Genomic DNA, 132,602 nt, shown 5'->3' with positions numbered 1-132,602 from the left:
CTGTCTTCTGGTGCATATTTGAATCCCAGGTGTATATGTATTGGGTCACAATGATCGAATATGTTCAGCTTTAGCAGAAATGGACAATTTTCCAAAGTGAACCCCATTTTTTTTTTCTTTTGGAAACTTGCTGGACAATATTTATTAAGGCTAAACATACATATGCCTATGACTGGGCAAGGTTACTTCTAAGTACATCCTCGATATATATGTAATACACTATTTTTTTTAGGTTCAGGTGCACGATAGAGTGATTCAGCAGTTCCATACATTACTCTGCGATCATCATGATAAGTGTACTCTAATCCCCATTGCTGATACACTGCTTTAAACAGGATATTCCTAAAACCAAAATGACTTTCCAAATTCACACCATTTAAGTTTAATGTAATCTTCTCAGAAGTGGCACAGTTCTGAAGTGAGCCAAATAACACTCTTCATTAGGAAAAACATTGGCTGATTCTCGGTAATTAAAGAAGAAAACTATGTGATAAAAAGAAAATTAGTCAAGAACTACCTACAATGATGTAACCGCAAGCTAATGAAATCTGCCAACCCATTTCTAAAAAGTATGCAATTTTTTCCAGATATTTCTGACCAAGAACAGCATTTAATTATCATAGTTCCATTAGACAAGTTAAACATTTGCACTGTAATCAATATTATGCTTTTTAACTCGATTAGAAGTCCTTAACTATACTCTTCTTGGATTTCATTATTTAAAATAATCTGTTATTAGGTTAAGTTTGGTTAAATAAAATAAGTTTGAATATATATATAACACAATTTTTATAAATCACTTTTATATATCATATATATCAAGGCAATTCTTACTACATATTACATGTCTCTAGGAATTTTATCTTCAAAGTTATTTAAATTTTGTGTTTTAACACCCAATCGTATTACACAAAGCAAATTAACTACTAAAGCAATCTTCTACATTATGAAATCTCTCACTTTCAAGCTGCAACTATCCCATTTTAATCTATTTTATATAAAAACATATTATCATCTAAAGTGCTCTACGAATATCTGTATTCTCCTCTAATTGTGTCTGTATGATGCTAAGCATTTAGGTGAAATATGTAGTCTAAAAACTGGACTAATAAATATCTAATTGCATGACATTATAGAAATGAGGCATCTTAATTATTGAATTTTGGCATTTTAAGTGAATCCATATGTATTTACTCAAAATATTCAGTTCATGGGTTTGGAGAATATAATGAATGATTTAATAATGATAGCATTACTCATATTTTATTAAAATATTATAAAGTTATTATTTGAATATATTGCCAAATTATATTTAGGTGTATGGGTATTGTCTCTTTTGTATACAATCATCAGAAAGACATCTACCAAAAGGACTTTTTTTTATCATAGTCAATGCTTTATACATCACATTAAGTTCCTTAAAGTCATATCTAATTTAACGTTTGTAAATGTTCTTGAAGAACATATTTGAGTCTTAATTTAACATATGAGAGAATCAAAACCCATAAAAGTATGTTAACTTGCTTAATTTTCTTAAGACTTTAGTAAAATTATCTTTTGAAGTTTATTATATTTGACTTCAAAGTCTACTGTATCTCCTTGGACCAAGAGAAAAAAAATTGTATGAAAAAATGGGATTTCTATATAATTAAAGGACATTTTAATGCTGAAATATTCAATGTTTATAAAATATATACTATATATTTCATTGCCCTGAGCTGAACAAAATCTTCTCAGAAGTATATATAAATATTCCTTGTTGTTTAAAATTCATCCAAAAAATAAATAAATAAATAAATAAAATTCATCCAAATAAGCTGTAAACCACAGCCTAAAAAAGAAAAAAGAAAAAAAAATCAGTCAATGGAAACTAAGCCAATAATGATACAGATATACAGATGCTATAATAAGTAGACAAGGATATTAAAAATATAACTAAAACCTTATTCCATGTGTTTGAGAAGGGAGAAGAAAACATTAGCATTAACAGAGAAATGACTATAAAAAGACATGTATTGAATTTCTACAGAGGAAAAAACAATGTCTGTAATGGGAAATATTATAGGATTAACAAAAGATCAAACACTACAGAAGAAGAGATTAGTGAACGTGAAATATACTAATAGAAACTATACAAAATAAAAAACTGACATAAAAAAACTGAAAAAAAGTGAACAGAGTATCAATGCACTGTGGGAAACATTCAGTGGCCTAATCTTTCAGTAAGTAGGTCCCTGAAGGACAGGAGAGAAAGAAAATTTCAAATAATGACCCCATATTTTTCCAAATTTGATGAAAGCAAATCTCAGGCAGAAGAAAGATAAAGAAAATTCTCCTAAGAAGAAAAACTGGAAGCTTTCCCACTAGGATTGGGAAGAAAGAAAAGTTACCTTCTTTCACCACTTTTATTATACATTGTATTGAAAGTCCTAGCAACATGATAAGAAAAGGAAATGAAAGAAGTTACACTGGTTGGGAAGGAAGAAATAAAACCTGTCATTATTCAAAAATGGCATGATTGTCTCTGTGGAAAATAAAAAAAAATCAACCAAAAATCTCCTTCAACTAATAAGTGATTAGTTGCAAAGTTGCAGGATACAAGATTAATATACAAAAGTCAACTGCTTTTATTTAATACCAGCAATGAAGTGGAATTTGAAATTTAAAATGCAGTACCATTTATACTAGCTCCCCCAAAATTAAATACTTGTACAAACCTGACAAAATATACGTAAGATCTATATGAGGAAAACTATAAAACCTTGATAAAAGAAATCACATAAATAAAAGAATGAAATAAATGGAGAGATAATCCTTGTTCATTAATAGGAAGACTCAATATTTTTAAGAAGTCACTTCTTCCATACTTGATTACAACGAAATGTCAATCAAAATCCTAAGTTAATTTGTGGATACTGATGAAATGAATCTAAAGTCTACATGGTAAAGCAAGAGACCTAGAATATCCAACATAATATTGAAAGAAAACAAAGTCGGAGAACTTCAACTACCTGATTTGAAGACTTATTATAGAGCTACAATGACCAAGACAATGTGGCACTGGCAAAAGAATAAACAAGTAAATCAATGGGACAGAATAGAAAGCACAGAATAGACTCACATAAACATAGTCAACTAATCTCTGACAAAGAAGCAAAGGTAATACTATGGAGCAAAGATTGTCTTTCAGCAAACGGTATTGGGACAACTGAACATGCAAAAAAAAAAAAAAAACCCAAAAAACGAATCAAGACATAGACCTTGCACTCTACACAAAATTAACCATCAACCTAAGTGTAAAACATAAAACAATAAAACTCCTAGAAGATAACATAGGAGAAAACCTAGATGACCTTGGGCATAGCAACAATTTTTAAGATACAATATCAATAGCACAACATATAAAAGAAAGAATTTAAGCTTTACTAAATCAGTGAGTCAAAAAAAATGTACTCTGCTCTGCAAAAATACTGTCAAGAAACTGACAAGACAAGTCACAAATTGGGAAACAGAAATATTTCTAAAACATATAGCTGGTAATGGGGCGCCTAGGTGGCTCAGTCAGTTAAGCATCCAACTTTGGCTCAGGTCATGATCTCGTGGTCTATGAGCTTGAGCCCCACATCGAGCTCTGTGCTGACAGCTCAGAGCTTGGAGCCTGCTTTGGATTATGTCTCCCTCTCTCTCTGCCCCTACCCCACTCATACTCTGTCTCTCTCTGTCTCTCAAAAATAAATAAATGTTTAAAAAAATTTTAAACATATAGCCGGTAAATGTTATTCAAAAATGCAAACACTTAATATTCAACAATAAAAAACAAAAAACTCAATATTAAGTAGGTAAAATAATCCTGGCCGCTTACCAAAGAACATGTACAGATGGCAAATAAGCATATGAAAAGATGCTCAACATCATTAGAGAATTACAAATTAATAAATAGTGAGCTTTCCCACCCATTTCCCCCTCCTCCAGAGTGCCCTTCTGACTGCATCCCACTTAACTCCCAGCTCTGGGCTCCTGCTAAGCTAGCACCACCATTGACTCTCTAGCCATTGTCATGACCATCTACTGGCACCTCACCCACCATGATGAGATGTTCTCCAATATCTACAAGCTGGGTTGTGCTTGGAGGTAGAGGGAAATATGGTCAGTAAGATAGAGAGTAACACTGGTGATTTGCTCATTAATGGAAATGCCTTCACTGGAGGCCCCATAGAAAGCATGGTAATCACTGATGTTGATATTGTCATGAACCATCACTTGCAAGAAACCGGAGTCACAGGAGGAGCCTACAAGAAGTACATCATGGATGATATGAAATCAATTAAAGGCAAACTTGAAGAATGGAGACCTAGAAAGAGTTAAACTGTTTATGACAAGGGCTGCAGAACAAATCAAGTACAACCTTGCTAATTTCAAAAACTACCAGTTCCTTATTGGTGATGCCATGAATGCAGATGACATGGTTGCTCTGCTGCATTACTGTGATGACGGTGCGGCCCCATATATGATTTTCTTTAAGGACGATTTACATGTGAAAAAATGTTAACACATTTGGCTGCTACTTTGGACATTATCACCCGTTGTCATAGTTGACTGCTGCTTTTCATCCACACAACACCAGAAGTTAGACAAAGGGATTGTTGTCATCTTGAGCTCTTTATTTATTTTAACCTTGATTATTTGGAGTAGAGGCATTGTTTTTCAGCAAAAGAAACATTTCATGTAGGTTGCCTAAAAACAAAATGCGTTTAAATTCAAAACAACAGCAACAACAGTGAGATACGAATTCACATCTCTTAGAGTGGCCAAAATTCAAAATACTGATGATATCAAATGTTGATGAGGATGTGGAATAATAAGAACTCTCATTTATTGCCTCTGGAAATGCAAAATGACACAGCCAGTTTGGAAGACAGTTTGGACTTCCTTACAAAACTAAATATATTCTGATGATAAAATGTTTCAGCTGTGCTTCTTAGCATTTACTTCAATGAATTGAAAACTTACATCCATACAAAATCCTGTGTATGGAAGTGTATAGCAACTTAATTCATAATTGCCAAAACATGGAAGAAAGCAAGGTGTCATTTAGTAAGTAGAAATATTAACTATGGTATATACAGAAAATGGAATATTTTTTAGCCCTAAAAAATGAGCTATCAAGCCATGCATGATATGGGGGAAATTTAAATGCAAGCTACAAGTGAATAAAGCAATCTGAAAAGGTTACATAGTGTGTGATTCCAACTATATGATATTCTGGGAAACACAAAACTATTGAAACAGTAAAGGATCAGTAGTTGTCAGAGGTTACTTTAGGGAGGATGTAGAGAAAATGAGGCAGTGCACAGAGACTTTTTAGGGCAGTGAAACTACTCTGTATGATATCATAATGGTAGATACATGTCATTCATTTGTCAAAAGCTATACACGATATGCTAAGGGTGAACTCTAATGTAAATTATGGACTCTGGGTGATAATGATCTATCAGTGTAGGCTTATTAATTAGAACAAGTGTACCAACCTTTGCAAGATGTTGACAGTGAGGCTATGAGGGCAGGGAATGTATAGAAAATCTGTAACTTTCAGTCAACTTTTTTGTGAACCTAAAGCCACTTATAAAATTACTCTAAAAACAGGGGCATCTGTGTGGCTCAGTCAGTTAAGTGTCCGACTTTAGCTCAGGTCATGATCTCACAGTTTGGTTTCTGAGTTGGGCTCTGTGCTGACAGTTCAGAGCCTGGAGCCTGCTTGAGATTCTGTGTGTGTGTGTCTCTCTCTGCCCCACCCCCGCTTGTACTCTGTGTCTCAAAAATGAATAAAAGTTAAAAACAATTTTAAATGCTCTAAAAAACAAAGTCTTTTTTTAAAAAGATAAATATGAGAAAATCATAGTTAGCTACTAAGGTGCTGCATTTTACGTGGACATTTATGTGTGTAAGAACTCCTTGATAGAATTATCTGTTCTATATATATANAACACCATCTGTTAAAGAGGCAATCTTTTTTCCACTGGATGTTCTTTTCTGCTTTGTCAAAGATTAGTTGGCTGTATAACTTTGGGTCCACTTCTGAGTTCTCAATTCTGTTCCATTGGTCTATGTGTCTGTTTTTGTGCCAATCTGTTCTATATTTTAATGTCAAAGAAAGTCTTTTGGGGATTGTTCTTGTTTTTTTTTTTTAAACCTCTACCTATGGCTTAAACAAAATTGTACCAAGGTAAATCATAGTCAAATCAGCACTCAATGACAAAGAGATTTTGCGCTAGGAAGAGATAAGCTATGAAAGCAGAGTTCCAAAGCTCTCCCTAAGGAAACTCCCCATATCAGGAACAGAGTATGAAGAAGTTCAAGGTAAAAGATGCTCTTGAAAACAATGAAACAAAGAAAGTGACCCTGACAAGAGTTCAAATATACGTGAAAAATCAATGAAAATGAGTAAATTTAAATAGAAAGGATGGCATATCTCTTCCTTTCACTTCTTTTAACTTATTTTTAAAAGCAATTAGATAAAACAACACATACAAAATTGTATGTTGTGCCCATAACATATAGAAATGTAATAATATTTGACAATTAATGCACAAAGTAGCTGAGTGGGAACAGGCCTAGATAGGAGTAAGACAAAGATACTAGATGAATCCACAAGAACAAATGAAAAGAGCCAAGAATGGTAAATAGGAAAGTTACTACAACAAACAGTAAAAACATACTCTTTCTTCTCCCAGCATCTTTACTACACTTGATCTTAGCCAAAAGGCCGAGAAGCGATCTCTCCCAGCATCTTTAAAAGACATAGATTATAGAAAGTAAAAATTATAACAATGTATTGTTGGGCTTGTACCATGCTCATACACATGTATTAATTTAGTGTTAAGTCCAAAGTAGATTCTGATAAGATATGTATGATAAGCCCTAGAGAAACAAAATAGCAGAAAACAGGGGCACCTGGGTGGCTCAGTTGGTTAAGCATTCAACTTGGGCTCAGGTCATGATCTCACAATTCATGAGTTTAAGCCCAACATGCTGACAGCTCAGAGCCTGAAGCGCCTTTGAATTCTGTGTCTCCCTCTCTCTGTGCCCCTCCCCTGCTCGCACTGTGTCTCCCTCTCTCAAAAATAAATAAATAAATAAATAAACATTAAAAAAAATTTTTTTTTAAGTTTTTACAAGCAGGGGCACCTGGGTGGCTCAGTTGGTTAAGTGTCTGACGTGGGCTCAGGTCATGATCTCGCAGTTCACAAGTTGGAGCCTGCATAGGGCTGTGTGCTAACAGCTCAGAGCCTGGAGCCTGCTTCAGATTCTGTGCCTCCCTCGCTCTCTGCCCCTCCGTGGCTCATGCACTTGCTCTCTCTGTTTCTCAAAAATAAACATTAAAAAAAACCCAGAAAACATATAGTAAAAAAACCATTTAAAGCATTAAAATATTAAACAGAAAACATTTACTTTATACAAAATAGAGCAATAATGGAGGGACAGATGAACAAAAAAAAATATGAGACATGCAAAAAAACAAAAGAAAAATATCACACAAAATCCAACTGTATCAATAATAACATAAAAGGTGAGTGAATTAAACCAACCCAAGTAACAAGCAGAGACAGGCAGACTGGATTAAGAAAAAACAAAACAAAAACACAAGATCTAACTCTGCATGAGACAGATACATTTTAAATTCACATAAAGGTACACATAGGTTGAAAGGAAAGGCATGAAAAAAGAAATATGCAAACAGCAGCCATGAGCGACCTGGAGTGCTATACTAGTATCAGTCAAAATAGCCTTTATAATGGGGGTGCCTGGGTGGCTCAGTCAGTTAAACCTCTGACTCTTGATTTTGGCTCAGGTCATGATCTCAGGTTCATGAGTTAAGGCCCCACACTGGGCTCTGCAGAGTGTAGCTTGCTTGGGATTCTCTTCTCTCTGTCTCTCTTTGCCCCTCCCCTGCTCGTGCTCTCTCTTTCTCTCTCTCTCTCTCTGTCTCCAAATAAGTAAACATTAAAAAAAAGTCTTTAAAACAAAAAGGGTACTAGAGATAAAGAAGGGCATTCTATAATAATGTATTGTTATATTGTATTATGCCTTTCATAAAAGGATTAATCCATCCAGAATATTTAGCAATTCTAAACACATTTGTGCCTAACCACTACATCTCAAAATACATGAACCAAATATTGGCGGAACTAAAAGAATAAACTGACAATCAACAGTAATAGTTGGAGTCATTAGTATCTCGCTTTCAGTAATGACTAGAACAGCTAGACAAAGAAGCAACAAGGAACTGAAGGCGATAAACAGACTAGACACAACAGACATCATTAAAACAATCTACTCAGCAGCTGAAAAATACATATTTTTCTCAAGTACATACGAAACACTCTCCAGGTTGGATCATAGGATTGGCCACAACGCAATCTTCAATAAACATAAAATTATTAAGATCATACAGAGTATGTTTTCTGATCACAATGGATTAACACTCTAAATCATTACAAAGAAATTTAGGCAATTCACAAATACGTGGAAATTAAACAGCAAATTCCTCCTTAACTAACGTGTCAAATAAGAAATCACAAGGGAAAGGAGAAAATATTTTAAGATGAAAATAAGGATGCAACAAACCAAAATTACAGGAATACAGCCAAATCAGTGTTTAGAAAGAAATTTATAGGGGCGCCTGGGTGGCTCAGTTGGTCAAGCATCTGACTTCCGCTCAGGTCATGATCTCACAGTTCGTGGGTTTGAGCCCCGCGTTGGGCTCTGTGCTGACAGCTAGCTCAGAGCCTGGAGCCTGCTTCAGATTTTGTGTCTCCCTCTCTCTCTGCTCCTCCTTCACTTATGCTTTGTTTCACTCTGTCTCAGAAATAAATAAACATAAAAAATTAAAAATAAAAAGAAAGAAGTTTATAGCTCTAAACACCTATGTTTAAAAAAAGAAAAACTTTAATGTAATATCCTAATCTTTCATCTTAAAGCAATGAAAAGAACAACCTAAACTAATCAGCATTGCTTCACTGGGTAGATTAAAATAATTCATATCCAATTAGGGAACTTATAGGGACAAGAAATATATTAAAATTTTCTCAGAAAATCCTACTGAGAAGTTGAATGGCTGTCTTAGCAGACTCCTTTCACTGGGAAACCATTTCACCTTGATCCTATAAAATCATCAAAGATATATGGCTATGCCCACAAAATATTTGTACCTTGAATTCATTAATGTATGGCCTTTGGTTTACACCGCTGTGCACAACAAAATCTGGTACCTGGGAAGAGATCATTTTTTTTGGAAAAAGCAATGAATACAACAGTCATAATCTCTCATTTGTTGATAAAAAACAAAGTTAAATATGTTTCTTCATGAGAAAAAAATTGATCTGGTTATACAATAATGTGACTTCTATGAGTTTACAATCATTAACATTACTTAGGAAGAAAAAAAAAGAGTTAACTAGACTATCCTTTATATAGCCATCTCTTAACTTTAGTCATTTAGAGGGAACTTGCTTGAAGTAGTTTTATCTATCACTAGTTTCAAATAGGATACATAAAGGGATGCCTGGGTGGCTCAGTCAGTTAAGAGCCTGACTTTGGCTCAGGTCATGACCTCATGGTTCGTGGGTTCGACCCGTGTGTCAGGCTCTGCGCTGACAGCTCAAAGCCTGGAGCCTGCTTCAGATTCTGTGTCTCCCTCTCTCTCTGCCCCTCCCCAGCTCTCACTCTGTCTCTCTGTGTGTCTCTCTCTCCCTCTCAAAACATATACATTAAAAAAAAAAAAAAAAGAATGGCTCTTTCCTTACACTTTACACTTGTGCCACTGCAATGGATGAAACAAAAATTGTATCTTTCCTAAATTGATCACAGAAACTGAGATTCTATTGTAGTTTCCAGTTTGTATTAAAAAAAAAATAGGATACATAAAAATGTGAAATTGACCACTTTATTCAAATTAGAACATAGACTTGGGATTCTATATTTTTGGAAGAAAATTAAATATTGAAAAACTGAAGATACCAAAAATGTCAAAGACCATTTAATCTACAAAGAAGTGTGACTTCAGAGAACACGTATTAGTATGTTTTTAGTACTAACTCTGCTGAATTCCCTATTTAAAATGCAACTCTTTATTTCTTGGTGGGATATTGCTCAAATAACTTGCTCAGGAAACACCAGGGCACTTTCTAACACATGAGTGTATGCTATTTGTGTACCTTAATTGTTAAATTGACAAAATAAACGAATACTTGAATCTTTTCTAATTAAATAGCATTTCCTTATTCTGAAAAGTTCATTTAATTGCCACAGTACATCAGTTTTTATGCTGAACGTTTAGTAGAGCCACAAGACAAAAGGAATTTTCCAGCTTGGAACACTTGACCTGAATCTTAAAATAGTAAATAATCTGCCAAGCATCCTCAAAGATAAAAAAGATTATAATTTCTTGGGAGTTAGTAGTTCCCAAGAATCTCTTTTGAATTCCATATTTTGTGCTTAAAGGAATAAGGACAATGAGATTCAGTTTTTTCCCCAGCATATGAATGGAAGAAAGTTCACACAGGCAAATGAGTAGGTTTATCTTTCAGTGAAAGAAAGTGCTTTATTTTTTTCAAATATTATGAAATACACAAGAAAGAATAAACATTATCTTCAAACTCAGTATAAAGTAGGGGTTGAATAAATTTCTAAAGTCATTTCATGTGACATCAGCACTCCTCAAATGAGAAACAATGTGATCAAGTTGTCTTTGCCGCCAACATTCTTATCACTAAGCTAATAAAGTTCTGGCTGCAGGAGTTGACGATTCAATATTTTGTGTCTCATTAGCGCCACCTGTTGAGTGCTGCTCGCATTTCATAAATCTCAATTACAAATAAACTGCTTGTAAAGGCAAGAAGAACCAAATCAAAATAACAAAAGAATGACAATGGGATTATTATATCTCCAGCAATTTCCTTTCATCTGTGCTATTTGAGTCTAGGTACAGTAACCAGATCAGTGAATGTGAGGTCAGAAGAATTAGCTTTAAATTTTGTTTATATAAGGATGATACTTAATTTGATTAATAGAGGCTTTACCTTGACAAAATCAAATATTATTAAGTCATAGTTCTCTTACACATGTCATGGGTTTATATCAATTATCTAAAATAATGCATGCAAAAAAAATCTTTGTAAACCACAAAACATTAAAAACGTAAAACATCCTATATTATTTAACCCATAATGAAATGGCATTTTCGCTTTTATTTTAATTTTTTCAAAAATTGTTAAAATTCCATAGCTGAATTTATTATCCAAGCTAGGCTGATACTTTAGTTTCCATTGATTTAAGCATGTGGAAAAGCTGAAATATTTCATTTCACTGGAAAGCATTTTCCTGCCTTTGATGGTTTGGAACACCCTTCTCATATCTTCTTATTTCCAAAAACAAAAATAAAGGAGTAGGCCTTAGAGCCTAAAGTCATTTTTGTTTTTCAGTTCTGAAATGCACTGAATCTCATACACCAAACATGGCATAAGATGATTTCACTAACAAAAATGTAGTTGGTAATTCAAATTTTTGATTTTGCTGAGACTCCTGAGTCATGAAGCACATGAAGAACTCAATGTGGTTAAATATCAAGTTCATTGACTTTTGGCTGTTGGTGAGTATTATGAAACAGGATGATTTCATGTAAGAAAAGTTCCTCCCTCTAACTCTGGTTCTTTCACCACCTACCTGCAGATCTTGTCTAAAGTAATAAGATAATAATAAAAAAAAACAAAACAATATAAAATAATAAGTAATAAAATAAAAAGGAAATAATTCCATATATCTGATTAAGTGAATTCATTACACTCATTTTTATATATACATGGTACAGGTAGAACACCAGGACTGAGGAATCAAACAAATGCCTACATTGTTTATTTTCTTATCCACAGTATCCAATTATATAACAAGCAGCTTACAGAACTCGGAATCCTCTAAATATGCATAAACATTCAAATATTTGTCATGAACTGTCATGTTGCCTGAATTGTCAACTTTTACCTGAATGCTTCCTTTTCACAGGGAGGCTTTCATATTTTATAAATAGAAACATAGCCAAAACATTGAAGTCACTTACACTCTCTGGAAGCAAATACGTGAATGTTTAACAAGTATCTTCTTTTGGCCTGATACCTTCCTACATTCCTATCTTCTTGGCTGACCCTACTCATTCCCCAAAGGTTTCTCAGCATGAAGAACCCAATTATCAAATAGGAAAAGTTCCACTCAAAGCCGATACATACAGTTACAAAGTGCTCTGGAGAGGTTAAAAGACTGATATGAATTTGGTCCACTGAATATAACCTGCAGCAATATTGCCAGAGAGGACAAGAATTTGAATGAGCTTAGGTTGGAAAAATAAATTACTTTGTCGCCTTGAAGGCAATCTCCATGGGTCAAGGCTAAGGTCTTTTTCTTTGGTGTTGTGTGGAGAATCATCTCTATCGCTGTTTTTTCCAGATAAGTAGGTGGTTTTGACATTTTTGTGGTTAGTAATCTGATATTTTTTCACAAATTGTCTTTCAGAAAATGGAAAAAGTTCTCATTAGTTGAATGAGAATGATTGATCATACTAACAAATGTCTTTCTCAAAATCTATCATGACTTTAAATCAAGACCAGGGTATTAATAAGACTACTACCTTCCTCATATTTATTTTTTCTCTCTAACCTTATATGTCTATATGTTTCTAGCTAATAACAACAGCAGAAGAAAATAACATCTTGGTCCAAGAAACATAGTCTTGTTAATATTTATTTAAGAGGTACTGATCTAATAATGATCATCAGTAAACATTTCAGTCAAAAAAAGAAAAATGCATTTGTGTCTACAAATGTATTGAATTCCCATACACAAAACTTTAATTCAAGGAGAAAAACAGACTAGCCCTGAAACTAACAATGGTGGCATAAAACATAATCATTGTGAAGGTCAATACAATTTACTGATTAGAGTTTGTATGCCAACTATCCAGCTAGACAATCTACATTCATTATCTTATATATTATTATCAATAGTATGAATTTGAATTTGGATAATATGAATATGAGTGAATTTCATATTTTATCCCCATTTTCCAGGGAAGAAAACTAAACCTAGAGAGGTAAAATAATATATCCGAGGTCAATCAACTAGGCAATGACAGAAAAGAGAACTGAAATCTAGCAAATGTCCATTCTTTAAGCCCCACATTCTGGCAAGGAGCTGTATCTGTAAGGATTAAGAGGTACTTTTCCTAATTCACTTAGAGTCAGTCTGCTCACCATGCTGTGTGCCTATGAGACTGTCCGTCCAAATGAAGTGGGTTTTTCTAATTTGTTTACAGATGTCAAGTGGCCTAGTATTAGCCCTGTATGTTGCCAAATGTTTTGAAAATTCAGAGAGAACGTTTGCTGCTTGCTCAGTTGATCAGTAATGAAATCATAGACGTAAGAAATTTAAATTTTGCCGTACAAAATGGGTATGATTTTAGTGAGGAAAATAAACAGTATGGTGGGAAAATAAAATAGTGCATTCTTGGAAAATAGAAAGGATCTACATATGGAAATGAATAATGCACATTTGAGGTATACGACATGGTCTGGAGTGGGTGAAGCATAGATTTTTCTAGAAGGATGGGAGAACAGACTGAAAAAAGCCAACTTGTGGAATACTCATAATGCTAAATTAAGGCATGTTGTCTATGGTCATTAAGATTTGGGGAGCAAAGAGGTTTTTGGAGGGAAACAACAAAACCATATGTAGGACAATTATTCTGACATTGTGTGTAGAAGCATTTGAGCACGTAATATGGCAATAAGAAACAGTCTCAAACTATAATACCTGACCTGAACTATGCTAGCAGAGGTGGAGGAAAGAGGAGAGATAATCACTAGAAATACATTATAGTTCTTTCTTCCTATGAATGCTTTTTTTAAAGTTCTTAGTTCTAATATTTTTCCATGTATACATCAAGTTAAAACATTAAGGTCTTTTGAGATCTGATATAGGAGTAATGGTTATGAAAAATTATCCAAAGACCTTGAATTGTGATTTCACAGAAATATTAAATCAAAGAAAGAACTTCCATATCCATTGCTCTCTGCAGACTCTTAATCTCACAAAAAGATACACTTACCTAAACACATATACCCACATTTACACAAAAATATATCTTCAGCCTACAATCATTATAAGAAGCTATACATAGAATATTTGGCTCCAAGGGGGTGTGAAGAGTTGTTAAAATCTTATTTGGACACAGAGAAAACCAAGTTTTCTATATTTAGAAACTTTTATAAAGGATTCAAGGATAAACCACTAGAGAGAGAGAGCACACAGTGGGGAAGAGGCAGAGAGAGAGAGAGAGAGAGAGAGAGAGAGAGAGAGAATTCCAAGCAGGTGCCACACCACCAGCACAGAGCCCCATGCGAGGCTCAAACTCAAATCATGAGATCATGACCTGAGCCAAGTCAGACACTTAACTGACTGAGTCACCCAGGTACCCCTACTGACAGTCTTAAAACCCTAATAAATTGTTGATGCTTTTGAGTTCTGATGTATCAGCAATCAATGGAAGGTCTCTATATCAGATCTGTGATACCATTCAATTCCAAATTGCTCTATCAACTCCAGGAAATTGACCCCAGAAGAGTTTTGCTTTTTCACAAGATCTTTTCAGGTCATTTAATAACAAATGAGCAATTTTCAGCCTGGTAGTATTGAGGCATTCTTTTATTTTCTTATCCATTTACGTTTTTATTCATAATTCAGTGTTATATGTTTTTTAACAGATCTGTTGGCACAAAGTCCTCTTTCAGCTTATTGTTACATACTGCGAGGTTTAATGACTGTTAGCCAGATAACTTCATATTATTATCTTCATCCTTAATATAATTGCTTTTAATAAATAAACCTCTGACATTATCATGATTAACATTACTAGAAACCTGCCACCTCGCCCAAAATAAGAAGTTCCATATTAATTTTACAGATTAAAAAATGCTATGAGAAACTTGCAGCACAACACTCATCTTAGCTATTTTTATCTCAATAACAAACAAAAAATGAGATTGGTATCCATTAACTGCAGTGTCTAAGAATGCTTGTGATCATAGGTTCGCTAGATATCTACAGGACCTTTTAATACGTCTTGAAAAGTTTATGCCCCTAACATATAAAGCTGGAAAAATCATTCCTTCTGAAACTATCAGAATATTGGATGGTTTTAGTTCATATGACTCATAAAACTCAAATAATTATAGTCATGAGCATATTAACAAAGTCATCTCACATATGGTTTCATATTTTACTAGCTTCAGTACATTTCCATCCCAAGATCTATATTAACATTTTAAAGATAAATTAGCACATTCCAATACTTAATAAGTAAGAATTCATAGAAAAATGGCAATTAAATTTTCCTTATAAAAAGAAGCAAAGGTGGCTTATATATTAGGTGTTCAAAACAGAGAAAGGCATTAATCAGCTTTCAAAGGCTAAATTTGTCTCAAGCTCATTATTATTCAAAGCAATGAATTTTCTCTGGTAACATGTCACAGAGGGAATAAGGAATGGAAATTCTAATGATAGCCCAGCAATTTAGCATGGGGTTTTAATTCAGTAATCTGGAGTTTGTGCACATAAGACTGAATATATGCACTAAAGCTTGATTCTATAAGCATTTCATAAATTAAAGGAATGCTATGTATTTCAAAAATACAAAATAGGAGTCCACAGATAGTAAAATAAAGCAGCAGTTACCAAACATAGAAGGGTCACAATTCTCCCCACACAAAAGCATACAACAGGGATATTTACAATTTCTCAGTATATCCAACATTGAAAACTTACAACAAACTGATGACTTACAGAACTTATATTGGTGAAAATTGGAGTGAAATAAGGAATAACCACCAACAAAGAGGAGTACTAGACATGAGCTTCCTAAGTTTTAGTCTATAGCAAATAATTTTTAAAAAAACAAACCATATGCGATCAGATGTGCACCCCCCTAAAGCTACCTGGTTCATGAAAAATAAATAAATAAAACTGGGCATGCCCAAATGAAAAATTCAATATTTTTCAGAAAGATGAGAATAACCTTCAACTAATAAATCTAAAGGATCCATCAGTGCCACAATGCTCACTAACTCTTTCAGCATTGAAACAATTTGAAATCACGTGAACACTTGAACATGTAGAAAGGTGTAGGCTAACACACTCCTATTTGTAGTCATCACAAAGATATTAATAGGAATATTAATCACGTGCACAGAGCCAATCCTGATGTGCAAGGTTTTCATTTGCGAATGGCAATTTGTGGTCACTTCAGATAAGAGCCCTCCAAAATCACATTTAGAAGACGCAGGTAGTTTCATAATGAAGAATCTTTCCATTGAGAAAATGCCAGACTATCCTTTTAGGTTTATCTAGGAATCGCTCTTAGGAGAAATGCCTATGTGTAAAGATCTTTTGAGTTATAATGATTATTTTGAAAGTGTCAGGGGACCTGAAAGATTTTGAGAAGTTAATGTGAATCTGAGGGCCAGGAAATATTTCATCTTCTGACACATCTGAGGTCAGACACCTCAGATTGCAGAGAGTGATATATATAAATTTTTTGAACATCGGAGGGTGCTGAGCTAATTGGTCTAACTACCATCTCCCTTTCTACACTTTCTCCATATACTTCCTTCCTCTTTAACCTCAGGTGTATCAGGCATGAGCTGTATACAGGAATACATGTTCAGTTTAAAAATATAAAACATTTCCGGGGCGCCTGGGTGGCTTAGTCTGTTGAGCGTCCGACTTTCGCTTAGGTCATGATCTAGCGGTTCGTGGGTTCGAGCCCCGCGTCGGGCTCTGTGCTGACTGCCAGCTCAGAGCCTGGAGCCTGTTTCAGAGTCTGTCACTCCCTCTCTCTCTGACCCTCCCCTGCTCACGCTGTCTCTCTCTCTCCTAGAAATAAATAAAAATATTTAAAAAAATTTTTTTTAAATAAAAAAATATATAAAACATTTCCATGTTCTTTTGGGTGGCAGAAGATTGGAGTTAAGAGCCACAGGGAAGAGAGGCATAGGAAACCATCTGAACAGCTATACAATAACCTCGGATCTCAACACTCCCAATTCAGAGGCCTATGTCAGTCCTCAGAGAGCACCAGAGCAATGGGTTTTCTGCACTGAGAAAACAGCATTCTCTCATTGTGTAGTTTTCACACACTCATTACCCCCAAGTGTCTTAGCCTGGATTTTGTAGAAACAAATTCTGAGATGGCCACATGTATGCAGGAGGTTTACTGAAGGATGCTTTCAGGAGTTGACCCTAAAGGGAGACGAGGAAGGCAGGACTGAGCAGGTGAAGAAACACCTGCAAAGTGGTTGTACCCGAAAGCTCCATCACTCCAAGAGCTGAGATGCCCTGAAATGTTGTTCTGAAATGGAATGGGAGCAGGCCTTTCAACTCTGCTTCAGCCAGTTTCTGGCCATGTGTCACCCTCTGGGAAGGGACACAAGCTGAGGTGAGACATTTCCCTGCACCAGAGGGCTATGCTCAGTGAAGGATGTAGTCATATCAGCAGCCAATATTCCTAGCAATATTCCTAGTGGGGGGATAGCATATAGGAAAAGCACCGTAGTCTTTAATACACAAGGAAGAGAGATATGACTCAGTCAGGCTAACCCCATTTAAATAAGAAGACCTCCTTATGCTTGGCCTTCTGAGTTAAGCTAATTCATGGATGGCTTTGGCTGGTGCCCTAAAAGCCGGTCCAGTCCGTTGCAGCCAAATAAATTGGTCTGCTTTCATCCAAATGATAAAGCACAAAGAATTTCCAGGGACTCTAGCATGGTGGGTACTTAAAGGCTTACTGACTCATTTTCAGTACAATAAATGACTAGCTTCTCAGTAACAATCATATCAACAACAATATAATAATATTTTATGTTAATTCGGTACTTACAGTGCTAGATATTCTCTTAAATACGTAATCTAATTCATTTGATCCTAATAGCAACCCTATGAGGTGGGCATTATTTTTTGTTGTTGTTCTAGATAAGAAATTGAAACCCATGAAAAAAAAAAGCAGAAATGTATCCAAAATCACACAACTTATCAGTTGTATAGCTTGAAATGAAGCACTTCAGACTCCTTCATTCTAAGAAACTTTACTAAACTATCTATGTAGCCTGACTTATGGCTGACCCTATACTATTTGACACTTGGCTATAATTCTGTTGACTTCTTAATTTTAAGTATGAAGTAAGATATACTGTATTACACATATTGCCAAATTGAAATTATATTTATTCAGAGTTCCCATGACCTTTACTCTTCAGAACATTGTTGAGAACCATGAAACTAATTTTAAAGGCTTTTGTGTGATAGTAGAAATAGAGTGATGAGGACTGGATGTTCATTTCTACTTTCTGCTTCAAACAACTGGAAAACTAGACCCCAAAAGGAACAAACATTGTAAAATATGAGACAGGCATTGGAAACCCAGCAGCACAGGACTGAAGTCACTGGCAATAAGTAAATAAACATTGCAAGCCCAGCCTGCATGGGCTTCCCTACAAGCAGTCAGGGCACTGTTCGGTAGATAGAAACCCTAACATAGCTCATTGGCCTTAATGAATTGAGGAACCAGAAAGTAGTGTTTGAAGAGGCAAAGATGGCTAGAGTTTGGAGAGCAGAGTACTACGGAAGCAGGAGCAAAACAAAGAGAACCTGGAGATCAGCAGTGGGGAGTTCATTTGAGGCTTTGACTGAGTACTGATCTGCTCAAGCATAGAGGAAACTTTCCAAGGTCAGAGAAAGAACAACCCATAGAGTTGAGGTACAAAGTGGGTTGAGAATAGTTTGTGTCTCTCCAGCCAGGGTGGAAAGACTTTATAATACAATGTGTATACTGTAGAATACACAAGATATATACGCATTACTTTGGTCGTGAGCCTAGATTTGCCCTACTACAAGGTAATCTAAACTCATCTTAACACAACTGAAAGGTATCCAATGGATTTGAATGGCCTACCCACATGCGAGGAAAATTTCTAACACCACTGAAAGAAACACAACAAAATTCAGCAACCAACAAAATGTTAGGAATCCAGTTATAAATTACTAGGCATACAAAAAACAAGAAAATATAACCCATAATGAGGAAAAACTGATCATTAGGATAGACATAAAAATGACAGAAATGATGGAACTAGAAACAAGGACATTAAGGGGTGTCTGGGTGGCTCAGTCGGTTAAGTGTCCGACTTCGGCCCAGGTGATGTTGAGTAAGAGTTATTTTCCCCACTTCACAATTAAGTAAACGAAAACTTACAGAGTTAACACAGAATGTTTAAATAACCACCAGTAATGGTAGAAAAAGACACAAATTCAGGTCTTCTGGATTTATAGACTGTATTATCCTATGGGGCTTGACTGCATGGAATAAGCATCCGGAAAAGAAAGAAGGCATATGCGTTATATACCTAGAAACCATACAATATAGGCATACGAGAAATATCTAAAATGTGCAAACTCATTGATAAAGAAGAAAACTGAGGTCTTCAATTTGACCATTAGGTCAAGCAATTATTGGCGACATCCAAATTACTGACAAATCTCACTGCAAGTACAGTAACTCCAAGTATGATTATAAGACTTAGAATCCTAAAACCACAATATTGTGAAGTTATTTACAGATTGTGGAATTCAGTCTATTCCTTTGGGAGACACGGAAATGCAACCCAGCAGGTTAAATCATTTGCCTAAAATAAACATGATTGGTTATTGACCCTTTCTGCTAAGGCAACCCCAGTTCCATTCCAGAGAATATGAATTATTCATGCCGAAAGACAAACCCAATTTTGGCAGGTCAGAGATTTCAGTGAGATGTGAATTGGTTAAGGATTGTTTATTTATGAATTGAGGCAGCTGTCCAGATTGCCTTATCTCAGCTGTCTTTCTGTGAAATCTACTACTGGGAGTACCTAAATTGATCTCTATTTCATCCCATTCAACAGTCATTGGATATCTCATGAAGAGGAGGGTAAAGTATTGTAATACAATGCAAAATTCCGAGAGTCAAAGAATGCTAGAGAGGAAACTTATAAAGAGATTATTTCACCTTGTTTGCCAGATATAAAATAAGCCAAGACAGTTTGTGACCATACTCTGAAGGATTAAATATAAATCATGCTTCATTTTAAGCAAATTACCAGCATTACGTAAACCACATATATTTATACATATGTATACATACATACTTACACATACAAGCACATATGGTCTACTATGAGATCCATGAGAGAAGGGTCTGTATTATTCTCACATATTCCCTACAATGTACATAGAAGTTGATATTGTAGGTATTCAATATTTATTGAGTGAATGAAAAAATTAAGGGTGAATAGGAACAAACACTAGAAAAGCATAGATGTAAAACAGTACATGTAGGGGTGCCTGGATCACTCAGTCAGTTGAGTGTCTGACTCGATTTCTGCTCAGGTCATGGGATCAAGCCCCACATTGGGCTCTGCCCTGACTTTGGAGCCTGCTTTAGATTCTCTCTCTCTCTCTCTCTGTCTCTCTCCCTCTGTCTCCCCGCTCATGTGCTCTTTCTCTCTAAAAAATAAAATAAAGTAAAAATAAAATAAAATAATACATGTGACTAAATTTAAAATATTAATTTAGAGCAGATTGTAAATAGTAATAATAAAAAAATATATGGGTTGATATATGTTAGCCACCATGACTAGGTGCTTTTCTACACTTTTGTTTCATGTAATCCTATCTTGGTTCTGCACAAAATTAGAGGTTTCTCACCTTTCTAGTCTACACCACACAGGTCTTAAATGTCTTTAATCTCAGAAATCAGAATATCTGTCAAAAGATTACATACAACTCCCATGGTTTAGAGCACTGCTGGAAATAGTAGTAATCAACATTTATTGATCAGCAATTTGTACCTGTATGTGAACATGTGTGTACGTGTGTGTGTGTGTGTGTAAGAAGCAGTAGTAGTAGACAAAGATCAGAGCCTGTCTTCACTCCTCTGCTAAAGTTAAAAGCCCCAAGCAAGTTTGAGCAAACAAGCTGGTACTACTGCCTCAAATTTTAGGCCCTTTACTTAGGAAATTGATGGGAGTGACCTGGTCATTTTAAAAATCTTTGGAGCTAGGAGAGCAGAGGTATGTTTAATGATTAAATTTACTGAAGCTTCACTAGGGTTTGATTCCACTAGGCTTGCTGAGCAGAATCCCATGTCTTGGCACCTTAGGAGGCTCTAAAGAAGAGACAGTCCCTCCCAAAAAGATTAAACAGAGATAGAGGAGACACATTGAAAATAGACATCCATATTTCAAAGTTACTAAAAGAGTAAATATTAAAAATTCTTATCAGAAGAGAAAAACTTTATAATTATGTATGGTAACAAATGTTAACTACACTTATTGTGGCAATCATTTTGCCATATATACAAACATCAAACCATTACATTGTACACCTAAAGCCAATATAATGTTATATGTCAATTATACCTCAACAAAAATTTTTAAGAAACAGATATGGGATTTGCATATGTTATTCATTCTTTCCTAAAGTGTTCTTATGACCAACACAAATGTTCTTTACGTTAGAGAAAGCAGTGACTCTTCCTTGTTTGAAAAGGATTATTAATTTGTTAATGTTCTGTAATCTGCACAAAAAAGAGAAGTTAATAGAAAATAATAGATGATTCAGGGTCCCAGCAAAGAAAGGAAGAATATTGAGGTGCCTCGGGGGCTCCGTTGGTTAAGCATCCAACATTGGCTCAGATCATGATCTCACAGTTGGTGGGACCGAGCCCCACATCAGGCTCTGTGCTGACAGCTCAGAGCCTGGAGGCTGCTTCAGATTCTGTGTCTTGCTCTCTCTCTGCCCCTCCCACACTCATCCTCCCTTCCTCCCTCTCTTCTCTCTCTCTTTCTCTCAAAAATGAGTAAACATTTCAAAATTTAAAAAAAAGAAAGGAAGAATAGTCTCCCAAATGCTTTAATAATCCTCATCCAGCAACCCTGTGAGGTAAATACTACCATCATACCCAGTTGGGCAAACTGAAATTCAGAGATGGTAAATAACTTTTCCAAGATTTCGAATCTAACCAGGTGGTGAAACCAGGGTTCAAGTATAGTTTTTCTGATTCCAGAGCCCATGGTCTTAGATATCACATATTTCCTCTTCTTCATAAGGAGGCCAGATGAGGAAGAAACTCAGCTGAATTTCTATGGAATCCTTCATGTTTCTCAAGTGCTCCCCTGGCACGTATTATACTTTGTTAGTTCTCTGCTTGGCTTTTCCTCTTCACGTGGAGATCAGGCCAGGAGCGTGGGATACTCGCCAAGCTCTACAGCACCATCCAGCTGCTGAGTATCCCAATAACCCCTGGGCTCTTCACGGAGAAACTGAGAAAGTCTGGGCTTATTTCCCCTTAATTCGTCATGTTTCAGGGTCCGAGTAATCAGCCTAATAACATTCTCATGTGCCTGCAGCCCCACCAGTTAACAATAAGCAATTCACCACATACTAACTATAACTCTGGATAAATTACGTAAACTCTCTAGGCCCTACCTGTAGAATAGAGCTATAAGAATACATACCTCACAAATTTGTAAGAATTCAGGGAGGTAATTTGTTTTAAAAACGTAATAGCAAATAGAAACCACTCCATAGGCTAACACATTGTTATTGGATGTTTATTGTAAAAGATTCTTTGCCCCTCTGCTCTAGTTCTCCCATCCCTTTCACCTCAGGAAGAAAAGGCTCAGTGGACAGCATACACACATGGTCCCAAACTTTAGCTTTCATTAATTGATTCTAGGCTTGCTAGGAAGCAAGCACAAATCCTTGATTCCCAAATTGCATTTTGAAACAGATGCAGTTCTTGAATATTAGCTATTCTCACTTAATGCCCCCTGACTTGGGGTTGATTGTCAAATCACTACAAATTCCTCACCTCTCCATCCTTGCCTTTGGAATGTAACTTCAGATCTTCTTGCTGAGAGCTAGAGCCCAAGTTTGCTGTGAGACTCGCTTTAGCCAGTGGGGCACTAGCACCTCTGAAGCAAGCAGAGGCTTGAAAAGCTCTTGCACTTTTGGCCTTTACAGTCCTTTCTGCTTTGGATGAAACTCTGCAACCCCCTCACCCCCTCCACAAGCAGAAGTCTGGGCCAGTCTCCAGAATGACAAACAGACATGAGCTTTAGTCACCCTGATCAGTCTGCCCAACGTCTGCCAACCTTCAAGCATGTGAGTTAAGTCATTCTGGATAATCCACATAGCAGCTGACCTGTTGCCTGACCACATACGCATGCAAGGACCCAGCAGAGATCACTGAGCTAGCCCAGAGCAGGAGAAACAACCACTCAGACCATGAGCTATGTAAGTGCTTGCTATTTGGTCACTAAATTTGAGAATGCCTGGCTATGAAATAATTCTTAACTGATATAGATGTTGCTACTAAGGGTCAGGTGCTACTATAACAAAAACCTAAAAATGTGGCAACATCTTTGGAACCAGGCAGTACGCAGAAGGTGGAAATGTAACAAAAACTATTACCAAAGGCAGGAAAAGCAATGTGAAACTCAGTGGAAGCTGGAAAAGCAGTAAGGGAATAACTGTAGCAGGCTAGAAAAATGGTGAATGTTATCCTATAATAGGAAGCCAATCTGCACAATAGTCATCTGAAATCACTTGGAAGATAAAAAATATACTAATGAAAAATTGGATTTGGCTAAGAAACAATCCAGAAAGGACTCTAAAGGTAACAGTTTGTTACTTGCGGGTGTAACAGGAGAGTGATGACGTAGTGAAGGAGCCTAGAGATGAGTTTGCAAGCAAAATTTGGGGAAAATATAGAGGGATCGGGATTTACAACATGAGAATTCTTTTCTTTCCTTTCTGTTTCTAGTGTCCCTGGCAAGTAAAAATTCCTAAGGCAATAGTAAGACATAGTAAAAAGCAAATCAATAATATGGCTACAACATCCTTTGATAAAGCTCAAGATACTTAAGACATGACTGATGACCATCTCAATTACACAAAAGTTTTCTAAAAATCTTTAAAAGCACAGTCCCAGAGAAGTCTAATCCCAAAACAGAAGTAAATGTGTGTATATATATATAGAAAGAGGTATTTCTCTAAAATAATTGTAGATATAACTTCTTTTCAAACTCAGTACATTAAAACTGATACATGGAAAACTAAAACCGTGATTAAGAGAGTTCTACCAGCAAACAAAATAAAACAAGCAAACAAACAACAAAATGGCTAGTTTGGATCAAACAAATATTGATCGAATTGTAAATGAAACTTTTGGTCCTCCGAATGTCCAGCAGAGAGCGGTCTGAGGAAGCTCTTCAGCTTCAAACACAGCCATTGTTTTAATGAAAAAGGTCAGATGTTTTCAGTGAAGAACACGAGAATGGAGCCACAGACTACTGATACTAATGAACTGGGGGGTCCCTGGGTGGCTCAGTTGGTTAAGCATCCAACTTTGATTCAGGTCATGATCTCCCAGTTCGTGGGTTTGGGCCCTGCATCGGGCTCTGAGCTGACTGCTCAGAGCCTGGAGCCTGCCTCAGATTCTGTGTCTCCCTGTCTCTCTGCCCCTCCCACGCTTGTGCGCTCACGCTCTCTCTCTCTCTCTCACATAAATAAAATATTTTTTATTTTTTATTTTTATTTTTTTCCTTCAAATACAAAGTTTATTTTTGCCTTAGCCAATAAAATATTTTTTAAAAAATAATGAACCGGGAAACCACCTGGATGAAGCACAGTCCAGTGGACTGGGGATCATCTTTCAAGGGGCAATGCTATGCCTTAACCATGGGATATTCTTTACCTCCAGAATAGGGAGAACTGGAAATATGTCCTGTGCAAAATTTCAGAATTGCTATGGACCAGTGACAGCAGTGTGCCTCCTGTTCTTCCCCTTGGGAAGTGGAGGGTCTATTAGAGTCATTCTATCCCTGCATCATTATTGTGCATTAACGTTGTGTGCAAGATAACTTTTGTTTCATTAGATTCTGAATCACAAGGAGCCCCATCTCAGCCACATCCAGATTTGCACATGACAGAAATTCACAAAATCCTGGATTTCAACCCTAATGCTATAATTAGGTAAGAGTTTCTACATTCTGGAATGAGGGTGAAGACGTGTGGAAGAAATGTGAATGTAGGTGATGAGAGGGCACATTGTGGTAGAATACAAAATCAGTTACAAATTTTTCCTGTTTCTGCACCCACACTTCTGCAATGTGACCGCAGATCCTTCAAGAAGTAGTGGCTATTTCTCGAATCTGGGTGGTCACTGCAACTTGCTTTGCCTAATGTCATATTAGCAAACAGGAAGCAAGCAGAGGACTAAATGATGCTTGCACATTGGGGATTGCCTTTTTTTACTGTTTCTGGTACTCTGCAAGTCTTAGCACGTAAAGGAGCTCAGGTTGTCATCCTAATTAACAGCCCTACCAATTGCCATACATATGAGGCTAGCGTCACTACAACCACTGTCTTATCTGGTGAGTTTGTCTTACATTTGGAAGGTAAAACTGGCCATTCATCATTTCTTATCACTTTCCCCTTGGGAGCCAGTTGTCCCCAGAGATCAGCACTTCTACTCTGCTCTTCTCATATGTAAATCTCATAGAGGCTGGAAGGCACTTCATGCAGGGAAGGCAGCCATGATACAGCATTGGCCAGGCCTGCATCTGTGTGTGCCTAAGAATCACACTTTCCCAAAGAGAAAAACCATGTCCCTCTTCCAACATAATCTTTATGGTAATAAGTATAATAAAGGCGCAATTTTGGCCTCCATCTGCTATATTCCTTTGTCTTATGACTCATTTGGATCATAACCTATAAAGGGAAAAGCAGTGTTATTTTTTTTAATTTTTTAATTTATTTTTTAAATTTACATCGAAGTTAGTTAGCATATAGTGCAACAATGATTTCAGGAGTAGATTGCTTAATGCCCCTTACTCATTTAGCCCATCCCCCTCCCACAACCCCTCCAGTAACCCTCTGTTTATTCTCCATATGTAAGTCTCTTATGTTTTGTCCCCCTCCCTGTTAACCCTCTGTTTATTCTCCATATGTAAGTCTCTTATGTTTTGTCCCCTCCCTGTTTTTATATTAGTTTTGCTTCCCTTCCCTTATGTTCATCTGGTTTGTTCTCAAAGTCTTCATATGAGTGAAGTCATACGATATTTGTCTTTCTCTGACCAACTAATTTCGCTTAGCATAATACCCTCTAGTTCCATCCACGCAGTTGCAAATGCAATATTTCATTCTTTTTGATTGCTGAATAGTACTCCATTGTGTATATATACCACATCTTCTTTAGCTATTCAATCCATCAGTGGACATTTGGGCTCCTTCCATACTTTGGCTATTGTTGATAGTGCTGCTATAAACATTGGTGTGCATGTGTCTCTTCAAAACAGCATACCTGTATCCCTTGGATAAATACCTAGTAATGCAATTGCTGGGTCATACAGTAGTTCTATTTTTAATTTTTTGAGGAATCGCCATACTGTTTTCCAGAGTGGCTGCACCAGTTTGCGTTCCCACCAGCAGTGCAAGAGAGATCTTCTTTCTCCACATCCTCGCCAGCATCTGTTGTTGCCTGAGTTGTTGACTTTAGCCATTCTGATGGGTGTGAGGTGGTATCTCATTGTGGTTTTGATTTTTATTTCCCTGATGATGAGTGACGTTGAGCATTGTTTCATGTGTCTGTTGGCCATCTGGATGCCTTCTTTGGAGAAGTGTCTGTTCATGTCTTTAGTCCATTTCTTCACTGGATTGTTTTCTGGGTGTTGACTTTGATAAGTTCTCTATAGATTTTGGATACTAACCCTTTATCTGATATGTCATTTGCAAATATCTTCTCCCATTCCATCGGTTGCCTTTTAGTTTTGATGATTGTTTCCTTCACTGTGCAGAAACTTTTTGTTTTCATGAGATCCCAATAGTTCATTTTTGTCTTTGTTTCCCTTGCCTGTGGAGATGTGTTGAGTAAGAAGTTGCTCCGGCCAAGGTCAAAGAGGTCTTGCCTGCTTTCTTCTCAGGATTTTGATGGCTTCATGTCTTACATTTAGATCTTTCATCCATTTCAAGCTTATTTTATTTTTCCACATATTGCTGTCCAGTTTTCCCAGCACCATTTGCTGAAGAGACTGTTTTTATTCCATTGAATATTCTTTCCTGCTTTGTCAAAGATTGGTTGGCCATACATTTGTGGGTCTATTTCTGGGCTCCCTATTCTCTCCCATTGATCTGAGTGTCTGGAAAAAGTGGTATTATTTATTTGGCCTCACATAGATCCCAACAATGAAAATGCTACTGTATTTCTCCCATCTACACATGCAATTACATGCAATTAAGGTCCAAGTCAATTGTGTTCATCTCTATAAAACACAGGAAGCCTTTGATGGTTTTCACATGTCTGACCCTAGTATATGTTGCTCTAAATGATCACATTCATTACTCTACATAGTAGACGTCAAAGAAAGATTCCTCCCATGCAAAAGATTGTTTTGGCTTTGGGCTGTCTCTTCATAGGAATTGATACATAGCAAACCTAGAATTCTTTTTCTGAACAAGATGAGAATGTATGCCAATTTCTCTCATGCAACAGCTCTGAGGGATCATTACATTGTCCGTGTTTATTTTTCTCTATCCGCTACAACACTGATTCAACAAAGCCACTGCCCTTGCACATTGGCTACAGTTGTACATGTTATATGGCTTCTTCTCCACTTGCTGAGGAGAGCAATGCAATTGTCTAGAGTTACACTCTTGCAGATCACAAACAAACCAAATATGAGAAATATGATTCACCATTGGCTGTATGGAAGTATCAGTGGGTGGAAGATATTATACAGATATATCAGTTGGAAGGCATCCCCTTGTCTGTTTTGGCCTCTGCTGATCTCAGCACCCATAATAATGTCTAGCAGATGACGTATCTATTGAAGGACAGAAAAAGGAAGGCATTATTGATCACATAATTGTGCGAGATCATGGTTTTATCTTGGTTGGCAGGAAACTATCTTTTTACTTAGAATAGAGATCTAACTACAGATTTTTTATGTCGTGGTTAAGCATTTGACAAAAAGAGAAACAAAGCAACATCAGTAATATTCGATGCTGTAATATCTATCATAATCTGTGTTACAATTTCTTAAATGTCCCAGGAATTAGTTCTATTCCATAAAGGTAAACAAGAAAGAAAGAAACAGGAGTATTTTCCATGTGCTTATCCTTTCAGATACANGGTGATCACTTGACATTTTGGAAAAAACTCCAAGCTTAAGAATCCACTGACTTACATGTAGGCAGTTCTCAGGTAACTGAGAGGCACTGAGTGTTGAGAGCCTTTGTCAGTCTGGGCTCCTGCTTTGCTGGCACTCCCATCTGGCTGGCTGGCTGTGCTGACAGTGTAAGTTAAGGGATTATTAGGTTGAACACATGCCCTCAGCTTTTCTTTGTTNAAAAAAAAAAAAAAAAGACAGAACAGGAGGAGGGGAGAGAAATTTGCAGTGATAAGTGTTTTCTGCTGTAAGAGTCATGAGAGAATATGAGTTTGGCTCTGGCAGGAGCAAAGTGTCAATGTGGGTCAAGAATTAACCCACAGGGATGCCAGGATAACAACTCCTGAGACATGTCTCTAAATTACATCAAAAACTTCTATGAAGGATGTGTAAGTATTATGCAAACAAACAAACAAAAAACAATTGTTTTAGTCTTGTCTTGTACTTTAACCTGATTTGCGTAAGTGTTGATCAATAAGAACCTCTACATGTGTGGAGAATAATATACATATTAGCCATATACTTCAAAATATGCTGAATTTAAAACTATATTTGGGAAATGCTTTTAGCTATTAGTGTTTTAAAGTAGCGCACTCTCTCTCAATTCGATGATTAAGAAGTAGAAAATAAGCTGTAATGACAATTAAATAAACATCATTTGGTTGTTAAGATAGTGTGCATACCAATGAGTTTAATGTTAGATTTGTTATCTAATATTCTAAAAGAGGTCCCAGATATTCTAACATTCTCTTGACTTTATTGCAGAAGGATTAGAGAGGTGAGGATACTCATTAAATTCAGAGCTTTTTAAATATTTCCAAACTTATACATTTGATTAGCAACATGTCCTTGATTGTTGCATTTCATATTTTCAGAGTGAAAAGTGCTGGGCAATCTTTTAATGCAGAATACACATTGGGATTAATGATGTCTAAAGTTATACCTTGCTTCAAAAATTCATGAATCTTAAATATTATAAAATGTGATCATGAAAGCATCCTTTAAAATGTACTTCTTTAATGTTTGTTTTCGAAATATTTTTTTCTCCTAAAATCATTAACAGGTGAAGCCTCCAACCGTGATCGGCCAGTTCCACACCCTATTCTTTGGATCAATAAGAATGTTCTTCCTTGGAGTGTTAGGCTTTGCGGTCTATGGGAATGAGGCTTTGCACTTCAGTTGCGACCCAGACAAAAGAGAAATAAACCTCTTCTGTTACAATCAGTTCAGGCCAATCACTCCACAAGTAAGTTTTTCTGTGTGTACATACACCTTCCTCTACACCAGATAAAAATTGGTTTCTTTTTAAATGTAAAATTATGTCATAATAAGATGAAGAATATCCTAACAAGCATTGTTTGTAGAATTATTACTTTTTCTCTAACTCGCTGTATATTTCAGGTACATTAATTTGAGTTGGTCAAGTGTTCCTCCCATCTCCAGAATTCTGTTATCTATTGATGTTAGAATTATACTCGATGCCTGTAATTAGAAAATGGAAATTGGGTAGTACTAAAATAAAGTAGTTCATTATAATTAATCATTGGTAGATACGACAGCAAAATATAACAATTTTTTTAATAATTTTTTCCTTTAAAATGTTAAAGATCTCAGTAATTAAACATATGCAACATTACTATCTTCCTTATACTATTTTTATTGCTTGTAAGACTTATGAAACAGAATTAAGTTTGCTTCTGTTGAGAGACAGTCTCTTTAGTGTGTTTTTGGTAACACATGGATTGATTTGACTATGATGTTTCTGACACACTTTAGGTGTTCTGGGCGTTACAATTAGTGATTGTCCTGGTTCCTGGAGCTATTTTCCATCTTTATGCTGCGTGTAAAAGCATCAATCAAGAATGCATTCTTCAGAAGCCTATCTACACTGTGATTTATATCCTCTCTGTTTTGTTGAGAATTAGTCTAGAGGTGATAGCATTTTGGCTTCAGATTCACCTCTTTGGTTTCCTAGTTAAACCTCTCTACTTGTGTGATGCTGGATCTTTTGGAGAAAAATTTACTATTATAAAATGCATGGTGCCAGAACACTTTGAGAAGACCATCTTTCTCATTGCAATGTATACATTTACTGTAATTACAGTAGTATTATGTGTTGCTGAAATTTTTGAAATCATATTTAGAAGATTCTGCTTTCTAATCAGGCAATGACTGAAAGGTTGACTACCTATTGACATGCCACAATTCTTTATCAATCATGTTCCTTTCATTTCATCTTATTCAATGAATATCTCAATTTCATACATAAATATCTATTCTCTAAACTTACCTCAGTGTGTCTACACTTTATGTCTAATATAAAATATAATACTAAGCTCTAAGGCAAGTATTCTTGAACAAACATTTCATTGTATTTTAATTTTGTTATATATTAGAAAATATATACAGACCTAATGTTAATTCTTTTTAAAATAGACCTTGTGTAGCGTTCTCACACATATAACATCTTAATCACAGTATTTCGTGGCCAGAGAAACTTTTATTATCTATTTCACACAGAGTGGAAAATTGAGTTTCAAGACAGTTAATATGTATGGCTAAAGTCATACAACCACATTAGAATTAAGATCTCCTAAATATAAAGGCTGAACTCTTTTGGTTAAACTTTGACATAATTATATTTGCATTCATATAAATATAACTATTTAAGTGCAAAAGTTGTAAATTAATTATTAAAAGTCATTCTATAGTTTGATCACTAACTTAAAGAAATGGAGTAACTACATTTTTAATATTATACTGTTTTCTTGACATTTTTAACATCAAATGATATGATAACATAGCCACCAAGTAAATTAAAAATGCTATGGCAAATATTGCGAATGTTTCTTTGTTTCTTTTTTAAAAATATCTATTTATTTTTGAGTAGGAAGGAGCGGCAGACAGACAGGGAAACAGAGGATCAGAAATGGACTCTGTCCTGACAGCAGAAAGTCCTATATGGGGCTTGAACTTGAGAATCATAGGATTATGACCTGAGCTGCAGTTAGATACTCAGCCGACTGAGCCACCCAGGTGTGCTGGGAGCCACACTGGCCTCGCTGGATGACAGTCACAGCGAGGAAATGGCAGTGTTTGCACAGCTCCTGCCATGAGAAGCGAAACTTGTATCTCCTTCTGCTACTACAGGCTCATGTTGGAAATGAGCCTGCTGGTATTGACCAGGCCTCACAATATTCCAGATCAGACCGATATTCCCTACACAGATTGCTCATAAGGAAAAGCATATTCCTGCCTCTTCAAAAGAGACTTTAGGTGAAAACACCGTGGATGATTGTCAAAAGGCTCTTCCTATGGGCCTTGTAGATCCAAGACTTAGATAATAAAGGGGGCTAAGAACACAAGAGTTACAATGGAGTCTGGCCCTGAGACAAAGAGCCTAATTTAGAGTTAAAGACAGATATCCACCCCCACCCAATTGTTTCTGCTTGGAACACTCTCGCCCCCCACCCAAGGCATTTGTGATCAATATTTGGAGTAACTTATTCTGGCCTTGAAAATGCTGATTGCACCCTGTGAAGGAACCTATTGAGGAACTTTTTCTTTTGTGATTATGGGAGCAAACACTGTGTTTCCTGAAAGATCTGTTTTTCTTGATACTTCTCCTAAAACAAACAAGCTATTGACCCCTTGCTCACAAAGAACTAACTTCACCCTTTTTATGCTAAAGACATTGTCTTGTATGCTAAAGATACCTTCCTTCCCCATAGGATAAGCATCTAAATCCCCTACCTCAATCACTATTGATAAAGGTAATGCAGGAGTCTTCTACAAATCTGTTCTGGGAAATTCTTACATATCAGAGAAGTTTGTCATCAGAAATCATTGTCTAAGGCAAATGCCACTGCTGTGCCGTCCCCCAAACACTTAATTATAAAATAAAGTTGAGCCCCAGTCAGAGCAGAGATGCTGCCTGGTGACCAGAAAGACTCTCGGGGTGCTCTCTCTCTCTCTCTCTCCAACACCACCCATCCTTCAGGGACCCTTGACCTGACAGGAGATGGCCTCCAACACAGGTGCCCTGGTTTCCTTGTTTCTTATTGAAGAAAACAAAAACAAAAACAAAACAACTCTGTGCTCACAGATATTCTGATAGCTTTTATGTTCAAAATTATTGAAATAGAAAAGTATAGTTATATTAAGTTAGACTTCCTAAAGAGTTATGAGGTTATTTCAAAGAAATTTATATTAGTTCAGTTTATTCTTTTTATATTTACCAATAATATTTATTTGATATCATTTAAAATCTTTTGTTAAAGTTTATTTTGAGATAGAGACAGAGAAAGAGAAAGAGAGAGAGAGAGCACAGTGGGGGAGGGGCCAAGAGAAAGGAGAGAGAGAATACCAAGCAGCTCTTGCACAGAGCCCAGTGCAGGGCTTGATCTCAAGAACAGTGAGATCATGAGCTGAAATCAAGAGTCAGACACTTAAACTGACTGAGCCACCCAGGCACTCCTCATTTAAAATCTTTATGTATGACTGCCTTGTACCAACTCCTTATTAGTAAAGAAACTATAATCAGTCAAATACTGAGGTTTTTCATTTTTTCTTAACCATTATTCAGCCTATGTTTAACATAATGAATTTCTAGATGTAAGGGTTTTTAACTGAGGCTTCATCCACATAAAAAACACAGGAGAAAAGCCAACTCACTTTCATTCAACAAAGAGCTGCTAAGTATCTGTCATTTAGCATGCACTGCATTAAGAGTTCATATACAAAGATTGGGACACCTAGGTGGCTCAGTTAGTTAAGCGTCCAACTTCCACTCAGGCCATGATCTCATGGTTCATGGGGTTCCAGCCCCACATCAGCCTCCACGCTGAGTGTGGAGCCTGCTTGGGATTCTCTCTTTCTCTCTCTGCCCCTCCCCAACTTGCACTTTCTCTTTCTCTCTCAAAACAAAAAATAAACTTAAAAAAATAGAATTCATACACAAAGATAACCAAGATTCAGTATCTTTATGAGATATTTAGTGAGTGGTTGGTGACACATCCCAAAAGAGTGGGAGCTGTGAAAATAGCTCACCCTGAAGGGAAGAAGTATTTGCTTATTCAATATCTTTGTTTCAAATTACTGCAGGGCACCTGGGTGGCTCAGTCAGTTAAGGGTCTGACTTTGGCTCAGGTCATGATCTCACAGTTCATGGGATCAGGCCTCACATCAGGCTCTGTGCTGCCAGCATGTAGCTTGCTTGGGATTCTCTCTCTGTTTCTCTGCCTCACCCCTGATCATGCTTTCTTTCTCTTTCAAAAAAAAAAAAAAAAAGAAAGAAAAGAATCACTGGCTATGTGCTAATAAACAACAATGTTTAGTTCACTTTATTCTTATTTCTAATTCTCTATAGATAACACACCTTTTACTGTCTGCACCCAGGGAAGATTGCTTTCACCAGTCTTTCCACAAACACGTGTTTATTATGGATCATTTTCCTGCACCTTTGGAAGGCTGGTAATTTTAATTTTTTTTTTATGTCAGACATTGTGTGCTTTACTTTGTTGTTGGATGTGGGATATTTTTGTCTTCCCATGAATATCCTTAAACTGTAACCTGAGGCACAGTTAAGTTGCTCAGAAATGGTTGATCCTTTGCAGTTCCTTTTAAGTTTTGTTAGATGGGACTAATATAGCTCTCACTGAAGGGCTAATTTTCTCCCTTTACCAAGGCAAACCCTTTCTGAGTACTCTATCAGATGGCCCTTTATTTTATTTTATTTTATTTCTTTTATTTTATTTTTTAAAAAATATTTTTAATTATTTCTGAGAGAGAGAGACAGTGTGAACAGAGGAGGGTCAGAAAGAGAGGGAGACACAGAATCTGAAACAGGCTCCAGGCTCTGAGCTAGCTGTCAACAGAGAGCCCAATGCGGGGCTCGAACCCACGAACTGTGAGATCATGACCTGAGCTGAAGTCGGAGGCTTAACCGACTAAGCCACCCAGGTGCCCCTATTTTATTTTATTTCTTAATGTTTTATTTATTTCTGAGAGAGAGAGAGGCAGTGTGAGCAGGGGAGGGTCAGAGAGAAAGGGAGACACAGAATCTGAAACAGGCTCCAGGCTCTAAGCTAGCTGTCAGCACAGAGCCCAATGCAGGGCTTGAACCCACAAACCATGAGATCATGACCTGAGCTGCAGTAGGACGCTTAACTGACTGAGCCACCCAGGCACCCCTCAGATGACCCTTTAGTATTTTGTAAATGTCATGTTTCCCTAGAATTCTCAAAATTCTATCCCCAAACTGGTTCACTCCTCTTAGTCCATTTGAGCTGCTATAACAGTGTACATAGACTGGGCGGTTTATAGACAACAAACATTTATTTCGCAGTTCTAAAGGCTGGAAGTCTGAGACCAGGGTGCTAATACAGTCAAGTTCTGGTAAGAACCCTCTTCTGAGATAGACTTGTCCTGGCAGAAAAAGATGAAGGCCCTCTAGGGTTCTTTTTGTAAGGGCATCAATCCCATTCATGAGAACTCTACCCTCATGACCTAATCACCTCCCCAATGTCCTACCTCCTATCATCACATTGGGTGTTAGGATTCTAAAATATGAATTTGGTGGGGGGAGACAAAAACATTCAGTTTGTCACACTCATGAATGCAACATAAATTGCTATAGCTATAGAAGCAGATCTTTGCTGTACTCAAGAAGGGAGAAAAAGCAAAGGACATTCTTCTGGTTTGCCTCTTAGGATTTTTTTCAGGGAAGACTTTTCTTTCCTTTTTTTCCCCAAAATCCCACAACAGACTTCCTCTTAATGTCATTACCCACTCTGATTTATACTCTGATTCATCCTCTAAGACATTGTCAAAGTTTAACTCTTTTAAAAGAGATTTTCTAATTTGGTTATTGGGAAAAGCAAGAAGTCTCAATCTTGTGTCAATCTTGGATATTGTTGCTTTCAATCTTTTCAGGAATTCTTTTCCTTTAAGGATATCTAAAGATGTTACGCTGATCAGGACTCTGTTTGAGACCCTTTACAGATCTCTGGAGTTCTCTTGCTTTGCAGTTCTTCCCTCTAAGGTAGCCTTCCCTGCAAAATCTAGCTTCCTTACCCTCTCCCCCCTCCCCCAGGCTCTCTCTCCTCACTGGACAGGTAATGGCATTTCTAAGCCACTGTAAAAACTGTTTACCTCTACTTTTTTCAGCAAACAGTACCTGTTATTATGTTTAAAGATACAGATCCAGTGAGAGAGTTGGTTTGGACAATCTTTTTAATTACTTACAATTCTTCTCTTTTATGATTTTATTTCCTTGGTAAACTATATCAGGATTTTAGCAAACAGCTATATGCTCCTGAATAATAAATGATATATATAAATATGGCACTTATAAAGCAATTATAAAATATATAAAAATATATTTTCTAACCAGAATGCAAATATAGTAAAAAATTAATAAGAATGTCAAAGCTAGACAAATATTTAACCATTTGAAAATGCATTTAAAATTACTCCATAAAAAGCCCTTGGAGCAAATAAGGTAATTTAAAAAGAAATTTTTTCTGTATTTATAAATGAACAACAGTCAAATACTACATATCAAAAGCCTGAGATGAGACCAAATCTGTAGTACACAGAAAACTGACAGCTGAAAATATATTTCTTTAAAAACATTTTTTTATTTCTTAAATTTTTAAATTTTTTAAATTTCGTATAGTTAATTGTCAAGTTGGTTTCCATATAACACCCAACGCTCATCCCAACAGGTGTCCTCCTCCATGCCCAACACCCATTTTCCCCTCTCCCCTAGAAAATATATTTCTTATTAAAAGGAAATAATAAATGTAATTTAAAAAGTAAAAATAAGAACTTCAATATACAACTAAAAAGTGAAAATTTGGAGTGCCTGATTGGCTTAGTTGTTTAAGCCTCTGATTCTTGATTTCAGTTCAGGTCATGATCTCACAGTTAGTGGGTTTGAGCCCCAAGTTGGGCTCTACCCTGACTGTGCAGAGCCTGCTTGAGATTCTCTTTCTCTCCCTCTCTCTCTGCCCCTCCTGCTCTCTCTCTCTCTCTTTCTAAATAAATAAACTTTTAAAATGCAAAAATAATTAGGATAAAGGCAGAAAGTACAGTAATAAATTAGCAAACAAACATATAAAATGGTACTGGAAAACAATAATAAAATAGATAAATCTGATGAATCAAATTAAGTGTGATACTACACTATTATAAGATTTTTACAATATATATAAAGTTCTATATTATCACTTAAAGTATACAGTGATAATATATCTTTAGATATATGCTATAACGTATAAGTTAGCTGATTAAACAAAACAAGAAAATTTGGGCTGAAAATCCAACAAAGATATTAAATGGAATCATAAAACACTCAATTAGTCCAGAAGGTGGCAGAAAAGAGAAAAAAGGAACAAAAAATGATGGGACAAATTGAAAGCAATGATAAGAAGGTAGACCTAAACCTAAAAATATCAATACTAACAATACAGATAAAAGCTCTTAGTTCCCTAAACAAAAGCAAAGATTATACGAATGTACTCTTTTAAAAGCCAGACCAAACAATTAACACAAACCCCACTTTAAATATTTTTGAATAATTAAAGATTTAAAGATGGTATTTAAGCCATTCAAATATTTTTACAAATAATAAGAAAAAATGGAAAAAGATAGATCATGCAACAGGGTTAGGGAACTGAATTGGTTATAATATGAGAAAACTCTAGTAGATTTCAGGGCCAGGGATAATGACAGGGATAAAAGAGACATTTAATAATGATTAAAGTATAATTTTATCCGGAAGCATAACAGTTCTAAATGTGTATGTCTTCAGTTACAGAGTAGCAAACTGAACAAAGCAAAACCTGGTAAAATTCAAAAGAGAAATAAATTCAATTATAATTAAAGATTTCAACACCCATCTCTCACTAATCGAGAAGATAGAAAGAACCTCAGAAAGGATATGGAAGTCTTAAACATTACTGATAGCTGACTTGAACTAATTGATATTTAGAAATCCCTTCACCTAACCACAGCATATTATGCTTTTTTTCCCCATGTGTCTATGGAACATTCACCAAGAGAGACTATATATTGGGCCATGACAAAGTCTGAAGGAATGAAATCACACAGTATATAAGCTGATCACAATGGAATTAAACTAGGGATTAATAAAAATAAGATACCAGGAATATGCCCAAGTATTTGAGAAACTAACAATACAAATTTATTAACCCATACATCAAAGAAGAAATTATGTGGGAAATTGAAAACTACTATAAATAAATGCTAATATAAACACAATTTCTGAAAAATTATGGAAACCAGCTAGAAGAGTAGTTGACAGAACATTAAAAGTTCTAAATGTTCTATTAGAAAAAAAATTGAGTATATTATAAAGTGATTTAAACCTCTCCCCTTAAGAAAGTATAAAAAGAGCAGTTTAAATACAAATTAAATAGGAAGGAAATAAAAAAAAAAGCACAAAACTTTGAAATAGCAAAATGAAAGACAATAGAAAAAAACCAATGGAACAAAAGTGGTTCTTTGAAAAGATTAGTAAAACTCATACATTTTTCACAGACAGATTGAGATAATAAAAGAGAAAATGAAAATTACTCAGATCATAAATGAAAAAAAGGGGCATCACAACAGAATATTTAAATGCTTGTAAGGAAACATCATAAACAATGTTATGCCAGTAAGTTTGCTACTTATATAAAATGAACGAATTCATTGAAAAGCATATGTTATTAAAAATTTTAAACAGAAAATATGAATACCTTTATGTCTATTAGAGAAACTACATTAAAAATCAAAAGCTTTCCCACAAAGAAAATGCCAGGTCTAGGTAGCTTCGCTGGTGCATTCTATCCATGCCCTCCTCCACCTCGCGTAGATTCAAGCCCCAACCTAGAAGGTGTTATAAGATCCTTGAGCAACCGTTCAGAGCTGCAGGGAGGAGAGTCCGGGTCTTTCTTCATAGTAAGTTCTTCATTATAAAACATCAACAAGAAAAAGCAATCTCATGTTAATATCTATTTTCTTTCACAGCATAATTTTAATGTGCTGTTACTCTAACAGTCTCTGTTACTTTTCTTCCTCATATCAATTATCCTCTCCTGATGGGAGTTCAGTGCTCAGAAAGAAGAGAGCATGTGTTGGCAGATGCAGTAAAATCCAATTTTAACCATTCTACTTACTTCCTCCTAGAATATATGCCAATGAGAAAGAGACCTGAGCAACCTCCAGCCCTGAAAAGAGAGACCAGGAGAATAAAAGGAAGGGTCACCTGGGTGGCTCAGTTGGTTTAGTGTGACTTTGGCACAGGTCAGGATCTCACGGTTGGTGGGCCTGAGCCCATGTCGGGCTCTGTGCTGACAACTTGGAGCCGGGAGCCTGCTTTGGATTCTATGTCTCTCTCTCCCTCTCTCTGCCCCTCCCCTGCTCACACTCTGTCTCTGTCTTTCAAAAATAAAAAAAAAAAAATTAAATTTTTAAAAAAAATAATAAACAAAGGAGAATAACAGGAAGGTACAGTCTTCATTGGGAATAGGAATACATGATTTTCAGACGACGATTCAAAAGGAAAAACATAAAATACAATAACATACTGGTCTAGAGACATTAAAGTCAAGTAGCAGTGGCTAGATTTACAGGCTCTGAAACCAAAGCACATGAATTTTAATAACAAACATTCATATTTACTGGCTGTCATCTGGTGCAAGTTACATTAACTTCTAAGTGCTTCATTTTTTCCTCTGTAAAATAGTGAAAATGATAATACCTATTCATAGGGTTGTTGTAAAGACTAAATGAGTTGACGTTAAATCCCTAGAAACAGACATGATTCATGATAGATGCTCAGCAAGGGCTGGCTAGTTGTTATCACTTCATTGTGGCATAGGTGAAGTCAAACAATTCATATCTGGTGACCTTAGTCTCAGTAGCAGGAATTTTGGTGTCTGCTCAGGGCAATCAGGGCAGAGGGTCTGGCTTAAAGAGGGTGGAGAAGAGCTGAAACATCAGCTATGTGTTGAATATGCGTTATGGCACTAGTCCTCACCTCTAGATGTGCCATTAAAATTTCTTGAGACCTTTTAAAAATACTGATATTTAGGCTCCAACCCAGCACAATTACATCTGAGTGCTTGGGAGTAATATCTAGATGAGTCTTCAAAAAACAAAACAAACCCTTCTTAGGTGAACTTTAAGGATAAGCACAGTTGAGAACAAAGAATGGAAAAAAATATAAGTGAGAAGCCTTAAGGACAGAGTGATGACATTTTGGGCATCCCATTCTGCTTTAATGGGACATTTTATGTCTAAGATATGGGATCCAGCGCGGTCAGGCTCTGGTGAGACCCTTCTTCTAGGTTGTTGCCCTCTTATTGTATCCTCACATCGCGGAAGAGCCAGCTAGCTCTCTGGGGTCTCTTTCATAAAGGCATTAATCCCATTTATATAAACTCTGCCTTCATTACCCAATCACCTCTCAAGGATTCCACCTCCTAATACCATCCCATTGGGTGATGTATTTTAACATATTCATTCTGTAGCACATACATACTCAAGCGATAGTGAATGTGTTACTGAGATTGGGGAGAATATATAACTCAGTTTTTTGTCAGGTAAAAAAGGCAGACCTAGAGTAATGAACTCTGCAAACAAAGACAGACAAAGGGTGTGGAGTAGGGGTAATAATAGGGACACAGAGCAGTTTCTGCAGAGGTTGGGGGAGAAGGGAGGATGGTTTGGTGATTAGATAACAGCATGCAGGGTAAATCTCAGAGCTGGAGGTCGTTTTCTTTGGAGACAGTATGATTTCAACAAAAATTAGTTTTAAGATGAGCCTCGCTCAAAACTGGGAACTGAGAAAATACAGCAATAAAGATCAAGATTATTGGAAGAGAAAAATGGAAGTGTAAGTCCTGGAAGATGACAGAGTGAGATGGAGAAGAGAGAAAAAGAACTGAAGTCATTGGTTGTAGAAGGAAAAGTTAATGCCTACAACGGGATGAGTCAAAATACTTTACGAATTGCTCATCATTCTCCAGAAGTAAATGATCTTCAGATTATTCATTCACTAGTGTGTACCTATCCAGTTCAGAAGGAAAAGTCAATTTTCTTTAAGCTTAATGTGCTTAAAGGTTGAAGTTGAAAAAAGTCTGGCTATTTTATCCAATGTGTCAATAGAGAAGAATTCAACACAAAAACTTAAACACATCATCTCTCATCTTATGCAGTAATTGAATTTACTGTTTCTACAATCAGAAAGATTTCTGTGGACGCTATTAAAATAATCTGAGGAACTGGAAGTGATAATTCCTGAATGGTGTCAACGACAATTCACGACTTTACCCTTTATCCCAATCAACAAACATAATTCTCTTCCTGTTTTCCCCTTTCTACCTTCCGTGTCGCCAAAAAGGAAAAAAAGAAAAGAAAAGGCAAAAAAATAAAAATAAAAAAGGGCCTGGGGGAAGCAACAAAGTAAAATAAAACAAAAACTCTTTTCCCGCCCATCCGCAGCCAGCAGAGAGCGCTGGTGCCACAAGCCGCACAACCACGGAGCCGCTTAGCCTTTTCTAGGATCTAACTGCCAGGAGCTGGGGACACTGAGATTGTCCCTGCTGGGAGCCCGTAGTTGACTCGCTGTCGCTAAGCAACGGGAAAGTGGGCGGGATTTTTGCTCATTCGTGCGCGCGACCTCCCAGGCGGAAGCGGAAGTGCCGGTAGCGCGCGAGTAGGAAGTGGTGATTCCTGGAGTAGAGATGGCCGCGCTTGCTCCGCTGCCCCCACTCCCCCCCCAGTTTAAGAGCATACAGCATCATCTGAGGACGGCTCAGGAGCATGACAAGCGGGACCCTGTGGTGGCTTATTACTGTGAGTCTTTCCGAGTCGCCGTGCCTCTCCTTACCCTCCGGGGCCCACACACCACCCCCTGGTTTTTAGGTCAGGCCCCGCCCCTTCAGCTTTAGACCTGAGCTTTGACCTCTGGCCTGCCCTGGGAACACAGTGCGGCCCCGCCCTTTTCTGGGATTTCTGGGATTTCCCCACCTTCTATCCTCTCTCCTCGCAGGTCCCAGAAAGGCAAAACTTAAAAAGCACCCTTGTTGTTCGTCGCCTCTCCAGTCTTGTGTTTAAATAGTCCTAACCTGGCTGCATGGGCTCATGAGCTCAGTGACACACTGTCTTAAGGTTTTCTGTGTACACTCAACAAGAGGCTCCTGTCTCCAAATTAGCCTCTATAATTAAGTAATTGTGTTGGGGCTAAAACAGAGGTGAGTGTCCCGAAGACAGTAGTGATGTGGACAGAAGGAAGGTAGACTAATTGAAAACATAGTAATAATTGCAGGTTAATTATGACAACATGCAAGCCCATTCAAAAACTCCTAAATGGTGAAATGGAGAAGAGTTGCTAAGAAGCCAGCACTTGAATTTGACCATTTTCCCACCAATGAGAATTTTACGTCTTGACTTCTTTGAATAATACTTGCGGTTGAGACATTTGGTAGCAGTGCAATCACTTTGGTTGATTATGAAACATAATCAACATAATTCTTTTCTTAATTCTATGAAACAGAATCTACAGTTGATAGAGAACAAATTAGGTTGTTCAAACTTTTTCCTTTGTAGTAAGTCTAGTAGTTTTTTTTAATGTAAACTTCAAACTCAACTGCAAATAAAACAAGTGACTAAGCAACTGTAATCTTCTGTGAAGGACTTTTAGCACTGAAAAGCTCAATATAATGTGGCCTCTGTTGTGAACATTGAAACGTTCACTAAAATCTGGTCTACTTTCATCCCTATCAAACTCCAGTACTCCATTTTCATTTCTCAAGTGTTCAAAGCCATTTCCAACCTTCATGTTCTTCAGTTTCTTGGAAGGCCTACCTGTTTTTTTTCCACTTGGCAAACTCCTCATGATTCAAGATCGAACCCAAATGTCACCTTTCCTGTAGGTAGTAAGCTGAGTGTTCTCTAGGCCCTCTCCACTTTGTTCAAATCATACAGCATTATTTCCTTTAAGTTTGTTTTTCAGGTTCCACAAGTAAGGCTTATTAATCATTTAATCACCTTGTATTTATTGAACTTCTTCCTGTATCAAGCATTACCAGGCACTGTGGCTGCAGTTACTGCATTCATACAAGTGAGGAAGAGCTTATATACAAGTGAGGAAGAGAGGGGCTTAAACAATAAAATGAGTATATTATATGGACTGTAGAAGGTTTTGAAGACCGAGAAAGCAAGGTAAAGAGAAAGGAATACTACTAGGAGAAGGGGGGTAGGGAGCAAGGAGGGAATTTCACTTTGAAGGTAGTCATGGAATGCTTCACTGAGTTCGCATCTGAGGAAAGACTTGAAAGAAAAGAAAGACAGACTTTGCATCATCTGGAAAAGAGTTCTCTTCATAGAAGGAATAATATATTCAAAAGTCACGATGCAGGGGCTTGTTTGAAGGAGGATCAAGGAGCCTCCATTGTAACTGGAGTGGGTATAACAGGGAGAAAAGTGATGTGAGAAGGGCAAAGAGGTAATTTCTTCTAAGAGTGAAGTAGGAGCCCTTGTACCTGTCTAAAACAAATACCTGTCCCTGAGTTCTGTATTATATACCTTTGTGAATGCCCAGGGACTTTTATTTTCTGTGTCGTCATCCTCACCCTTTTGCTATTTCTTTCTCAACTTGCCCCAGTTTTTTTTTTTAATTAAAAAAAGAAAAGAAAAGAAAAGCTGCCATTATGACATTCTTCTAAAGTTATAGTCCTGTCTGCCTAACTTCAGAGGTAAGCTTGAAATACCCATCCGAATTCTCTTTACTCCCTTTCTTATAGAGCCTTTTCAGCTCGTTGCAAGTCTGCTTTTCATGCCTTTTATTTCACCAAAACTGCTTTCAACAGGACCATGAACAAACATTTGCATTGCTAAATCCAAGTGGTAGTTAAGGAATATTTTTGTTATGAAACCTATGCATAGTAAAGAATACATAATGTGTGTATGGTTTAAAGAATAATAAAATGAACACCAAGGTACCCACCATATTTGAAGTTATTAGACTTTTTAATTTTGGCCAATCTGGGGAGCATGAAATTCAAGCTGAATTTGCAATTCACTGAGTCTTAATGAGGTTGAGTGTCTTTTCATATGTTAATTACCATTTGTGATCCCCTTTTGAAATACCTATTTATTGCTTTTATCTATTTTTTTAATTTCAGTGTTTATCTTTTCTTAATCATGTACATACTCATCCTTTGTTACACGCAATGCAGATGTCTTCTCCAAGTTCATAGTTTTTTGACTTTTTGCTCTCTGAAGTCCTTGATGTTCACGAGTTCTTAATTTTAAAATATAGCCAATTTGTCACTCTCATGATTTATATTCTGATCTTCCAGGACTTGATTTCTTTTTGTCTACTTTGTTTGGGACTTTGACATCCTGGATTTGCAGATGGGTGTCTTTCATAAAGTTTGGAAAATTCTCTACTATTATCTTTTCAAGTGTTACTTCTCTATACTGACATTTTGATTAGACATGTGTTTGACTTTTCTCCTTTGTCTTTTAATGGTTTCATCCCTTTGTCTCTCTGTACATTCTGTATAATTTCTGTAGGTCTGTGTTCACCTCCATATATCCTATTGTATAACCCATTTGTTGAATTTCAATTTTCATTTTTTTATTTCTGGGTGTTTTCTGCTTTGTTGTTTTTAAATTGGCATAGCCATTTCTGATAGTCTTTTGTTACTATATTTTTAAACACTTATTTCTTTAAAAGCTTTATAAATATTTGTTTATATTCGCTGTCTGATCATTCCTGTAGCTGCTGTACGTGTGGGTCTGATTCTTTTGTGTAACAGAAGACTGCTTGTGGTGACTTCTTTACTGGTAATTTGTGCTTTACACATACCAAACCTGTGTTCTTCAAACCTTGGTGTCCAAGTAATTCTACCGGAATCCTCTCCCCAGTTCTCAACTCCTGTGTTTCTTTTCTAACAAAGCTCCTTTGATCAGGGTAGCAAAGTAGTAATGCTGCTTCTCTTTTCCCACATCCTGTTGACAATTGCCCTTCTTCTCCTTTAGAGAAGAAAGGCATACTCTCATGCATCATGAGTATTTTTATGGTGTATTGCCCTGGGGGAGAAGGTGGAAAACCTTCCAGGGTGTCCGGAAAAAAGGGACAATTTAAATTACTGGTATAGTGAAGTTTCTGTTAATTAAGGTATTACGGAGAGCTTCCTGTCCTTCCTTTTTTATGTGGAAGAAAATCAGAGCAAAGAATAAGCCTTTATTTGAAAACGCCAGGCATGAGAGAAGATGTCAAAAGCAACATTCTAATTTGGAGAACGAGGGCAGAACATTTTATAAGGGTGAAGAGAAAGAATTGTCCTTAGATATTAGTAGCCATTGTCTGATCATTTGGGATTTTATCCAGAGGGGTGCTGAGGGACATTTTGGGATCAGAGTCGTGTGAGAAAGTGTGAAAAGGTTTAGCTGTGAGGACAAAGACATGCAGGGACCGCAATGGAAAAATCTGTCTGTCAGAGGTCTCTTACACTTATAAATATATTCGTAAGGGTAAAGCCTCACTTTAAAACCTGGCCTTGCATTAAAACCGGAATTCCCAGAACGTAAGAGTTTTCATGCAATGACCTCATCTTTTCATCTTCTATTCATTATGAAAGAATATTCCTCATAGAAGAGCAAACCCAAAAAAGCAAAAGAGAAATGCTGAAGGGGATAGTGCCCCATTTCATCAAAGTGACATAAGGATCTTTAGCTGACTGAAATTTTGGAATTAGAAATCAGATGAGATGAGTCAAATAGGGACATGGGTTAACATTTATTTGAGTTAGAAAATTAAGTCATGTTTTTCTGAAAAGTAAGCCTCCACTGGCTGTTTGGCATTAACAGCAGGTTTTGCCATTTATGTTACATGGTAGACCTTCTCAAACTAAATGAGCCTTACTTTTCGGCTCTGAGGTATTCTGTTTTTTCAGAACTACATTTAAAACAGTGATAAGATAAAAACATTTAAATTGGTTTTGAGTTTCTTTTAATGTTTTTGTTTTCTTTGCCAGAGCATGTTGAAATGAACAGCATTTCAGTTTTCCAATCTTTCAGTGTCTCAGAATAAACAAGTCTCTGAATGAGAAAACATGATGAATCTTTGTAAGATTTTTTTGTATGCTTCCCAGGGTTGAGAAAATGAGTAACTCTAATGATGGGGCGACAAATCCTTTTCTTGTTTTAAAACAAATTTGGAAGCTGACCTATATGAAATACCAGCTAAGAGAGATTATTAAAAATAGTATTTGATGATAGATGATTATATGCTTTTTAGCCTACAACCCAGAAGGAATTAAAAGAATTCTGTGATTTTGCTGTGACAAAACTTCCATTCTCATCTACTGCTTTATGCAAATGAACTTTCTCCCATGTGAAATTCATAAAGATGAAAGTGGCAATAGAACCAGTACACTACTCTTGATTCATTATGACAGTAAATCACGTTGATTCCTAAGGACACAGTTTAGCTCATTAGGGGACGCATTTACAACAAATTTTACTTTTTATTTTTAATGATTATTAAAATGTGAAATACTGATGTTTTGATCAGTTATTCCTTACAGTAATCACAAAAACCTCAAATCCGGAGGAAAAACTTTAATGCTAAGCACCTTATCCAGCAGGACATTTTGATAAATTTAACTTCAATTTTTACACATTTTAAAAACTGTTCTAAATGTTTACTTTGAGAGAGAGAGAGAAAGCAAGCAGGGAAGGGGCAGAGGGAGAGAGAGAATCCCGAGCAGGCTCAGCACCGACAGGGCTTAATCTGAAATGGGGCTCAATCCCATGAATTGTGACCTGCTTCAAGTTAGGACTTCTGAGCATACAAATAGTTTTATAATAAAATTCAGTAGGATAAGTAAATGGAAATATAGGTTAAAAGAAATCACAAAATGTATTATTTCTGACTCTTGAAGAAAGAGCTTTTTCCGTTTTAAAATAGATTATGATACCAAATTGTTATGATACTTAACAGCTGAAAGAATTATATAATTTTAGATGTCTGTATTTGATGTACAGAAGTTACATCTTTTATACTTGTGTAAACATCTGCTGAAAAGCGATAGACGTCAACTTAAGAATGTGTGAAGGGATACATTTCAGTAATCTTAGTGCAAACAATTTTCTCAAATTCCTAGAGCAAAGAATTTTTGGTGAGGAAAAAAAGTCCAGATTATTGTGCTGAAGTGCTTGCTGACCAGTAAAGCTCCCCGTTGTCTTTTACCTCTGAAGCTTTGCCTGGAATCCGCCTGACTTGCTCTTCATGGGGCTAACTTACCAGCACGGATTCAGTACAAATTCTGCTTTTCACAGGCTGGTTTTCGTTACCTCCTAAGGCTAGTCTAGAAATTGTTCCTGTTTTTTGTCATTTTAATTACATTGTGTTGTAAACACCTTTTTACCGTTTTATCTTCTGGATTCTCCTGAAGGACAAGGACAACTATTTTGTTTTCTCTCACCACCTGGCACATATCTGACATTCGTGAATATTTAATGAATGCCGTCTCTCTAAATTTTACTAATTAATATTTCACTAGAGTGTAAGCTCTATGAGAGCAAGAAGTATGTCTTATGTTGATGAACTTTGAATCTTTAATTCCTAATATAGTACCTAAGATATGGCGGATATGTGTATATTTTGGCTGTTGATTGAATAAATGAACTATATAGTAACCATAGAGTAATTTACAGCTTTTTAACATGCTCCGGCTACAGTAAGGAAATGTAATGGAAAGAATTCCAGTGCTCTGTGTTTTATAACTTACCTTACTATGTTTAAAATATTTTTTAACATTCATTTTTTGAGAGAGAGAGAAAGGAGCATACGAGAGAGAGAGAGAGAGAGAGAGTTGGGGAGGGGCAGAGAGAGAGAGGGAGACACAGAGCTTGAACTCATGATCTGAACTGAAGTCAGATGCTTCATTGACTGAGTTACCCTGGTGCTATTTACCTTACTATGTTTATAATGAGTTTTAAATTAAGTCATTGGTATATTATCATAAGATATACCTATTGTGCCTCCTCCATTTTGGTGTTATGTGATTTCTAGAAATGATTTATCTTTGGCCTTAATGTGAATATCCTAGTGTTTTACCATTTTTAAAATTATGACTTTAATATTTCTGTATTTTTATGTTGTTTTGGTCTTTTGTTTTCCTTTTAAATCAGGAATGTATGTTGAAATACTATATATTAAGTTACTTTTTTTTTTACTGTTTGTGCAAGTGCTAATATGCTTATGCTTACTTTGAACTTGTTAATTTAGTAAGTTATAACAGAATAGTAAATGTCCTCATATTTGAACACCCCTCCATTCCTGGAAAGAATCCCATTAGTTTTTTTTTTTAATTAAACTTTTTTTTTTTTAGGTAATTGTAGATCCACATGCATATGTCAGAAATAATACGGAAATATTCTATGCCCCTTACTCCATGTCTTCCAGTGGTAGTATCTTGCAAAAAAAACCCTGTACTGTAATATTATGACCAGAATATTGACATTGATAAAATCCACCAATCTTATTCAGACTTCCCCAGTTTTATGTATATTCCTGTGTGTGTATGTGTGTGTTTGTGTGTGTGTTGTGTGTGTGAGATTTACTTCCAAGCAGTTTATCAGATACAGGTTCCTGTATCACCATAGTCAGGATAGAGAACAGTTTCCTAAGAAGGATCCCTCATTTCTTTTTTATAGCCACATCTGTCTCTTGTCAACCCTACCCTATCCCTGTGCCCTAGCAACCACTAATTTATTCTTCATTTCCAAAATATCATTTAAAAAATATTCTATAAATGGAATCATACATACCCTTTTAGGATTGACTTCTTTTCACTCAGCAAGTAATAATTGCCTGGAAGCTCTTCTAAGTTGTTGCATGTATCAATAGTTTGTTTCTTTTATTAATGCTCAGTAGTATTCCATGGTATGCATGTAGCAGAGTTTAACAGTTCAGCAGTTGAAGGACATTTGGGTTGTGCTATGATCTGAATGTTTGCCTCCCTCCTCCACAATTCATGTTGAAATCCTAGCCCTCAAAAGTAATGGTATTACTAGGTGAGGTCTTTGGGGATGATTAAGTCATAAGGATGGAGCCTTCATGAAAGAGATCCCACAGAGCTCCCTACCCCTTCCTAGTGTTTAGTTTTACAAGAAACCAGCAAAACTTTTTCAGATTGGCTGTACCATTGTACATTCCAATCAGCAGTGTAAGTCATGAGTTTCTCCATGCTATTGCTGGCATTTGGTGCATCACTCTTTTTTTATTTTATTTCATTTTTTCCTTAATTTTGAGAGAGAGAGAGTGAGCAGGGGAAAGGGTCAGAGGGAGAGAGAATCTCAGTCTTCATGCTCAGCGCAGAACACTTGATGAAACTAATCAGATGCTCAACCGACTGAGCCACCCAGGCTTCCTGTGTCACTATTTTTATTTTAGTTGTTCTGATAGTTATGTCGATATATACATATCTCATATTTTAGGCTTGAACAAGTGTTGATATAGTAAAGTTTTCTAGAATATCTTCCATTTCTGTCAGATTTGCACAGTTATTAACTAGAAATTACAAACTTTACCTTTTTCTCTTCTCTCATATCTCTCACAATCAGTCATTAAATTTTTAAAATTTTACTTAACTCCTCATTTTCTTTTGGTAGACCATACCCTCATCTTACACCTAAACTATTGACATAGATTCCTAGTTTCTACTTCAAACAGGTAGTCCCTTGAGCCACTGGATTAGAACAGGTAGTCTGCTTTAAATTCTTACTTTAAGAAATGCTAATTATTAAAATTCAGCTTAATTAATAATGTAAATTAAAATCATTGAATTTTTTTGGCTGTAAAATTGTAACTTAGTGCAGATGAATATACAGTGAACTCTCCATTGACAAGGCTTTGTGAATTGGTACAAAAGTTTTGGAAAGCATTTTGGCAAAATGGATGGAATTACAAAAATATCTGTAATTCAGTAATTCTAGTTTTGGAAAGCTTGTGTTTAGGAAATAATCACAAATGTATTAAGAGCTTTATGTGGAGTTCTCTGGATGATTATACATTTGTGAAAAATGCAAAGTAACCAAAATATAGATCATTGTGGAGATGGTTAATTAATTTATGGCATATCTTCTGGGTGGAAAGTAATGTAATCATTTAAGAATTACAAAGCATCTTTTGTAACATGGGAAGAGGTTTATATGGAAATGCAGTATATAAAATTGTGTATATATATATATACACATATATATATACTATGCTTTGAACTTTTTAATGTATATATACTTGGAGAAAAAGATTGTGGCTTTTAGTTTCATAGATAGTGTTCATTTTGAATTTTCTTTTTGAGTTGTTGTTTTGTAATATTCTGTTCTGTAAGTGAACATATTCCATACCATAAAAAATTTAAAAGCAAAAGCTTTATTAAAAGGAAATCAGTTTTTAAAAGCCACCTATAGTAGCTCTGTATGTAAGTGCCCTTAGTGATTTGAACTCTGAAATCATCTTCAGCTGTTCTAATCAAGCTGAATTTCATTCTGTTTCTGGAACCTCTCTCTTTTTTTCTCTTGTCTTCAAGTCTTCCAACACTCTGTTCCCTCTGTCCTGACAACTCTTTACTTCAACACCCTCACTCTTACTTTATCCTTAGGTACTAGCTTGAATGCCACTCTTCCTGAGAGGCCTTCTCCTAAACCTGCTAAGGCGCTTCTTTTCTTTCTCCTCATTGTGCTGTGTATGGGTTTACCTTCACTGCTTTTCATTTTCTTTTGTCTCCTCCAGGTGTTAAACCTAAGGCTTGCACCCTTCTGGGTGCTTTTTATCTACTTACAGTGTCAGTGCTAGGCCACTAGAGACATTTACACACTAAAGAAAAAGTGCTCCAAAAATGTTTGTTAAATTGACCTGGATTGTAAGGCAGCCAGTGGTCCCTAGAGGGAACTATGACCATACAGTTGTCACTGGATAAAGAAGACAAATAACATTCATGTAGCTCTTGGCTTTGTAACAATGTTTTCTTTCTTTCTGGATATCTGATTTGAACCCTACAATCATCCTGATCCTTTTGTTAGTAAGTGGTGGAACCAGACCTGAATGGCAGATGCTAAATGAGAGATAGTTATATGGAAAATTGTTGATAGTAGGTGGTAATTAGAAAACCAGTTACAGGGGCACCTGGGTGGCTTAGTCTGTTGAGCGTTCGACCTCGGCTCAGGTCATGATCTTCATGATTCATGAGTTCAAGCCCCGCATTGGGTCCTGTGCTGACAGCTTGGAGCCTGGAGCCTGCTTCAGATTCTGTGTCTCCCCCAACTCTGCCCCTCCCGTGCTCATGCTCTGTCTCTGTCTCTCAATAATAAATAAAACAGGGGTGCCTGGGTGGCTTAGTCGGTTAAGCATCCGACTTTCGCTTAGGTCATGATCTCGCGGTTCGTGGGTTTGAGCCCCGCGTCGGGCTCTGTGCTGACTGCCAGCTCAGAGCCTGGAGCCTGTTTCAGTCTGTGACTCCCTCTCTCTCTGACCCTCCCCTGCTCACGCTGTCTCTCTCTCTCCTAGAAATAAATAAAAACATTAAAAAAAAAATAATAAAACATTTAAAAAAAGAAAGAAAGAAACCAGTTACAGAGTGAGTGAGGGTAAAGGGACTAGTCTAACTGGTGAAAAATGAAAAGGGGGCAAAAAAGCCATTGCAGTGGAGGGTTAGAAATGGAGGACAGGCTTGATGTTATTAACATGATTCTGAGCATCATGTGTCTCTCTTTTTCCCCTTTAATGAAGCCAAAGAATATTTGAGTCTCTAACTAAATGTGGATAAGTGTTTTGATTCTGTCAGATTTGGTGCTGTAGATAAAGCTAAACCCCATAAAGAATTCTTCCCTTGAAATTTGCTTAAGTAACTAAACGTAGTTTCAAGCTCAGTTTTGTAAAGTTTCCTCTAGGGGGTGACAGTGTACAATTAACAGACTTAATGAAAATGTAGATGTTCCTTGAGAGTCATTTGTTTATATGATCATAGAAAAATTAAAAACAGTTGTTCAGGAAGTTGTAAATAGGTATGGCCATTTCATTTCTGAGATGTAACTGGACACACAGTGTAAAATTGTACTTTAGTTTAAATAAAGGCTAAATAATCTGGGATTATTTTACTTTATATGTTAAACCAGATGGATTTGATAATTAATAGCCAGTTGCCTATTATATTTTTTTCTGTTGTTAATCACACAGACATTGGGTCTTTTAAAGCCAGTGAGACAAAATTAACTAAACCAATAAAGATATCCCCCTTTTTTTCCTGATTTGTGAATCTCTGTGATTAATGGAAGTCTGTAGTCCTGTTGTCAAAGTACTTGTTTTTTATTACAGGCTGACTCAGGCTTCTTTACTGTAGCAATGACAGGTTAATAATAAAAACAAAGTTGGGCACCTGATTTATCTATTAACATTTCATTTATTTGCCTTTTGTTTGTTTCTGCAAATATGAATTTTATTTTGTAAAAAATAGTCACTTTAATAGTTACTCCTATTTTTGAGTAAAGTAAATCATTTCATTTTTAGACTCTCAGTCTGTCCCTAAGGTTGAAGGCACAGGGGTGGTGGTGTCAAGTAATTCATCCTTTACCATCATTGTTTTGCTTTGGAGCCCATGCAAGTTTAAAGCATCTTTTTTTTATGACAATTATGTTTGATGTTCAAGGTGAAAGTTTATTCTTGGGCAGCATGTTACTACATGAAAGAGGTTTCAGTGCTTGTGAAGTTCCTGCTTTCATTCAGTTCATCGTTTATTTTTCTGTGGCTTGTCAGGGTTTTTTGTTTTTTAGACGTTTTTTTAACCTCAGTTACTGCTTCTCTTTGGAAGCACTCTGGACTCCACTGTGCCTCGACTATGGGCTTTTTAGATATTCCTCCTCGTTTTATTTTTTAGTGGTTGCTCTGACGTTTACGTTAGCTTATCATAGTCTACTCTCATATAACATACCACCTCGCCTTCCAGGTAAGAGCTTTTCTTTTCCCTTCTCCTGTCCTTTGTTGCCATACATTTTACTTATAGATATGTCATAAACCCTAGAATATACTTTAATTTCTTTGTCATTTTTTATAAGAAATTTATAAAATGAGGAGATGTTGAGATATTTTTGTGCATAATTACCATTTTCAGCACTTATTACTCCTCTCCTCAGACCCCACTTTTAAATCTGGTGTTATTTTCTTTCCTGTGGAAGAGCTTTATCATTTCTTACACAGGCTTGCTGCCAGTAAATTCTTTCAGGTTCTACTGTGTGAAACAAGTGTTTATTTCATATTTATTTTTGAGAGGTACTTTTGCTGGGTAAAGAATTTTAATTTGTCTGTTTATATTTTTCTTTCTTCACTCGATTCTTTTTTTTCTTTTTTTTTTTTTTTTCCTTTTTGGCCTCACTTCCCCACCCTCTTCGGGGAATCCAGTTACACATATGTTAGAACACTTGTTTGTTTGTTTGTTTTCATAACTCACTGAGACTCTGGTTTCTTTTTCTTTTCTATCCCTTTTTCCCTGCATAGAGTAGTTTTTACTGCTAAGTTCTGAAGTTCACTAATCTTTCTCTCGTGGTGTCTACACTACTGTTAATCCCTATCCAATACATTTTTCATTTCAGATTATTTTTCATCTCCAGAAGTTCCATTTGTGTTCCTCCTGTATGTTTTGTTTCTCTCCTCATTTTATTCATCTTTTCCATTAAATACTTTATCATGATTTCCCAGTAATTTAATGTCAGTCTTCTATTGTTAATATCATTGTTATTTTATCAGTGTTTGATCTTACTGGGCTGTTAACAGTCTCCTGCTTATTGCCACCTTAGTAATTTTTGTTTGGTTGCAGGACAGTAAATTTAAGTTCCTGAATGTCTAGAGTTTATAGTTTTTAAACAGATTTGATCTGTTTAGTGAAGCCAGCAGTGAAGTTGGTTGCAGTTCAGTGTGATATGTGTGTGCTTTATTTTGTTTGTTTTTAGTTTTGGCAGCAGGTCTAAAGTAGCTCTAAGGACAGGATAATCCTCTACTAAAGCATACCTCAAATTTAGGGTCTCTACTGAATATTTTGGGTGAGCATTTAGGGCTCTGCACCCTGGTTGGAACTTGAAAGCATCCCAGGTTTGGGGATGTGCCTTAGGGATGGTTCCGCCCAAAGCTTCTGCTCACCCTTTGACTTTGTGGAGGTTTCCTCTACAGCTACACCTGGTAGTATTCAGCTTAGCCTCAAGTTTGTCCTTGTACAGATTTCTGGGATTCTTTTCTGCATGGCTTCCACTCTTCAGCACTCTGAGCCTCCACTTACAGCTGCTTCGGGTGACCTGAACTCTATAGTTTGTTTTCTCAACTCTGTTGGACTGTGTTCTGCTGGGGTCTCCCCCCACTCCTTAGTTTATAATGTGCCTCCAAGGGGGCACCTGGGTGGCCCAGTCGGTTAAGCTTCCGACCTCGGCTCAGGTCATGATCTCATGGTTCTTGAGTTCAGGCCCAACTTAAGCCCTGCGTTCAGAGCCTTGTGCCTGAATTATGTGTCTCCCTCTCACTCTGCCCCTCCCTCGCTTGTGCTCTGTATCTCAAAAATAAATAAACGTTAAAAAAAAAATTGTGCCTCCAGGAAGAATGCTAGGATGATCGTAGGTGTGGTCATATCATTTGTTTCTTTCTCCAGGTGTCATGGTCTTCCCATCTGTTTTCATTTGTGAAAATGTGTTTCATACATTTTGTCTAGTTTTTGTTGTATATGGTGGATGGCAAGTCTAGTTACTCCATCATGGCCAAAATTTGAATCTGGTCTCATTTTAGTAATCAAATAGTCACTTAGTATTTGCTCTATACCAGCACAATCTTCTAATAAGAATTCAGGAACAGCCCACCTTTTCTTAAAGCTACTATATTATGACAGGAGTTACAAAAATATTGTTTAATGAAGGAATGAGCAAAGTAAACACCCTTTATTAGTAGAAACTCATTCATACTTTCTGTTTAATCCTTGACTCAGAAGTCCCTTGATAAAAGCCTAATACTATCCATATAGCAAATATTTACAATATACTTATGAATAGAGTAACATATTCAGTTCCGTTTATTGGAATAAAATCTTCTTCTAAACATCAGTGTAAATCAGAATGATTCCTATTTGAGTGCCATATTTATTTAACCTATCAAAGCGTCACTCTTCACAATTGCCTTTATATATCTTTTTTTGTATATTTATACCATGCATTTCATAGTTTTATATTTCTCATGTGTAAGCAAGGATGTGTTAGAATGTTAGTGTTTAGATTTTATGGAACTTTGAATTACACATACCTTCAAGATTTGTAAATGTTTATCTCCTAAATGCTTCACATTAAATTAAAGTTAGGTTGGAAAGTATTTAATCCTTTTGCAAATGTACCTCATTACTCATCTTCAAATAATATTTATTCATAAAAATAAACACATTTCCTTGATGAAATAAATCAAATATATTTTCTTATACATGATTTTAGCTACATATTTGTTCTGTTTTAGTAGGTAATTTTCCATGTTAGACATTAATTTTTCATCGTCCTGCTGCTGCTACAATGAATTACTTGTCTTGAGCTGTATATGAAAGTGATTCCTTTTCCATCCCTTCTGGCAAAAAGATCTTTTAGTGTATATATTAATTTTCACAAGTAGATAAGGTCTTCTTGCTTTTACTACTATGAAAAAATGTATCAGAAGATAGTTTTCTGTATTTAAGAAATATGCCACATGAGATATTAAAAAATGTAAAAGCCAGGCCAGTTTTATCTTATTTCTAATTCTGAGATGATTCTTTCCAGTTCTTCAATTAAAAGTGCTGCTTATACTTGCAAAGACTAAATTGTACATGTAAACCAAGAAAGAAAATGCATGTAAGCAAAACCAATGAACTATATTACATTTTACATCATTACATTTTGTAGCAAGTATCAAACATCTGTGTTAAGGTTAACTTTTAAAGGACAGGAGCCATATTTGTTTGTATTTGTGTTATGAGGAAGGATGATAATGGTTGTGGTAATAGTGAATTGAGAATAATTTGATTTTTTGCTTCTGAAGAGGTATAGATATAGGAACTCTCTATTTGTATTGTAAAGAACAGTAGAAGTAGTTACAATTAATAACAAATTAGAAACAGAATTGTACTTAAATTTTTTTTAACGTTTATTTATCTATTTTGAGATAGAAAGAGCTGGGGAGTGGCAGAGAGAGAGGGAGAGAGAGAATCCCTAGCAGGCTCCATGCTGTCAGCACAGAGCCCGACTGGCTGTCTCACAAACTGTGAGATCATGGCCTGAGCTGAAATCAAGAGTGGGATGCTTAACTGACTGAGCCACCCAGGTGCCCCCTGAGAACTATACTTTCTACATGTGAATAAACCACTTAAATCACTTTCTTATGGTAACAAGAAAACAAGGCAATTAATTTCTTCATGTTTGCTTAATGATTAAGTCCTAGATGGCTGCCACTTAAGCGGTTGGAAACCTAAGAATCAGTCTCATTTTTTCAACCTATCTATGCTGGAGAGCCATTTATCCCCAAAGTTGGTTCACCAAGTAGCTAATTACACTCCATGGATTGTAGGATTCATATAGTGTTCACTACAGTATTTAAGGAGATAAGGAGAAGGACCTCCTAGGAAAATCAAACTGTGCTGTATTTCTTCATGTTATCATGGCATCATGTTAGCCAGCAGTATATATAGGTAGTGAATAATTAACATATATTAAATTTTCTATGCATGTTTTTCAGTGAGGTTGTTTTAAAGAGATTGATACAGGGGCGCCTGGGTGGCTCAGTCAGTGAAGTGTCCAACTTCAGCTCAGGTCATGATCTCATCTTCGTGAGTTCGAGCCCCACGTTGGGCTCTGTGCTGACAGCTCAAAGCCTGGAGCCCGGTTCAGATTCTTTGTCTCTTCCTCTCTCTGCTCCTTCCCCGCTCACACTCTGTCTCTCTCCCTCTCAAAAATAAATAAACATAAAAAAAATAGATTGACATATGTTTGAAATAGTTATTTGGGAGGTCGGGAAGGCAAGTATTAAGCTCATTGAGGTTGATAATTTTAATAATTATAATGGTGCTAATCTGCTAGTGGTCTCTGTTGCTCGTATATAGACATGGAGAATGAGGATTGTTGAGTTTATACATGACTGTACTTTTGCCAGAGGAATAGAGTAAAAGTATTATGGGGAGTAGGACATAGGGCAGTAAAGTTCTAGAAGAATATCATGTAAAATCAAAGCTGGTTGCTGAGAGAAGTTAAAGAAGAGACTGATTGTGATGAAGAAATAGACACCCGTGAACTGGACACCTGTTGTAATAGGCGTAGTTTGAAGTTGGAAAAAAGAGAAATTGTATTTAGAGCTGTATTTGGAAGCACAACAGTTTGAGATGGTAATTTAATTATAGAATGACTGGCATATAAGGGAGAGTGCATGCAGTTACTGGAGACCAGGTCACTAAGAATTGAGAACACGATACTATGCATTAATTAGGATTAGATTTTCTTTCTTATTGCTGAAAATCCAAAATAACGATGGCTAAATAAAAGAAGGACTTCCTCATTTAAAACAAAGTCTCATGTTGGCAGTACCCAGTGTGTATCAAATCCATGAAGTCTTCAGGGATCCAGATGCTTTCCAATTTCAGATCTACAAGCCAATACATGATTACCATTTGCAGGGTTGCATTGTGGTCTGAGCTATCTACTAGAGTTTCAGTCATTCCATTTCTATTTTAGGCAACAGGAAGCAGAAGAGAGAAAGGGTCAGTGAGATCTTTTCCCAGCTTCATTGCCCTTTCAAGGTGACTGCCAGACTTCTCGCCCAACAACTTCCGATTATATGGTACCAGTCTTAGTTACTTGGTCATATCTTGCTTTGAGGAAAACTGGGAAATGTAATTTTTTGGCTAGGTACATTACAGTGCCCTTAATAACATAGGGGTCTTGTTAGCAAAGAAGGTAGAAAGAAAGAATGTGACTAGGCAGTTAGCAATGTCTGCCACAAGTATTAATTATCCACGTGAACAGTGGACTTTTCAAGGTGATGGAAGGACAAGAAAGGACCTTGAGGTCCTTGGGCTCTTATAGGCATTAACAGGATAAGGTGCAAGGAAGAGCAGGGCTTGAGCCCTAGACCAGTGTGTTTAGAAAACATTGAGAGAAATCTAAGTAGCAGTGGAATGCACAGGAAAAAAAAAACAAAAAACAAACAAACAAACCAAAAAAAACATTACATTTGCCAGTCCCGAGATAGGAAGAATATAAGAGAATTTCTTCAAGTGACATCTAGGTTTAGTGAAGACAGATAAGGAGAAGGAATCTGAGAACACGTAGAGGATTTCACCAGTTATAAAGCAGTAGCTCCAAGTAACACGGTAGAAGGCATGCGGACCTGTGGAGGGGGTAAGCGCTAGGTTGGGGTAAGAAAATATAGTTTATAGTTGAGAGGAGTAAGGATGCTGTGAGTAGTGATTCTTCACCTTTTGATCACCTGTCCATGAGTTAAAAAAAAATTAATCTCTAATATGTTATGTAAATTTATAAGTTATATTTGCATATTGATGTGCTAATATTATATTATAAAAATACTACGTATTATTAAAGATACAGAAACATAGAAATTAGAAAGAATGGTATAAAAATTATTGGCAGCAATGCTACTGTGTTCTGTCCCACACTCCAGCCAGTTATGGTGCCAATCCTGGGATCATGTAGGGCCCAGAGGCTGTGGTTTCAGCATAGCATTGGGCAGGGACTCTGTTAGGGGGACTGTGAACGGCCTGGCATGGAATTGATCCCTACTGCCAAGCAGAAGCCTTCGTCTTAAAAATAGAGCAAGAATACTTAAAATTCTTGGTAGAATTTTGGTAATACAGTAAAACATGGGAAGATTAAATTTAGAGAAAGAAAAGTATATTAACAGTTACAGATATTGTCATGTGTAAAGATGGCGTTTGATCTGTCATCTCATCAAACCAAATAGCCAGGAAATCTAAAAAATAAAAATATAATAAAGAGGGAACCACAGACCGTTAGAGAAAAGAAGGATCATTTATTAAGTGTATTTGAGATCGGTGCCAGTAACTTGGGAGGAGAGGGAATGCAAGGTAAAGAGTTAAATATCAAAAATTAAAACATAGGAAAAACAAGAAAAATCATGTAAATGAGTATCAAGTCCTTCGGATATAAAAGAACTTTTCTAGGCACAGAATTGACAGGAAAAAAAAATCACAACTAATGGCTTTGAGTACATAAATATTCCAAGTCTCTGTGTTTCAAAACAGCATTCAGAAATTGAAAGATGGTATGATATTTGCAGCCAATATGTTTGTTTTTCAAAGAGCTCATGGGATGCACTTTAGAAGAAATGCAACAGAAACACTGGAAGCAAAAACCTGAGCAGCCCACAAAGAGGAAGTGTTGGGGAGTTCAGTCACAGTTGTAAGAAGAAAAGGAGCTTAAGACAGGGGCAAAGGTCCTGAACAGCTCATAAGAGACGTGACTGGTTTAAAAGGAAAAGGTGTTCAATCATGCTTTAAAAGGTGTGGGGGGAGGGAGAGATGACTGAAACCTAACAGATACATGCTAAAGAAACATGACCAATTAAAAGAAAGAGAAGAAAATTTGGTCACATTTGTGACCAGTGGATGTTTAAACCGATCGGGTTTTTTGCTTTTCAAATTAGAACCTTACTTTGGGTCAAAGTGATACCCAGTGCTGGCTGGTATGCAGGGAAAATGAAAACACCATGGTTTTTATACTGTGTAGCGGTGTAAATCTGTACGGTACTTTTGGAATTCCATTTTTTTCCTCTCATAAATACCTAGATGGATCAGATCCTTAAATTTGATATATGAAAATACATTATTAAATTAAACATCAAACTCTGTAACATGAAATAGCCTAAAAGTCTAATAAGCATTAAAAAGTAGTTTCTTCAATTAAAGCTATTAAAATTAAAAATCAAGGGAATAAACAACTGCGCATTATGTTTATCTTAATACATTTTTAAAGAGTATATGATCGAGTAGACATAACTGAATTGGAAATCCTGAAAGTAACTAACATATACCAAGCCGTGTTATAAAGCTCTAGTGATGGGCCAGTAGACTAATGAAACAGGATAGACGGTATACAGAATTGGGCCCTTTTATTCATGGAAGCTTAATATATGATAATGAATGATGAAAGTGGCATTTCAGTCAGTGGGGCAGAATGAGCTATTCTTTCATCCATGTATTTATCTATTCAGAAAATGTTTATCGAAGGCCAAGCACTATCCTACATGCCAAGGGCACATCAGCAAACCAAGTAGATGAACATCACCATCATCAGAGTTTAAATTCGAGTTGGAGTAGACAGTGGATAAATAAATAGAAGAAGATTACATGCTGAGAAGAAAAGTAAAGCAGGGAAGGGGGATCGTGTTCACAGGATGCCATTTGAGGGGAAAACATATCCCTCCTTTGTACTGTGTAAAGAACTACCACAAGGCAATTTGTTGAAAAACAACTGAAAATTTGGCAGATTTTTTCTTTTATTTGATCACTACTACTAATTGATAAAGGAGGATATAGAGCTATGCAGTAAATATGCAGTACTTTTTCAGTAATGAAAATGAAAAATCACTTAAAATTCCAAGGCTGTTAGAAAGTTTACTAATATCACATTTTTGTGGGTTTGGGGAAATGAGTGCTTGCATATGTTGGTGATATAATTGCGTATTGGTAATCTGTTTTGGAGGACAGCTTATTTATTTTTTTAAATGTTTTTATTTCTGAGAGACAAAGCATGAGCAGGGGAGGGTCAGAGAGAGAGGGAGACACAGAATCTGAAACAGGCTCCAGGCTCTGAGCTGTCAGCACTGAGCCCGACGCGGGGCTCGAACCCACGAACCGTGAGATCATGACCTGAGCCGAAGTCGGATGCCTAACCAACTGAGCCACCCAGGCGCCCCTGTTTTGGAGGACAGCTTAAAAGTAGCTCTCACAAGTGGAAAAGATATGTATCCTATGACCCAGGAATTCAATTTTTGGTGTTTGCCTCCAGGAACTCTTGAATATATTCTCAAGAAGGTGTCGTAGCACAATGATTTGAGTCATACTGTGCTTGGATCACAATCCAAGAACTACCTGAATGTGAATGTTGTGTCCGTCCACTGGGTGGACACCGTAGCGCCGTCACAGATTTCCAGAACAGAACTTGTACACTCTGAGAGTAAATTACAGGTGGTAGTAACAACAACTGCTATAGAACTATTCGTAGCTCCCATCACTGGGAAAGGTATTAGGGTCATGGTGTCACAAAGGTTTTTAGCTTTAGCATTTTCTCTAATATTTTTATTAACTTTTTTAAAAGAAAGAATGTATATATTTTTGTATCTATAAAAATGACTAAAGCTGTTCTCCCTGTTAGCCTCAGCTCAAGTTACAGTTCCCAGTATTCTATCCCATATTATATATTTTATCAGTATCACTTAACTGGCACGTGGGTGAGTACTCTTGTATAAGTAGTTGTTTTTCTTTCTTTTTTTTTTTTTAATATTTTTATTTATTTCTAGGAGAGAGAGAGAGACAGCGTGAGCAGGGGGGGATCAGAGAGAGAGGGAGACACAGACTGAAACAGGCTCCAGGCTCCAAGCTGGCAGTCAGCACAGAGCCCGATGCAGGGCTCGAACCCCCGAACCGCGAGATCATGACCCCAGCGAAAGTCGGCCGCTTAACCGACTAAGCCACCCAGGCGCCCCAAGTAGTTGTTTTTCTGAGTGCCTTAACTTGCCAATTAAAATTACATGTCTTTTTGACAGAATAGGAACTGGTCTTTTTTTTATCATAATGTCAAAAAAGAAGGTCTTGGTAAAAAATATTGTTGGTATCATCATGAATTTCTTGTATTCTTTGGTTACTATTTGTGTGTTCTTTATTTTTGTTAATAAGATCTATAGTAAATCAAAGTTTTATTTCTAAATTCACTTAAATTATTTATTAGAACATGTATTTTAAACATTCAGTAATAGAGGGGCGCCTGGGTGGCTTAGTCGGTTAAGCGACTGACTTAGGCTCAGGTCATGATCTCACAGGCTTGTGAATTCTAGCTCCCCCTGCCCTCCAACATGTCGGGCTCTGCTGACAGCCTAAAACCGGCTTCAGATTCTGTGTCTCCCTCTCTCTCTGTCCCTCCCACACTCGTGCTCTGCTTCTCTGTGTCTCTCAAAACTAAATAAATAAAAACATTAAAAAAAATTAAACATTCAGTAATAGAAAGGAACATTTAAAAATGAGATTGTTCAAACCATCTTATTTTTCTTTGTAGGTCGTTTATATGCAATGCAAACTGGAATGAAGATTGATAGTAAAACTCCAGAATGTCGTAAATTTTTATCAAAGCTAATGGATCAGTTAGAAGCTGTAAGTTAAACACCAGTCATTGATTTTCTGATTAATGTTTTTAAGTGACATTTTATTGCATTTGTGTATATGAATTTTGCCATTTTGGTTCGTCCCTTGATAGCAATCAACAAAGTCTTTACAGCTGAGGAAAAATTAGACACAGATTTTTTTTTACATCTTCTAAAGGAGTTAGTTGTAAGCATAAGTTAACGTAGTTTTCAGTATCTTTGCATTTACCACTGCATTTTGTTATTGTGGATATTACAGATGGCCTTTGCGTCGTTTTTTCATAGGTGACAGACCCTTTCTAACCTTACTTCATGTAGTCACATGGACAGTTGATTTGGGACGTGTTAGATAGCTCTTATAATAATGAAATGGGCTATCTCGTGAAAGGGACAATGAAGAAAGTGTTATCAGTTGCCTGTTGTCTCTTTGTCTCGCTTTTGGTGCCAGGACAAGATACTTTTATGGTCCAGGCATTCTTCCCTCTAACAGAAATGTGGTAGGTGACTAATGTATGAGTCACCTTCTTGAACCATGATATAATTTCACAGGTTACATAGAGGCATCCAGGGAGAATTGACTGGGTTGGAAGTACCGGAAGGCAGGGGTAGCCTTAGTAATCCCGCTTCGTAATCAGCGCTCCACCCTGGGCCTCCTCTCCCCGCTGTCCCGGTTTCTCTTCTAACGATGTCAGGGTCTGCTCCTCATTAATTCATCTCTTCAGAGGCTGTTATGTTAATAACTTCAGCTTTTTATTTACTTATTTAATTAGGTGACCTGCTCAGGAGAATTATAAATCTAAATATTTACTTAACTAGTTGTATTATTTGTTTAGAGAGACAAAATTTAGATATATTAAAAATCAAAAGACTTACAATAGTCAGCCCAGAGCTTTTATAAGTTTTGCAAGTTATTCAGATCAAAGCCTCATTAGATTAAATACCCGTGGGCAGTAGCCTTATAACTTGATATGGGCATCTGGCCTTCTGACCCAGCATCCCTGTCATTGCCACTATTAAGCACCCGTGGTGAACCTAGTGGCACTGCCGATGGAAACCCAGCCGTCCCTGAAGCCCGTCTGTCCTTCCGCTTCGGACGTGGGTTCCGTCGTCCTTCCGCTTCGGATGTGGGTTCCGTAGGTACAGGAAAACTGTGAGTGCTCTTTCTGAAGGTGGGGCTAGGTGGTGAGAGGAGAAACGTTTCAAATCTAACAGTACATTTAGAAAGTTCTGTTGCTAATAGACTTTATATAGGATATATCTCTTTATTAGTTTCACAGTATAAAAATAATTAAAATAATAGTTTATGGATAAGATAGAACTCAAAATAGTTCTTTATCATAAGTGAAGTGTAAAATCACATTTATAAAGGGACTCAGCAAGAGTGTATTATTATCTAAACCGCATAACAGGTAGAGTAAGTCTACTGCACAGTGAGAGCCCGCCTGCCTGTGCTGTAATGTTTAGATTACAGTTAGGAAACTGTACTGTTTTTGCTGCCAATATTTCATGTTGAAGATGAGAAGAAATGACCTACTGCCACTAAATTTTTCTAGAATTAAATCTAGAATTGAAGCATATCATAGTATGGATATAGTAAACTAGTGTTAAATGTGGGGTTTTTCTCTGTTTTTGATCAGGATAAGCATAGCTAAAACATCCTTAAATTCCAGTATTAAATCACTTCTGAGACTTTAAATTATTCTGTTGTAATTTTAAGGATATTTATTTTCCTGATTTTGTGAAAAATCCTGAAGCCTTTTTTAAATTTGATTTTTTATTTTATGGTGTCTTTGAGGAAAGCCATTTTTAAACAGTAGTGTGGTACTCAGATATAATATTCCAGAAAGTTATTTCATTCCAGTAGAACAGTCTGGGTAAGATGTAGGAGCTTAATTTGTTGTGCTTAAAGTATTTTAAATTGTTGGGACACCTGGGTGGCTCAGTTGGTTAAGTGTCTGAATCTTGATTTCAGTTTAGGTCATGATCTCACCATTGTAAGATCGAGCCCCACACTAACAGCACAGAGGCTGCTTGGGATTCTCTCCCCCTCTCTCTATTCCTCCCCCGCTCACTTTCTCACTCTCTCTCTCTCTCTCAAAATAAATAAACTCGAAGATATTTTAAATTATTGTATGTGAAGGAAAAGGATGTACTGACTGAAAATTTACAGTTGCAAATTGTGTTTTAACTTGGGGTATGCATTTGTCTAAAATTTAAAAACCTGTAATCTTACTCTAAGTTTCTGATCTTATACTGTAGAATTAGATCTGGTTGTTTTGTTTTTTTTTTTTTACACAGTATGTTCTGAGTGATACTATTTTAGGATTAATGATTTCTCTAATTTCATTTTTTTAATATTTGATAGAAGAAAAATGAAATGGGAATAAATTAAAATCCTAAATTGTGATTAGGAATTCCTGATCATAAGAGGTTCCCCATTCTGTTTTTAGAAGGTCTAATAGTATATTGACCGTTATCTTGAAATACGATGTGATGCTTACTATAGATAGTTGGATGTGTTATCTTTATATTCTTGATTATTTTGATTTTTAGAGCTAAATTGTCCTTTCAGGTTATTATGAGTATGTTTCTTCAAAATTTTGTAAACATTGGATTTTCTGAAAACCTTGGGTTGTGGTAGAGCAATTTTTACAAGATTTCACTGATACATCTACTGAAATGAGTGTAATTTTTTAAATATAAAATGATTATTAGGATTATTTGCACTTAAGCATACACTTCTTGTGAGTCCAAAATCTTAAGCTTTGTACCTGATTTAATTTTAGCTTAAGAAACAGTTGGGTGATAATGAAGCTATTACTCAAGAAATAGTTGGTTCTGCCCACTTGGAGAATTATGCTTTGAAAATGTTTCTGTATGCAGATAATGAAGATCGTGCTGGACGATTTCACAAGTAAGTAAAGTGAAAGAAAAATTAAATTAAAACTACTGTGTAACTGGAATGATTCAGTTTTCCATTGAATACTTTCACACCTCTTGATTAATGATTTAGATTTTTTTTTTTTTTTGGTATTTACTTCTAGAATCTCAGAATGATTTTGTACAAGAGCAATGCTGCCTTTTTGGAGAAAATTGCTGAAGGAAGAATACCAAGGGCAGACTTATTTTTTCAGTAAATATACTGCAAATAGCCATTCTTTAACATCTGGTAAAATCTAAGAGTTGATTTTAGCCAACAACAGCCTGGTGCAGTGAGACTGATTTTTTTTTTTTTTAATCCCCACAACCTGCCAATATAAATGATTTATCATTATTTTTATTTTTATTTATTTTTTTAACAGTTATGTTAGAGAGAGAGAGACAGATAGAGCATGAGTGGGAAAGAAGAGAGACAGAGGGAGATACAGAATTTGAAGCAGGCTCCAGGCTCTGAGCTTTCAGTACACAGCCCAATGTGGGGCTTGAACTCACAGACTGTGAGGTCATGACCCAAGCCGAAGCCCAACACTCAACGGACTGAACCACCCAGGCGCCCCAAAATGATTTGTCATTATTAAAATAACACTTACATGCAAAACATGCTCATGGCTTGATACGGATTTAGATGATACTATAATTGCATTTTTTAATGAAAAATATACTGTAAAACTTTGCTATAGTATATTTACTTATGACTGTTGTTACTTCCCCCAATAACAGATTATAAAAGGAGTTTTGTTGTGTTCTTGAAATCTGATTTTATTTAAAACATTAATTTTGGAGTGCTTTTATAAACACTGGAATTTTTTTTTCTTATAGTTAGATGACTAAATCTGCAGTAATGGTTTTCATTGAACTCAACCAGCTCTCTCTTCTTTTTCAGAAACATGATCAAGTCCTTCTATACTGCAAGCCTTTTAATAGATGTCATAACAGTGTTTGGAGAACTCACTGACGAAGTGAGTATGCATTCATTCTTGTTTTATTAGCTGAAGACCACTGTTGTCACTCTATTGGTTTTGTTACTGGGTTGGTTACTTACAGCAACATGTCTGGCAGAAGTGTCAGATAAGCAAAAAATGTTCCACTGGCTACGTTTGTAAAAGTAAGAAGATGAAATAATTGTTAGTAATATATTTTATTTTTAATAGTATATGTTCTTTAAATCTAGTGTGTATTTTACAGTTTAGCAAATGCACAGCTACTGTACTGGGTAGCACAAGCTTAGGGTTTGATTTTTATTAGGTGTTTAAGTATTATTAATTCCGTATGCTATTAAATTTCTACATTGTTAATTTCATACATATACTGGAGGCAGAGACTTTTAGGACTTTTTTCCTTTCATTTCTAGTCAGAAATATTATGATTTGTCTCAATGTAAAGTACCCATAGAATTTGATATTTTCTGAGATACTTCATATCTATTTTGTTATTTAGTTTCTCATAACCTCTAAAGTAAGTAGAGCATATATTCATTTTATACATAAGCAAATTGAGGCTAAGTGACAGAGTTATTGCTGTGAGTTCTGTGGTGTTTTCACTGTAGCAGACTTTACCATTGGTGTGGAAAATGTGCTTTTTGAAAGGGGAGATATTAATCTAGAAATAGAAAAAAACACAACTACAAATGATACTGATAAAAGCATGTTATATTAGTGATTTGGAATTTATGAAGAACGTTGCTTTCTGTGATGTTTTTTCCAAATGATGAGCAGTTCATAGTAAAGTTCCAAACAAAATATTATCTATGAGATGTTTGCATTTTCATAAAACAATATAGCAAAACTGTGCAAAACATTATGTTTAAAATTTTTTTTAATGTTTATTTTTGAGAGAGACAAGAGTGAGCAGGGGAGGGGCAGAGAGAGAGGGAGACACAGAATCCAAAGAACACTCCAGGCTCTGAGGTGTCAGCACAGAGCTGGACGCAGAGCTTGAACTTATGGACCGTGAGATCATGACCTGAGCCGAAGTTAGAGGCTCGACCAACTGAGCCACCCGGGCACCCCACCGTTATTTATGTTTATACGTAAAATTAAGTTAAGCTCTGAGCTTGATGATATAAGATAGCTAGGTTTTTGCATTGGCAGAGATGTGCAGGACATTTCATGGTTGTGCCCAATGAAGAAGAGTTCTTTCTACTATATGGAATTGCACTGTCTCTTTTATTTCAAAACATCAAGCATCCCTGGCCTTGCCCACACAGCATTTCCCAATCATTCAGCTAGCCAGAAACCACCCCCAGATATTTCCAAAACAATGTCTAGGGTATGGGGCAATGCCCATTGTAAGTCAATGTTCTTTAGTTTCCTTGAGACAAAGTAGTATAAGAGAAAACAGACCTGGAGTGTGAAACCTGAAATGCTTCTCAGTGGGTATCCCTTTTCTGTATTCTGACGGCCCTATAGATCCGCTCTGTTTTAGCTCCCTTTCCCATCCTCTGTTCGTGCTGATCGGGTGTTCTTTTTCGTTTTCTGGTGGGCAGCACCATACTAGATAACTTGAGGATGCAAAGTGGTTTAAACATGATGGTAGAATAGTCATGTTTAAAGCTTAAGATAGTTGAGTATGGTTTTGGAGAGTACCAGGTGGGTGAAGGAGAATAATGAGACTTCACATTAAACAAATAAGTCATAAGATGGATCAGAAGGATGATAGAAGGCCTGGAATCTTCAGTTAGTGGATTTTCTGAATAAAGAACTCTACTCGGGTGTGCTTTGCATGCTAGGAATCTGTAGAATGGACTAGGGTGAAGAAGAACTGCAAGTCATTTGACGAAAGGACTTATTGTGGAACTTTGTACAAGATGAGTTTTTTATTTGAGGGAAAATGATATGTTCAGACAGATTATAAAATTTGAGGTGCAGGTATGGTATCCCCAAATAAATCAACACAAGACCCTTAGAAGTAAAGAGAAGATGGGGCACCTGGGTGGCTCAGTTGGTTGAGCATCCAGCTTCAGCTCAGGTCATGATCTTACATTTGTGGGTTCGAGCCCCTCATGAAGTTCTGTGCTGACAGCTCAGAGCCTGGAGCTTGCTTCAGATCCTGTGTCTCTCTCTCTTTGCCCCTCCCCTGTTCGTGCTCTGTCTCTCAAAAAAAATAAAACGTTAAGAAAAAAAAAAGGAATAAAGACAAGAATCTGTAAAATAGAGGTGACAATTCAAGTTAGATTAGACAAACACTCAGGGGAGAGGATAGTTTGAAAGAGTGGATGGTCAGGTAAACATCCTAGTAAACGCTTATATTGAAAATACAAGAGGAAGGCGTGAATAAAGAAATAGAGAAGTGTAGAAACTCAAGATATGAGAGGAGAAGATCATGATAAAGCAGAAAAGTAGATCGAATTTGTCCAATACTTTCAAGAGAACTGGCCTTGCCTCTCCCTCTTGCACTTAGGAAAGCTGCTTTTGTTCACCTATTTCAGAAGCAAGACCACAGTCCTTTGAACTTATAAATGCCGACCATGAGTTTCACCGATAGTTGATAAAATAATAATATAGGAAAAAAAACCCAAAATATCCCGAAGTCTTAAGTGAGTAGTTCAGGGTGGGTTTTTTTTTTTTTTAACTTAAAAGATACATGAATACTTGCACATATATTAGCATGAGGTTCATCTGTGTTTCAGAAGGAAAATCTAGGTTTACATTTAGGTATCCTTAACAAAGAACAGCTTCCTTACTTATTTGAATATAGTAACGAGGGCAGGGACTCTGAACAGGGCAAATGGGAGGGCTTCAAAAGGAGTTAGAGGAGATTGTTTAGATACTGAAGAATATACGTAGCAACAGAGTAAAGACACATTTTCCCAAAATATTGACATTCTTTTCTTTCCCTCTCTCACCACCCAACCTGCTACCTAAGTTCTTCTGCCTTGCACTGGTACTAGACTGAAATAGCGTCTGTGTGGTGGCTAAAGGATCCAGGAGCTGGGGGGCTCTGCGATGATACAGAGAAAAGCAATTAGGCATTCTAAGCCAGCCTGAAAAGGAAATGTTGTTAGTTATTTGATTGGGCTGAGTTTTATCCTTTGGGCCTTCGCCATGTAAATCATGTTATTGCTTGATTGATTAAAAGCAACCTTATTTTTTAAGTTTGTTTATAGAGAGACAGAGAGAAAAAGCACCAGTGGGGGAAGGGCAGAGAGAGAGAGAATCCCAGACAGGCTCCACACTGTCAGTGCGGAGCCTGATGTGGGGCTCAAACCCACATACTATGAGATCATGACCTGAGCCAAAGTCAATTCAGGCCCTTAACTGACTGAGCCACCCAGGTATCCCAGTTGTGCACATTTAAATTAGGAAATGTGTGTACACACAATGTGCAATTTTATGTATGGGCTTTTCAAGTGACTTACATATGTTCGTTATAACATGCAGAGTTTGTATCTCCATTGAAAGTTGTGCATATCAAAATCTACAAACTGCTTGACACACAGTGCTGACATTTTTCATATTCATTATCATCCAGTAATCTTATTCTTATATGACTTGTGAACTGATTTTTGACCGTGAACTAATAAGGTTGACTAAATACAGAAAGCCAACAAAGAAAGTAAAATAAGAGTGAGACTGTCCACCTGCCATTAACATAATGCCCAGGCCAACCAGTTTATCAGTGTACTTGAGAATTCTCTTTTCTCTTATTTTTAATGTTGGATATTTGTTTCATACTTTTCCGTGTCTGGTAATGGCATCTTCGTCATTATTACTGAGATTTAGATTTTTCAGAATAATGGTTTGAAATGTCAGATAACTGTAGGTAAAGCTCCACTGAGTGCAATAGGGAGCAGTCCACTCTGGCTGGGACTTTACCAGCTGTCACTAGTACAGGGGTGATTAGCGTCAATCCTCCCCAAAGGTCTTCGTGGTTGTTCTAAGAAAATCTAGGGCTTGTGCTTTAAAACAAGACACTAACTCTTATAACATTTCTTATTTCTAAATAGCTGTTAAAAAGATGAGCTGTTTTAGGGGTGCCTAGGTGGTTCAGTCAATTAAGCATCCTGATTTCCGCTCAGGTAATGATCTCACGGTCTGTGAGGTTGAGCCCCGCATCAGGCCATGTGCTGACAGGTCAGAGCCTTCTGTGTTTCCCTCTCTCTCTGCTCATGTTCTGTCTGTCTCCCTCTCAGAAACTGAATAAAACATTAAAAAAAAAATTTTTTTTTAAAGATGAACTGTTTTAAAAGCTGTGGGTATAAACTGGCTACTTGAAGCATTTAGCAGTTTTAACTCATTCCCTGCTTTGCACTTCCACTGTAGTTTCATCCACTTGGAAAACACTAGCAGAGACACAGACTGGAAATAGGTGGGAAAAGAATGAGTTTAAGGGTATCAGGCAGGCAGACTTGACTCCTGTAGGTATAGTTTGGGATTCTGTAACTTGTTCATGTATAAAGGTGAGTGCAGTGCTTTATTTAACTTCATAATATGCCAGAGCTTTTTAACAAAGCTGAAACTTTCCTCAAAAATACTTGTTTTCCCTTGCTTCTCAAAGAATGCTGTTTTAAGAAATGCTAAACTCCATAACAACACAGTGGGGAGGAAAAAGGCATTATAATTGTCTCATAATTTTATTTTGTGTATTTTTAAATTATCTTACTTTTAATTTTATCATCTTTACAGACAAGGGAATGGTAGTTTTTAAATTAATGCTTTTTAAAGTTCTTAAAATGTTGCTTTTTTCCCCCTTTTTTTGGCTATCAGTCCTGAAAATTTATTTTAAAAGAAAAGAGATAGTGGTTGTCAGAGGCAAGCCACACTCAACTCCAAACCAAGAAGTCATTTGACCTCTTTGGACTTGGTTTTTCTTCTGTAAAGTGGGAAGCCGGGTCCACCGGTCTGTGAGTTTATGTGCCACTGTGGCAGAGGTGATGGGAAAAGGAGAATGAAAAACCAAGATGAAAAAGCAGACGAATAAAGGAGAGAAGCAAAGCAAAAATAGTTTTAGGTTAGAGGTTATAGAAAGAGGGGTGAAAAAACTAACTTACGTAGTTACATAAATGAAAGTGGGATGTAGACCCACTGAAAATATCACCAAGTACAAATTTCTAGTAGGAGGAAGGGAGAGGAAAGTGAGCATTATCTGATCCTTGTAATACAGAGAGTGGGCAGGCTGAACACCGGGGCCTTCCGTATGACATTCGTATGTGAACATTTCAAGTTTTCTAAGTAGGCTCTTTTTATTTGACATCCAGTCTTTTTTTTTAAAAGGTCCAAAAGCTACATTACTGCAATGCACCTGAATAGTGTACTTTCCTATTCGGGGCTCTCTTTACCTACAACACACTCTCCTCTGTTACTGTTTTAGTGAAGGACCTACCACGGACTTGTCACTTCTGGCATTGGAAGTCCAGACTCCTACCCATGCAACTTCTTACCAGTCCTATTTTGTGTTTGTCAGAGATAACTCTGTGTGGTTTGCCTGCTGGCCCAAGCCTTACTTTCTCTTTGAGTCTTAGGTACATTTCTCTTGCCTTTTATGAATTTCCCCATTCTCTCCAGACTTCACCTTTAGAGTCTTAACTGTAAGAATGTTACAGTGTAGGGGCACCGGGTGGCTTAGTCGGTTAAGCGTCCGACTTTCGCTTAGGTCATGATCTCGCGGTTCGTGGGTTCGAGCCCCGCGTCGGGCTCTGTGCTGACTGCCAGCTCGGAGCCTGGGGCCTATTTCGGAGTCTGTGTCTCCCTCTCTCTCTGGCCCTCCCCTGCTCACACTGTCTCTGTCTCTCTCTCTCTCTCTCTCTCTCCTAGAAATAAATAAAAATATTTAAAGAAAAAAAAAAAAGAATGTTACAGTGTAATGTATTGTCCATAAATTCTATGCATTATATTTTGGAGTAAATTATACTGCAAGTCCTTGCAGGGGGGACTTTGTCTCATTTTCCTCTTACATCTTCTTTGGCATTAAATGTAAATTTTCACCCTCAGGAAAATCTCAGAGTGAAAAACAGTGGCTGATTAATTGGTATTTCAGATGTTGCTATAGTTCAGCTTTTCATTTTTCTCTCGATAGGTGGAGATAAGTTTCAGACTTGTTGACACAGAACTTCTTTCCAACTCTTCTAAAATGTAATAGATCTCATTACTCACAGCATGTTTCTTGGTCAATTTCCTGATATTTTTCCTTTTAAGTTCAGATCATAGTTGCACAAAAGTAAAATCTGTATTTTCTTTAGTCTTCAACTAATTTTTTAAAACATTTTATCTGCCACTATTCTGTTTCTTTATTATCTCTGTTTTGGGTATACCTATTTCACTCTTTTAACTGTGCCTTCTATAATTCCATCTCAGTATTTCAATTTGTTGTTATATAAACTTCTAGCGTTTCTGTAGCTACATGGAAATCAGTGTCCCAGTTTTAGCACCAGAGTATGTATTAAGATGTTTAATTCTGTATTTTAAAGCAAAAGATGTTCAAAACATAAATACTTTATTTTCCTTCTATGGCATCTTGTGCAGTCTCTTCATGGCCAGTATTATTGATAGATTTCGATGGTATTTTAGATTTGTTTCATTTCTTGCAGTGTTGAGGAGTAGACATTTGCTCTTTTTCCTTCATAGTCTTTGGTTCAGGTTTAATACTGCAGTTTAGGAAGAAAATAAAAATCCCAGGTAAAAGTAATAATACTATTCTTACCTATGGAATTTCTGCTAATTTTGGGGGGAATCAAATGAATGTGGCATGTTACCCTCACAGAGCTTGTGTTCTGACTTGAAAAGAGAAGCAAAAGAACTAATTATGAGGCTGTATAGTGTAGTGATGATAAAGTACAGGGAAGAGATTCTATTCCCACCACTTCCCCAACACTGTGCCTACACAATTTAGATTAACCTTATTTCATCTTTTATAACTCTGAATTACAGTGAGAACACCAAGGGTCAGAAAATATAATTACCTTGTCCCCAGATGCTGTGGCCCAGAACAGAGAGTATTCTCAAAGTCTGATAAATATCCAGCTTTTTTTTTTTTTTACTTTGTTCTTTCCATTCTGTTGCAGACTGATAGTTCCGTAAACTACAAATAATAATTAAATAAATAGCTAGAAGAGCAAAACTTAAAGAAGACGTTTAAGGGGCTCCTGATTTTGGCTCAGGTCAGGATCCCAGGATCGTGGGCTTGATCTTGGTGTTGTGATCCACACTGAGCCGAGCATGGTGCCTGCTTGAGATTCTCTTTCTCCCTCCCTCTGCCTCCTTCCCTGCTTACAAGCTTTCTCTCTAAAATAAAAATTAAAAACAAAATTTTTTTTAAAGACATATAAAGTACAAGCCTAATTTGTTACAAGTTTCCTAAATATTCTCAGTTTCTGTACTATCTTGTCACAAACTGGTAAGCAGTTTGCACACCAGTACTGGGTATCTTTTGATGGGCACTGATCTAGAGCCCTCTCTGGGAGTCCCCGGGGAGTCCTGTTTATATCTGAATCTGACTCTCCTTGCTCAGAAAACAGAGCTTGGCCACATTACTGCAGTTGTATATATGAATAGCAGGCTGGGAAGGAGGTAATCTATCTAAAGTATCCATTTGCACTGGAAGGTTCTAAATTAAGCAACATCTTATTGCTAACCTAGAAAACCATGGTAGAACAGTACCTACACCATACCTTAGGTTTTTATACTTTTACTGTATCTATACTGAAGGTCTCAGCAATTATAATAACAAACAAAAATATGAGAGTAGTATCTCTCTTACTAGACTAGGAATTCTACATATTTTCTGTTTGTTTCTATATAGTAATTGCAAAGAAGTGTCATACACCTAATACTCGATTAATTGTGAATGAATGGAGTATGTTTGCATGTAGTGTTAGTATAATGTGACTAAGAATGCTACAAGCATTGGCTTCAAAATTCCACATGCCACTTCATGGTGTTACTTTGGCAAGTTATTTGACTTCGGTAAGCCTGTTCCAATGTCTGTAAGGGAAAGAAAATTGTAATAGCTATTCTTCAAGTTTTTCTAGACTTAAATGAAAAACTGTGCGTAAAGCTTTTAGCAAAGTACCTGGCATATAGTAAATGCTTAAAAATCATTAGTTTTTTCACTTCTAGATGGGTAATGTTGTACTGTACTATATTTAGAAACATCAGCAAATACATGAAAATTTTAATGGAAACTGTCCTAAATCGCTCAGTTTTATATATTTACTTAAGAAGAATTTACTTAGAAATTAATAGTTTAATATATTATATATTATAATATACTACTATGTTTGGAGATCCAGCATGTGCAGTTGGAGTCCCAAGAAAGAGAGTAGAAAGAAAATATAGAAGAAAAATACTTAAAGAAATAAATGACCATGGGTTTTCTAAAATGAATCCAACAAGGTCAGTGAACCCTAAGTAAAATAGACGCAAAGAAAACCATTCCTGAGAACATTATAGCCAAACCAGTGAAGTTCAGCGATGGGAAAGAAAGTCTTGAGAGAGCAGTCATGGGAAACTATGTTATATACAAGGTAACAGTGCTTTGAAAGATAGTTGACTTCTCATTTTTTAAAAAAAGTAGTGACAAAAAGACAGTGAAATTGACATATTTAAAGTACTGAAAGAAAAAAAGGAAGATAGAGGAAGAAAAAAAACCCTGTCAATTTATTCTTTGTAGGTCAAAGCTATCCTTCAAAACATGAAGGTAAAATAAAGGACATTTTCAGGCAGATTAACTCAGTGCTAGCAAATCTGCTTTGAAGACCTAAAGAACAGCAGAAAGGAAGTTTTTTAGGCTGAAGGAAAACAACACCAGATGGCAACTTGGATTTACAGGAAAGAATGAAGTACACTAGACATAGTATACCTAAGTAAATATATCTAAAAAACTATATATTTTCTCTCTTCCTTCATTTCTTTAAAAGATAATGCTTGTTTAAGTAAAAATTATTATACCTATATATATTTGGTAAACCCAAAAGAAGGCAGATAAAGGGAAGAGAGGAAAATAAAAACAGATGGGACTAATATAAAACAATTTAGCAGATTTTAGGTCTAAATACAACTATATCAGTACATACTGTAAATGTACATACTGTTAGATTAACATTCTAAAAGTAAAGATTGTCAGACTATATAAAAAAGCAAGCTATAATTTTTTGCTGTTTACAAGAGATACTTTTTAAGTACAGAAACATGTTTTGAAAATGAAAGCACAGAAAAAATATTGAATGCAAATATTAAACAAAATTCCAAGTGAGATATTAATATTAGACAAAGCAAACTTCTAAGAAGATGTGTTAGTAGAGGTAAAATGGGACATTTTATAACAATAAAGGTTCAGTTCATCAATAAGGTATTATAGATGTGTGCATAATAAGTTTTAAGCTATATAAAACAAAAATTGACAGAAATAAAAATATAGAAAAATTCATAATCAGTTTCAGATATTAACACCCCTAGTCATCATTACTATGAGTAGTTTAAAAACAGTAAAATTAATAAAGACTGGCCAAATATTGGTTAGAATGTAGAAAAACAAGAGCTGCGTACATTGCTTGGTGAAAATGATAAATGTTATAACCACTTGGGGAAAAGATTTGGCAGATCTTTATGAAGTTAAATATACACCTACCCTGTTGCCCAGCAATTCCTCCTTGGTATGTATCCAAGAGAAATGAAAACTTATGTCCAGAAAAAGACTTGTTCAAGACAGCTCATAGGAACTTTATTCATAATAGCCCAAAGCTGGAAACATCCCAGATGTCTACCAACCTATGAATCGATAAATGAATTGTGCTGTTACTGAGATGTAAAAAGGCACCACGGAAATACCCTGCAACACAGATGAATCTTAAAGAGATTATGCTGAGCAGAATAAGACTTGAAAGAACACGAACTGTGATTCCTTTCATATAAAGTAGTACAATATACGAATTTATTATAGTGGAAAAGTTATGAATTGTGTCTCTATGAGTGGCAAGGGAAAAAGACATTGAGGAAACTTCTGGGGAACTAGAAGTATTCTATTTGATAGGAGTATGTTTTATATAGGTATATCTGTTTGTCAAAACTCCTTATATACAAGATTTACGCATCTCAAGGTATATCACTATTAGTGCAAAAAATAGTTAAATATTGAACTGTGGTTTGTAAGTTTGGTTTTAATGGTATTGGGTTGGCATTTCTAAAATTGCTTACTCTGTAATCCTAGGATTGAGCAAATGAGTAGAAATATATTGGGAGAGCCAGTTTTCTCACTTGTGGGGAAAGAAGTTACAATAGGATGGGAGAAGACTGGATTGTATTATGGTGTTGGATTAGAATTGGAAATGTCCATACTATATGGCTTTTTAAATATGTTACATAAATAGAGCAAAATAGATACATGTAGTATAGTAATTGGGTAGTAATATAGGTAGTATATATAGTATAAATGTTTGTGTGTACAATCTATGTATCTGTGTACATACATATAACATACGTACATAGATGTGTGGATACATGCATATAAAATATAGTTCTTATATCTCTGTACTGCCGGGACCTAGAAGCAATGACTCACTAATAGCAAGAGAGCACCCCACTGTCTGATTTGGGGTTCTAAGTACTGTTCATCTATAAAAGGAACCAGGACTTTTAGAGAAAGGCTGCATCTAGGACTGGGTCAGGGAAGACACTAGATGACGCTGACCCTTCATCTTGTGCTAGAAAGTACAATATTTGATGATGATTATGTATGATCTTGGGGGCGTGTCAAAAGGATCCAGAAACCAACTGGAAAGGGTTTCCACTGTCTACGTCAGGGACAATTTTGAGAATCAAAATGAGAATGATATTAATGATGACTCAATGAATAAAATAAGAATTGGTCGGTCTGTACTGAAACATACAATGAAATACATGAATGAATGAATGAATGAATGATGGAAAAACAGAGAAAGCCTGTACAGTAGAATTCTAAAATAGAAATAATAATGAAGGTAGAACTAATGGGGTTTAAAAACAATGGGTGAGAGGTTGATGAAGAGGGAGGTATTTATATTAGTTTCTAAATGCCTCCCCTCAAATACTGTATTAATTTTAAAAGGGAAAAATAGTCTCAATGGAGAAACCTGTCTGACATCACTTTAACCAAGTCATCGAACCTAATGCAACCAGTATTGGGACCAACCAATACCATATGCCTTCTAATAAGATGAAGCGAGAAAGACAAACATCACTTAATTGCTATTCCTGCTAAAAATGTATAACCTGAACCTAATCGTGAGGAGATACCAGACAAATCCTAATAAATAGATGCTTTACAACTTAGACTGGTATTTATTTTTAATGTCAGGGTTGCAAAGGCTGGCTGTTCCAAATTAAAGACTAAAAAGACATGGCAACTAAATGATGTAAGCTTCTTAAATTATATACACCCAGAAGAAGAATAACTACTGGGGTATTACTGATAAAATTGACAGAATTTGTTGAGCCTGTGCATTAGAGAATGTAAGTGTTAAATGTCCTAATAACCATCGTGTATGAGATTGTCCTTGATCTTAGAAAATGCACAATGGAAGGGTAAGGGGCACAGTGACTTCTGACTTACTCCTAAATGGTACAGGAAAAAATGCATTTATATAAACACACAATCTGCATATTAATATATGTATAATATTAATATATTAATGAATTGATAAAATGTAAACAGTTGGGGAATCTACATGAGAGGTATATGAGAGAGTATTTGTAAAACTTTTTTGTAAGTTCATGAAATTGTATAACTTCTTTCACAAAACTACGTCTGTGTCTCTATATATATATGTATATTTTAAGATAATTTTGGTTCTTTCTTACCCCAGTGGATTAAGTATTAAACAGTTAATAATCATATGTTCTTTAAAAATCTTTTGGCTAATTTGAATGTAAATTCCAAATATTATAAAACTAGAGTAGTTAAATTTAAGTATTTACATATTATAGTTTTGTATATTTATATAAGTATGTGTAAATGTAAATGTTTATGTATTATAGGTATGATTTTTTTGGTACAGCTTTGTTAAAATTCTAGTTGCTTTGAAAAATATATAAAATGTTTTATAAAAATGTTGAATAAATCCCCATTAGTAATACAGGTAATTTGTGTACATGTAATTTGTGATTATAAATACTTCAATATTTGAGTCATTGTGGTATTAAATTTGTTGAATGTGTGTTTTTCAAGCATTTCTCATTGTATTTTATCCAGTGTTCCTGGGAATTTAATAGAGCTCTTGTTTCTATACTATATTTGGGAGGATTGAGGGACCAAGTTAGAGATCATTCTTTTGTATCATTAACTGCTTTGAAATGTTATGAAGGCTATGGATTCTCTCCCTTGCATTTGTGCATCACATTTTTGCATACAATTCTGGGAGTTTCACAGATGCCCTCTACCCTAACCACTGACCCTTCTTTGCAAGCCCAAGTCAAACTGCATACTCTAGTGTAATATTCACATTTATTCATTAGTGAAAAATGTTTTCCAGTTAAGTGTTTTTCGTAGTATGGCTCCAAGACAGCCCCCTTCAGAATCATTTGGGGTATTTGATTCTAAAAAACATTTAGTTTAGAATCTACTGTCCTTTCATTCATCAAATATTTAGTAAGCTCTACTGTATATCAAACATGGTTCTAGGCACAAATAATGCAGCAGTGAATAAAATCCCTGTCCTCCTAGGAATCACATTTCTCTGGTGGAGACAGACAATGAAAAAAATAATAAATAAAATACATAGTATGTCAGATGACAAGTGCCATGGAGAAACTCAAAGTAGAGATAGGAAGTTCTATTATAGAAGGTGGTTGGGATGGCCTCATGTTTAGCAACATTTATCAATGCCTTGAAGAAGATAAAGGGAATGAAATACAGAGATGTTCCAGAACAGGCAAGAGAAAGTGCAACCCTTTTGAAATAGTAAAGGGGGTCTGTTCAAATTCAGGGAGTAGCAGTGAAGACTGGCTGACTCTGGAGTGAGAGAGATTAATAGGAAGTGAGGGTAGGGAAGGAGGAATTCAATGAGGATTGATAGGATTTAAGTGCTATTTTTTAAGTATTTCTTTTACTCTAATGGGCAAGGGCAGAAGTAGGGAGACCCATTAGTTCATTGTCAAATAAAGTGAGAAGTGATAGTGGCTCAGACCAGAATTTGCAGTAGTGGACCCTGAGAAGTGGCTGGACTCTGGATCTATTTTGAATGGAGAGCTAACAGACTCTAAAAGATTCATTGGTAGGTTGTAAGATAAATAAAAGTGACTCCAGTGTTTTGGGCTTGAACAACTATGGGAATGGAGTTGCCATTTTCTAACATATGGAGGAACAAATTTAGTAGGAAAAGATCAGAAGTTGGTGTTGAACTTTGAATGTTTTCAACTATCAGCCATACAAGTGAAATGTTGAGGTGATTCAAGTCTGGAAGTTCACAAGAGAGAACTGAGCAGAAGGTATGAATTTGGGAGTTGGCCCCATAAGGTGATACTTAAAGCCATTAGAGTGGATGAGATCCTTCAGGTAAATTGTAGGAAGAGAAGGTAAGTCCAGGATCACCCTGCCAGGCAAAGAAAACCAGACAACCTTGATAACCAGGAAACCAAGTGAAAGGAAGTTGCAAGGAGGAGGAAGTGCTCAACTTTTCACTCTGATAGAGTCAAGTAAAATGACTTCTAAGCTCTGGACTTTGCAAGAGAAAAAGTAATCTGTAACGGAAACAAAAGCAAGAACTTGACTGGGTGGGTTCAAGACCAAAATCCAAGAGGAAGAATTGGAGCATTCTTTTTCAAAGTGGCTTTTTGGTATGCTAACAGAGAATGATTTTTGTCAGCTTTTCCATAGTTCTGCTAAGAATTTTTGTTATTATTATTATATCTTCATGTGGTTCTTCCATGCACCAGGTTTGAGAACCCCTGCTGTAGCCTCTGCTTGGTGTTTGCTAACCATTCTTCAGTGTAGCAAGTGCACATGATTTAAAAATTAAATGAGAATTCTACTTACCACTGCTGACTCTAGTGGCCCAAATTTGCAGTTGTCAGTGATTCTCATCAATTCCGTAACAAAACAGGAACTTAAAGGCCAAGGACAAAAGTAAAAGTTCTTTTTGTAATTCCTGTTTCCCAGAAAGGATGTCTAAGTAGCCAAAAGGAGTTAAAAGATCTCAAAAATATTGGCATCTTGAAAATTTCCTCTTAAAAATTGTTTTATATCTAGCATCCTCTATTTTAAAGAAAATTAAAAAGCAAATTCGTTTTGAGTTAACAACTGCCAAAATTTTCTGTGAAGTATTACATATTACAAGCTCCAGTTTGCAGGGGTGTCTTGAAAACAGTGCAAAATAAAAAACAAAATGTATGGATTTATCTGCTCTGGGGAAATTTTTTTGAATGTATTTACTAAAATGAAACCATTTTAGGTTAGCATAACGTTTTTAAACTTCACATCCTAATGAAGGAACCCAATGTGGTTTAAACATCTTTACAGTATTTGTGCTATGATATTAGGAATGGAGGAGCCTCCTGAAGTTAACACAATACAACTTAACCCAACTCAGTCTTTAGCATTAAATTACTTCAGGCCAAGAATAAGCTGCCCTAGTTTTAAAGCTAAAGAAGAAGTCAGATTAAACTTTCTTAAGCAGTTTATTCATTTTCTCTCAAAGGGGCCCTCTTTATATATACCAAAGTATAACCTATATTTAATATGCATTAAGTAGCTGACTAAACTTTTAAAGCCAGTTTTCCCTTATTTCATATAGTCCCATCCAAGTGGAAAATGGCAGTATTCTAATTGTAGCTTAGGGCAGCCCAGAATTGAGTGGTTGGCTTCACTGCAAAATAGTGCGACCTGGGTAAGTCATTGACTTTTGTACTGCCATTTCCTCATATTTATAACAATGGGATTGCAGAATCCTAAGAGAGAAAGGTGAAGAAAATATAACAGACTTCAGGTAATTCAGGTGCCACATTTAGTAATGGAAATTATTGCCCAGCTTTCCACTTTGGATTCCAAAGTTCTGACCTACCTTTGTTCATCCCCAGCACTTAGCATAGTGCTTGACTTGAATAAATGATAAATTATCTGTTGACTTGTAGGTAGTCAGGGATGTTGATAAGGGAGTAAACATTTGAACTGAGCCTAAGGAGTCTTTTGTCAGAAGAGGAAACCATGTTCCATAGGGAAACTAGCATGAGAAGACTGTAGCTGAGACAATCTTATATGGACTGTGGGGGAAATAGTAGGAAGTAGACTGAAGCAATATCCACAATGTGGAAGGCCTTGAATGCCAGGTTAAACTGTATTTACATTGATCCAGTCTTTTAATGTCTCAGAGCCTTGGAGTAAAATGTGACCTGTCTAAATTTCAAGGTTATTGTGAAAACCAAGTAAGAGAAAAATGTGTAAGTGCTTTACAACCTGTGAAATACTATAAAGATGTTAGTCTATGACTTTATTCTTATCTTCGATTTATCTTACCAGTCCCTAATATGTGTCTCCCATCCATGGGAGTCCCTAATATGTGTCTTCCATCCATGGCAAATTCACTTCTTAACCTTCATTCTCTAAACACTTCATTTATTTCTGCCTTTCTCCCCAGGATAATCTTACTACTATTTTCCATCTTTCACATCATACCCATTCTGCGAGGCCAAGCTAGAGTACTACTTACTTTATCAGTTGTCCATTATTATGGGTTTATTAAAGAAACAAGTTTAATAATTTCTACCTACTATATTTTTATAGTCATATTCATCTGTATTTTAGTTCTGTATCCATAGCAAGACGATCAGCTCTCTAAGAGCAGAAATAACCTATTGACTTGTTGTTTATCTCCCACATTGCCTGTGTGAAGGTCTTGACTAATAGGAATTATTTATGGAACCTAAAAAATGTTGAGGTTATCTGAGGTTATCTCCCAAATAGGGAGAAGTCACTGGAAATTTTAAGTAACTACCTTAGTTGGTGGCTTTCCTAGTATCTAATTATATGGAAACATAATTAATATTTAAAATTCTGTATGAATCCACATTAATTGAGCCCACCCATTTACAGTATCTGCCAGGACATGGTGCGGATGTTTATTTGGAGATGAGGGTAGAGGGTTAGTAAGTAGCCAAAGATGAGAGGGAAAGCAGGAGAACAGAGTGTCACAAAAACCAGGAATGGAAAATCTTTCACAAAGTTTAGAATGGTTTCATGCACTGCTGAGAGATTTGATAAGATGATGCCTAAAAGCGTCTGTTGGATTTGCCAGTGTGGAGAGTGCTGTTGGTGACACTGGCTGAGAGCATTCCTTAAGGGAACTAACGACTTAAGTGAGGTGGAGGCTGGAATATGTGGGCTCATTGCCATTAAAGTCATGGGATATTCACATTCTCTGACCTTTTTGTGATGAAAATGAGAACCAAAAAGAAAAGAAACTTTTTTGTCTCTAGAGTAATTGTGAAGAAGTGAAAACTTTAAATGTGGATGCTTCTTTTGAAAAGCTTCTTTGTGAAGCAGAATAAATTATAATCATACCTGGAAGAAAATGGAAATCAGTGTACAAAAGGCTTTTTAGTAGAATATAAGTATGGTACAAATTCAGTACTCTGGGGGTTGCTTTTTTTAGGGTGTATATACTTATCTGTAACAGTATCTAGATCATAAAAAATAAGTATCTGTGCTGTGTGCTATATTTGTACCTATTGGTGACTTAGTGGATCTTTGCAAGAGGCAAATTCTGGTTGTTTCCAGCATAATGAAACTGCATGCGTTCTCTCAAACTAATGTACATACACGTTGCCTGGAGATCTTGTTATAGTGCAGATTCTAATTCGGTAGGTCTGGGAGGTGCTTAAAGAGTCTGCATTTCTAACAGGCTCCAGCCCATGAGTATCATAAAGGTCAGTTACAATATAAACTAAAAATGACTAACCCATCCAAAATTCCAAAAGATTTTACATTTATAAATTTTTGTCTTAATTTTTTAGTGTGTAAGCATAAATTTTAAGGCAGGAAAGAAGAGGAGGCAACTCGCAGGTTCTTTACTGATATTTTCAGTTCTTATAACAACCTCATGAGGTGTCCCTTTTTGGAATTAAGGTTAACACATTAACACATTTGGAGCTGGTCAAAGGGTTAAAAGGTCAGATTTGCCTGTCTGTCTGTCTAGAGTCTGTTTCTTTTAACAACTGCATCATCTTAGTTTTCCTTTTGTTTTCATAAGTGTGTTTCATAGATTTGTACAGACCAATTTTTCTTCTTTGGTGGAAATAGTTGAATCTGTTGTTACTGTCTTTTACGTTTAATTTTAGAATTCCATTTAGCCTAGTTCCCCCAGTTCTCTCTATTAGAGTTACAAGTTTTGCTGGAAGGACACCGCCACATTTTCATTGCACACCTTTTCTAAAATACAAAATCATAAAAGGTAACTAGTCATGTGTTTTGAGGAAGATAGCTTTTTATGGTCTATTGAGTGCTAGACAGTTAGTAGAATCCAGTGGGGAAAAGGGTATGCTTTGCCATATTCCTTCAGAGATACAACATGCAAAAATGGATTTTATCTCAGAAATACCATATAGGTTATCACAAATGTATATTTTTATTTGACGTCTTTACTGCAGTCTAATATTAATATAAAAATATTCCCTTTAGAATGTGAAACACAGAAAGTATGCAAGGTGGAAGGCAACATATATCCATAACTGTTTAAAGAATGGAGAAACTCCTCAAGCAGGGCCTGTTGGAATTGAAGAAGATAATGGTATGTATGTATTTATGTAAGCAAAATGATTTAGCAGAATCATAATTGTTCAGAATATTATTACTCAGAGTTTTTTGGAAGAAACTATACACTTTTGTTTGTCCCATCAGGTCTAAAATCTGTGAAAATTTAAGTGTGAAATCATAAATTTAGGGAAAGTGAGAGTAATCTAAGAAAAAAGAGAAATGTACTTACTCCCGAACATAGTTACTACTGTATGGAATATAGCCTATAAAGAAGCCACATGATTCTTACAAAAATAGTATTCTAGGAAAAGGCTCAACTGAAGGGAATTCTGTTAAGATTCAAACGCTAGGTTCTCCTGTCCATTTTAATTCAGTATCTGCAAAATGGTATTACTTCTAACTGGTCATTATTAACCTATACTCCAGCAATAAAAAATTACATATTTCATATTTCTAGCGATTTATTAAACTTTTTCTCTTTCAGCAAACCATAAGATACAGTTAACCTCAGCACTTTTTAGCCTTGGTAAATATTTGTCGTTAAGACCTGTAGTATGAGAGATATAAAAATAAGTCCATACATTATTAATCCAGAACGTAATCTTAGTGTCCTAATCTAGTGTTAATGTTGTAACTTTAACAGTATCTTCTCAGAAATGGCTTATGGCTCTACAAAAGGATGCAATTTTACAAATACACATTTTTTGAAGAATTTGAAAATAAATTGGATATACATTCTTTTACTTCTAAATATTTCAAATATTAAATTTGATCAGTTGATTCAGTAATCTTCTTTGTGGGTTTTTGTCTCTCGTCCAAGATCCAGTCTAAGATCAACCCGTTACATCTACTTTTCATGTCTCTTTAGTTCCTTTAACCTAGAATTGTTCTTCAGCCTTTCTAGTTGTTTCTTAGCCCGACGTCTTTGAAGAGCACAGGCTAGTTAGTTATGGACTGTCCCTCAGGTTGGGTTTGTCTAATGTTGCCTCATGATTATATTACCATTATGCATTTTTAGCAGAAATACCTAGAATGAAATTGTGTTCCTTACCTCACATTGGAAGTGAAATAATGGTGATATTAATTGATCACTCAGATAATGTGGTATCCCTTTGTATTAATAAGTTGTTTGTGGGAGATACTTTGAGACTGTGTAAATACCCTATTTTTAATGAAACATTACCCCACCATCTTTAGCATCTACTGATGATTTTCTAACACCATTATTCCTTCTATATTAATAAGTTGGCATTATACTGTAAGAGTGTTCTGTCTCCTTCATCTGTATATTTACTCATTTAATTATTTATGTCAGTATGGGCTCATGAATTTATAGTTAGTGATTGTAATCCATTAGTATCATTCCTTTTGATGATGGTCAAAAGTGTCGTAGATTCATGCAATGGGGTTTTTTCAATCTGGCCTCTGTGTACTTTTTGTGTGTTTCTATCATTGGTGATTTGCACTTCCTTGCTTTCTGACACATCAGAATGCTCCAAGTGCATCTAGTTCTTTTTTTGACCCAGCACTAGAATCAGCCTTTTCTTTAAAGAGCTCTTGGCCCTTTTTACTGGAGAATGATCTTTAGAAGCCAAGACCTGGGCACCTGGGCATGTGGGCACTGGGTGTTTGCATTGCTGCTGGTATATCGTTGCTTCTAGGCCTCCTAGAACACAGAGCAAGGGAGACACACACACACACACAATATTTTTTTCATTCTTCAACAGTAAGTATCCCAGCTTTCATTAGCTTCAATTTAGTCATTCATTTACTCATGTCTGGAAAACAAATTTTGGTAATCTGACTAATTACAAATTGAAGTTTACCTGTTTACTTAGAGTAATTCAGTGACTCGGTGGCTTTTGACACACATCCCCCTAAATAAAGAACATTTCTATTACCCCTCAGAATTACCTCATACCCTTTCCCAGTCCATTCCTACCTTGAGAAGCAACTGGTTTAGTTGTTTGTGTAATCAAAATGTGGTTTTACCTGACCTAGACCATTGTGTAGACAGAGTCATACACTATTCTTTTGCACTCAGCTTCTCTCTCTCAGCATCACATCTGGGAGATTCATCTGTGTCTTGTGTATGAGTAATCCATTCTTTTTTATGGCTGAGTAGTTCATTTTGTGGATACCAATAATTTATCAGTTCATCTGCTAACGAATTTTATATCTGTTTCTAGTTTGAGGTTGTGAAAAATTAAGCTTCTTGACATTTAAATACACATGGTTCTTGACATACTTCACATTGTACATGAACACATGGCATGTGTCGCATTGCTCTGGGCCAGTAGCAAGAGCAGAATTGCTAGGTTATATATGGTTAATTTTTAAGGAATTCCCAAGCCATTTTCTAAGGCTGTTGTACTGTTTACACTTCATCAGCCATGTATTAGAGTTTCTGTCGTTCTGTGTCATTGCTAACTAACACTTGGTATTATTAGTATTTTTAAAATTAGCCATTCTGACCCATGTATAGTGGTTTTTCATTGTGATTTAATTTGCATTTTCCCAATGACTAAATGATATTGAACTCTGTTAAATGTGTTTATTAGCTTTTTCTATATTTTTTTGATGAAGTATCTGTCTGAATCTTTTGCCCATTCTTTTTTGTTGTGGCAAAATATACATAACATAAAATTTACCATTTTAAGTCTTTAATTGTGCAGTTCAGTGGCATTAAATACATTCATATTCTTCAGTTTATCATCACCGTGTATCTCCAAAACATTTTTCGTCTTCTTAAATTGAAACTCTGTACCATTAAACTGTAAGTCCCCTTTCCTCTGTGGGTCCCCAGCCCCAGGTCACCACCATTCTGTGTTCTGTCTCTGTGAATTCAACCACCCTAGGTACCTCATACATGTGGAATCATAGACTTTTGTGACTGGCTTATTTGGTTTGTTGTAATATATTCAGAGTTCATCCATGTAATAGGATGTTTGAAAATTTCATTCCAAAGGCTGAATAATACTCCATTGTGTCCACGTACACATTGTATTTACTCATCTTTTGGAGTATGTTGTGCTTTTACCATATTTTGGTTATTGTGAATAACGCTGTGAACATTAGTATACTTACCTGTTTTTAATGGATTCTCTGTCATTTTATTATTGATTTGTTTTATAAATTATGAACAGAAGTTCTTTGTGACATACATGCTTTACCAGTATCTACTCCCAGTCTGTTGCTTACCTTGTTCTTTTAACTGTCTTTTAATTACCAGGAAACTTTCATCCTGATGAAATATAATTTATAATTTTAAAAAAATGTATGGCTGTGTCTTGTGTCCTGCGAAGTCTTTATTTCTACCTCAAAAATTCTATTGTATGTATTTAATCTTGAAGATTTATAGTTTGAGCTTTTACTTTTAGGCTTGTGAGAGACCTTAAATTTTTTTGTGTGTATGGTGTGAGGTAGGGATTTAGGATTCTTTTCCCCCTCCAGGGTATTCTGTTATTTCATCACCACTTGTTACAGGTTGTCAAAAATTCAGTTAACTTTGTGTGATTCTATTTCTAGACTCTGTTTAATTACATTGGTATATATTTTTTTATACTAATAGCACACTGCCTTCTGTCTTTTTACAGTAGATCTTGAGGTCAGATGGCATAAATCATCCAACTCTTCTCTTTATCAAAATATTATTAGCTGTTCTGTGTCCTTTGAGTTTCCGCATAAATTTTAAAGTAGGTTTTTCAGTTTCTATTAAAAAAAAACAGCCTGCTAGAATTAGGATTGATGCTACATTGAATTTATAGATCAATTTAGATACTTTAACAAAGCTGAGTCTTTAATTACATGAATATGATACATCTTTCCATTTATTAAGCCTGCATTAATTTCTATCAGCAGTATTTTGTATTTTTTTGGAATATAGATTTTGTAACTCTTTGGTTAATTTCCAAGAAATTTGTTTTTTCATTCCCTTGTTTACTTCTAATATGAAATACAATTGATTTTTGTATAATGATGTCGTATCACGCAACCTTGCTAAATATACCTATTAGTTCTGGTGGTTGCTTTGTAGATTCCTTGGGAGTTTCTGCATAGGTAATTATGTTATCTGTAGGGAGAGACAGCTTTGCTTCTTTCTTTCCAGTCTTTATGTCTTTTCTTTCTTTTTCTTGTCTGTCGCAAAAGCAATGATATTTCTGTGCATGTTTTTGTTTTGTTTTGTTTATGGCCCTTTCTCATCTAAGGAATTCCCCATGCCCCAACCCTCCCCACCCCACCTTGGGAACTGAAAACTTGTCTTAAATGGAGATTAAACTTTATCAAATGCTTTTTATGCATTTGTTGAAATTACCATATAGTTTTTCTTTTTTATAATGTCAATATGTGTGACACTGATTGATTTTCAAATGATAAATCAATTCTGCACTCCTTGATAAACTCCATTTGGTCGTGATGGTGTAATATCCTTATAATACATGGCTGGGTTTGGTCCTCACACTAAGAATCATTGTATATGTGTTAAAGTTTATGAGGTTTTGCTATTGGAGTTATACTAGCCTCATAAAATAAGTTGACTGATTCCTTTTCCTGTTTCCTGAATGTTTTTGCATAAGATTGATATTATGTCTTACTTAAATGTTTGCTAGAATTTGCCACTTTATCTAGGCCAGGCATTTTCTGTATAGAACTTTTTTTGCTATGAGCTCAGTTTCTTCAATAGATATAGAACTATTCAGGTCATTTCTTCTTGGGTAAGTTTTGGTAATTTGTGTCTGTTTCATAATGATAATCGTACAGATATTGAAAGGATAATGACATTTCCCTTAGGTTGCGTAATTCATTGGCTTTATATTTCCTTTCTGTCCTCCTTATCCTTTTAATATCTGAAGAATGTGTGTTGATAGTGCCTCTTTAATTACTAATATTTATAATATCCATTTCTCCTTTTCCTAATCTGGTTATTTTTTAGTTTTTTTTTATTGTTTTAATAATATCTTTATTTTGTTTCCTTTATGTTTGCTCTTACATTATTTTTTCCTTCTTTGTACTTGAGGTTTAATTTTCTTTTAGTTTTTATTTTGTAGCTTTCTAAGAGAAAATGTAGACTTTTATTTCAAGTCTTTCTTCTTCATTAAAATAAGCATTTAAAGCACTAGTTTTCTTCCCTCTGGGGACTGATTTAATGGCATCTCACGTATTTTGATACCATTTAATTCAAAATGTTTATTTCCTTTGTGATGTCTTCTTTGAGAGATGGATTATTTAGAAATACAATGTTTAATTTAAAAATATTTGAGACTTTTCTTATTGATTTCTAATTCAATTCTCTTTTGGTCAGGGAACATACTTTTCAAGATTTCAGTATATCAGAGTTTATTAAGATTTATTTCGTGGTCCAGAATATGATTTGTCTTGGTGAATATGCTACGTGTAGTTGAAAAGAATATATTCTGCATTTGTTTATTGTGGTGTCCCATGAACGGGAGTCACAGAAGCTTATTAAAATTTCAACTGTGGGATATTACTAGTTCTGTCAGCTTTTGTTTCATTTTTATTAAGTACGTACACATTTATAATTGTTTAATTATTTTTAATGACTTGACTTTTTTATCATTATGGAACATCTCCTTGTATCTCTGCTAATATTCCTTGAATTGAATTCTGTTTTGTCTATTATTGAATTTAGCCACTTCAGCTTTTATCTGCTTTGTATTTATTTACATTGTCTATCTATTTTCATTCTTTTAATATAAACATATCTGAAACTTAAAGCGTATAGGATTTTGTTTGTTCGTTTTTTATTTTTTTTTTTAATTTATTTTGAGAGAGAGAGTAGGGGAGGGGCAGAGAAAGAGGGAAAGAGAGAATCCGGAGTGGACGCTACACTGATAGCGCAGAACACAACTCAGGCCTCGAACTCACAAACCATGAGATCGTGACCTGAACTGAAACCAGGATGTCGGGCACTTAAGTGACTGAGACACCCAGGGGCCCCCTTTATTTTCTTCTTTTGCTATTGTTGTTGTTGTGTTTTTTGTCTGTCACCATCAGTGCTCAAAATAATGTTTGGTTCATTTAATTTAATGTAATTAATTGCTGTAGCTGGATTTAAGCCTATTATTTTTACCATTTATTCTCTGTTACCATTAGTCCCATCTGTTTTTGTCCCTCTTACAGTTTCTTTTCTCTGGTGAGTTTTCTTCTTTCATTCATTATGACTACATTTTTTTTTCTGTGATTTTGAACATATTTATAGTACCTGCTTTAATATTATTATTATTATTTTACTAATTTTTATATCTAGGTCATTTGTGGGTCTATTTCTATGTACTCTCTTTTTCACCTGACTCTGGTCACATTTTCTTCCACCCTCCCCCTCATATTTCTATTAATTTTTATTGTTGATCACATCATGTAGCTCCTTTGCATTTTATTATCTTCCCCTGCAAGTTCTTGCTTATTGTTCTAATGGGCAGTTAACTTGCCTGAACTCAAACACGATCCTTCTTACTTTCAACTTAAAGGCTGTTTCTTTTACCAGAACCCTGGAGAGTCTTTCCGGACTATGCACACATAATTCAGGGTTGTACAGTATTTAGTTGGGGTTCATGCACACATTTCAAGGCTCACTTCTTTCCAGCTCTTTCTTTTGCTCAGACTGTTGAGTGCCTGCAGGTGAAAAGCCACATGAGAGCAGATCTTGCCTGGTGAGATTTCCTCTCCCAGGAGCCATCCTCACTTTAGTTTCTACCAGCTTTGTCACTTTCTAGGGCCTTTAAACATTGGATGGAGGGGTTCCTTCCTGTCTTCAGGTAGGATGAATAAATGTTACAGTTCTCTAATAGAGAAAATTATTTTAGTGTATATAAAATATAAATCATCTACACAGTTACTCAGTAACATGTATCTCAGAGTGGGTAGATTTTTGGTTACTTAAAATTATCTACATTGGATATATAATGTGGTTATGATCAGACAAAAAAGTTATTTAAAAAGTTGATAGGAAATAAATTGATTTCAGATATCTGTTGCTCTAGCTTGCATTTCAAATTACTAAGATTCCCAAAAGTGGTTTATTGTCATTTTTTTCTTTTCTTTTTCTTTTTTTCTTTTTTTTTTTNCCTTTTTTTTTTTTTTTTTTTTTTTTTTTTTTTTTTTTTTTTTTTTCATGTTTGGGCAGTAGGAGGGGGAGAAAGAGAAGAAGACAGAGGATCTGAAGCAGGCTCTGTGTTGACAACAGAGAGCCTGATGTGGGGCTCAAACCCATGAGCTGTGAGATCATGACCTCATAAGTCGGACACTTAACTTAGCCATTCAGGTGCCTCACTAATTGTCAGTTTTAAATAGACCATCAACATTTAATTTTCTCAAGGTAGTTGTCACTTTCAGCTAATAATATAGTATATTTTAAGTCTGTATCTCAAAACTTCTCAACACCAGCCTCTTACTACTCCTTTCTGTGCAGGTAGCTCAATGTGACATTTCATTCCTTTGTTTTTTGTTGATTAACCTAATACTCGAACAACAAACACACAGGTAATCATTTTATGGCTAGTTTAAACAACAAATACTAAGTAAAAGGCCACTGTCAGAAAAATAAAGTTCTTATGGATAGCATTAAATGTGACACATTTTAACAAATGTATCCTGTTTTTCATAAGTTTAAAGAGTGAGTTTAAAGAAAGTTTATTTTTAAGAAAAAGATACTATATGCAAAGATTTTATATAATTGTAAAAAGTATTAACTTAAAAGCAGTGACAATCATACTGTCAGGCACAATTAAGTGTTTCAAAAAAGAAAACAGTTAAAACTAGTATTTTCAGAGATAAAACCTGCTTATCAACTGCATTAAATAGAATTACATTTGAAGGTCTGTCGTATCTGTGTAACAAAATAAGAATATTTGGCATATTTATTTCAAAATACCTGATTTCACTTTACATATATATATTATATAATAGATGTTGAAGAAACAGAAGATGGTGGAGCCACACCCCTGCCTACCCAGCCACCCCCGCCGTCATCTTCAACCTATGACCCAGGCAGCATGCCGGCTGGCAGCTTCACGGGGATCCAGATCCCCCCTGGGGCACACGCTCCTGCCAACACGCCAGCGGAAGTGCCACCCAGCGCAGGTGGGATATTAACGTTAGCCAGTTTTGAACTCTTCTTTCATAAATAAGAACCGCACTCCTTCTCGTGTCCATGCCTCACAGTGATGGTCATAAAACATAATAAGATCTTTAAATTCTATTTGAGCCCACAAAAAATGTTGAATCCTTTTTGTTGAAGTTTTAATGGTAATTGTCTTTAGTTTTTTGAGAAATGACAAAGCATTTAATTATGTTACTATTAACTTTATATATTTTATGACTAAGAATTTCTGTGCTTTTCGTGTGTGGTGTTATTTTCTTTTTTCCCCTCCCTTTCTTTGCCCTTCACTGTTATTCAAGATTAGCAGGGAGGTGAGCCTGGTCTATTACAGGAAATGTTGGTCAGCGGCCCACTGTATGAGCAAGATTTCATTTTTCTTGCTTTATTTCCTTAGGACCTGACCTCTGCCCTCAACATAGACAGTGTTAATGTAGAGAGCAGGCACTGAGGCACAGAATCTCAATAGCAATGGAATCACAGAAAACTGCAAAGAGGGGATTTGGGTTGTTTCTTTTTAATATTACAGTTGACTAAAGGAAAAAAAAGGGAAGTGATATCTACTATCCTTGAATAAATCAGTACCATAGGTCTGTACTTTCATGGAATAGATCTGACAACACTAGTCTCTAGTAATGCCAGTGTCAGTTAATAAAAGATAATTTTTAAAATTGCAGGCATTTACTTTTATTGTTGACAAAATGTCACCCTTACTTTCAAATAGAAGGGTATTTAAAACCATAATTTACATCTCGCATTTTTTCCAAAAATTATTCTTAACAGTATTTCTTTTATCTCAGCATAAATATAATCTATGGTAGTAAACTGTACCAACATTTCAAAATATATTTTTTTTAATGTTTATCTTTTTTAGAGAGAGCATGTATGCAAGGAAGGGAGGGACAGAGAGAGAATCCCAAGCAGGCTCCCTGCTGTCAGCACAGAGCATGACATGGGGCTCGATCTCACCAGTGAACCGTGAGATCATGACCTAAGTTGAGATCAAGAGTCGGGCCCTTAACGAACTGAGCCACCCAGGCGCCCCCACACATTTCAGAATATTTAACTGATAGGATGAAACTCATTCTCTGAGCTCTGATTTCTATTGCATAACACACCATTACTTCATTGACTTTTAAATTTTCAGTCTCAGTTTCCCCAAACCATTTTAGGTTATTTTACGTGAGTTGAATAACATCCAAAAGTTTTCTACGTGACCACTGTAGCGCTAGCACCAGTTATTATCAGTTTCTTTCCTCCTATTTTATTTTATTTTATTTTATTTTTTAATGTTTTTAATGTTTTTTATTTACTTCTGAGAGAGAGAGAGAGACAACGTGAGCAGGGGAGGGTCAGAGAGAGAGGGAGACACAGAATCTGAAGGCTCTAGGCTCTGAGCTGTCAGCACAGAGCCTGACATGGGGCTCGAACCCACGAACCGTGTGATCATGACCTGAGCCAAAGTCAGACCGCTCAACTGACTAAGCCACCCAGGCGCCCCTCTTTCCTCCTATTTTAAAACTTTTAGCTTTAAGGGTACCTGGTTCAGTGGCTCATTCGGTTGAGTGTCTGACTTCAGTGCAGGCCATGATCTCCCGCTTCAGAACCTCTGTCGCTCCCCCACTCCCCGCCCCTCCTTGACCCTTTCTCCCTCAAATCAATCAATCAAACAAACAAAAACTTTTTGTTTTATTTATTTATTTTTTAATGTTTTTTATTTATTTCTTAGAGAGAGAGAGAGAGCGTGAGTAGAGGAAGGTCAAAGAGAGAGGGAGGTACAGAATCTGAAACAGGCTCCAGGCTCTGAGCTAGCTGTCAGCACAGAGCCCAGTGTGGGGCTTGAACCCATGAACTGTGAGATCATGACCTGAGCCGAAGTCGGACACTTAACCGACTGAGCCACCCAGGCATCCCCTAAAACTTTTAGTTTTATATTACCTGCAAGTATTGCTGTTATTTTTCTCTTGAAGAATATTGATGAATATGATCATTTTAACACTGACCTCTTTAGTGTCATCATTCTGTATATTTTACCCTGACTTTGTCTTATGGTCTGTGTGATGGCTTTAATAGACAGACCAATTTGAGTTTTTTTTGTAAGTAAAATTTCATGGAACACGATTATAAATAGCTTCTTTTCTTTTAGAAATGCTCTGTATTTCCAGAGTAGAATAATATAAGCAACAACAGCTACTTAGATGTATTTGCCTTAGGCTAATACTACTTTAATTATACTAGTGAATTTAAACACCAGCCAGGAGTCTCAAACACACTGGTTTTAGAAAATACAATGTATTTTGAAGTCAAATTGTATTGGTTATTAGTTCCTACCCCTTGCTTAACCGCAAACTCAACTGTTACACAGCTTCTCCCCACGTAAGTTTTGCCTCTTTCTAAAATGAAACTAATCATACCTCTCATTGTGATTTTAATTATTAAAGGGGAAAAGATTTGAAAATTCACTACTACTATGCCTAACACAAAATCAGTGTTCAGCAAATTAGTTTCCTTTTCCTTTTTTTTCCTCTTCCTTCCTATTTCTGTGCCAAAGACAGAGTATTTAAGAGCAAGCTAATGAACACTTAAAATCATTTTGTGAATCAAGGGAAGTGTCACCTTTGGGGTAGGATACTGACCTTAAAAGTTGTATGATGGTTGTTGGTTTAGACAACATATCTTTGGGCAGTATTCTGGTATAGGCATATATATTTATTTAATATATAGTCCTACAGTGCATATGTAGAAGAGGGAAAGCTGATTTCTAGTTGGAGGGCAGAATTACGTTTTGTACAACAAAAGTGATCAAATATTAGTAGTTTCATATGTTCAGACTACCAGTATCTCCTGCTTAGGATATATTGAGGTAGTTTTCTATTCGGAAGTTTTCAGGCATAAACCGTGCATTTTGATCCAGTTAACTCTGGCATGAGCCTTATTTCTTTTTTCGCTTTTGTTCCTCAGAGTGAGCACATAAAACCAAGAACCTTGGAACTTTTTTAGGTTGAGGTTCTAATGCACTACTTTATGTGTACTCTTATAGACTTAGCATTTAAATAAATACCATAGCTATTTTATAAATTAATTCTTACAGCAACTATATTAGAAATTGCTGGCCCTAATGTACATACTGTAAAGAAATTAAGCAATTGTCCCATGAAAATAAATGTACAGGCATACCTGTTAGTGACAGAACTAAACTTGGAACCCAAGTCTTTCTGATTTTATGTTTTTGGCACCTCCTTTCTCTTCCTCCAATGAACTAAAACCCTGTTAAATCAAAATCTACTTCTCCCATCTAATATTTTGCCCCTTAATATTGGTTTGAGATTTTGGAATCTCCTCTTAGCTGGCAGATTTTTTTTCTATTATATTTAAAACAGTAAAAAAAAAAAAGTCCCCAGTTGCCTAATAGCAAATGAAATAACATTTCTAGTTTATAAATATAGCAGATGTTTCCCCTCTTACTCACTTTAAGATTGATTTACTTTCCCTCATATAAAGATCCCGGATGCACTTTTATCAAAGGGAAATCCTTAAGATAGCTGAAAAGAATAGTATTTACTAATATACGGTTTTTAGTTCTTCCATGAAAACGCACCAGGGTGCAAGGAGGGCAGCGATAAGGATTGTTTAAGCAGGGGGAGTGTTGGCCTCTTGTATTTAACCGCCGTGGGCTCTCCGATGTCAGTGATGGAGCGGATGGCTTTTTCTTTCTCTTGAAAATACTGTAAATACTAAGGAGGAAGGTCTCAGTAATAAATCTAAGTTGATTCAGTATTAGAATTATTTTATAATTAATGCCAGCCTTTTGATTATAAATGTAGCTCAGCACATATGTAGATCAAAAACTTAGCTCTTTTATGTGTTGTTCTTTTAAGTATCAGTACTACATAGGAGTTCTCCTATACAGCTTTCAAAGTTGTTAATATTTTGTCCTAATCACTTCTATCAATGCCATTTTCCATGATTATACTGAGGTTTTACTTAACACAATCCTCCTGTTCTGTTACCTTTGCTTACAGTGTAGATAGCACGTCTTTCTCCAGATACTACTCCTCAGGGCTCTGTTTAACTATACTTTTTGGATCACCTTCTAGTTTTCTAACCAATACCTATTTCTCCCTTTTCAGAATCCCCACATCATGTAGACAATAGAACAATTCAGTACGTATTTAGAAATGTGTTGATGTTTACTTCTTGAATGTATATTAATGCCATTTAATAGGCCATGTAAACATCTACTTAAAAATTAACCAGAAGTTACTTGTTAATGCTTCTTTTTGTTAAATTACAGAAAGAAAGGATATTTCCAACACAGTTCTGCTTTCCCCATGAACATCTTTATGGTCACATCATTCCAACATACTGTGGTCTTGGGGGCTGCAATCCATTTGTGAATTGACAAATGAGAACTTTGCAAATCCTGAAAGAAAGAAAACTAGATTTGGGCATCTTGGAAAAGAAAAAAAAAAAAGTAACATAAACCACAAGCCATTTTTACAATTTTAACAAGTATTTATGAGCCTGTGCTGGGCCTGTACACTAGGTCTCTGTGGGAACATGTCATGATGGCTGCCAAAGGGACCGGCCTTGGCTCGGGCATCATGACAAATGGAAGCAGCATATTCTTCCCCCTGCATGAGGCCTGCTGAGCAGCCTGTGTTGTCAGTTCAAGTCTTAGTTGAAGGACTGTGACCAGAAGTTCTTAATAAAATACAGAATACACATTTTTTTAGTATTGCTTAAATAAAATTTTACTACATAACTTTATTTTCTGTGTAGATTCTATTTTGTTCTTGTTAATTAATGTTGTCTACTTAGTCATATGAAGATATACAAATAAGCATTTCAAAGTTAATAAGAAGATGCTGATTGGGGCGCCTGGGTGGCTCAGTCGGTTAAGTGTCTAACTTTGGCTCACGTCATGATCTCAAGTTTCATAGGTTCTAGCCCCACGTCAGGCTCTGTGCGTACAGCTCGGAGCCTGGAGCATGCTTTGGATCCTGTGTCTCCCTCTCTGCCCTTCCCTGCTCATGCTCTGTCTCTCTCTCTCAAAAATAAACGTTAAAGATTTTTTTAAAAAATAACAAGATGCTGATTAATAAAAATATTCCTTCTCCATAGAGAAAGGGATTTGCTTGGAGGATTTAATTTAGGCAGAAACACAACTTAGCAAGGAATGGCAATGATATCTAAACTGGTCTGCTCATTTTTTTAACATTAATATGAAAAAGAGATAGTCATGTCCCTCTGCTTTAGATACTTCAAAGCACTACACTTGACTGGGTAGTCTCTGAAGGTCCCACCCAAATGTTGCAGTCCCTTGTTAATGGTATTTATAATGTGCCTTTAAAAATTAGCAAGTTTTGTGGGAACGGTTATGTCAGATGTCAATAGTTTAATATATTTGGTTAGCAGTTATTAAAATCAAGCAAGAGATAGTCATTAAATTGGTCAGTTCAAAATTTATATGTCACCCAACTTTGCAGTTACACTTCTTTAAATTTTTTCTATGAATAAATTCATACACATATATTGTATATATATACAATGTATAAGAATATTCACTGTAGTGTTATCTATAGTAGCAAAAGAATGAAAGCCACCTAAATGTCCATCAGTAAAGCACTGCTTTATAAATTGTGACTCATACATGAAATGGAACACTTATGTAGACATGTAAATTAATAAGGTAGATTCCTAAAACATATTAAGTGAAAAATGCACAAAATAGTTTAGCATGCAGACATATTACCATTTGCATTAACTGTGTACATAAGCACTCAAAATGTATTTTCCTGCATATTTTTCCATTGCAGCTTCCAACATCAAATAAATATGTCCAATTATAATTCATTAAGGTTTAGAAATACTAATTAAGAAACGAAATTCCTTCATGACCCTTTAAATGCTTTCATAGGGTATAATTAAGAGGTGTAACTTTAATACCCATTTGTGCTTTTCTGATATGCAGGTGTAACAAGTAATACTATCCAGCCTACTCCACAGACGATTCCGGCTATTGATCCCGCACTTTTCAGTACAGTGTCCCAGGGTAAGTCAGCTGTTTTTTGTGATATATTGTATCTCCTGTTTTGGGTATTTTTTTGTAATTTTACCTTAAGAGTGTTGTATATTTGAATGCCTGGGTAATTTGAAACACATTTCTTTGAATGCTCTGTTCACTAGATTCTCCAGTGAGCCAAGGTTGTTTCATATTATCCAAAATACCTAACTTTGAAGGCATTCCCTTTTTTTTTTTAAGTTTTACTGTTCCATTTTTTATATACTGCTGGATATAGTGGCACAAACATATAGCCAAAGCAATCATGAAAGCTTACACTAGATTACTTTGGTTCAGAATTACCATTTGTTATGATTATGATCTTCCTTATCTACATTAAATTATTAGGTTATCCAAAAAGAGAACTGATCATAGTTGAAAACAAGAACAAAAAAGAGCCTGTAATAACTGGCAAATTACCCAAGAACACAATGGAGAATATTTATCTGTTATAGATATATCACCTCCCCAATGAATACCATATTCCTCTGTTAATCTTGGTTTCCAGACTCCCCTCTATTAATCCCACTCAGTTTTAAAAGTTCTGTCTAAAATCTGCTATGAAAATAATCTGAAAAAGACAAATCAGTGACACAGTAGGGAATCTGGAAACCAGGCCACACAATATGGAAATTATAAAGGTGGCATTTGGATCAATGTTGTCAGAATATATATTCAAAAGTGATGTTACAACAGTTGGTTATCAGGAAAAAATATACATTAGATACTGTCTCCCAGTTCTCATCTGATTTAGTTGCATCTTTTTTTTAAATTTTTTTTTAATGTTTTATCCATTTCTGAGAGAGAAAGAGACAGCATGAGCAGGGGAGGGTCAGAGAGAGAAGGAGACACAGAGTCCAAAACAGGCTCCAGGCTCTGAGCTGGCTGTCAGCACAGAGCCCGACGCAGGGCTCAAACCCATGAACTACAAGATCATGACCTGAGCCGAAGTCGGACACCTAACTGACTGAGCCACCCAAGCACCCCTGATATAGTTGCATCTTAACAGGCTTGACTAATAAATTCCACACCACAGAAGATTCCGAACTCTTCCCCATTATGTTCTTAAAATGCAACTAATAGACTGGGAGGAAATTGAAACTTTAAGGAATTAATGTCCAGAGCATATATAAAGAGCTTCTACAAATGAATAACTAAAACTCAGTTCAGAAAAAAACCAGGCAGAGAATGTGGCCAGTAACGCAGATAAGCAGGGCACACGTGAAAGCATGCCCAGCCGTGCTAACAGTCAGGAAGGCTGAGAGTCGGAAGGAGTTTGGTTTTATGTCAATAGATAAAAAAATATTCTAAAGGATTGATAATCTGCAGGGTCATTGAATACCTAGGGAATGACTCTTGGCATGCTGTTGCTGGGAAGCATACATTAGTAAAGTTTTTTACAGCAGTATTATGTCACTATCAGAATGACAAATGTAATTTTTTTTACCCTGCTATATTCCACTTTGAGGATTCTGTCTCAAAGAAATACTTAGACATGAGCTCCAAACATATTTACAAGGGTATGGAATTTCAACATCCTCGTAGTAGTAGAAAATAATCTTGTGGGATTATTTAATAATAATGGGAAGGTCCATTTGTCCTTTGGACTACTGAGCACGTGTTAAAAAAGAGTATAATAACTCTGACATTAAAAGATCTCCTACCATCATTAATTAAAAAAGCAGGCTGCAGAACATTCTGTATAGTATGACCCTGTTTAGGAAAAAAAAGCTCCATCTCCCTTCATGTACATATGTGTTTAAGTACATAGAGAAATTCTAGAGAATGCACAGACCAAAACTTGTAGTCTCATAGCCATCACTAGCTTCACCACCACCTCTAATACTCCCTAAACCCCTTTGCTGCTACATTTTTCTCTTTAGTGCTTAGTATTCATCACCTTTTAATACCCATATTATATGTGTGTTAATATTAAGATATTTAATATATTTACAGTCAGTTTGTGGCTGACTGTGGGGAAGAGAATGGGATTGGAAAGGTGGTAGATGCGAAGCAGAGTGTCCCCCTTTTTAACGGTTTATATAGTATTAGAATGTGAATAACAGCTTACCTTATACCTTTTTTTGAGGATTAAATGGAACATCTGAAAAGTATTTAGCACAGTGCCTGATGCGATCAAATTCTGCTTCAAATCATTACTGCTGTTGCCGTTTTTAAGTGACGTATCTTGGATATAAGGCTTCAGTACTGAGCTGTATCTTTACCCTTCAGGTTTTCTGGGTATCAGATGGTTCCCCTATGATTCTGCCTGTGCTTTCCATTCAAGTCAGAGGATAATAGAGTCCACTAGGGTAAGATTATCCAAAGTCTCTGACATGACTCTCTAAAATTACCAAATTAGATAGGAAAGAGTCTCTAAAGACCCATTTTGGGAATTTTTACGATAATATATTCTATGCTCTGTCATGACATGAGATAAATCAACCTTGGAAATGGATTCTTATATCAACTGAGCATGCAGGGATTTGTCTTTACACCAAAAATGGTCTCTTTGATCCAGTGCTGACCCCGGCTCTTTCTGCTGCAATAGGGAACTTCACTAATAGCTCTAGCTGCCTGCCGCCTTCTTGTCCTGCCCTGTAAAGGAGCAAAGCAGCCCCGTGACAGGGACTGTCTTGCCTAAAAGCCCTCGGGAACATATTAAGCATAGAGTTCAGAAAAGAGATGTTCTGCTAGACGACCTCTCTAATCCGTTAAACACCTTTTAGGTCTACAATGTGCTCTCTCTCTGGTGTGATTAGGGCCTCTAGTAAATTTTAGTAATTGGAAAAACAGCTTCTATATGGGTGCATTAAGCAATATTTACAGTATCAGATACTGAAATTGAACAGTTCTCTTCTTATGTGTTTTCCATTTCAGTTTCTAACTGCTAATTTAAAAGAATCATAATTAAGAAGATTTTATTTTTTTAATTTGGAAGTTTAATGACATGTTTTATTATTGATGGCTCTTAGATGATTTTTTTTAATTTTTTTCTGTTTTTTATTTATTTCTGAGAGAGAGGGAGAGACAGCCTGAACAGGGGAGGGTCAGAGAGAGAGGGAGACACAGAATCCGAAACAGGCTCCAGGCTTTGAGCTAGCTTTCAGCACAGAGCCCGACGCAGAGCTGGAACCCATGAACCGTGAGATCATGACCTGAACCAAAGTCAGACCTTTAACCAACTGAGCCACAGAGGCGCCCCAGATGATATTTGTTAAATGAAGGAAAGCCTGAAGTGTTACAAAATAGCAAAAGTAACTATTTGACATGGCTTCTTAAGTTCTTTTAACTGTTGAAAATAAATCTAACATCTCTCTATAAATCTGTAAGTTACATTTTGTATCTGAATGTGTAAGATGGTTAATATCTAGTGATATTTTATCTGATACATAATTTCATACATGTTTTTAAGATAAATATTATATATCTGTAATGATACTTTTCTGTTAAAATACTTTCCTTCACATTTTCTGAATATTTGTGTTTTAAGATAGTTTTATCATTGGTGGATAAGTTTAGTTTGTAAAAACTAAAATAGTCACAGAGTTCTTGCCACTACAGACATCTGATCAATAAATAAGTGGTATGTCAGCAAACAGTGCTAAGGCTGATGCTATAAAAATATTCATTCTGCGCACTGGGGCTTTCCAGCAAGGCCAGTAAATTCTAGATGGATGCCCTACATAGTTAAAAATTGCCCTGAGATAAGAGAACAGGCTGTTAAAGTACAAAATGATTAGTGGGGTAAACCCAGTTTTCAAAGGTGTCTCATGCACCCAGATAGTGTGTCTAGCTCTAGATGACCAGAGCCTCTTAATATACTTGGAAAAAACTTTGGAAAATCTAGTAGGTATTTTCAATACAGCCTAAAGTGTCCTAACTAATTTCAGTAGAACTGCAACATAATTGTTTTTTAGGTTTAAGGGTAACAAATACCAAGTCACTAAATAACTAAAAGAATTATGGAGAACTTGTTTTTTTTTTAATATATAATTGCATTTTACTAGTTTATTGATTTGTATTTCTTGCTTTTTAAGCAAGACTGAAACTTCAGAAAATTGAAGTACTGTCAAAATTGGAATGTGTAGTCTCTTATTCACAACAGTAAGATCAACCATTATAACTTTAATAATATTCAACAAGTATTTGAAGAATTTATATGTAGCACACTGGCTAGTTACCATATGTAGATATATGTATATTCTCTTAAAATCTGAAATTAATGTATAATTTTGTATGAACTTGATTCATTTTTAAATGTAGGAAATAATATAAAGTAGGAACATATACATTCATTAAAGTTATTCAGCACTTATGGGTCCCTGGCCCTGCCCTAGAAACTTTAGGATCCATTATTCCAAAACTCTTGTGAAAATTTTAAAGAAAATAATAATATGGATCAGACTTAGTGTCCAGATACCTGGAGTTGTTACCTACTTTGAAGTCCTTACCTAGGTAATGTCAAAGTTGTATGCTATATATATTAATTAAAGATAACTAAACAAAGATAGCCTATTTATAAGTATGAACTTAGAATTTGAAATGTATTATTTGTTCATTATATTCTGTGCCCCAACTTCCTATCAGTTCTTTTTAGAATCTCATAAAAAATTGTAAAGAAAATGGTATTTCAAAAGATAAGACATAAAGTCAGTTTTTAATTTCACCTTTAGAAATATATGTTCAGGTATATTCAAATCTTAGATGAAATGTTTTTAGTATTTTGGTTTTTTTACCCAGGTTATTTAGTTGGGCACTATCCATATTAATCATATATGTAACTGGAAAACTTTCTGAGAATAAGTTTTGGACATAATTTGTAAAGGTTGTTCACTTGTTGAATTTTGTAGTTTAATGATGATAGTATCTTAGTTAAACCTTAGAGGTTTCTATATGGATAGCACAAAAATGCAAAATATTTTCATACTAAAATAAAATTTAAACGGCTTATTTAAATTTTAAACTAATGTTTGTTATTTATTTTTTTCATTGAGAATTATATTTATATTCTAGTTCAAATGAGGGCTGAATGGTTTAGTCTGTGTGTATTGTTCCATGAAAAGAGAGGCTCGGCGTTTCTAGCATAAACACCGAAGCTCCTGTCCTTATTATACACAGAGTATATTTTTTTTGCAATTAATTTACCAAAATATAAAGGCCTCTAGTTTATTACTTTGGGAGAAAATATTTTCATATAAGTTATTGTGTACTGCCATGTGTATAGGTATATGAGTAAGAAAAAAATTGAAAAGCATGGAAAAGACTTATTTAAATCCACCTGGGGCTGAAAACAGCCTTCATGTTTTTATATAACCTTAAATATTTTTTATAATTTTAAACGTAAGTATCTACCAAACCTAATAGAATACGTTTTCTCTTCTTAGAGCTATCTTAATTTTTCTGTTTTCCCTCCAGCGGATATCCGTCTGACACCAGAGGACTTTGCCAGGGCTCAGAAATACTGCAAGTACGCGGGCAGCGCCCTGCAGTACGAAGACGTCAGCACGGCCGTGCAGAATCTGCAGAAGGCCCTCAAGTTGCTAACTACAGGCAGAGAATGAAGCTTTTGTACCGCACGTTGGTGCATTCTGGCTTAAAGAACTAACAGTCCATTACTCTCTCTTCAGCCTATCAGGAGCACAGTTTTAAGGAAGACTTCAGTTGCATTGACTATAACAATGAAATCTGTGTCCCTGTATCAGATTCCTGTTGAAGCATTCAGCGGCAGCCTCAGCCAGTTTTCATTGTCCATTTAGTGGATCCAGTAATCTCCGGGTGTATCGGGCTGATGTTAGCAAGATCCTCAAAACCCCCATTGAACCCTGCTTCAGAGAATGAAATCCCACTTCTGTGAAATTCACATTGTATCTTAATATACATAACTTAAAGGTTTTTAAAAATCTTATAATTTGGACACATAGGCTGTATTACTTNCCCCCCCCCTCGCCCCTTCTGGATTTATAAAACGAATATGGACATCCCAAACTGTTAGGTGAATTTGAAAGGGATTATGTTCAAAATTAAATTTATGTTCATGTTTAATAGAACTACATTAAAAGTAAAAGTTGTTACAGAAGAAAACAAGGTAAAGAGGTAGAGTCACTTTTAGATGTAAGAATAATGTTGGTTTCCCAGCAGCTTTCTCTTCGCCGTTGAAGCTTAAAGTGGATTGGTATTTATTCATAGGCAGCTTGACTGCATGTGTTAGGGAATGAAAAGAAGACATTTGTAGTTATGCCTGGAAACTTGGTGCTTTAAGTTCAGGTTCTCTGCTGCTATGGAATGGATTCCATAAAGCGTAGAGCTCTGAGTGCTGCAGAAGAATATAAATTATGGGGAATCATGGACTTCCTGTGTGTCACCTACATTTGTGCTGTGTAAAAAATAAATACAAGGATTCTTTTAACTTGTTCAGCTTCTTACAGAGCCAAATGTCTGTTTTAATTTGCATGCTAGAGTTGTCATTTTCTTTAAGTCCTTATGTGTAGTTACAGGAATATGGATGTTTCTGTAGTGAAAGGCGAACAATTTTTTTTAAAAAGGGAGGTAAATTTGCCAAATTTACCTGGAATTTATCTGGTCCATTTGATTCATCCCACTGAGATTGGAGTCATTTAACGTAGGGGTCCACAAACTATGTATGGTCAATGGGCAGACCACCTGTTGTGTAAATAAAGTTTTATTGAACTAAAGCCTTACCCATTATTTATGTTTAATCTCTGGTTGCTTCCCTGACTACAGAATTACATGGCCTGCAAGTCTAAAATATTTACTCCTTGGCTCTTTAAGAAAACATTTGCTGAACTGTTCTAACAGTCTGTTGCAAAGAAGATGAATCATTAACTCATAACCATTCGTCTTTCATTTTTTCTTTGCTTAAGTATAAAGTTATTGCATAGCATTTGATAGGGTGAATACTCAGAATAAACTGTTGTAAATCATTGCAAAAACAAGCCCCACAAACCATGCCTCCTGAAAAACGTTCTCATACCTTTTACAACTAAATTCCTATAGCATTTGTGGAGTTCAGCATTTGCGTCTAGAACTCCAGTGCTCTGGAACATTCCTCTAGCACTTTATTGTAGTAGAAGAGTATCTACGGTGATCTTTAGTGTTATAAGAAGTAAATAAAATCAGTGAATTTTAATTCAGATGTTAACGTGTGTGGATACTAGAAAGAAAACTGGCACCTCTCATCTCACACCCTACTTTGTAGCTCCCAACTGGGAGAGCACGAGGAGGGGAAAGGATAAGGAGAAAACCCTGGAGTCTGCTGATAAGTGGGCCGGCCGTGTTGCAACAGCCCTTATCTATAAAATGGAAGCAACATCACTAGCTTCCTCAGAATTTGTTAGAGGAGATACTTTATATGAAGTGTTCAGCAACTAGTAGCTTACCATAAATGTTTATTGTTAATGTTAAGATATTAGTGAAAATTAATAATAATTTGTTTTCCAAATATCAGGAAGTCCCAGTTGTCTCCGGCAATGCTTTCTTGCCTGAGAGGATTGAACTATAAAGATTTTTAGCCTTGCGTGTCTTTATATAAAGTGTGGCAAGTTAAGGTTAAAATTTTTTGGTGTAGTGCTAGATTAAGTGGTTTTCATTAGTCACTCAGCATGTATTTATGGAGCAGCTACTGTGTGCCTAGTATTGTCCTTTGCATGAGAAAACAGCAGAAAATGAAAAAAATTATTGCCCCATAGAGTTTATATTTTTATGGAAAGGAAGCTAACTTAACAAAAGGTTTATATTCAACCAGTGGTTTTCAAAGGGTAATTGTTAGAAATGCAAATCAGGCCCCGCCCCAGTCCTGTCCAATCAGAAACTTGTAAGGGTTGGGCCTGGCATTCTGAGTTAAGAAACACTTAAGTCTGAGGGTCTCTAACGTTTTAAGTAAGTCTGCCTGACGCACATCACAGTAAGTATTTGGGAGGAGAGATTTTCCTGAAGCAGTAGCTCACAGAGTGTGTGGTTCCTGGACCCGAGGCCATCAGCATCACCTGGGAACTTGCCAGAAAGTTCTGGGGATCATACTTGAGGAGTTTATGTATTAGTGATAAATTCAGTGGGGAAAACTAGAGCATGGGATAGGAGATGCTTAGGTGGGTGTAGAATGTGCATGTTTAAGTAGGATAGGATGGGCCTTACTGAGGTGACTGCCTGAGGGGAAGGGAGAGCATTCCTGACAGAGGGAGGTAGACAGAAGAGGTCAGAAGATATAGTGGCAAAGGGCACCACAGCCTTTATAAAAGACCTGACTTTGGACAAAATGAGCTGCTGAGAGGGAAGAGTGTCCTGATTGTGACTTAACTTTTAAAAAGACCATATTGGCTACTGTGTGGAGACTAGACCATAGCATGGGTAAGAGTGGAAGCAGAGAGACGAGTGAAGAGTATTGCAGTACTGAAGGGGAGATATGATGGCTTAGATCAAGGGTAGCGGTGGAGGTATAAGATGTCATTGGTTTCTAGCTGTCCTTTCAGTAGAGACATAGTATTTCTGATAAACTGGATATGAGGTCTGAGCATAGGAGGGATGAAGATTGACTCCCAAGTTTGTAACCTGAACACCTGGACAGAAGAGTAGTTGTTAATTGAAGTCTGGATAGTGGCCAAATTCTGCTGACATTTAGGCTGAAGTACAATGTTCCCAAGTTCTGGTAACTATCCTAAGTAAAGCTCTTTGATAACATTGTTTTGCCAATGCAGACGAGGGGGGAGAAAAAAGATAAAGTTCTGTCTACAATGATTGTCACACACATCTCACCAAATCACTGCTGAACTGGAGCTAAAAGCCAAGGACAGTTCCCATGGTTAGCGTGGCCAAGGAAGTATGCAGACTTCAAGATTACGCCCAGAAAAAGATCCCAGTTTCAGGTCTTGAAAATTAGTGTATGGTGTTCACAGTATTGCTCTATCTATATATATACATATGATTTGTACTCGAAGAAATTTAAGGTTACTGTGTATGCATTAAAAGGTTATATGCTGTTCTTTCTAAAGAAACTTACACCCTCTTAGCAGCCTGATTATAAGTATCTTCAACTGAAAGAACAATAACTGATGAGGGGTTGAAAAGTTTTGGTTATCTGCACAGCTTCCTTTAACCATCCCCATCTTTAAAAAAATATATTCATTTCATGTATCCGAGCAAATGCAGCAGATCATCTACTTTGGACCCTAACTAAACCTCCACCAGTAGAAAAGTTCTGTAGAAAAGTAATGTTCACAAAATTTTAAGACACCCCTCACGTGGAGGTATGCTTACCTGACTGGTTATAATCTCTGATGTCTATGAAATTCTGATACTGAAACCTCATTCACTTGACTTTATTTAAGTAGGAGTAATTCCAAGTAAGTAAACTTTATAATAATAAATATAATAACTCTCATTTAGGTGCTTACCTGGGACCAGGCACTAAGTGTTTTACAGGTATTAATTCATTTAATCCTGGCAGCGATCCTGAGAGGGGGTCTTATCATTGTCCCTGTTTTATAGGTGGGGAAACAGCCACCAGATAATAAATGTGCCTGAGGCTATATATCTAATATATCTAATACTGAAAGTTTCTCAGCTCAGTTTACCTGTTTTGGACAATACGTATCATCCATTTAGGTAAATCATCAGTTAAATTATTGTGAGTAAGTTCTAAATGAACTCCACATCATCGAGGTCATGGGTCACAACCAAGGTCACAATTCCTGTTATTAGTGAGAGGTCTATCAGCTTGATTTTTCTGTTCTCTAGGCTATGTGTTCCGACTAACTGTGGGTGCTAGGCAGTGAATAAAGACCATGAACACACATTCTGGAGCTAGTGACCCGGCAGCAGTGGACTGAGTCCAGAGAGAAAATACCCAGGATACAAATGGATTAATATATTCTCTTGGAGAGGGTGTCCCACATTGCTAGGGAGACCTGAGCTTCCCATTCTTCAAATAACATTACTATCTTCATTTCAAATATATAACATCTATTTTAAATATTTTTATTTTAAAAGTACATTAAACTTTACCTTCAGGAAATGAGAGTGGGATATGAATGTCAATACAGAATTAACAATAATCTTTATAATTAGTCATTTCCTCAAACTTCCCTCTGAAAGTCTGAGGCAAGAGCGTCTCTTACTTCAGAAATTCCCTGAAGTTGATGGGGGGGGGGGGGCAGAGATTACTGTAAAACAATAGTCCACAATAGAGCTTTCTAGAGAATTAGCTCTGTAGTTCAGCAATATTAGGAGATCTTGTAAAAATATTAGTATCTTTCATATGTTCACAAATAATGAAATGTATTGAGCATCCTTTGTCAATTAAAGCTTAACGTGATATTGCTATATTCTTGGAGGTTATGTATAAAACCAATAATTCTTCCTGGGAAGAGTCAAGGAAGGGCTCAAAGAAAGGTTGAACCTTAGATTTGCCAAGCAGAGAAGCAGGGAGAAGTGAGCAAAATTAAAAGCATGCACAACAGCAGGAGGGGAAAAAATGTAGGAAATTAGGGGAATTTGAATAACTTAGTGTTGCTATGGTGGAAAGCCTCTCAAGAACAAGAGATGTAAATGCGAGATTGCACAGGTGAAGAGGTGTTAAGGACTAGATTGTGTCCTGCCAAACTTCGTATGTTAAATCTCAACCCCCCAAGACTGACTATATATGGAGATAGGCCTTTCCAGAGATAATTAAGATGAAATGATGGGTGGGGCCCAAATCCCATAGGATTGATGTCCTTATAAGAGGAAGAGGTACCAAATCTCTCACTCTCATCTCTCTCCTCTGCCCTCTCTCTTCCCTTTTCTTTCTTCTTTCTTTCTCTCCATGCACACAGAGACAAGGCCATTGAGGGCACAGCAAGAAGGCAGCCATCTACAAGCCAGAAAAGAGAGACCTCCCCAGAAACCAGCCCTGATGGCACCTTGAACTTGAACTTCCAGCCTCCAGAACTGTGAGAAAACATTTTCATCACTGAAGCCACCCAGTGTGTGGTATTTTGTGACGGCAGCCCCAGCCGACTAAAACGGGCCAGAAGATAAAGGCACTGAGAGTCCTGCCAAAGAATTGACATTGTCATCTCAAAAGTGATGGAAAGTATGATTTCCAATTCTCAGTTTCCTCTAAAATCTGTGGCTCAATTTGCACTTTTAAAAATGGTCTTTATCTACGTATCTCTATGAAGGCTTTGATTCTTTGAAATATGCTCTCCACCATATTGCTTGCTTTATTGGGTAACCCATAGAATTCATCTTGGCTCTTTGACCCCTCAGCTATGATATTTGTGTTGCAGTATGGGGGACATTCAGAGTTTCTTAAGAAGGAGGTTTATTTTTTTTTAATTTTTCTAATGTTTTATTTATTTCTGAGAGGCGGGGGGGGGGAGAGAGCGTGAGCAGAGGAGGGGCAGAAAGAGAGGGAGACACAGAATCTAAAGCAGGCTCCAGGCTCTGAGCTGTAAACACAGAGCTCAATGCGGGGCTCAAACTTATAAACCGCGAGATAATGATCTGACTGAAGTCAGCCTCCTAACCAACTGAGCCACCCACTAACTGGTAAAATTAATGGATGATTCAGAGAGGACTGAAGAAATTATACTGAAATCATGAATTAAGGTTAATTATATTCAGAAAACTCTGTTCTCTGCTATTGTGTGAGATAAAACTGTAATAAGAATTGCATCGAAAAATTCTGAAATTATTCATTAATCATTGTTATGTAAAAAGCCCTCATTTGGTAACATCAGAATAGTGGGATATTGGGTAGAGTTCTCCATGCCACCCAGAAAGTCATGATTCCTAATTCAAGTGCATGGTTCTTTATCTGTTGAAATCATGAAGGGTAATGGTGAATTGAATGTTCCCAGAACATCCTTATATATACACTAATAACATCCTAATAACAGCACCCATGTTCTCTGCAGATAACTTCCATGCTCTTGTCTATCCATACTCTTGGAGAGATTAATATGCTCAAGCCATCAGGATTTTTTAACAGAAAAACCTGCATGTGTTAAAAACGGGGAAAAATACGTGGACTACGTTGAAATTGAAAATAATTATTGTGTCTGAGGGAATTGTAACTGAAAAATTATTTTGACAGGTGAATGGACAAATAAGTGGACATTTTAAATTACAGAAACTGCCCCTGAAACCTGAACACTTTTGGGGCAATCGGAACTCATTTGAATTTTTTCCCCTCAATGTATATACTCTCTTCTGTCCATTGTTCCAAAGACTGGACCTGGAAAAAGGCGTGAAGATTATAAAGCCATGGGCATAGGGTGACATAACGTAAAGAATATTCTTTCTGAGTCAGGACGCTGGGTTTCTGGTCCCCTTGTTGCTATAGTCTTGTCAATCAACTAAGAGAATTTTCCCTTCCTGACCCTCTGAGCATTTGTCTTGCCACAGCACAAGTGGGCGGGGCCGGATACCTAACATCCTCTGAAGATCTAAGAGTTTTCAACTCGGAATAATTTTTAGACTTCTGTAGACAAAATCTGAGGTCTGCAACCCTCGAATCGCCTTTCACTTAAAGTAGATGCATTGTTACATTATGTTTGCAAATTTCAAATTGTGACACCCATCCCATTTCATAAATGAAATGTCTTATGTTAATATGTCAAAAGTTCCATAAATACATCCCTTTGAATAAAGTTGAAACCAAGGATCAGGATGGCTAAGTAATTACTGTTCCTTTGGGTAGGAATTTTCTTCTGCCAGTGTGAAGATTGCCAGTGAGCAAAACTCTGACAGCAAAGATTTCAGAGCAAAGAATATTCCCAAGGATAGAGAGTCTTTTCAAAATGATAAAGCAGTCAATTAATCAAGAGAACATAACAATCCTAAAGGTTTATGTGCCTACCAAGAGAAGTTCAAAATACATAAGGCAAAAACTAATACAATTGCAAGGAGAAATAACAAATACACAGTTATAATCAGAGATTTTAATACCTATCTCAATAATTGACAGAATGATAGGAAAATATGACTCGTATAACTGGACCTTAGATTTGTCCTTATGACCTTGTTTTTCTCATGAAAAAGACTGCCTAAAGTCATGTAGACTTTATTTCTACATATGTGGGGATTGTAAACATGTCTGCCTTTTTTGATGATGAATTAAAATGGGTGCATTTACTTATCTATAAATGAATATATATTATTTATTGAGTATATGTACTTATTGATTCTTTTTTTAATCCTGTCTTGTGATGCTGCTTGTAAACATCTCTTGAAAGAGGCAGCTGGGTGGCTCAGTTGGTTGGGCATCTGACTCTTGATTTCAGCTCAGGTAATGATCTCACAGTTCATGAGTTCAAGCCCTAAAATGTACTCTACGCTGACAGAATGGAGCCTGATTGGGATTCTCTCTCTTTCTCAATCTCTCTCTCTCTCTCTCTCCCTCTCTCTCTCTCTTCTCTCTCTCTTTCACTCTGTCTCTCTCTCTCCCCTGCCCTGGCTCACATGTTTACTCTCTCTCCTCAGAATAAATAAATTAAAAAAATAATAATTTAAAAATCCCTGATATTCTAAGTATTTTCAAAATGAATTAGTTTGAGAGCTTTTGCTACAGTCACTTGGAATAAAATTTTTTTTCCAAGCTGCAGCCTTACAGGCAGCTTGGGAAAAAAATTTAATTCCAAGTCAGTAAGGCAAAAACTTTCAGATTAACTTTATTATTTATTGGTATCATTTTGAGAAAAATCCCAGTACTGCAAGAATAACATAGAGAATCCCATTAAATATATTTTTGTGTGTGTTTATAAAATATTATATATCATATATGTCTCATGTGCATATATATTTGATGTTTACATATCAGATAGTAGTAATCCTTTTGATGATAATCTTTAAAATTATGTGTAGCAAAAAGCAAAGAAAATTAGGAAATAACTTATTTCCTATTACTGTAACCTGAGGGCATGAAGTTTTATCAGAAATCTCTGCTGCTTAGGAGCTTAAAATCCATGTAGGGATGTAGATGTACACAAGAAAACATAACTGGGGGCATACTTTTAACTGCCATAAAGAGAATATTAATGAATTGCTACTGAAACTTAATAATTGTTTTTTTCCCAGGGTGCCTGGGTGGCTCAGTGGGTTGAGTGTCCAGTTTTGGCACAGGTCACGATCTCACCATCCATGGGTTTGAGCTCTGCATTCAGCTCTGTGCGGAAGCCTCAGCTCAGAATCTGAAGGCTGCTTTGGACTCTGTGTCTCCCTCTCTCTCTTCCCATTCCCCACTCACACTCTGTCTCTCTCTCTAAAATGGAATGGAATGGAAAGGAATAAAATTAAATTAAAATAATAAAATAAAATAAAATAAAATAAGGTAAAATAAATAAAAATTTTCTCCCAAACTGGAGAAGCTGAGCAGGACATTTTCCTGAGATGGTGACATTTGAGTTGCACCTTCTTCCCATAAAATGAAGTGGGCAATTAAAATAAAGGGGAAAGCATAAAAAGAGAAATATAGTGGTGGTAAAGTGCATGCTAACTTTTCTTCAAGTATACCAAAACAGCCATAAAGAGAAACTCCCTAACGCAATGAGTATAGTCAAGTCATCCCAGAGAGATAGGCAGCAAAATCTCTTAAAGATGGAACAGTTTCAAGTCAAACCTTTTCCTTCTAGATAAATCCTAAGTAAATTCTAAATCCTCCTAAATAAAGTATTTTTATTCTTTCTGAAGCTGGATGTATATGTACTTGTAGATCACAACCTTATATAAGGCCAGTTCTCTTGACAATCTTCATCCCCCCTGCTCGATGCCTTACATCTCAGAGACTAGGATGGAGGCGAGGATGGGTTCACCATAAGGAGGAGAGTCCCGGGGGGCAGACAAGACAGATCAGGGCTGGGGGAGAGCAGGATGGGGAGGAATATGGGAAGCAGGTGAAGGGGTGGATATTTTAAGATCTTTGGAAGACAAAAATAAGGGGCAACTCTGTCTCAACAATTTACAGGAAAAGTCACTGAAGTCCTGCTCAGAGACCCGCTGGTGGTTGCCACTGTCTACTGTCTGTTCAGGGAGTGCTTAAGGTACATTATCTGGATGCTTAAATTTTGGGGAGAAAGTTGTAGAAAAATCCATGGCATGCTTTCATAAAAAAGGTTTCTGAAGACCTTACCAACTAATCTCTCTTTCATCTGGGCATGAAAGAACTTGAGTAGAACTGGAGATAGCAGGTCACTTCAAATCAGTCTTTTGACAAGAAGGGATAAATTGTATTTAGGAGTGTGTTTGATAGACTCACGATTTACCTTCTCAGGAATATCTCAACCTCTAAACACCTAAATGGTTAAACTGCTTGGGGAAACTGAATAATCCTGGAAACTTGAACTCAGTCCTAATGAAGTGTTAAAAACTTCAGTGATGTGACATAAACTCTTTGATTCCCAAACTCTTAAAGATGGAAGGGCCCTTAGCAATGATCTCATCTAATCCTTCCATTTTACAAAGGTTGGACTTGAGGCCCAGGAGAGATGAAGTTACTTGCTCAGGGGCACAAGCTGGTTAACCAGTGGAACAGACAAGAAAAAAAAATTTTTTTTAATAAAGTAATAAAATTAAAAATTCCACTTCTCAGACCAAGGATCTTTTTGTATAATGTATCTGGTCCTGAGGGCTGGTTCAAAAAGACTCAGCTAATTCTTGATATTTGCACATTTTCACCACTGTATATATGTAAGTTCAGTGAGGATTATTCATCGATTGGTCAATCACATCATAAATATTGACTCATTATTACCCTAAGAAGCCTTATTGCTGCACTAAAGAATGAAGATGTGCATCATCTTTACTTACAGAGATTCCAAGCTCCTCAGGGTGGTAAAAATCATACACGTGGAAAGATATGTATCATCCCAAGGCAATGTACAACAAAATGCCAACTTAATGGGAGAGAAAAGAACCCGGGCTGTTGCTGTGAATGGAGACAACGGAAATGTGCTATGGAGAACCGGAGTTGAGAGAGACCAAGAGGAGCTACACGTGTCCATGAAGCCTTTGTGGGGAAAGCAGAGCTTGAAGACGATTTGGGGGCACTACTCAAACTCCCACTTACCTGCTGTCTTCACGAAGTCCCACTGTCCAGGATACTTTACACGACTGTATAAGGCTCTGCGGTCTTCCTGCCTCTGTCAGAGTGATATCAAGGTGTCATTTCTTGATGTCTCTTGAGAGGTTTTTTTATCCTGAAAAAGGATCCGTGATTTTGGATGAGAAAAAAAATACATCTTTACTTTCTTAATCTCTAGCTGACATTTGACCTTTCTGCTTATGAATACAAACAATAAACCACAGTAGAACTAGCACGTCTTGTGACTCCATCACCAAGGAAAATCACAGAGATTTTCCTACATCATTACAGCCATCACAGTTGTTACTAATATATTGAAAAGTCATTTATGGTTACCTCTATTTTGAATTCACGGACAATATTTGACTGGTTCTAGATATTATTAGTGTGTTAATAAAGACAAACATATTATATTGCACATTTGGACTTTAATATATCTTTCTTATTTCCACAAAATAATTTCATCCATAATCTCATTAGGTAAAATAATGGCCTTCAAGGATGCCCCCACCCTAACCCCTAGGATCTGTAACTACATCGTTACCTTACATGGCAAAAGGGACTTTGCAGATGTAATTAAGGTGAAGGACCTTGAGTTGGGGACATGATCCTGCACGGCCCCGGTGAGCTCAACCTAATCGCAAGCATTCTTAAAAGCAGAAGACCTTTCCCAGTGTAGTCAGAGAGGAGAATGTGGAAAGGACTCGATTCGCCTTTGGAGATTTTGAGGGTGGAAAAAGGAAGCTGGGGGCGCCTGGGTGGCTCAGTCTGTTAAGCATCTGACTTCAGCTCAGGTCATGATCTCACGGTTGGTGGGTTTGAGCCCCGCGTCGGGCTCTGTGCTGACAGCTAGCTCAGAGCCTGGAGCCTGTTTCAGTATGTGACTCCCTCTCTCTCTGACCCTCCCCTGCTAATGCTGCCTCTCTCTCTCAGAAATAAATAAAACATTAAATACTTTTTTTAAAAAAAATAAGAAAAAGAAAAAGGAAGCCAGCAGCCAAGGCATGTGGGTGGCCTTTAGAAACTGGACTAGACAAGGAACACAGATTCTCCCTTAGATCTTCCAAAAAGACGTGCAGCCATGTCAACACCTTGATTTTAGCCCTCTGAGACCTCTATTGGACTCCTGACCTTCAGAACTTGAAGATAATTTATTTGTGCTGTTTAAGCCAGCTAAGTGTGTGGATATTTGTTCTGGCAGCAATAGAAAGGTAGTACACTATTTATTTTATACATTTAAAAATAATACTCTGAGAAACTTCTCCAAGGGCATTCATGCACAAAAATAGGTTGAAAGCTCCTGCCCACCTCTGTCTGTTGCTGCAGTTCAAAGGAAAAGCCTTAGGTAGTTGCACGATGATGGGTAGTAGGGCCCCAAAGGTAAATCGTGTATATTTTGACAATCGTTCAAATGTCCCCTGAGAAATTTTTGTAGCAAAGTCACAACTATAGTTCTTATTCAAGCTTTTCTTTCTCATCAGTATTTCTTATTTTTTCTGGCTTCCACCATCTCCAAATCTGGATTACATTCATGTATGCAACTCATTCGTATGGGAATGAGAGCCAAGGGAGGAGTGATTTTAATCCTTTTAATCGACATTATTACTTTATGAGCTTCCAAATGAACCCAGTAGCCTCTAAAGTATCATGCGAGGGAACTGTTGTAGGGAAATGAAAACCCAGTAAAGAGGACCTGTGCCAGAGGAGATGTGTTTTCCATTCTCAGTGGTGATAGAATCTCTGGCGACTCTTTACTGAAATTCTTGGGATCAATTCCTAATTTATTATAACATGTTAATACAAAAATTATTTTAAAAAGAGTTACCATTTCCCTATTTGTTAAATGTAAATGACACCTTTTGAAGTATCTGGATGATATTAGCTTTTCCCCATTGAGGATGACATTAGCTAAAATATCCAGTTAATTAAAATTGGTAATAATATTTGGGTTCTGTAAAGTTCTAGGGAAGTACCTGGTAGAATTCTACCAGTGCATTCTTATCTATTATAGTCTATTAGAAAAAAAAAAATCTTTCTTTGTAATTCNAGCTAAAATATCCAGTTAATTAAAATTGGTAATAATATTTGGGTTCTGTAAAGTTCTAGGGAAGTACCTGGTAGAATTCTACCAGTGCATTCTTATCTATTATCTTATAGTCTATTAGAAAAAAAAAAAATCTTTCTTTGTAATTACAAAAGAGATGTTTCTTCCTCCATAGAAAACCACAATCATGGGGCACCTGGGTGGCTTAATCGGTTAAGCGTCCGACTTCGTCTCAGGTCATGATCTCACAGTTCGTGGGTTCAAGCCCCATGTCAGGCTCTGTGCTGATAGCCAGCTCAGAGCCTGGAGCCTGTTTCAGATTCTGTGTCTCCCTCTCTTTCTGACCCTCCCCTGCTCACACTGTCTCTCTCCGTCTCTCAGAAATAAATAAAACATTAAAAAAAGAAAACCACAATCATGAGGTAACATCAATATACCTTTGTCAACAGCAGCAGAATCTGTCTGTTCTTCGGCACAACTTGCAACACACTTCTCTGCATGTCCACATTCTCTTGCTATCAGCAGTCTTGCTAAATGTGTGCGTTTGGATCTTAAGAAAATTTAAAAAAAATTAAAACTGCAAACACAAACATTATAAAATTCTAAATTATTGATCAGTCCACTTTGGAAAATATGCGTAAAACAATCTAACCTGTTTTTCCCAGGACTGGCTCCTCTGGGTAATTAAAGACAGACATGCTAGTTTTGCTGAGGTCAAGTACATATAGTCTATAATAAAGTATGATATCTGGGCCTTGGACAAAGCGGAATGCCAAACCCAGAATGTTGCCAGCTTTCCACTGTGCAAGGTCTAATTTAATTGATACATCTGCTTTCCATACTTTGTGAACCCCTAATGCATTTTCAGGAATCCAAAGCTAATATTTCTCATTACTAAAGATGCATAGTCATTCTGGCCCAGGGACATAAAGTTGTGTTAAATGATGTGTATTTTTACATGGAAGATTTTTTTTTTTAAATGCCTTACAGAGAAATTTCTAAAATGTAAGAAATTATGGGGTGCCTGGGTGGCACACAGTGGTATGCTTGCTCAGCGTCCGACTCTTTATCTCGGCTCAGGTCATGACCTCACAGTTCATGAGATGGAGCCCCATGTCTGGCTCTATGCTGACAGCACAGAGCCTACTTGAGATTCTTTGTCTCCCTCTCTGTCTACCTCTCCCCAACACATATACATTCTCTCTCTCTCTCAAAGTAAATAAACATTAGAAAAGATTAAGTAATATATAAAAATGTGATGCTAAAATCTAGCTTAAAAATCCATAAATATTTAACTTGTGTTTCATAGGAAGTTTTTTTTCATTAAAGCAGTTGCATACTTTTACACCTGAAAAACATCTCATCTCTAATAGCAACCCTCAGCCTAGAGTAGCATTTTATTGATATTTTCATATATGCTTCCTAAATGCTTGTGCATTGTGTAGTAAATGGTGTTAAAAAGCAGAAAATGCATATCGGTGATGCAAACAGTTTGCACCTAGCAGCTCTGATTTTTTAAAATTAATTTTATCTCATAGAAAATCGCATACTACCAAAACCAGATAAAGATGCCCTAAGGAAAGAAAATCACAGGCCAATATCCCTGATGAACACAGATGGAAAAATCCTTAACAAAATTTTAGCAAACCTAATTCACCTGCGGTGAAGAGTTTGAAAAAGAAAAGACCCCCCACCACCCCGCCAAGAAATACTGATAGCTCTCTCCTCACCTCACCCACATACCTCTTTTAGCATCTCTGTGTGTAAAGAAAGGTCCCAATGTCTGTTGTATTTTTTAAGCTATATCTATGTAGAAACAGCATGTCAAAATTGCCTAGGCTAGCCTGCTTTTCTTAGTGAAATTCCTTTTGTCTGTTGCTGGTCTCTCTTCCACTCCCTCTGGCCTCCTAACGCTGTGGATAGATGAGAATCATGAAAACCATAACCCCCATTGTGCACAGCTATTCCCCACGAGGCCACCTTCCACCATCATCCACCCACTGCACTGAGCTTGGAAGATGACATCCCCCACCTCCATCATGGCTGCTGACTACTTCCTGCGATGTGTGGGGAAATGGGATCTATGACAGGAAACACAAGAAGAAAAACCGACAGGAGGAAGAGAGGGGCACTCCTGTGGCCTCAAGAAGCAATACTTGCTGAGCAGAGGGAAAGGGGTCTACTTTTTCTAGTTAGTTAGGACTTCTGTTCACCATTTCTGGTCTGATGCTTTTTCACCTCGTAAGGCAGACTATGTTTCTTTCACTGCTGTATCCCCAGCCCCTAGATCAGTGCCTAATACATTGATGTACTCCGTACATACTTGGTGAATTACTTAGATTATCTGAAAGAAAATCAGGAACCCTCAATAGATCCTCCCTTCCTAGACATTAAAAGTGGGGTCCCTCACACCACTGCTCTGGATTCTTCTACCTCTAACCATACTCTGTCTCATCTGCTCAGACTAAGTTCTTTCTTCTGTATTCCAGACTTTACTTGATATTTCTGCTGGGATGACCCTAAAGGCACACAAATTAAACATGTCTGAAACTAAACATTCCCTTACACCTTCCACCGTCTGACCCCTCACCAAAGTCTTAAGGAATAGCCACACTTTCTACTCAGCTTATTCAACTGTATAATCTAGAAGTCATATTTGACCCCTATTCTCCCTTATTGCCCACACTCAATCCATTAAACACTGTATATTTGAACTCCTAGTAGCCAATCTATGAATAGCATGTTCTTCTACGACTACTACCACGACTCTAAGCTACCAGTTTCTCTCACCTGGATTCACCTGGAGAGTCCAGTGATTCTCCCTGAATATTCTCCCTCTCTCTCCAGTCTACTTTTTACCACCACTGAGTCACTTTTCACAACCTTAAAATGATTCTTCTGCACCACTGTTTACATACCTTCAGTCTGATCCCATCGCCCTCTGGATAAAGATCAGAATCCTTAATCATCCCTCTCAGGTGCTCTGTCATCTGATCCACACCTGCCTCTCTAATTGGCCTCATGTCACTCCCTGCCTTGCTGTTTGGGTTAAGCCACCTGAGGCTTCTTCTTGGTCCCCCAAAGTCATTGCTCTCTCTTGCCCTAGAGCTTTCGCGTATAATGAAGCTCTGCCTAGAAATATTCTCTCCCTCAACTTCATTCCATACTTCATCTCATTCAATCCCACTCATTTTTAAACATCAGATAGGGGCGCCTGGGTGGCTTAGTCGGTTAAGCGTCCGACTTTCGCTTAGGTCATGATCCCGTGGTTCATGGGTTCGAGCCCCACGTCGGGCTCTGTGCTGACTGCCAGCTCAGAGCCTGGAGCCTGTTTCAGTCTGTGACTCCCTCTCTCTCTGACCCTCCCCTGCTCACACTGTCTCTCTCTCTCTCTCCTAGAAATAAATAAAAATATTTAAAAAATAAAAATAAAAAAAATAAACGTCAGATAGATTGCATATGGAAACATTTGTGTTTTAACACACCTTTGCAAGGAGAGATCCTTAAGCTCTAGATTTTATGATTTGAAAAATTACTAATGAATATATTAGTAGTATAAGTGTTTCTCATACTTCACTGTGTATTCAAGTCAAGTTGACATTTCATCCTAAGAACTAAGAACACCAAGAGTGTATTTGCCTGGAGAAGATGCATCCTTTCACTAGGATAAATTCGCACTGACTCTGTCAGGTATTAACAATGCCACTCAGAGGAAGAGCCCTCAGGACTCTCTATCAGAGAACAGAGGTCAGCAAAGTATGATCTGTAGGACAAATCTGGCCCGTCACCAATTTTTATCAATAAAGTTTTATTGGGACGTGATCACCCTCATTCATTTATGTACTGTCTGTGACTACTTTCATGATGCAATGCAAGTAGTTGAGTAGTCATGACCAAAATTGCACAGTCCAAAAAGAAAACGAAACTATTTCCTTTTTGGCCCTTGAGAGAAAGTTTCCTGACTCTTGTCATAAAATATAATGACAAAGATTTTAATCTAGATATTTCAATGCCAGGAAGTACCAGTAATCCTGAAAGATATTAAGCATGAATTCCTTAGAAAAATCTAGTATAAATTATACTCTACTGTGATGGACCTGAAAAGAAGAATTGCCCTCAAAATTCCCCAAAGTAACAGAATCAGCTAACTTGTCTAAAGAGTGACTAGGAAATGTAGTTTTTAAATGTTAGATATGTATACCAAAGTGTGTGTGTGTGTGTGTGTGTGTGTGTGAGTGTGAGTGTGAGTGTGTTTGTGGAAGTTAATGTTATGTTGAGCTTCTATCAGGAGTACCTAGTCACCAGACCCTACTCTTAAGAATGTCTTGGTTTATGATAGGAAAAAGCCATCTTCATTGAAGAAAAGGATTTTTCTTATTATGCATGTGTCCAGCTTATCTAAAAACCAAATCCTTTAGACATATTAACAAGAGGTAGGCAGTGGCTTCCACCAACCTCTTTTTAATCACTTAGCATTGAATTCTGATCTGCGGAGAGAATGTTTCTTTTCCGGAGAGAATGTTTCTTTTCTCTCAAATTATAACTGTAACATTTCAATACTTCTTTTGAAGCAGTTGTTAAAAGTATGTCTTCCACTCTCTCAGCCTCAGTAGAATCAGTGAGTGCATGCTCATGTACATAAACTAATTTGCATGCTGTATGATCAATGTCTATAATTATCTCCTCATGGGGAAAAATAAACAAATAATAAAAACACAGGCCCAAGTTCCAGTAACCAGAATAAATTCAAGCTCAGCTTGAATTACTGGCCATGTGGCCATGGACCAGTTACTTCAAACTACAAAACTTCTATTTCCTTATTTATGAAATGGTGGTTATAATAGTACCTACCACATATGGTTTGCTTGAGTAAAAATAGAATATGTGTGAAGCATTTATGTGATGTAGAGTAAAATATACATGAAAGTGTTTCAGGGCATGCTGGTGATGAATCATGCAGATGGGTCTATCAGCTGTTCCCATCTCTGGAAACTCACGTTGATGATAAAACAACATGGGACGCAAAGAGTCCTAATCCATGATGATGAAAAAAGCATTGTATCTTCTGAATCTTCTTCCCAGCGAGAAGAAAAACCACAGCAGTGACCAATAGTGGAAAAGCCATCCCTAAAATCCACTTCTTCCCTTTCGAGCTATAAAATTGACAGGGGCAACCTGGGTGGCTCAGTCAGTTAAGCGTCCGACTTCGGCTCAGGTCATGATCTCATGGTTTGTGGGTTCGAGCCCCGTGTCAGGCTCTGTGCTGACAGCTAGCTCAGAGCCTGGAGCCTGTTTCGGGTTCTGTATCTCCCTCTCACTCTGACCCTCCCCTGTTCACGCTGTCTCTCTCTCTCTCTCTCTCTCAGAAATAAATAAAACATTAAAAATTTTTTAAAAATTGACATATCCGAAACTCTAGTACCTTAAGAAAAATTTTAAAATACAAAAAAAAGAAGTCTAAATAAAGTGGGAGACATCATTTGTAAAGGGCAAGGAATTGCTTTTTGGAAAACAAACAGATTAAGTCAGTGTTTCTCCAATATTCTCCTCTAGAAGGCAGAGGAGAACGAGTGGACGCATGCCAAGTGTTGTGAAGTAGAGCAAAAGAACATGATGTATCTCCAAAATCATGAAGTGTCACTTATGATGCATAGAAATGTTATATTCTACATCTTATCTTTTCATTTGTTAGTTTAAAAATGTCCTTAAAATCTCAATGAAAAGGTGCATCTTCTACACTTGAGGTCTTCCCAGCACACTGGTACTTATCTGGTAAGAAGCACAATTTGGACAGGGCTTTGTTTATGGTGTATATACCTGTTGAGGGAATTTTCTTCAAGGAATAAATTAATCTAGGAAGAGAAAAAAATCTATCACCTTGAATAGCATCTAAACAGTTATAATGATTTAAAAAATTCCCCTCAAGCCCTATGAAGTTAAACACAATGTAGAGAGTCACTATTTAAACAATCCTTTAGGGAAATGGTTAGATTTTTATTCAAGGAAGCCAAGGTGATCTTGATGTTAGGCAGCTAATTATGTAATGGAAAAATGAGGATTTGGCAGTCAAAGTATTACAAACCTGGGTCTGGCATTTGTTATGTGAAGGAGAGTTTTTTGACTTCTCTGAGCCTCCGAGCCTTTAATTTGTTCACCTGCAAAGGGAAATAACAATGAAAAGCTGTTTAAACAACCAGAAATAATGGGTATGAATTGCCTGGATTGCTTACTACATGGAGTTGATGCTCAAAGTAATCGATACGGTAATACTTTATGAAGTTCTTATTATTACATCTTTTCATCTTGGTAGAACAGTGTGTCACTGAGACGAGGTGAAAAGTAGTAATCTGAACTCTTCTTGACAATGTTTTATTGATGGCTACATGCAGGGGGTTCTCCAGGTACAAGCATAGATCACAGGGGGCACTGGGGCTAAGCAGCCCAGAGCAGTTTGAACAAACTGTCTGCAAAGCAATAAGGCTCTAAGTCCATTAGGGTGGATTTGCATATAGGGTCACCTAAAAAAAGAGTTATTGAGATTTGACTATGCAAAAAAGCGTCATACTAGCCATAAAGTGCAAAAGACTGGCATAAAACAGAAGGATAAATTATAAAGAAAGCAAAAATTGCTCTTCCTAACTTTTAAGGAGCTCACCTCTAAAGGACAGTAAAATGATGGACATGAAATAAGCCCAATGCGTTTGTTCTTGGAAAAATACAATGAATCTAGGCTCCCGGAAAATAGATTCTCAAAGCTCATGAATAAAATTTTCACACAAATAGAATACTTGTTAGATGCAGAAAACAATGAAATAAAACTCAGCACAGTCAGCTCCAAAATTGCCATGTAGTTGGGCCTAGAGGCCATCTACCTGGAAGGAGAACCAGACATATCTTCTTTAAAGCTTGGTAGACCTGTACTCTGACTTTATTTAGGGTACCTTTGGTGGTGGTGAAGATCACGGAGAATGTTTAACAACTTCTACCCACCACTCAGACCCAGGGGCCCCTTAGCACCATCTCAGAAATTTGGGGTTTAGAACTGGTTTTATCCTTACATTTGGAGCCTAGGGATAATGCCTGTCCTTTGACTACATATTGAGTACCTCATATCTACTCTACCAAGTGCCAAGCAAAGACACAATATGTTTTCCCTAAAGGCTCAGGGTCTAGTTCAAGGGACAGAGGCCTGAAAATAAGTACAGCAGTGTGATAAGCATTCATCTGGACTTAATTCTTTTCAAGATGATGTACATGGAATAGAAATCAGGCTTCCATCCAGAATAGGCAGGGTAATCTTTCCACAGTTGGGATTGTTGGACATAAATCCAACAAGATCCAGGAAATCTTTTTCCACAGCCCAATTTCTAAAAAATAAAATGCTTATTTTCAAAACTCATGTTTCCTGTAAGTACTATCTTCACTGGTAAATTTTTTAAATGGCTCAAAATATAAAAAATTTATACATAACTCTCCTGAGAAAGTCAAAAATGGAAAAAAAATTCATTAGCACCTTAATTGTTGTATTAGGAGAAAAAGAAAAGTATTTGGGCTGCCCATTGCTAATGCAGTTAATTAGCACCCAATGAAAGGTAAGCCTTGTTATAAAAAGTTGGATACAGGGGCCACCTGGGTGGCTCAGTCAGTTGAGCAACTGGCTTTGGGCTCAGGTCATGATCTCATGGTTCGTGAGATCGAGCCCCACATCAGACTTGCCACTGTAAGTGCAGAGCCTGCTTCAGATTCTCTGACCTGTTCTCTCTCTGCCCCTCCCCTGCTCGCAACCCTCTCTGTCAAAAATAAACATTAAAAAAAATGTTGGATATATTGAGTTACTATCCTGAGCCAGAGATGGTGCTGGGTGATTTACATGTGTTATCTCTGTCAGAATTCCTCAGAATAGTCTTCTTTCTCTTTTTCTTTTTCTCAGAATTGTCTTCTGAGACAAATTTTTATCCTAGAGCCCTGAATTAGCCTTGCCAACAATATTTTGATTTCTAGAAACATCCTTCCCTTCATCTACCAAATACTGCTTCAAGGGCAGAATTTGAAAAGCAAAACCCTTAAAAGGCTTAAATTCCTTTTGATTTTCATCTATGTGGGATCACAAGTATTTGGTTTAGAATTGACCATTTCTACAGTGAGCCTTAAACAAGCCAGATTCCAGTGTGGCTCTGACTGAAATATTTGCCAAAGTCCTAAGGCTGTCAGGATAGTATTGACATTATATTTTTTATTTTTTAATTTTTTAAATGTATACTTGTTTATTTTGAGAGAGAGAGAAAGAGATAGAAAGAAAGAGATAGAGAGAGAGAGAGAGCACAGCACATGAGCAGGGGAGAGGCAGTGGGGAGAGAAAGAATCCCAATCAAGCTCCGTGCTTTCACTGCAGAGACCAATGTGGGGCTCCATCTCATGAACTGTGAGATCATGATGACCTGAGCCAAAATCGAGTCAGATGCTTAACGGACTGAGTCACCCAGGCATCCCTGAATAGTATTGACTTTATAAAGAAATGGATCTCACTGAAGTATAAATGTGCCCTTCTCCTTTGCCTAAAAGTAGTTAGTTTAGGAGGAAGATATTCACTAATATATAGAATAAAATATTTCCACATATCTCAAGTTTATTCAATACCAAATCACATACACTTCAGATCATATGAAGTAGTGAAAGACATGTAGGGTGCAGTGAGCCCAGTCTGCTCACCTTATAGGTGACGAAGCCAACTCAAAAGATGAGAAGTCTCCCTTTGACATCATGCAGCTTGAAGAGAAATGCAGATCAGGATACCGTGTAGCTCTCCTCATTCCATTTCCCTGGCTCTCCTGCTGCACCTCTGCATCTCTTGCTGATGGCATGTATGCTCTTTGTATGCAGAGCTCCCAAGGAATGTTACCCCAGTGTATCATTTTTGTATGCTATTTCTCTACTCATCCATTAGTTCCCTTAAGTACCGCTGAACTTAAAAGATATCACTAAAGAAAAGTCTTCCATAAGACAATATCCAACTTAAAAGACAATACAAAAGTATACCAATACTTTGTTTCATCAGGAATCCCCACCTTCCATTGGTTTGTGGAATGTCAATTTGTAATAATAGTAATAAACAATTCATTTGGAAAACCACGATAACACATGGCCAGAGTTTAGTGGAGAGGTAGGCTTGTCAATTGTGGGAATGGCTGAGTTGATAATGATATAAACTCAAAAGACGTGTTCTAGTTTCTGTTCCTTGATAGGGTCCCAAACCTTCTTATCTTTTTTTGCAGCATTTAAAATCTTTTCTCCTTTTGAAACTGTTTTCCATTGGCATCCAGTGCATTGTTCTATCTTTGTGCTCCTTCTCTTCCTCCATCTGTCTCATCTTCTAGATATCTGCTGAATATCATCCTTCTACAACACTGATGTCTTTTCTCTCTCTTTCTCACCATTATTTTTTCCATGGAGATGCAATTTTGCATTTTCAAAACCCAGAGGAGAGAGCATGCACATGAGTGGGATAGATGCAGAAAGAGAGGGAAAAGGATCTAAAGGGAGCCCTGTGCTGAGAACAGACAATTGGATGGGATGCGGGGCTCGAACTCTCCATGAGATCATGACCTGAGCCACAGTCAGATGTTTAATCGACTGAGCCACCCACACGCCCCAATAACACTTTAAACTTCTTTTTCTATAAGTTGTCTAAACTGCCTCATCTGAAGATAACTCCACATGATGTTCTGCCTTTTCTTCTTGCCAATTTAAGTTCATTAATGTGTTTCCTGTTTAAATCTTAGAATGAATTTTATGCTCATCCCTCAACTGGTTCTGCGTCTTCCCTCTCTGCATGTCTCGTGTAGCCTCTGTGCCCTGTCGCATGAAGAGAACAGGATCACCTAGTCTGCCACCTCTCCCTGCCCTCGTGGCCTCCTGTATGCTCTAGGTTGACCTCACTGGTCACTAACCTCATGCGTGGGCTGCCATCGACACCAGAGGGCACAGCTAGGCCCATCCTGTTCTTTCAGTTTCCATCATTCAGCAATGACCACTAGTTCCCTCATTCTTTAGCCCCTGTTTCCTGACCTTTGGCTTCATCTGGTTCTATTACCACTTCCGTGTTCCTTCCCAAGACATACAGAAAGTCCTGGATACCTTGCAATCCACACACAAGCTCTGGGAGCCAGGAGTTACGTGGAAGGCGCATCCACCTAAACCTCTTCTTTGTCACTGATAATGACTGTTTGGTTCACGGCTCTGTTCTTGCGGTGCCATTCTGCTCTGGGATTATGCTGAATGCAGGCCTTTTCAAAGGGGCCATGCCATAGGAAAGAAGGAATAATTCCTCTTCCTGGGGAGTTTTCCAAACCTACTGGGTTTTTTCTACCACAGGGCCTCGCGCCAGAGCCTCTACTCCTTCACTTTGCTGAGATGGCCGTGGAGCGTGGACTGGACCCCCAGCTGGCTCATCTCCTGCTCTTTTGTTCATGCTTCACTGTGTGCATGAGTTCTCTCTTTTGCCCTCTCTCTTCCCACGCATCCCAGCTCCTCTCCTTACACTTGGAAAGAATTTTTATTTCCTTTTCCTTCCTAACAGGAACTGCCTTCATATCACAGCCACATCCTTCTTTGTTCTATCATTTAATATTAAGACTTTATGCTACACTCCTGTTTATGACTCTTAATATTCAAAGCCTAGCTTTGGAAATTCTAAGAACACTCTTTCTCTCCCACAAAGAAAGGCTCTGACAAATCAAAAAGACTTCTTTCAAACTGTCCTCTTGCTATGGACTTCAAAAATTTCTCTTTGAACTTCAAAGAAGAACAATGATTATTCTTTAAAAATTTCTTTGTCTGGGGGCACCTGGGTGGCTCAGTTGGTTAAGCATCTGACTTCGACTCAGGTCATGATCTCACGGTTCGTGGGTTCGAGCCCCATGTTGGGCTCTGTGCTGACAGCTAGCTCAGAGCCTGGAGAGCCTGGAGCCTTTTTCAGATTCTGTGCCTCCTTCTCTCTCTGACCCTCCCCTGCTCATGCTGTCTCTCTCAGAAATAAATAAAACATTAAAAAATTAAAAAAAAATTAATTTCTTTGTCTGGATCTGCCCTCTGCTGCTGTCGGGCAATACAATCAGGTTTAGGTCTTAGAGTTCTTGGCAGAAAGGCTGCCAGGGACTAACCTCAGTTACTCAGAGAAAAAAATGCAGCAGGTTATATTTAAGATATTATCTCAAAGTAAATGTTTTTGCTCTGCTTGGTTTCAATTCCAACCAGGCAGAGTGCTTAGCATGGTGACTGACTGATACAAAGCAGGCACACTAATTGTTGACTCTAATAACATTATTATTATTGCTATTATTATTATTCTCAAAGGCCTGAGATGTTTTAAGAGGTTCATGGATGAGAGACACTTTGAAGGCAGAGTAGGCTTCAGGGCAATGCAGCTGTGGGGAAGGATCATGAACACAGGTGGGAAGGAAGGAAATCACAGAGCAGTGAGAAGGCAGCAAGATGGAAACAGATGGTACCAAGAAGGTAAGGAGAAAAAGGTTGGAGAGGTAAGTGACAGAAAAGTTACAGATGACCAGAATTTCTAAGGCTTAGAATTTATACTTTAGGCACTTAAGAAGTTTTTGCTTTTTCCTAACAGTAAAGTCATGTGTGTGTAGTGTGAGCACACAGGTTCATCTGTGAATGCTACAAACTAAAATCAGCGTTCAAAGGATAGCAAAAACTAATGGGTCTGCCTATTAAAGCAAACATGCTCACATTTTCTGAATAGATTCTTCAGAGTTTTTTAAAGAGATAAATCTTTACACATGAAGTTGAAGTATCATAATCTTTTATTCCCATTCTATTTGCCAAATACATCATCAAGTTTGTATATAATACCTGTTAAATATTGGCATGTGTGTCTTAAGTTTATTTATTTTTGAGAGAGAGAGAGAGGGAGAAAGAAAAAGGGAGGGGGAGAGAGAGAGGCAGAGAGAGAGAGAGAGAAAGAATCCAAAGCAGGCTCCAGGCTCTGAACTGTCAGCACAGAGCCCAATGCGGAGCTTGAACCCATGAGCTGTAAGATCATGACCTGAGCCAAAGTCGGATGCTTAACTGGCTGAGCCTCCCAGTTAAGGCATCCCTAGTATCTGTTAAATATTTTAATATTTTTTAGGCTTCATTTTAGTTTTGCAGTAAGGTTTTGCCTTCTGCCTTTGGTTTACTCTTAACAAAAAGAAAGGGAGAGAGAAATGTGTCAGGACCAGGGATAAAGAGAGAAGGAAATTAATAATATAAGGTTGGGAAAAACCCAGGGGTAATCTCAAGGGTAAGAGGCTCATGGAAAGCGAACTTGGTTAAGCGAAATAGCAATAAATGAATTCATATATCTAGAATAACTATTCAATAACTGCTCCCCCCAACAAATAACTCAAATAAAGGAATAAGACATATAGTTAAGCAGTCAAGAAATGGAATCTGTTTTATCTTTGGAAGCAAAAGCTCTGCATGAACCCAGGGCTGCACTGATAGTCAAGTTGGGAAGAATTCAAGATTCAGTTCATCGGGTGATAAATTGCCAAGCTCTTAGCAGGAAGAAACCATGTCTTATGTACTATATCAGCCCCTGTCACTAACACACACCTGGCCTTCAGTAAGTTTATTGAACTGAACTAAACTGAATACCTGAGCATTGAAGCATATAAACTCTGGCCCTTGGATTGGGCTGACTCTTCCCAACCTTTACAAGGAGTTCTGTATTATCCTCTGTTGGCTATCTGATTCTTGGCCGGTAGAACTTGTTGAGTCAAGTCTTGTTTATTTTTACATTCTTACCAAGAAATGTGTTATAGGGTTATTTATTCTCTGATTGGCCCTTCAGTATTAAAAGCGTTCACTTATCGTGCTTTCAAACACACTCAAGGATCCAACTGTTTCCTTCTACCAAGTTCTCTGGAACTGCACAGAATGGACCAGTACTTCCCCAGAAGGACGGTGTTCCACTCCTGATTAACTCCATCTTGCTTTCTATTGTGTCCTTTCTAAAAGATCAGGAGATGTTCTGCAGAGACTGACTTACTAATGATAACTAAGGAAAAGGAGAGAGGTGAAGAATGCTAGGATTGGTGGATTAATAAAAAATAAAAACTTGAAATACTGTTCTGTTTCCTTTACCCATGTCCTTCAGCTTCTTAATTAACCTCTTCAATGTGTAAGAAAAACAGGACCTCAACTCTCAGTGGATCAACTTCCTTTGAACCTTGATGGTGCACTTGAATTACAGCTTTTAATAGTGAGATCGTGGAAGAATGAATCAGGCATTTCTGCTCATTAAAGAGCTCCCAAATGATACATTCAAAACTTTAAGTCCCTTAAGTGGATGTAACTTTCCATTAATAATGAAGAAAAGCTCCTTATTTTAAAATTTCTAGAAATTGGAGCCTTGAAATACATCTAACATGAAAAAGGTCAATTCATTTGTTATGAAATATCCTTTTCTCCTATCTTTCCTATTACTGGGAAGGAGGGATAGAGTCCTATCCTTTGTTCCTATGCCTTTCTGGGAAGTTACATGTGGATCTGTGAAGATTATGTTAAAGATTCAAAAAGTCTAAAGATGTAAACAAATGCAGATACTATTATTATTGATATTTTGCTATCACTCTGCTAACTTCCATTTCAACTGTTAACTTTCTATTCCCAGTCAGTGGTTTTATTCTGCTCAAAAAAGTCTTAATTTTTAATCAATGTTCACTTTTAAATATCAGTTAAATAACAAAATACTTTCCCCCTGAATTTAAATGGAAACAAAACTAAAATAGTTTTTTTTTTTAAAGGGAAGGGGAGGGAGGTCTGCTCCTAGAAGAGTTGTCAGACACATTTTGGGGACATTTGTGTCCCAGAACAGCTCTGGTCACCCAGATCTTTCACACACCAAGTCTTAGTTTGAAAAGCAGTTGCATAGTTTTTAAAATTATTGCTCAGTTTGAAAACATGCATGAATCTTCTCAAAAGGATCAAAGTGTGTGTGTGTGTTTTGAAGACAAAGAAAATCCACAATTAAAAACAATTCTAATCTGCTCAGGCCTGAAAATAGCCCCAATTTGATTTCCTTTTTCCCCCCACAGCTGAGGTGCTGAGAAGTGGTGATGGGAATAAAGTTGATATGAGCCGAGAAGGATTTTGATTTTAAGGGAGAACTTTCCAGTTTTACTTTTGTTCAATTTCCTGATGGACGAGGCTGTAGCACAGCCTGACAGGGGAGGAGGTGAGGCGGGCCGCTGTGCGGGTCCGAATACTCCTGCAGGGGCACCGAGGAAAAATCACAGACCGAGCCAGATCCACATTTCTGCTATACACTTAATTCCCCGGGAGCCTCGCAAATCTAAAACACGTGAAGAAAGTAATTGAGTGGCTGTAAATTCCATCATAAAACTTTCCTACTGGGAATAGGCAATAAGTCCATTAAAAATAAACCACAACAGGCATTCTTGATGGTGGAAAACATTACAAATAACTCACACGCTGGCAAGAAATTACAACCAATAAGTGTGTTCTAAAAATAGTGGACCAGAGGAGGGAAATTACCTACAATAAATGATTTCCAAAGGAAATACCAATTATTAGAAAAAGGCCAAAAAAATGGTGGGGATGGCCCGGGCTCCAGCCTGCAGGGCTCTGTCTCTCTCCACTGGCTGCAGTTAAGAAAAGGATTTTTAAAAAAATTTTCCCCATTATGAGTAGTTCCCATGCTTTAATATGGTCAGAAGACTTACATGTTTTTTCCCACAATGTAAAAGGAGGCTTGTTCTTAAGAACAGGAATTGCAAACAACTCTTACCATTAGTGTGCCTAGAGATGCTCATATTTCTATAATCTCGAAGAACCATCTGCAGAGCTTACAAATGAAGCCTGATGGTGGCCATAAGTACTAGTCATTTAAGAAATGTAGGGGCACCTGGGTGGTTCAGTCAGTTAAGCGTCCGACTTCGGCTCAGGTCATGATCTCACGGTTCGTGGGTTTGAGCCCCGCGTCGGGCTCTGTGCTGACAGCTAGCTCAGAGCCTAAAGCCTGTTTCGGATTCTGTGTCTCCCTCTCTCTCTGACCCTCCCCTGCTTACACTGTCTCTCGTTCTCTCAGAAATAAGTAAAACATTTAAAGAAAAAAAAGAAATGTAGGCGTATAAAGAGCATATGTGTGTTGATTGCCTAGAGAGAGGCATTGGGGATTTGGAGTCAGACAAGACCTTGGCCTGTCCCCTCAGTCGTTAGGCTTGAATAAAGGAGATGGACAAATGTGAAGGTTACAATATAATTTGTGCACTAAGAAAAGTTTGCGAAGAATCTACAACCAACGAGAGACATCTAACATACTGGGAGGCAAATTGCTTAAACTCTTGGACCTGGATTTTCTCACCTGAAAAATGGCAACAAGAATAGCGATATCACATGTGTTTTGAAAGGATCAGATGGATTATAATGAAGGTTTTTAAAAGTTAAGAATGCCACACAGATGCAATCTATTATTAATTTACTTCTAAAATGAAAAGATTCTTACTATGTGCTAAGCACTGTTATTAGCTATTTATGTGTATGAACTGACTTGCTCAATGACCCTATGCGGTAGGTAGTATTATTGCTACTTCACAAATGAGGAAACTGAGGCCTGGAGTCACCAGATAGGTTATTTATGAAAGGTTACACAGCTAGGATTCAAACCCAGGCATGGCTCTAAGCTGAGAATTTACCATGAGCTAATGAAGCTTAAACTTTGGGACTTCTCATTTGCATGGACCACTCCCAGGCCCTGGGTGGAACCCCATGTATCTTCACATGGTCATATCTTCTTACAAATTTGCAAAAATAAGATATTTTAGCCAACTGGTTAAGAATAATCTCCCTCTCCCTTTCCACTCCAACTTGAGATCTCTCGAGCTGACTAAAGCTGGAAAAACCGCGTCACTTTTGAAATCCAGCTAAGGGGAAGTTGAGTTGATGATACATTTAGTTTAGGTTTGGCAAAATCTATTATACAGTTTGCAGTCACTCCTATGTCAGGCAGGGCTATTGCTAGGGATGCATCACAGGCTAGTGGAGGTAAGAGTTAGAGGTTTGTCTGACTCTATTGATAATGCTCCTGACCCTTTGCTGCTTTTCATGTGCTTAGTAATGCATACATCACTTACTTTTCATGTGCTTAGTGGTGCATACATCACTTGCTTAGTGATGCAAGTGAAGTTTACTTCCTTCACTTCAAAGCATGGGAGTCTATCCTCAGCCCCCAGACAGCACGTGACACTGCTTTCCATGCCCTACCTGGCTGAAACACCCCTTTCCAGTTGATGTGCCCTGCTTGCTCTCCCTATACAACACACTCCATCCAAACTTTGCTCGTTCCTTTGCTGGACCATACTTTTTGCTTATGATCTTATTAATTTCACCAATGACAAACTGGCTAATGAGTATGGGCAATTCAATGAGCATTTAAAATAAGTCAATAGAAAAGAAAACCTTAAATGTCAAAAATTCTATAACTTGTGGGGCGCCTGGGTGACTCAGTTGATTAGGCATCCGACTTCGGCTCAGGTCATGATCTTACAGTCCGTGGGTTCCAGCCCTGCATTGGGCTCTGTGCTGACAGCTCAGAGCCTGGAGCCTGCTTTGAATTCTGTGTCTTCATCTCTCTCTGCCCCTCCCCCGATCACGCTCTGTCTCTGTCTCTCTCAAAAATAAATAGGCATTTAAAAAAATTCCATAACTTGTAAATGCAAAAAGAAACTTGATAGAGGTTCTCTAGATTTGGTAAGAACCCTAAAAATTGGGAGGCCTGGGTGGTTCAGTCAGTTAAGTTTCCAGCTCTTGGCTTCTGCTCAGGTCATGATCTCAGAGCTCCTGGGTTCAATCCCCCATCAGGCTC

The 132,602-nt window shown here is 36.8% G+C and overlaps 2 protein-coding genes and 2 pseudogenes across 3 annotated transcripts; 3 read left to right on the top strand and 1 right to left on the bottom strand.

Moving 5' to 3' along the window:
- The first annotated feature begins 4,057 nt into the window (after nt 1-4,057).
- Nucleotides 4,058-4,549, top strand: LOC144241565 (translationally-controlled tumor protein-like; annotated as a pseudogene).
- A 2,135-nt stretch (nt 4,550-6,684) lies between these two features.
- Nucleotides 6,685-6,775, bottom strand: LOC144241603 (U2 spliceosomal RNA; annotated as a pseudogene).
- Nucleotides 6,776-28,711: 21,936 nt separating this feature from the next.
- Nucleotides 28,712-30,533, top strand: GJE1 (gap junction protein epsilon 1). The gene is made up of 3 exons (XM_077775977.1): nt 28,712-28,750; nt 29,425-29,607; nt 30,138-30,533. Exons 1-3 carry the CDS (start codon nt 28,712-28,714, stop codon nt 30,531-30,533), a joined length of 618 nt encoding a protein of 205 aa, XP_077632103.1.
- Nucleotides 30,534-41,088: 10,555 nt separating this feature from the next.
- Nucleotides 41,089-103,525, top strand: VTA1 (vesicle trafficking 1). Of its 2 annotated transcripts, XM_077776118.1 has the most exons (8): nt 41,089-41,228; nt 61,734-61,828; nt 64,605-64,732; nt 65,642-65,717; nt 83,338-83,446; nt 91,339-91,512; nt 97,503-97,583; nt 103,011-103,525. In XM_077776118.1, exons 1-8 carry the CDS (start codon nt 41,117-41,119, stop codon nt 103,154-103,156), a joined length of 921 nt encoding a protein of 306 aa, XP_077632244.1. In that variant the 5' UTR covers nt 41,089-41,116; the 3' UTR covers nt 103,157-103,525. The 2 variants fall into 2 exon arrangements, with proteins under 2 accessions (XP_077632244.1, XP_077632246.1); XM_077776120.1 differs by lacking the exon at nt 61,734-61,828 and having other exon boundaries at nt 41,111-41,228.
- The last annotated feature ends 29,077 nt before the right edge of the window (nt 103,526-132,602 follow it).

The sequence above is a fragment of the Crocuta crocuta genome, unplaced genomic scaffold, assembly GCF_008692635.1.
Source record: "Crocuta crocuta isolate KB4526 unplaced genomic scaffold, BGI_CrCroc_1.0 scaffold25, whole genome shotgun sequence".
In the NCBI taxonomy this organism is placed as follows: Eukaryota; Metazoa; Chordata; class Mammalia; order Carnivora; family Hyaenidae; genus Crocuta; species Crocuta crocuta.
The sequence above is the reverse complement of the archived record's forward strand: the minus strand, read 5'-3'. Positions and strand labels throughout refer to the sequence as shown.

What these genes read in the sequence shown, in the direction of transcription:
- GJE1 (XM_077775977.1), top strand. Translation starts at nt 28,712, where the DNA reads ATGTCTCTAAATTACATCAAAAACTTCTATGAAGGATGT. An exon ending in AAAACTTCTATGAAGGATGT is followed by an intron (nt 28,751 to 29,424) that starts GTAAGTATTATG and finishes AATCATTAACAG; the next exon opens with GTGAAGCCTCCAACCGTGAT. An exon ending in TCAGGCCAATCACTCCACAA is followed by an intron (nt 29,608 to 30,137) that starts GTAAGTTTTTCT and finishes GACACACTTTAG; the next exon opens with GTGTTCTGGGCGTTACAATT.
- VTA1 (XM_077776118.1), top strand. Translation starts at nt 41,117, where the DNA reads ATGGCCGCGCTTGCTCCGCTGCCCCCACTCCCCCCCCAGTTTAAGAGC. An exon ending in TGGAATTGAAGAAGATAATG is followed by an intron (nt 83,447 to 91,338) that starts GTATGTATGTAT and finishes ATTATATAATAG; the next exon opens with ATGTTGAAGAAACAGAAGAT. An exon ending in TTTCAGTACAGTGTCCCAGG is followed by an intron (nt 97,584 to 103,010) that starts GTAAGTCAGCTG and finishes TTTTCCCTCCAG; the next exon opens with CGGATATCCGTCTGACACCA.